The sequence below is a fragment of the Caretta caretta genome, chromosome 1 (genome assembly GCF_965140235.1).
Source record: "Caretta caretta isolate rCarCar2 chromosome 1, rCarCar1.hap1, whole genome shotgun sequence".
NCBI classification, from domain to species: Eukaryota; Metazoa; Chordata; order Testudines; family Cheloniidae; genus Caretta; species Caretta caretta.
Window position 1 is genome coordinate 11,518,636 of NC_134206.1, and position 144,179 is coordinate 11,662,814.

General features: G+C 47.1%; 1 protein-coding gene across 2 annotated transcripts; it reads right to left on the reverse strand.

The window, feature by feature from the left end:
• Nucleotides 1–44,685: 44,685 nt before the first annotated feature.
• CHRDL2 (chordin like 2) lies at nucleotides 44,686–110,115 on the reverse strand. Of its 2 annotated transcripts, none has more exons than XM_048838960.2 (11): nucleotides 109,903–110,115; nucleotides 83,339–83,451; nucleotides 81,945–82,038; nucleotides 80,351–80,493; nucleotides 72,850–72,943; nucleotides 70,667–70,722; nucleotides 68,499–68,670; nucleotides 66,974–67,168; nucleotides 61,366–61,548; nucleotides 56,044–56,136; nucleotides 44,686–48,812 (listed from the first exon to the last, which is right to left on the reverse strand). In XM_048838960.2, the coding sequence occupies exons 1-11, from the start codon at nucleotides 109,982–109,984 to the stop codon at nucleotides 48,733–48,735; spliced, it is 1,305 nt and encodes a 434-aa protein (XP_048694917.1). In that variant the 5' UTR covers nucleotides 109,985–110,115; the 3' UTR covers nucleotides 44,686–48,732. The 2 variants fall into 2 exon arrangements, with proteins under 2 accessions (XP_048694917.1, XP_074981976.1); XM_075125875.1 differs by having other exon boundaries at nucleotides 56,031–56,136.
• Nucleotides 110,116–144,179: the final 34,064 nt, after the last annotated feature.

Below are 144,179 nucleotides of genomic sequence, written 5' to 3' on the forward strand. Positions count from 1 at the left end.
AGATTGGGTAAGCCTATCGAGCGATGCTTATTTACACCAGCTGAGGATCCAGCCCTGGGATTTTTGTCCCAACAAGGCCACAGATCTACAGGGCCTAATTCTGATCTTATGTGTAAATGAGGAATAACTCCGCTGAAGCCAAAGGAGTTACTCTTGGTTTACACCACTGTAACAGATCAGAATCCTGCTCCAGATAACACTTACCTGCCTGATGCCTTAATTAGCTAGTGTTTAAAAAGCACTTCGAGCTGCTCAGATGAAACGTCCCTGAGACACACGCCTGTTTCCTTCCGTGGGAGTTCTGACTGAGTAAGGATGTCAGGATTTGGCCCCTTTTTATTCCACTGGATATTCAGGCTCAGTCCCAGGAGTAAGCGCTCTGCACAGTCGCGTAGGAGACCGGGTTCTTCTCTCTGGCCTGATCTCTGGCTTCCTCTGGCCAAGCTTGTGAGGCATACTTGGCTTTGGCAGAGATGCTGCAGACCTTTCGACAGAGACCCCTCTGGCAGATTGAGTGACTCTCACACATGGGTGGAGTGCAATGGAGGCTGGGGGAGGCTAAGCCTCCCCAAACCTCACGCCGCCATGGGGGGTTGGGAAAGGCGAATTTCGGCACGGGCACATGGGGCCCATGCCCAGGGGCTCTGGCCAATTTGGGACCCCCAGAAAAATCTCTCCCCACTACAGCCCTGAGAGCGTTTCCCTCAGAGGGAAGAGGCAGAGTGGGGGTGGAACGGGGGTGGGGCCACGGGGGAAGGGAGAGAATGGGGTGGTGGCCATGGGGTGGCGCCACCGTGCTGGCCAGGACTGAGAGCTAGACCCCAGCCAGGGCCCCAGTTGATCTCTCAGCTCCCGCACTCCACCCCAGCCAGGGCCAGGGGGGTGAGATTAAGAGCAGCGAGCGGGGCATGGCCTCAGCCGGAAGAGGCAGGGCAGGGGGCGAGCCTCCCCAAGCGGAAGCTTCACCCGCTGCCCGTGTCTCATGCAGTACTCCCCAGCCAGAGAGAAGGTGGCTGGCTCACATGACCTCGGGGAGGGGCAGGCTGGTGGGTGTAACTGACCTGGGCTGTGGCAGGAGACATGACGGGGCCATCTGCCCACACAGAAAATTATAACCCCGGGGGGAGAACCAGTGTTGATTTTTTTTATTCAATATTTACATTCCAGAAATGCCTGCAAGTGCAGGGAAGTTACACCTGGGGAAGCACCTGGGCGTCTAAGTCAGGGGGTCTGCCTGGTGACACGTTGGGAAGTGGGTGTGCGTCTCAGTGAGGAGGGCTCCGGGGTTAGAGAAACAGTCTCAGTGGGTGGAACGAACACACTGCCGGGAAGGCGCAGAAGAATGTGCAAGGTATAGACGAGACTGATTTAGGTTACTGAGCCTCCCTTCTGAATTTGCCCGTTTGAGTACGACGTGCACCTCGTCAAACCAAATTCTGCTCCAGTGTATGGAATAGCAGTTAACTAGCCAGTCTCCTCCCCACCCGTGGCCTGGAATGGCCTCAGCCATTTGAAACTCAGCTAAACATCTGAACGATGTTTATGTCTTTTTAAAATTCCTATTTGTTTCTTTTTCTTTCATGGAAAAAAATTGATGGGGGTTTGGTTACAATGGGGGCTGTCTCACTGCTTAATATTATATAAACTAAATAAAACTCTGGATTCTGTGTGTATAAAATGGGATGAGAATCCACAAAGGGCCAACTCCAAGCTGAGAGACTTGGGTTCTGGCCCACAGAGTAACTTTTTGTTCTCTGACTTGTTCCTTTCCCCTTCCCATAGCTGCTTTTCTGCAGAGACGTCAAGCAAGGGTCCAGTCAGCTTGTACGACTGATGGCAAGTTTAATGCGAGTCAGAAGAGATGAAGATTGGGCTTGGATTGTGCAGACTCACCAGGATGTAGCAGTCCACCACAAGCCTGGGGGTGAACTATGAACTCCGGTGATGAGAGTTGGGGAGACAAAGATTGCTCAACCTATATACCTTTTGTCATTAAAAAAGACCCTAAGGAGGTTTCTTCAGCCCGTAGGGGTTCCCAAGGCCGGAGAAAGGAGAGACACATGCCTCATTTGAAGTCACGCTTCTGCCGTTTGTAAGTGAGGTCATCATGCAAGGGTTCATTTGAGAGCCATGTTTAGTCATGTAATCATGCACCTCTTGTTTAGTGGGCCCCATGGCAGCTCTGGAAACTAGTCTGGCAGGCAACTAGCCTGATACTTTTCTATTGATTCAGTAGGAATTGCGCCCCTGTCATTTCTTGGTGTGTCTTGTAGGTCTGCCATCCAACTACTACCAGCCCCAGTGCTGCCTAGCTTGTGAAAGCTGGTAAAACTCCAGCTCAGGATGATCTGGCTATGACCCCACAACATGCTCTTGGGGAATCCTTGTCATAATAATGCAATAACCTAAGAAAAGAATAGATATTTGTGAAAAGACAAAGCCTATCTAAGTAATCCTTTTATACACTAAGGGTGAAATCCTGGGCCCATTAAGGTCAATGGCAAAATTCCCATTGACCTCAGTGGGGCAAGGATTTCTCCGTTAGCTTGTGTATTCAACCCTTCAGTACAGTACAATGATGTACAATGTAAAAGGTTGTCAAAGGTTATTGTAAAGAGGAAGGTGATCGCTTGTTCTCCATGTCCACTGAGGGTAAGACAAAAACTAATTGATCTAATTTTCAGCAAGGGAGATTTAGGTTAGATATTAGGAAAAGGTTTCTAAGTATAAAGATGGTTAGGCACTGGAACAGGTTACCTAGGGAGGCTGATGAATCCCCATCCTTGGTAGTTTTTAAGAGCAGGTTAGACAAACACCTGTGAGGGCTGGTCTAGGTATACTTGGTCCTGCCTTAGCACAAGGGGATGGACTAGATGGTGTGCTGCCTTCCTGGACCCAAGACATGAGATATCACTCTAAGACTGGATAGACTTTAGAAGTTGATGGGAAAGGATCCATTGGTGATGGTTCAGATAAGCACTAATGACACTGTGGTCACGGGATAGCTCACTAATTGTAGATGACTTCAGGGAACTCGGAAGCACACTGAAGAAGAAGAATGTTCAAGTGATCCTCTCTGAGATCCTTCCTGTTCCACAAGCAAAGGAGATAAAAGGCAGAAGATTCTTGAAGTGAACTGCTATGGGTACCCGCATGGCCCCACAGTATGCTAACATTTTTATGGCTGACTTAGAACAACGCTTCCTCAGCTCTCGTCCCCTAACACCCCTACTCTACTTGCGCTATATTGATGACATCTTCATCATGTGGACCCATGGAAAAGAAGCCCTTGAGGAATTCCACCATGATTTCAACAATTTCCATCCCACCATCAACCTCAGCCTGGACCAGTCCACACAAGCAGTCCATTTCCTGGACACTACTGTGCTAATAAGTGATGGTCACAAAAACACCACCCGTTACCGGAAACCTACTTACTGCTGTACTTACCTACGTGCCTCCAGCTTTCACCCAGCCCACACCACACTATCCATTGCCTACGGCCAAGCTCTAAGATACAACCGCATTTGCTCCAACCCCTCAGACAGAGAAAAACACCTACAAGATCTCTATCAAGCACTCTTAAAACTACAATACCCACCTGCTGAAGTGACAAAACAGATTGACAGAGCCAAAAGAGTACCCAGAAGTCACCTACTACAGGACAGGCCCAACAAAGAAAATAACAGAACGCCACTAGCTGTCACCTTCAGCCCCCAACTAAAACCTCTCCAGCGCATCATCAAAGATTTACAACCTATCCTGAAAAATGATCCCTCACTCTCACAGATCTTGGGAGACAGACCAGTCCTCGCTTACAGACAGCCCCCCAACCTGAAGCAAATACTCACCAGCAACCACACACCACACAACAAAAACACTAACCCAGGAACCTGTCCTTGCAACAAAGCCCAATGCCAAATCTGTCCACATATTTATTCAAGTGACACCATCATGGGACCTAATTACATTAGCCACGCCATCAGGGGCTCGTTCACCTGCACATCTACCAATGTGATATATGCCATCATGTGCCAGCAATGCCCCTCTGCCATGCACATTGGCCAAACCGGACAGTCTCTACGTAAAAGAATAAATGGACACAAATCTGACATCAGGAATCATAACATTCAAAAACCGGCAGGAGAACACTTCAACCTCTCTGGCCACTCAGTAAAAGATTTATGGGTGGCAATTTTGCAACAGAAAAGCTTCAAAAACAGACTCCAACAAGAAACTGCTGAGCTTGAATTAATATGCAAACTAGATACCATTAACTTGGGTTTGAATAGAGACTGGGAGTGTCTGGGTCATTACACATACTGAATCTATTTCCCTAAGTTAAGTGTCCTCACACCTTCTTGTCAACTGTCTAAATGAGCCATCTTGATTATCACTACGAAAGTTTTTTTCTCCTGCTGATAATAGCTCATCTTAACTAATTAACCTCTCACAGTTTGTATGGCAACTTCCAACTTCTCTGTGTATATATATATATATATATCTTACTATATGTTCCATTCTATGCATCCGATGAAGTGGGCTGTAGCCCACGAAAGTTTATGCTCTAATAAATTTGTTAGTCTCTAAGGTGCCACAAGTACTCCTGTTCTTTTTGCTGGCTAGATGATTGGTGGAGGGTTTTGGAACATTGGTTCACCTTCGGTGGGGGGAAGGGGCTGTACAGTTTGGATAGCCTCCACCTCAGCAGAAAGAGGATCAGTATTTTCAGGGACCAGAGTAGTCAGGAGGGCGTTAAAGTAATAACAAAAAGGGAGATTAATAAAAGGGAAGATATGAGCACTCCACTGTTGAAATGTTGAGAACAAAATGAATCAAGGCACCAAAGGACATGAAGAGAAGAAATTATTTAATTGCCTATACACCAATGCTAGGAGCCTGGGTAACAAACAAGAGGAATTGGAATTGCTCATTGATGAGCATACATTTGTTCTAGTTGGTATTACTGAAACCTGGTGGGTTGATTTCCATTATGAGAATGTTAAAAAGCAACCTATTTAGGAAGGATCATGTGGGCAAAAGGGGAGAAGAAAGTGCTCCGGACTGCTTATGGATCAATGTCCTTACAGATAAAGCACAAGGTGGGGATATTAGTTGGTCGTCTGCTACAGACCATCAGATCACACTAGGGATCAGGGTGACTGCCTCCTTATGCACCTATCTATAATTCACAGGAAAAAAAGCTGTGTGATCATTGGATACTTCAATTTGAGTGACATATGCTGGAGGTCTCATGCTGCCAGGACTGAAACATCCTTGGAATTTCTAAATATTATAGATGACAATTTCCTAACTCAAAAAGTGTTGAAATTCTATAGTTGACCTCATCTTGACAGATAAAGAGGAACTGATCACAGAACTAAAAATTAATGGTAACTTAGGCACAAGGGCTCATGACTTGTTCACATTTAGAATGTGAAAACAGAATAAAGTCCATACCCATGATATATATGATACTTTAAAAGAGTCAGATTCACAAAGCTGAAAACAAATTATGATCCACATAATCTGGGAGGAAGAATTTAATTGGAAAAATGTGAACGTTAATTGGGAATTGTTTAAGAACACTTTACTAGAGGCCCACAATCAAGGTAGAAGGCTGTATTGGTTAAAAAACACCATCCGGTTTAGAGGGAAGTGAAAACAAAATAATATGTAATTAATGGAAGAAAGGGGCCATTGATAGTAATGAATGTAAATCAGAAGCTAGGAATTGTTAAGAATTGATAAGGGAAGCAAAGGGAAACAAGGAGAAATCTATGGCCAACAGAGTTAAGGACAATAAGAAAGCGGTTTTTAAGTATATGAGGAATAAAAAGAATACTAACAATGGTATTGGTCCATTACTTGATAGAAATGTTAGAATTATCAATAACTCAGGCAAGGCAGAAGTATTCAATAAATATTTCTGTTCTGTTTGTGAAAAAAAACAGAAGATGTAGTCATATCATATGATAACATTCTTTCCATTTCACTAGTATCTCAGGAGGATGTTAAACAGCAGCTACTAAAGTTAGACATTTTTAAATTAGGAGATCCAGAAAACATGCATCGAAGAGTTTTAAAACAGCTGGCTGGGGAGCTTGCTGGAGTATTAATGTTGATTTTCAATAAGTCTTGAAAACCAGGGAAATTCTAGAAGATTGGAAGAAAGCTAATGTTATACCAATATTTTAAAAGGAGGAGTAGAATGGTTATTTTACCTCTACATTTGGCACTGGTGTGACCACTGCTGGAATACTGTGTCCATTTCTGGTATCCCCCATTCAAGAAGGATGCTGATAAATTGGAGAGGGTTCAGAGAAGAGCCACGAGAATGATTCAGGGATTAGAAAACATGCCATATAATGACAGAATCAAGGAGCTGAATCTGTTTAGTTTAACAAAGAGAAAGTTAACAGGTGACTTGCTTGCAGGCTATAGGTATCCACATGGGGAACAAATATTTAATAAAGGGCTCTTCCATCTACCGATCCAATGGCTGGAAGTTGAAGCTAGACAAATTCAGACTGGGAATCAGACATAATTTTTTAACAGTGAGAGTAATTAATCATTGGAACAACTTACCAAGGGTCATGGTGGATTCTCCATCACTGGCAATTTCTAAACCAGAATTGGATATTTTTCTAAAAGATCTGCTCTAGGAATTATTTTGGAGACATTCTATGGCCCATGTTATACAGGAGGTCAAACTAGATGATCAAATGGTCCCTTCTGACCTGGGAATCTATAAACCTCTCAAGTTCCCTTCCAGCCTTACATTTCTATGACTCTATGATTTTGGGTGGTGTGTTGAATGGAATATATACCAGATTTACCTTTATCTGACGGTAGTACCAACTGACATCCAACTCCATGGTCTTTTGTTAGTTTGATGGTCTGGGCTCAGTTTCAGGGTACAAAGAAGTCCACACTAAGCTAAGTAAATAGTTTATTATGGTTTTTCCCCAAAACAACAGCCTTTGCTCAGGCCATGACCACAGATAAGTGCCAGCCAATTGTATGGTTTGGGATCTTTTGCTGAAAGCGTTTATCCATTGTGTAACTTCACATTGCCCTGACAGGTCCATCTGAGTTATGGTGAAGGTCACCTGGAAGAATAAAGTGCAGTTTTGGCTTGTGCCACATCTGGGCTATTGATTCATAAATTCCAGTTTTCTGACCGGACAGAACTATTTTCAGCTGCAGAAAACGAGAAAAGGTCAATGCAGACCCTGTGTTTAACGTAGAATTTGTTAAAATCATCTGGAGCCAGATGAACAATTCTGCCCGTGATTTACAGTTCTACTGCCATGGAACAGGAGCCAGGTGCCTGACCAGATTCACGGGAACCTCTGTGAGCTCCTCCGTAATCCTAAATTGAAATGCTACTTGGTAGATTTTTAAAGCATGCTAAGCAAAGCTCTGCCTGATACTGTGGCCTGGTGAGCATGGGATCATTTTACCACTTTCTCCAGCAGTGGAAGCAGATCTCTGTCACTAAGGGCTGTGCCATGATACTGATCCAATGCCTGCTGAAGTCAATGGAAAGGCTCCCATCGATGGAGACTGGATCAGGTCCTGTGGCTGCTATCCTGCAAAGCGCTGAGTTCCATCCACTCCTACCCAAGTGACTGGAATTGAGAGTGCGCAGCCCCTCACAAAAGCTGGTCCTGTGTGAGGAAAATACTAAGATCCTGACCCAGCAAAGTGCATGAGTGCCTGCATAATTTTAAGCAAGTGAGTTGTCCCATTGCACGGGGTGGGTATTTCGCTAGATCAGGGCCCAAGCCAGTCTCTATTAATACTGTGAGGTCCTAGTCTTTGTTACCAGGGAGTTTCATCCTCCTCTAAACCAGACAATCAGACTTATTCAGGAGGACAGGGCCAAATTCCACTTGCACAGCCAGGTTATACATTCAAGGCTATATATTCCCCACAATGCACAGTATATGGTTACTGATTTTTAAGGACACAAATATCAGAAGAGGGTCAGGGCTACTAATAATGGTAGGCCCCAGATATTCCTGAATATGGTAGCTGAAAGATTTCTAATAGTCACCGAACTAACAAGAGGTGATGTCATTTTTAGATTTAGTATTGGTAAGTAGTGAGGACTTTACAGAAGAACCGATTGTAGAGGACAACCTTGGTTCAAGTGATCATGAGCTAGTTAAGTTTAAATTAAATGGAAGGATAAACAAAAATAGGTCTGCAACTAGGGGCCTTGATTTCAAAAGGGCACACTTTAAAAAATTAAGGGAACTAATAAGTGAAGTGGACCAGACTGAAGAACTCACAAATCTGAATGTGGAGGAGGCTTGGAATTACTTTAAATCAAAGTTGCAGAAGCTATCTGAAGCCAGCATCCCAAACAAGGGGGAAAAAACATAGGGAAGTGTTGCGGACCAAACTGGATGAACAAGTATCTCAATCAGGTTATTTAGAGAAAGCAGAAAGCCTACAAGGAATGAAAGGAGGGATGAATCAGAAAGGAGAGCTACCTCCTGGAGGCCAGAAAGTGTCGGGAAAAAGTGAGAACTGCCAAAAGCCAAGTGCAGTTGGACCTTGCAAAGGAAATTAAAACCAACAGTAAAAGGTTCTTTAGCCATATTAAAAAAACACACAAAGAAAGAAGAAGTGGGAGCACTGAGGATGGGGTGGAGATTAAAGACAATCTAGGCTTGGCCAAACACCAAAACGAATACTTTGCCTCAGTTTTTAATACGGGTAATGAGGAGCTTAGGGCTAGTGGCAGGGTAGCTAATGGAATGAAGATATGGAAGCAGAAATGACCACATCTGAGGTGAAAGTCAAACTCAAACAGCTTAATGGAACCAAATCGGGGATCCAGATAATCTCCATCCAAGAATATTAAAGGAACTGGCACATGAAATTACAAGACCAATAGCAAAGATTTTTAATAAATCCATAAACTTGCGGGTCATACGTTATGACTGGAGAATTGCTAATCTAATACCTATTTTTAAGAAAGGAAAAAAAACATGATCCAGGCCCATTAATTTGACCTCAGTTGTATGCAAGGTCTTGGAACAAATTCTGAAAAAGAAAGTAGTTAAGGACATAGAGGTAAATGGTAATTGGGATGAAATAAAACATGGTTTTACAAAAGGTAGATCATGCCAGACCAACCTGATCTCCTTCTTTGAGAAGAATACCAATTTTCTAGACAAAGGAAATGCAGTAGATTGAATCTACCTGGATTTCAGTAAGGCATTTGATACAGTTCCACATGGAAATTATTAGTTAAATTTGAGAAGATGGGGATTAATATAAGATCTGAAAGGTGGATGAGAAACAGGTTAAACGTGAGATTACAACAGGTCACGCTGGAGTAATAGAAATGGAATGAAATTTAGTAGTGAAAAGTGCAAAGTGACTCACTTAGGGACTAACAACAAGAATTTGTGCCATAAACTGGGGACATATCAGTTGGAAGTGACAGAGGAGGAGAAAGTCTTGGGTGTATTGGTCGATCACAGGATGACTATGAGCCACCAATGTGATGCAGCCATGAAAAAGGCTAAAGTAGTCCTAGAATGCCTCAGGCAAGGTATATCCAGTAGAGACAGGGAAGTGTTAGCACCATTATACAATGCAGTGGTGAGATCTCATCTGGAACACTGTGTGCAATTCTGGTTTGCACTGTTTAAAAAAGATTAATTCATATTGGAACAGGTGCAAAGAAGGGCTACTAGGACAATCAGAGGAATGAGACCCTTATGAGAGGAGACTTAAGGAACTTGGCTTGTTTAACATGACCAAACAAAGGTGGAGGGGAGATATAATCCCTCTCTATAAATACATCAGAGGGATAAACAAGGAGGAGAGAGAAGTTATTTAGGTTAAGGGCCAATGTTGGCACAAGAACAAATGGATATAACTGGCCATCAATAAATGTAGGCTTGAAATTAGATGGTGGCTTCTAAACATCAGAGGAGGTGAAGTTATGGAACAGCCTTCTAAGGGGAGCAGTGCAGGCAAAAAACCTAACTTGGTTTAAGGCTGAGGGCTGGTCTTCACTACCAGGAGATCAATGCAGCAGGGATCAATTTAGCGGATCTAGCGAAGACCTGCTAAATCGACAGCAGAGCGCTCTCCGGTCGACCCTGGTAGTCCAGTTCTCCGAGAGGAGTAAGGGAAGTCGACCAGAGAGCGTCTCCCGCCGATGGAGCACAGTGAAGACACCAGGGTAAGTCGACCTAAGCTATATCGACTTCAGCTATGTTATTCACGTAGCTGGAGTAGCATAACTTAGGTCAACTTACCCCCATAGTGAAGACAAGCCCTGAGCTTGGTAAATGTATGGAGGGAATGGTATGATGAGATTACTTTCAACAGCATGTGGCCCATCTGTGACCCCTAGTACCAGATATCTCCAATGGCCGGAGATGAGATACAAGAGGGGGAGGGCTCTGAGTTACTACAGAGAATTCTTTCCCATGTGTCTGGCTGGTGGGTCTCTCTGACCTGCTCAGGCTTTAATTGATCACCATATTTGGGGACGGGAAGGAATTTTCCCCCAAGGTCAGATTGGTAGCAACTTCGAGCGTTTTTCACAGCACGGGGCCTGGGTCACTTCCAGATTTGAACGAGAGTAAATGGTGGATTCTCTGTAACTTGAAGCCTTTAAATCATGATTTGAGGATTTCAGTAACTCAGCCAGAGATTATGGATCTATTACAGGGGTGGGTGGGTGAGGTTCTGTGGCCTGCGATGTGCAGGAGGTCAGACTAGATGATCACGATGGGCCCTTCTGGTCTTAAAGTCTACAAGTCTATGAGAAGAAGTCTAAATACCTCCAGTGCAAAGAGATATTTAACTACTACTATTTGCATTAAGAATTCATTGTGGGCACAAGGTACAGGTGAAACTATTTGTGCCTATAAAAATGGAGGCCACATCTGGAGAAAAAAAATCTGGCATATGAAAAAGCACTTCCCATAAGCCCCTTCCAGCATCAAAACCCATTGGCCCCTTGGCATGGCTGGCAGGGTGTGGTGAGTTCCACACCCATAGTTGCAAAGTGGAAGCATTTGGAACACTTGCTATCATGGGTGTTGACTTGACCAAACCTGGCCTCCCCAGTGGCACAAGCATTCTTGACAGTGTTTTAGTGCAGGAATCGGGGGTAGCCATTCCTAACAGCAGGTGTCAAGAGCATCTCTACCTAATTCAGAGATGGCCACAGTGACTGTTTCGAAACAGATCCACCCACATCATGAACCATGCAAACCACACCTGCATAAACTGATCATACACATATTTTCCTAGCATGGGCTATTTTTTGTAATGTAGGCTTTTTAAATCTTCCCCTTCTCCTCGATGAACACAAAACATGCAGCCTCCAGGCTGCGCAGGCCCCGATCTCTGCTCCAGCTGGCAGAATGAGAGCTAAAGCAGTGGAGTTGGTGCAAAGAAACTTTGCTGAACTCTGTCCTCCCTGGCAAATCTCTAGGAGAGCCAGTAAGGTGTGAAGCACAAGATGTTTTTGCCAGTTCTCCCATTGTTGCCAGACAAAATACTTCAGCTTATAAAAGGAATAATAGCTTTCAAACACCTGATGTTTCATCCAGGACTTTTTTTTCCCTAGGGCTGGAGAAGAATTGTTTTATTTCCCACATTTTCTCAGTGGCAAAAGAAAAGTCCATTTCAATGTGCTTCATCTCTGTTCTGCAGGGACCAGCTCTGGAAGATGAGGTGAGGTCAGGTTCCATGTTCTTTCAGGGACTGATCCAAACACCACTGAAATCAATGCTTTGGAGCAGGCTGTTAATTGTTGGCCTCTCGGCTGGAACTGTAATTAATGCCAATGACCGTAGAGGTGAGTATTTTTTTTATGTTGCCGCTTAGCCATTAAGAAATGGCCATCAAAGTCACTCCACTTCAGCCATTGGATAACAGCTGGGGTAGTTGGCTATGGCTTTGTTTTGTTGTTGAGTAGCTTTGTTTTCCCATCAATTTCTGTGCCCCATTGCAAGTTACATTATTACTATTTCAGAGTAGCAGCCGTGTTAGTCTGTATTCGCAAAAAGAAAAGGAGGACTTGTGGCACCTGAGAGATGAACAAATTTATTTGAGCATAAGCTTTCGTGAGCTACAGTTCACTTCATCAGATGCGTTCAGTGGAAAATACAGTGGGGAGATTTATATACACAGAGAACATGAAACAATGAGTGTTACCATACACACTGTAAGGAGAGTGATCACTTAAGGTGAGCTATTACCAGCAGGAGAGTCGGGGGGGACGGGGGGACGGGACCATTTGTAGTGATAATCAAGGTGGGCCATTTCCAGCAGTTGACAAGAACGTCTGAGGAACAGTGGGGGGTGCGGGGGGGAATAAACATGGGGAAATACTTTTACTTTGTGTAATGACCCATCTACTCCCAGTCTTTATTCAGGCCTTGCAACAAAGCCCGTTGCCAACTGTGTCCACATATCTATTCTGGGGACACCATCATAGGGCCTAATCACATCAGCCACACTATCAGAGGCTCGTTCACCTGCACATCCACCAATGTGATATATGCCATCATGTGCCAGCAATGCCCCTCTGCCATGTACATTGGTCAAACTGGACAGTCTCTACGTAAAAGAATAAATGGACACAAATCAGACGTCAAGAATTATAACATTCAAAAACCAGTCGGAGAACACTTCAATCTCTCTGGTCACTCGATTACAGACCTAAAAGTGGCAATTCTTTAACAAAAAAACTTCAAAAACAGACTCCAACGAGAGACTGCTGAATTGGAATTAATTTGCAAAGTGGATACAATTAACTTAGGCTTGAATAAAGACTGGGAGTGGATGGGTCATGGGGAAATAGTTTTACTTTGTGTAAAAGTAGAGGGGCAAGGAGCTCCGGGGTACCCCGGCTGCCTCTGGTTAACCGAGCTGCTCCCAGAGCTCCAAGCTGCCACTGGGGAACCCCTGAGCTCCCGGCTGCTGCGGGCCCCAAGCTGCAGGCAGCAGGGGTACCCCGCAGTTCCCAGCTGACACGGGCAGCTAGGGGACTCCCAGAGCTGCAGATAGCAGGGGGACCCCGCAGCCCCCAGCTGCTGCAGGCAGCTCCCAGCCCCTGCGCAGCTGCCCCGCTTCAGGCAGCGTGGGGACCTGCAGCTCCCCATTTTGTCCTGGATATTTTTAGTAAAAGTCACGGACAGGTCATGGCTTCCGTGAATTTTGGGTCTTTGCCCGTGATCTGTCCGTGACTTTTACTGAAAACATCCAAGACAAAATCTGAGCCTTAACAATTACTTATTGCTCTGCCCCGCCCCGGGGTTGGAGCCCCAGACTGTTAACTGCTGTTTTCCCAGCGAGGAGGGTGTGAGCCATAGATTGCTGATCACTCAGCCCCGACCAGCAGGGCACAAGTCCCACTACCATTGCCTGACGCAGTGGCCTCCCTCCCCACTGGATAGTGAGCGACCACTACAATGACCTTGGGCAAGTCACTTAACCTCCAAGTCTCATTTCCCTGTATGCAGATCAGGGACAATAATGTTCCTTTCCTCTCACCCTTTGTTTGTCTTGTCTATTTATCTGGGATCAGGGCCTGTCTCTTGCTATGTGAGTATTCAGTGCCTGACACAATGGGGCCTGTGGATGGGGCCTCAAGGAGCCATCCTCGTATAGGCACACACTGCCAGTCCATTCTCAAAGCTCATGTACTTGGCCCCCAATGAGCTCCTATCCTGACTCCATTCCCCTGGGTAACCTCAACTTCCATCACGCAGGCAGCTTTGTTTTAAAATGTCCTTCTGACGACACTGACCAGTTGTGCTTTTGGGGCTGTACACATGTGGCAGCCACCGCTTGTTATGGGGCAGCTCTGGGGTGGTTGTCGTGGTCTGACTCGTCTTGGCGTGACAAAGAATTATTTTGACTTTTATAAAACAGCATCCAAAGCGCTCACAGCTCTTTAAAAACAGAGTTATACCAGGGTAACCCCCTGCTGGCTGGGCGTGGCACTCTGTCTCCCTCTAGTGGTGGCTTGGCCCCCTACAGAGCCATGAGCCTGCTGCAGTTTTGGTGAAGCGAGAGGTGTCTCTTTGCTCATTCACTAGCAGCTCATGCATTTAGCTCCAGAGGTCCCAGGTTTGATCCCTGCTGCCAACACTCCTGTGTGGGCTGGCGTTACACCAGGGTGGAATTTGGGCCGGCACTTTCAAGCTTGGATGTCTCAGCTTAGGGCCTGATGACAGGTTATTCTGCAGTACCAGGGCTAAATGTAGTGGTGCTGCTCCCAGGTTCCCCAGTTATAACTACTAGTGGAAATTCCCCTTCTTCACCACCTCCAGCCCAGTCCTCAAAGAGCTGAAAGTAAGACGTGCCTGAGTTTGGGAACTTAGCAGGAAGAGGCCTTTGCTGCTTCTCTGCCTCCCTCTTCATTCCCAGACCATCCCATTGCCCTCCTGACACTGCTCCTCAGGGGTATGTCTACACTGCAGTGACATGGTGTGACTACCGCTTCGGCCGATACACTCCAGCCAGCTTTAATCTAGCTAGCTCACGTCCCAGAACAGTGCAGCCATGGCCGCAGGTGCATCAGCTCAATTTGCCTGGCACCCTGGGTAATTACTTGCGGGGCTAGCCCCGGCTGACACTTGACTGCTGCGGCGTGCTCCAGAACCCCAGGTAGCTAGATTAAAGCAATCACACCCTCGCTTGCCATTCCCTCAGAGGCACAAGTTTATCCCTTCCTGCTCTGCCTTGCCTGGGCTTGGCATTAGGATTCTGAAGAGGTTCCCAACCTAAAGCTCTGGGGCGGGGTGGGGCGGGGTGGGGGGTGGTGTAGAAGACGCCCTGAAATTTTGCACAAATTCTCAGGGTTCTTTCTGGTTCCTTTGTTTTGTTGTTTTGTTTGGGGGAGGGGGAAACTATTGTCTCAGTTTTATGAAATTTTCATGTAAAGCTGACCAAGATCTTTTCATGTAAACATTGTGACTGAAATGAAAGTTTGTTTGGCTGAAAACTCTCCAGGGTTTGATGATTTGAAATTCGGTGGTTTAATGCTTGCAACCTGAAGTCAGGGGACACTCTGTGGTTTTGGCTGAATAGCGCTTTGGGGGTTCACTGGCAGAGCTCAGGGAAGTGGCTGATGTGAAGCCAAAGCTAAAATAAAAAAAAGAAATTTGCACATGCTCCTGCAAACTGAAACGGATGGGTCGCGTCCCATCATCCCCGCTCCTAAAGGCTTGCAAGACGCAGAGCCCTCTCAGCAAATCCCACGGAAAGCTTAAGGACATGCTGAACTTTAAGCCTGTGAGTCATCCCATTGACTTCAGGACTGCACACAGCTCCGCCAAAGCAGTCCTGACCCCCTCAAGGGAAAGAAGAGAAGAAGAACGAAGACATTTCTGTTGCAGTTGTTCTGCAAGTTGGGCCCGAGGGGATCACTGGCCTGAATTGTATTACCTTACGAAAACATTAGAAGGTTTAAGGCTGATAAAATCCTCGGGAAGTAGAGAGATTGACATCAGTTGCTGATTTAATGGAAGCAAGGTCCAGTGATTAAAGCACAAGCATAAACGCCCAGATTATCTTTCCTACCAAAAAAAAATCTTCCTTAGTAATGCAGAGGCTAGTGTACATGTTCAGCACCTGCCTTTCACTGGATGGAATATGTCCGACCAACTCACGGGACACAGTTGTCCTCTACTGGGTGAAGCTGGAAGAGACCTATTAAGATCTGCCCCTCTCAAGGCAGGACTGTTTCCACTTCATTGCCAAGTTAACTTGAATTATAACTTGAGATTTGCTGCTAACTTGAGTCCTATCCACACACAGACCCGTAACTCGAGTGCAGAGGTGCTTTGAACTGAAGCTGGCTGGCCCAAGAGGGGGATCTAGGCTACAGTTCAAATGAGCCTAACTCATCTAACACAACCAATCTGTAGCGTGGACACTGGCTAGTGCCACTCGAGTTCTGCTAATCCACCAATTCCTTCCCGCAGACAGACAAGGTCTCCCACAGTGCACACACAGTGTCTCAGCTAAGAACCGTGGGATGGGCCCCCAGAATTCTTAGCGGAACAGACGAGTGAATGAAGTGCCAGCATGGACATCACACCTGCAGTGCTATTTTGCAGTGTCTGCTCTCATCTGAGAGGAGTAACTCAAGCATCGATAACGCGAGTGAACTCTGCAGGGCAGGCTGACCCTGAGTCCCAAATGCTTTGTCCAGGTTAAGTTTAAGTGACTCAAGCAACTGCTTCTCTGGGGAAACTATTCCGCCTCTCAGCACGGTAGCTCTCACTGTCTGGAAATCACTTCCGAGACCCAGGGCTTGTCTACATGGCACCTCACTGCGGACTACAAGAGTGTGATCTGCCGCGCACACCAGAGTGTGGCACTGTACTATGTGGACCCTGCTGGCAAGGAACGAAGAGGTACCTAGTTCACATGAATGTCGTCCTATTTCAAACAGGATGACGTTCACATGAATTAAGTGCCTCGTAGCTCCCGCAAGCAGTGTCCACACGGGGCAGTTACAGTGCACCACTGTGGTGCGCTCTGTAATTCACACCCTCACAGTCACAGTGCAGAGCAGTGTAGACATTGCCCCAGGCCTAAAACTTTCCTTTGCCTGATTCACAGACCGTTGTTCAGTGCTTTGGATCAAAGCTGCTATTCAGAGAAATACAAGGCCAATATGAAAGCAGCTCTATCCCCTGAGCTCCCTTCTAACTTGCGCCCTTTAGATGAGTGCAGAGAGGCTTAGCACTCTGAGGCTTTGTCTAGCCAGGCTTACTGGGCTGGATCCTTAGATCCAAATGAGTTACACTGGTTTACACTAGCTGAGAATCTAGTGCATTTAAGTATTAAATGTTTCCACATCCAGTCAGTCCTTCTGACCCCCTTCAGTATTGCTCTGTCCTGAAGCTCCTGCAGACTGTCAACTCCTCTCTGGCTATTGTGGTGTCTAGAGCTGACTACAATAATCACTCACCAAATCACTCTTTTTAAAAAACGTTGTTCTCTCCTCCCTCGTTTTCCTAGTCGTTCCATTACCCTCACGTTCCAGGTTAGGCTATTTTAATTGGGAAGCTTTTCAGGGCAACACTTTCAAACCCAGGTGCCAGAAGTTATACTCTACGATCTACATTTAGGCACGTAAATAGAAAGGGCCGGTTTCCAAAGGAGCTGAGGCCCAGATCCACAAAGATATTTAGGCACCTAACTTCCACTGTAATAAATGGTAGTTAGGAGCCTAAATACCTCTGTGGATCTGGGCCTAAGCATCTCCAGGTCATGTAACTTCAATGGAAGCATGCACACTGCTCAGTACCTCTGAGATAACAGGCCACTTTTACCAAGAGCCTAACTTTAGGCATCCAAGTTATGTTGACCTAAGTCATTTTTTCATCTCTATAAAGCACGAGGCCAAGTGATGGGACTAGAAAAAATGTTTAATACAAACAATAAGAACGTTAGGTCTTGCTGATACCACACAGTGGTCTGCCCCATGTATCTGCAGCTCTTTCCGCAGCCATGACTGCACTTCAGTGTGTCCCTTAGAAAGCAGTAACACTGAGAAACCCCTCAGTATCATTCTCCTGTTGAACATCGGTTTGGGTTCACACCAGGCTATGATTAGTGCGACGGTGTTTGCATTTGGAGCCAGAACACTGGGCTGTCTGCAATCTGGACCTGAAGTTTTCTGCTTGAGCCCACCTCTAGTTCTGATTATTTTTTCTATCATTCAGCCAAAGCTGTTCCCTACCCCTGTGAGGTTTGCTTTGAAAGGTGTGCTTGCTCCGAGGCAGTGTGAGCCCAACAACTTTTCATTGCAACTCGACGCATTGCCTATGGAGTCGTGAGCTCTTCCAAGCATTTCAATCCATTTTCACAAGGTGTCACCTGTTGTCTTTGATCAGCCCCCAGCTCTGGATTTAGTGTGACCACAGGGAAGAGGGGAAAGCAACTCGGAAAATTTACTCAACTGGTTTCCTAATTAAAGCAAAATGCTTTGTAATAAAAAAATAAGCACGGAGGGAGGTAGCTTCAGCTACCAAACAGACCATTCCCTGGAAAGGGTTATACCTTGTTCCGGAAAAAATGTAGCATATACTGATGGTTATTTATTGGTCGTATTGTACTTAACTGTCCCGATCAAGGATCAGAGCCCCTTTATACTAGGTGCTGTAACAAAGAGAGAGTCCATGTCCCAATGAGCTTACAATCTAAGTGTAACCCACACACCACCTGGGTGTGGTGTTCTGTCCCATGTAGTGGCCCCGAGACCCCTTACAGAGAGAGATTAATGAGTCTGCTCTCCAGCCTTAGCTCACAGCCAGCTGGCTTTTAGCTCATGCAATAGAGGCTCATGCACTTAGCTCGAGAGGTCCCCGGTTTGATCCTGCCTGCCAGTGACTGGGCTCTGTCGGCGTTACAAATGTGGGCTCATCCAGGATTTCAAGTGGGAAGTCTCTGAAGCTCAGGATGCACTTCCTCAGCTTGGGGAAGCATGTAACACACACACCTCCTGGGTGTGGGGTTCTGTCCCATCTAGTGGCCCCGAGACCCCTTAGAGAGTGAGAGAAAATGAGTCTGCTCTACAGCCTTAGCTAAGAGGGAGTTGGCTTTTAGCTCATGCGGTAGAGGCTCATGCACTAAGCTCCAGAGGTCCCTGGTTCGATGCTGCCCGCCGACGAGCATTACATAAGTATTGGATGGGGCAACAGATGGATACAACTGACAGATGGTGCACAAGGAAAGAGTAAGAGCATTATGATGCGTATGCTAAGAAATGGTTGCAGCCCATCAACTGCCTGATCAGTGTCAAGTGATAATCTAAACACAACCATCAGCATACACAGAGTGCCTAGCACAAAGAGACCCTGAGCTTGATGGAGCCCCCTAGGCACTATTCTATATCTATATTCTATTCTAAAAGAAATCGCTTTCTCTCTGGCTGGCCTATTTCATCTTCAGAGGACGTGAGCTACACTTTTAGTCTGCACAGCACTCATCTAGAATCATAAAATCAGAGGGCTAGAAGGGATTGCAATGGTCAGCTAGTCTAAACCCCTGTCCAGATGCAGGATTTGTTGTGTCTAAACCCTACAAGACAGGTGGCTCCAGCCTCCTTTTGAAAACCTCCAGTGAAGAAGCTTTCACAACCTCCCAGGGCGTCTGTTCATTGTCCTGCTGTTCTTACAGCTAGGAAGTTTTCCCTGAGATTTAATCTAAAACTGCTCTGCTGTAGTTGGACCCTATGGCCTCTTGTCCCGCCCTCTGTGGCAAAAGAGAACAACTTTTCTCCATCTTTTTTGTAGCAGCCTCTCAAGTATTTGAAGACCACTATCATGTCCCCCCTTAATCTCCTCTTTTCCAAACTAAACATACCCAGTTCCTTCCGCTTTTGCTCCTATGGGCTTGCATTCCATTCCTTTGATCATCTTTGTCGCTCACCTCTGGATCCGTTCCAGTTTCTCTACATCCTTGGTGACCAAAACTGGACATGGAACTCCAGCTGAGGCCTAACCAGTGCCAAGTAGAGCAGTAACTGTGCCTCTGTTCATGCAACCTAAAATTGCATTTGCTTCTTTTGCAACAGCATTGCGTTGCTGACTCATGTTGAGAGTGTGATCCACGACAACTCTCAGACCCTTCTCAGCAGTGCTGCTGCCAAACCAGTTCTCCCCTGTTCTGTATTTGTGCATTTGGTTTTTCTTTCCTAAATGCAGCATGTCACATTTGTCTTTGTTGAGTTTCATTTTGGTGTCTACAGCCCAGTTCTCCATTTTATCAAGATCCCTCTGAATTTTAGCTCTATCCTCCAAAGTGCGGGCAATGGCCCCTAGCTTTGTGTCACCTGCAGGCTGGATCAATGTGCGCTCTATGCCTACATCCCGGTCGTAAATAAAGATGTTAAACAACACTGGATCCAGAACAGATTCCCTGTGGAACCTCACTTGAGACCCCCCTCCAAGCTGACATGACATCATTCCATTAATAGGTACTCTTCGTTGGCGGTTGTTTAACCAATTATGTGTCCACTTAATGGTAGTTCTGTCCAGTCCACATTTCTCCAGCTGACTTATCAGAACGTCATGGGGGGACAGGTATATTATATCCACCACATGCCCCCTAGCCACCAAACCAGTTACCTTGTCAGGCTGGCTAGGCAGCATTTGTTCTTGGTAAAACCATGCTGGCTGCTAGTGATCACCCCGTTGTCCTCCAGTTATTCACACATGGAATGTTTTATACTTTGCTCTAGTAGCTTCCCAGGTATTGAAGTCAGGCTGACAGGTCTACAATTTCCCAGCTCCTCCTTTCCCCCCTTTTTAAAGATGGGCCCCATGTTAGCCCTTCCCCAGTTTTCTAGAACCTCTCTTTTCATCCATTAATTTGCAAATATTATTGCCTGGGGCTCCGAAATTTCGTCAGCTAATTCCTTCAGTACCCTCAGCTGAATAGCATCCAGCCCCGGTGATTGAATTCATTCAAATTGGTCAGAAGATCTCCGCCGTGATCTTTACTTATCCCAATCTGCATCCCTTCCCCTTTATTGTCTATGGTAACTGCGCTCGTCATCCAGTCACATGTTATTTTTTGTGAGAAGACTGAAGCAAAGTAGGCATTGAGCATCTCTGCCTCCCTACCATCTTCTGTTACCAACTCATGTCATCAAGAAGTGATCACAAAAGGTTCCCCAAGATCAGGGTGTCACTGCAGAAAAATTTGGGGGGGAGGGGCAAAGTTGTGTCAACATACTGCTTCCACCTCTCTGCTACTTGTGAGGGGTTAGCAGGCTGGGTCCCATCCTAGAGGGGGCAGGGAGGTGGCAGGACAGCCTTATCCCAGGGAGTGGTGCGGGGAGCGGGGGGGCAGTGAAGAGGGCGTATGTGTCACCGATGGCCACCCTGGGGCAGGGACTGGAGCCCAGCTGATTCCATGCTCAGTTTCAACCCCTGCCACCTCTACTGCTTCCCATCCAGACGGCGGAGAAGGGGACAGTGCTGACAACATAGTAATTACAAGCTCCGGCCTGGCACACCTCACAGCAGTGCCAGCGGACAAGGAGCTTTGAAAAGTCTGGGGGTGGGGATGAGGGGAAACTGTCCGCATCCCATGCCAAGCATTTTGGTGTTGGGACTGTTCTTAGTGCCAACATTTTGCCCAGAGTCCAGCTTGGGTAACATACAACTTGTCACATGGAACAGGATGATGGTCCATCTAGTCTGGTGTCTGACAGTACCTGGTGACGGACGCTCTAGAGGAAGAGGGATGCTCCTCAAAATATTCAGTGCTAGTTCCTTGGGAGGAATTCCTCAGGACCTCACTTTAGGCCCCTGATAGCCTTTGTCGGAGTAGCTGAACCTGTCCTCCTGCATGTAAGTGTCACCCACACAGCTAGGATTTAGTTGCAAGTCAGATTGGACGGGCCCAGTCCTGCAACGTATCTCTCATTTTCAGCTTCCAGTGGGAGTTGGGCATATTCAGCAGCGTAGGCCTCATGCCTCCTGCAGAACATATTCCTCCTCTCTGTGTCTAATGTGCCTATTCGAATGACTTCTGGTATCTGTGCAGCTGGGAGGTAGGAAGGGGAGTACAGGCCAAACAATCTCTATGGCTTCATTTTCAAATGTTTCAAAGCCACTGATCAGATGACCCAGATGGCACTAAATGACCATGAACGACTATTAAACAGTGGGCTATTGTTGTGCTCATTGAGTTAGATAATTGTGATGGCCCTGAACTAATTCATTTCTGCAAAAAGCACTGAATCGTGTTCTTTTGGCAAGGCCGGTGAGAAGGACTTGCATACAGCCTCTTTTGGATTTATCCAGGGCGCGCACACAGCGTTCTCGTCACTGGGGCAGTCTTATTTTGTACCAGCTACCAGGCCTGCAAGGTGACCGACCCAAAAGCACAAGAACAAGAGGGAAACCTGTTGTGTGCCACTCTTAACAATTCCGAAGCGTTTCATCCTCTGAGGCCGCCTCATCCAAAAAATACCCCAAGCTTGTTCTAAAACCCTTCACTTGTATAGAATACACACGTGGGTTGGGTCACATCCTCAGCTGGTACAAATCTACATAGCTGCATTGATTCCATCAATGTAAAGCCACGGAGGAGCTGACCTCACATGTATAATACCATCCTGTATGTATAAAAATATACAGAGCAAATTCAAAGGAAGAGGCATCCATATGGGTAATATCCAAGCTACAGTGCCACGTGATGCTTTTCTAATTATTTTTTATATAATCTATTTATGGTATATACAGGGCACCAGTCTCCATTCTGTCATGAAACAGACCCGCATCGAATCTCAGCTGGCCCATGATTCACCCCACAGAAACAATAACCCAGTTTCAAGCCCGCTGAGACTAGCAGATGTGCAGTGGCAGCAGGTCAAGAGTAGCATATCCAGGGCTTTTAAAGAGTTTTTTGGGGTTAGATATGATCACACAGTGCAGCAGAACCACCCCCTACCCTCTGCAACTCCCTTTTAACAACAGGAGATGCCATTAGCTGACATGGTGCGGCCCATATTATGTTTTGATATTAAGGCTGGTGAGAAGTTTTCCATCAAACCTTTTTTCAAATAGAAAATTAGGTTTTCAAATAAAAGAATTTTTTTCCTGGAAAGTATCTGCTATCTTTCAATTAATTTTTTTAAAGCTGAAAACCAAAATTATTTTGTTTTTTGACAGTTTTTCAGCTGACATGATTTGGGGTTTTCAGGGTTTTTGTGGGGGGGGGGAAGGTGGGGGAAGGTTTGGCAAAAAGTTGAAATTTTCACCAGGAAAAAATAAAATCAAAAATTCCAAAACAGATCTACTAGATAGTATGATGATGAGCACACTAGATTAGATACAATTTGCAACTCATCTAAAGATATGGGAGAAACAGAAAAGGTCCAGCAACAGGTAACAGAGATGATTAAAGATATAGAAAGTTTTCCATATGAGGAGAAGCTGAAAAAGATTAGAACTGTTTCGTTTAGAGAGGAGGCAAATAACAGGAGACATGGGCAAAGACTCCCCGGGATACACCGCGAGTGGCAATCCCAGCAGCTCCTCAGCGTCGGCCAGGTCTGGCAACTTTGGTAGCTCAGGAGAGTCCTCAGGGCAGCAGAAGTCTTCTGCAGGCTCTTGTGCCAGCAGTGGGGAGAATACATCCATCTACCTTGACAGCTCCAGCCCAACTGAGCTACAGGGTCTGCCTTTTATACTCCCTGTTCCTGTCCCGCCCCTCTGTTTCCAGCATAGTGAGCGTGGCCTTTCCGGTTCCACCCACCAGGGGGTGTCTAGACATCCCTCACTGTCAATCTCCAAGGGCGGCCACGCCTCTCTGCTACAGGACTCCAGAGCTCAGGGGAGAGTGGCTTTTTCTTTGTCTCTTTCTCTCCTTTTCACTTGACCCTTGATTAGTGGGGGGAAGGCAGGGAGCGGACTACGCCCTGCCCCGCTGAGTACGGCCAGTGCATCCACCTGCCTGGGAGGTGGGTCTTCTTCATTCACTAAAGTTCACTGGGGAACAACATCTAGTGACTTTTCGAACAAGGATCTCTGCTGTAGGTGGAGATTTGGGGCTTGCACAAAAACGAAAAAGGGGTGATCTGGACACTGCTGTGATAATTTGTGTGGAACTGAAAGTGAAGCCATCACCTGCTGGGTGGGTCATTACCCTCATCACACACCCCTTCCAGAACTATCAAACCAACGTGCCAAGTTCATGATCCCACTGTGATGCTCTGTACCTCGGGGGAACACCCAGCACCCCCATGTTCATCCTTGTAAAATGATTATGTGGTATCCAATGCAAAGTTTGTCATGTCAGGTATCTTTGGAAGGTTCATGATGCACTGAGCATTGTTGTCATAGTGATATTATAGTAATGTTATAGGTTATAATTTCATGTATGTAGTTATGAGGATGAAAAGATATCCTCATGGCTTAAAATAAGCCCAGGCAAAAGCTCTCCAAAAGCAGAGAGGCAGTTCACACCTCATCAGGGCAGGCATGCGATAAACCCAGCCCAGTCTCACAGGAACAAAAGATACTGGCCTAGGCAGCAACAAAAGGATCTGTTGGACTCTTGAGTGAGTCACCCCCCCCTTCCTTTGGCCAGTTTGGGACTGCAATGAGGTAATGCTCACCTGACTCTGAAGGGCGGGGGAGAAAGCCAAGAGGGAAGAAAGAACATGATAAAAGGGAGAGACATTTGCCATGTTCTCCCTCTCTCTTCCACCCACATCTACAGACACCACACCAAGTGACTGAAGCACTGATCAAAAGGGAGAGCCTGGCTGAAGGGCAACCAGCCAGCCTGTGGTGAGAAGCATCTAAGTTTGTAAGGCCAAGTTTGTAAGTGTTAAGATCAGCTTAGAATGCATTTTGCTTTTATTTCATTTGACCAAATCTGATTTGTTATGCTTTGACTTAAAATCACTTAAAATTTATCTTTGTAGTTAATAAATCTGTTTGTTTATTCTACCTAAAGCAGTTTGAAGTGTGTCAGAGGCTCCCCTTGGGATAATAAGCCTGGTGCATATCTATTTCTTTGTTAAATTGATGAACTCATATAAGCTTGTAGTGTCCAGTGGGCATAACTGGGCACTGCAGGATGGAGGTTCTTAGGGTTGTGTCTGGGACTGGAGATATTGGCTAGTGTCATGCGGTTGCACAACCCAAGGAGAAGCTTACATGCCAGAGGCTGTGCGTGAACAGCCCAGGAGTGGGGGGTTCTCACAGCACAGCAGGGTAAGGCTGGCTCCCAGAATCAAGGATTGGAGTGACCTAGCAGATCACTGGTCCAGATAACACCAGAGGGGAACATCACACCCACAGAAGAGACTGTTGCTGTTGCAAGTGGTTTTTATATGTACACATAGAGAGTAAATAGTCTAGCATGTCTTTTCATTTGGGCGTAGGAAGTGCTGCTGTAGTATATTTTAAAACTTTTCAACTGCTTAGAGTATTTTGAAACCTGCTTAAAAGCTTTTTCCTATTTTCAGGCTGTTCCTGAGACAGAGAAATCAGTTTTATTGGATTTGGAGGTTTGTGTGTGTGTGCCCTTTTTAACAGTTTAGTTCCACCTAAAGCTACTACCCTGTTTGAGGTATGTTACTTATTGGGAATCTACCTAGTAGTCAGGTGGGAGCACTTCACCTCACAGACAGAACTGATGCAGGTAAGAGGAGCAACTGGACAGGAGGTACCGTGGTGAGAGGGCAAGATGATTTGGAAGCTCCCTTGCCATGATCTCCAGTGTTCAGGCTCAGTCCTGGCCGCTCACCAGCAATTGTGATGTCCCTCGAGAGGGAGGGTAATTGGGTTGCAGCCTTAAACCCAATCCCAAGGTGTTCTGGGGAGCCAGTAGACAAGGCCCTGCTGGTGAAATCTCATTAGGTAGACAGGGTGAAAGGAAGTGCCCTGGAGTTACTGATGTCCCAACCCTTCTCACAGGTGGGGAACCAGGCCCAGCCTGTCCCTCTGGTAACACTGGGGGCGGTGAGAGACAGGTTGCTTCTCCTCCCACCAAGATAATTTAGGGTGACATAAGATCCCATTTTCCCAAACCCTTCCCCATAATCCTGTTTTACTTGCTTCTTTAGTTTGCAAAATGCTTTGGGACCTTTGGGAATGAAAGGTGCGAGAGTAAGGCACTAATAGAATCACTGTTGCAGAACCACTGGACAGGCAGGGCTGATTTTTCAGGAGCAAGAACTAGCCCTGACAGACAGAAAACACCAACTTGTACAAGTTACACAGATATGTTTCACTTTGCTGCAAATTTCAAATAAATATTCTAATTAGCTGGCTAGCGTGTACCCTCTGCTGGATGGAATTAGAATTGTACAAATACACATGCTAGGCCCCACACTACTGACAGAGAGATTTCCCCTTCAGCTAAAGCAGTAGGGTGACATGCCCATAAATGGGATGAGCCAAGTAATTATAGACCTTTCAGTCTGACATTGATCCCAGGCAAGATAATAGAGAGGCTAATGTGTGATTTGATTAATAAAAAAATTAAAGGTGGGTAATATAATTAATGCCAATCAACATGGGTTTGTGGAAAATATAGGCAACCATGGATCTACTGGATCATGGTGTACACATGAAAGGTCTACTCAGGTGCCTGATGAGTCCACTTATGGCTGACAAGACCAATTTGGGAGCGACACAGCTTGTTACAAATTTCACAGATCCATGTGTTGTCTGAGTTGGAGTCCAAGATTACAGCATGCTGCTTTCTTCTTTATCGCTTTGCTTCCATCCTCTGGATCAAAGCCTTCATGCTGAGCTGCAACCTGTGCCAGATATTCCCTCCAGATTGGACGGGATACTGCGCACTCCTCCCAGCTTTCTACATTGATGCTGAACGAGTTCATATCATTTTTGCACACATCTTGGTACCGCCATGAAGGCCAACCCTGCTTTCTAGAGCCAGGTCTAATCTCTCTGTACAAAATATTCTTGGGGATATGGGCTCCACCCATTCTCCTGACATGACCGAGTCATCGCAACCTCCTCTTCTTGATAGTAGTTTCTAAGTGTGTCAGTCCTGCATGCTCCAGCACCTCTGTGTTTAGTATTTTGTCTTCCTACTTTATTTGCAGGATCTTGGGCAGGCATCTCATGTGGAAGCTGTTCAGTCTCCTGATGTACCTAGCATATGTAGTCCACGTTTCTGAACCATAAAGCAGGGCTGACAGCACACAAGTCACGTAGATTCGCATCTTCAGCTTAGTCAATCATTTGCTGTTATTCCATATTAATTTTTGTAATAGCTCAGAATTCTTAGCTGCTTTTCCGATTCTGTTCATCAGTTCAGTCTGAAGGGTCAAGACTCCTGCTGATCGTAGAACCCAAGTAACAAAAGCTGTCGACAATGCCAAGAGATTTACCCTCCAGAGTGACATCAAGGATTGGTTCTTCCACCCCTTGGTACATGATCACAGTCTTCTTGAAACTAATTGTCAACCTGAAGCACTTGCATGACACAGGAAATCTACCCAAGAGATTTTGCAGGCAAGTTTCACTGTGGGCAACCAAGGCTGCCTCATCCACAAACAGGAAATCTCTCAGAATCAATCAATCTAAGAACTCTTTCCCCTTGGTTTTCACTCTAAACCTTGAGATGTTGAACAAACCTCCATTTCAACTAGTTTGAAGATAAACACCATCACTACTGTCCTTAAATGCATGAAAAAGCAGGAATTAAATGTAGATATTAAAGAGCACTGGGGCTAAGACAACCCCCGGGCCCTGTTTCACCCTGTTGTTGATGTCAAAGGCATTTGATTCCATGTTTTCATAGGCTACAGTTGTCCTCATACCTTCATATAATGAACAAATGATTTTCAACAATTTGTGGGGACACCCCAGTTTCTTCAGATCAATGAAAAGGCCCAGTCTGTGGACTGTATCAAACGCCTTCATCAGATCAATGAAAGCTATGCATAGGTATTTGTTTTTCTCTATGGAAAATAGAACCTATCAAACTAACTTGATATCTTTTTTTGATGAGATTACAAGTTTCATTAATCATAGAACTGGAAGGGACCTAGAGAGGTCATCTAGTCCAGTTTTCTGGACTCAAGGCAGGACTAAGTATTATCTAGACCATCCCTGACAGGTGTTTGTCCAACCTGCTCTTAAAAATCCCCAATGATGGAGATTCCACACCTCCCTAAGCAATTTATTCCAGTGCTTAACCACTCTGACAGTTAGGAAGTTTTTCCTAATGTCCAACCTAAACCGCCCTTGCTGCAATTTAAACCCATTGTTTCTTCTCCTATCCTAAGAGGTTAACAATTTTTCTCCCTCCTCCTTGTAACAACCTTTTATGTACTTGAAAACTGTTATCATGTCCCCCCTCAGTCTTCTCTTCTCCAGAGTAAACAAACCCAATTTTTTCAATCTTCCCTCATAGGTCATGTTTTCTAGACCTTTAATCATTTCTGACAGGTTTCAGAGTAGCAGCCGTGTTAGTCTGTATCCGAAAAAGAACAGGAGTACTTGTGGCACCTTAGAGACTAACAAATTTATTAGAGCATAAGCTTTCGTGAGCTACAGCTCACTTCATCGGATGCATAGAATGGAACGTATAGTAAGATATATAGATATATATATATACACACATACAGATAAGTTGGAAGTTGCCATACAAACTGTGAGAGGCTAATCAGTTAAGATGAGCTATTATCAGCAGGAGAAAAAAAAGTTTTGTAGTGATGATCAAGATGGCCCAGTTAGACAGTTGACAAGAAGGTGTGAGGACTTAGGGAAATAGATTCAGTATGTGTAATGACCCAGACACTCCCAGTCTCTATTCAAACCCAAGTTAATGGTATCTAGTTTGCATATTAATTCAAGCTCAGCAGTTTCTCATTGGAGTCTGTTTTTGAAGCTTTTCTGTTGCAAAATTGCCACCCTTAAATCTTTTACTGAGTGGCCAGAGAGGTTGAAGTGTTCTCCCACCGGCTTTTGAATGTTATGATTCCTGATGTGAGATTTGTGTCCATTTATTCTTTGGCGTAGAGACTGTCCGGTTTGGCCAATGTACATGGCAGAGGGGCATTACTGGCACATGATGGCATATATCACATTGGTAGATGTGCAGGTGAACGAGCCCCTGATGTCGTGGCTAATGTGATTAGGTCCCATGATGGTGTCACTTGAATAAATATGTGGACAGAGTTGGCATTGGGCTTTGTTGCAAGGACAGGTTCCTGGGTTAGTGTTTTTTTTGTTGTGTGGTGTGTGGTTGCTGGTGAGTATTTGCTTCAGGTTGGAGGGCTGTCTGTAAGCGAGGACTGGTCTGTCTCCCAAGATCTGTGAGAGTGAGGGATCATTTTTCAGGATAGATTGTAAATCTTTGATGATGCGCTGGAGAGGTTTTAGTTGGGGGCTGAAGGTGATGGCTAGTGGCGTTCTGTTATTTTCTTTGTTGGGCCTGTCCTGTAGTAGGTAACTTCTTGGTTCTCTTCTGGCTCTGTCAATCTGTTTGTTCACTTCAGCAGATGGGTATTGTAGTTGGAACCTGAGGTTGCTAAAGTCTGCCTTCTTGAAATCCATTGTCTTTATTGTGCTGTTCTCCCCCTTACCATTCCTTAGAATCATGAACTCTATCATTTCATGATCACTTTCAACCAAGCTGCCTTCCACTTTCAAATTCTCAGCCAGTTCCTCCCTATTTGTCAAAATCAAATCTAGAACAAAGAATGTAGGTAATCCTTACAGGTTGGGGGACTCTATCCTCAGAAGCAGTGACTCTGGAAATGATTTGGCAGTCATGGTGAATTATCAGCTGAACGTGGTTTTGGGTCCCAAAGGGCTAATGTGATCCTTAGCTGCATAAACAGGACTCTCAAGTAGGAGTAGAGAGGTTATTTTAACTCTGTATTTGGTGCTGGTGCAACTGCGGCCGGCACAATTCAAAAAGGATATTGATGAATTGGAGAGGGTTCAGAGAAGAGCCACGAGAATGATTAAAAGATTAGAAAACCTGCCTTACAGTGAATGACTTCCTTATCTATTTAGTTCAAAAAAGAGAAAGTTAAGGGGTGACTTGATCAAAATCTATAAGTATTTACGTGGGGAACACGTATTTGCTAATGTGCTCTTCAGTCTAGAAGACAAAGGTATAACAAGAGCCAATGGCTAGAAGTTGAAGCTAGACAAATTCAGACTGGAAATAAGGTGAATTTTTTTAACAGTGTGGGGAATCATTAACCACTGAAACACCTTCGCAAGAGTTGTGATGGATTCTCTATGACTGCCAAATTTTAAATCAAGATTGGATGGATTTTGTTTTTGTTTTTGTTTTTAAGATGTGTTCTAGTTCAACCAGGGATTATTTTGGGGAAGTTCTGTGGTCTATGTTCTACGTCGGGGGGCAGGGGAGTGTCAGACTAGAGGATCACAATAGCTTTGGAATCTATGAACACAAGAAGAGATAAGTTTGATCACTGCTGTTGCCTGAAAGTTTTAACTGGCAGTGATGTGCAGCATAATAACATGACTTTAGAGCTCCTACAGGCTAATGGATTTATTACAGTATTTTATACTAGCTAAAAATGAAATACTTGTATTATGATAGTGTAACCCCCCTCTGGTGAGCATGTTATAGGACCTGTACCAATGTGCAGTGGATATGAGTTATTACAAACCCTAGCTACAAAGCCTTGGCTCAAGCTAGAGTAGCTCATGCTTTTAGTTCTGGAGGTACCCAAGGTTCAGTCCCTGTGTGTCTGCCAAGAGGGCAGCTGTCACAGTGTTACAGGCACCAATGAACCTGGTTCTGTATGTAAAGCACAATAAGAATGGCCCTTGCGCCAGGGACCCGACTGTCTCAAGAAACAAGACATCAGACTGGAGAAAGGAAGTGGCTTTATTTCCATTTTGTGGAGGGGAAACATAGGCCCAAAGCAATCATGGGGCTTCTCCACAGTCAAGGAAGTGGAAGCCAAGAATGGAACCCAAGGTTTTCCAGCCCTAGGTTAATGCTCTAACCACAAGACCGCTTCTGTTCCCTAAGCAGCCCCCTCCATGAACTTTGACAGGCTTTGAAGTGTCATTTTTGTCACACTGACAGACAGACGAGAGATGGGCCTGACTCAAAAGCCGAAATGTGAAGCGCTGGAATGCTGGGTTGCTGGAAATCCAGATCTAGGTTTGAATTTTGTAGCAAGAAAAGATAAGGAATTAGTTCAAAGCAAAGCAGCAAATCCCTTCCATGCAGTGCTACAGGTCCAGGGTTGGCTATTCTTTTTCCATATTGATTGAAGTCAATGGGAGCAGCAGGTGCTCCGCAGTGCTGAAGATCGGACCCCAGGTGTCTTAAGTTGGGCACCCAAAAATGGAGACAGTCAGTGGCCATTTGAGGAAACAACTGGCCTTACGCTCTGTGTGCTACAGTTAACCCACCGGTGTAAGAAAGAAAAGGGAGTTGATCATGATGCTTACTCACGTCTGGAACATGGTTTGGGATCTAGAAGTGCTATCAAAGTGTAACTGTTTATTACTCAAGATGCACACGCCTACCCTGTATTCTCACTGTGCCCCCCCCCCCATAGTAACAAGAGCTGGCTGAAACAGAGCCACAAAAAGGTTTTTAAAGACAAAATTTGCTTCAAAATTTGTACACAAGACACACAGCGGCCAAGACCTGAATGAGATGGGATGGTAGGGTGGGCAGAGCAAGATTTTTCCTTCCATTTTTCTCTACTCTAAATAAAACAATAATCAATACATGAGGAATGTAGGATGGCTTTGTGGGAGGTGGGGGCAGGTTCAGAGGACAGGTTGCTCATTTTGAAAATGCTGCTTTAGGTCCTTTTTGATAAGGTGATCATTATTAATAATCACTTGCACTGCAGTAACAAGCTCCACTCTCGGATTAGCCCCCCCATTGTGTCAGGTGCTGTACAAACACAGAACAAAGAGACAATACCTGCCTCAGAGAATTTATAATCTCAGTTGACCAAAGGCCTGTTAATATTGAGTGTTAACTGTATTTAACGATAAATGAATTAATTGCTAAGCATTGTATGTGCCAGTTCTTGTTGGAACAAGAAATGGAAAATATAACGGGGACATAACAAAAGTAGTGACCAGCTAGAAGGGAGGGATATACAGCAGGCTGCAAAATGGCTACTTTAAAACTACAGATGCTGATATGTGCCAGATTTAAAGGGCTAGTCCCTAGAAAAGCATGCTGGGAAAAAAATCCTATAAGACAGCAACCCTACCCATGGGGAGGGAGAGCTATGGGGGAAACTTGCTGTTCTATTGATCTTGTGTACGAGCTAAGTAGCACTGAATTCACTTTTGTAGTCAAGAGAGAAATGGAGGGTCTCCAGTAACAGTCGGTGTCCAAGGTGACATTGCATGTTAGCTTCAAGATAGTGTCAAACCTGTGACCCCTTTGCGACTTGGAGCATCATGGTGGCAATGGAGATAAAACCCACGTCCTCTGGCTGTAAAAGCATTGACTCCCTAACACTTGAGCTCCTGTAGAATTGTCATTAACTGCTAGCACTGGGTGGTCTACAACTGGGATTCTTGCCCGGGGGATCTTGAAAAGGTGTCAGAGGATCACAGCCAGCATACCCATCCCATATTGCTACGAGACTGTGGGGTCCCAGTACGGAAGAGGGGTTGCACATGGAGAAGATTGAGAACCCACTAGCCTACGACATACACATACAGTTGTACAGTTCTGACTCCATCCACTAGAGGGCAGAGCTATGCATATTCTCTAGCCCGTTCCTGAGACTATTTATTTACTAAGATAGTATCAATGAGGTAGTGAAACACCTAGTTGTTAAGGAACCTAAAGGCCTTTACCAGCCTGTACGCGGTGATCATCTTCGGTTTAATTTAGTACATTCCCTGTTTAAGAAGAGAAGGTTACTCACTTTGTGCAGGAACTGAGGTCCTTCGAGATGTGTGTCCCTGGGGGTGCCCCACTTCAGGACTTTTTCATCCAAATAACTCTAGCCCGTTAACGGTGCTCTGATGACAGATGAACACCAGTCTGCTGTCTCTGTATGTCTGCGTGGCCTGATCATTATTATAACAGGGACAGCCCCAGCTCCAATGAAGTAGGGCAGTGCAAAGGGGCCAAGTGGGGAGAAACAGAGCTCATCTGTGTACTCTTCCAGGGGCAGTCCGTAACCCTACTGGTGCAGCAAGATGATTCCCTGCATTGAATTTCCATTTTATAGCTGCCTGGTGCCAAGTGATTAGCTGTCAGGATTGCTCCTAAAAAAAACCCCAGAGATGTCTTGGGTTTTTTTCCATTGTGCAAATGCAGCGTGAGTCGAGGCACAAGATAACCTGCCAGCTGTTAAGTAGCAAAACTATAGCACTTTATGGGGGCGAGCACAGGTCCATGATTAATGTGTGCACCACAGCGCAAGCTCATTGGCCTGCCTTACCATGTCAGAACGGTGGGAACGGCCGCCAAAAGGAAAGTGTTTTACTGTTCAATATAAAATTTATGGGGTGGCTTTTATGACAGCATCCCAAGGTATGGCTGCAATAAAAGGATAAATAAAACACATCACAGCAGCTGAGGTCAAGGCAACAGAGATCTGGCGGCAGCGTTGCAAGGGTCCCAAGGCAGGTTTCTGTTAGCAGGGGACACAGAAAGCACTATGCAATTTTGGGGTAGTCAGCAAATGGCCGTGCAATGAAGCTAGAAAATAAAGAAAGCTCCACCCGTGAGGGAATATGGGCTAGTTACAGCATCAGTTACATAGTGCAAAAGTCATGATTAGAGTCTTCACAGACCGACTTTTTGTTCTGCATTTGTGCAATGCCTTGCACAATGGGGTCCTGGTCCAGGGCTGGGGCTGCAATAATAATAATTAATAATAATAACTAATAATTAATAATAGATAAATCTATTTCCATAGCATATACCATGCAGGGGCATTGTATTTCCATGGACTGTACCATGGAGTGACACTGAATTTCTGTGCAATGTTCCATGCAGGGTGTATGGTACATGAAGAGAGACTGAAAAGACTGGGACTTGTGACAGGGGGCTTGGAGGGCCGGGCGGCCTAGTGGTTAGAGTGCTTGGCTTTCAGCTCCCTGCTTGGTCAAGGAGCTCAGTCTTTAAGGCCGGGGAGGATAGGTGGACTCGGGCCCCCCTTTCCACCGGGTCTCAGCTCAGGGCTCTGTGCGTCAACCTCTGACCAGGGGGTGGCAGGGAGTCTAAATCCACGGACTTGGGCTACTTCCTACCAGTGTCTGTTCAGTTTGGGGCATGGCCCCTCTAGTCCCGTTCGCTGAGTGGCTTGCATCCCACAGCGCCCTCTCGTGGATCTTGGGCAGCGCCCTGCCACGGTCCCGGACTCCTTTGAGTGGGGCAGCCGCAAGCTGGTGAGGCCAAGCGCCCCAGTGTCTCTGTCTTCACTGTCAGAGGCTGCTCCGTCTCCTCCATAGTCTCCCTCGGTTGGGGAGACAGGGCTTACACCCAGGGACTGCCTTGGCCGGCAGGCTAGTGATCCTTCCCCTCAGGCAGGGAGGCAGCTAGCTCCTGCCTCTTTGCCAGTCAGCCCCGAACTGAGCCCGGCTCTTTCCTTTTCTCCCCCTCCAGACTTGGCATTGGTTCCAGTTAGAACTGGCACGGGGCTAGCTGGGGCCAAAGGCTCTCTTTAACCCCTGCTGTGCTGGCAAGCAGTTTCTCTGCTTCGTCACAGGACTGTTTAGTTAAGAGAGGAGCTAAATAAGAAGAGAAAATAATGAATGGGACAAGAAGGTAAATCATGCTCTCCTATTTACCCTAGAATAAGGGGGCGCCAAACAAAATTGAAAGGCAGGACATTTAAAATGGATAGCAGGCAATATTTTGCTGCACAATACATAATTAACCTGGGGAACTCACTGCCACATGCTAATGAAGACAAAAGCTTAGCAGGTTTCTGAGAAGGATTTGTCATTTATACAGATAATGAGACTCCACAGGTATACCAGACAGGATACAATATTTTTGTTTAGAAGGGATATAAAGCCACACGCTTGGTGGAATAAACTAGCCACTAAATGATGGAGGTTATGAAGAAATTTCCTCTATGGATGTGTTATTTAATAATTTTGCACTGCAGGGTTTCTTACAAACTTCCTGTGGATTACCAGTCACTGTCAGAGATACAAGCCCCGATGGACAACCCGTTTGGTCTGGTCTGGCCATTCCTACGCTCCTATTGTGTCTCCAATTGAATACATCAGACGGTGGCATTGTAGTTCCATGGAATGGAGCATGTGTTTAGACATTAAATAGCATTATCTGAAACTACTGGCTTCTGGAGCAAAGGGCAGCTAGTTTTGGATCTGCTGAGTGGATTAGAATACATGATGACCTGGAGTTTGCAAGGCCCGTACAGCATGTTTTGCTCTGTACCCTGCAAGGCTACCTCAGAAGCCATGAGTAAAATGTCACACTGTACTGAGCGAATGAAGGGCTACCCCAGTAAAGAAAGAGCACCCTGCTTCTCAGGTACAGAATGTCGTTAGGTGCTGTGTGGCAGCCCTGGACATCTCATTTAGATCAAACAGCTAAATGTTTGTGCTGACTCTCCACTGGCTACAAGACTACACCTGGGAGTCAAACGGGAAACCCAGTTTTCAAATGTCAGCTACGACGTTTTTTAAACTGGCATTTACTTTGGTGTCAATTACTGAAGTGTCCAATCTGAGAGTTAGACTAGATTTACTTGCAAGGAGCTGTCTTCGCACAGAGAGCTGGCGGGGTCCCTGTCCCGGGACCTCAGCCTCACACGCGGTTCCCAGCAAACTATCATAGAATCATAGAATCATAGAATATCAGGGTTGGAAGGGACCCCTGAAGGTCATCTAGTCCAACCCCCTGCTCGAAGCAGGACCAATTCCCAGTTAAATCATCCCAGCCAGGGCTTTGTCAAGCCTGACCTTAAAAACCTCTAAGGAAGGAGATTCTACCACCTCCCTAGGTAACGCATTCCAGTGTTTCACCACCCTCTTAGTGAAAAAGTTTTTCCTAATATCCAATCTAAACCTCCCCCACTGCAACTTAAGACCATTACTCCTCGTTCTGTCATCTGCTACCATTGAGAACAGTCTAGAGCCATCCTCTTTGGAACCCCCTTTCAGGTAGTTGAAAGCAGCTATCAAATCCCCCCTCATTCTTCTCTTCTGCAGACTAAACAATCCCAGTTCCCTCAGCCTCTCCTCATAAGTCATGTGTTCTAGACCCCTAATCATTTTTGTTGCCCTTCGCTGGACGCTCTCCAATTTATCCACATCCTTCTTGAAGTGTGGGGCCCAAAACTGGACACAGTACTCCAGATGAGGCCTCACCAATGTCGAATAGAGGGGAACGATCACGTCCCTCGATCTGCTCGCTATGCCCCTACTTATACATCCCAAAATGCCATTGGCCTTCTTGGCAACAAGGGCACACTGCTGACTCATATCCAGCTTCTCGTCCACTGTCACCCCTAGGTCCTTTTCCGCAGAACTGCTGCCTAGCCATTCGGTCCCTAGTCTGTAGCTGTGCATTGGGTTCTTCCGTCCTAAGTGCAGGACCCTGCACTTATCCTTATTGAACCTCATCAGATTTCTTTTGGCCCAATCCTCCAATTTGTCTAGGTCCCTCTGTATCCTATCCCTCCCCTCCAGCGTATCTACCACTCCTCCCAGCTTAGTATCATCCGCAAATTTGCTGAGAGTGCAATCCACACCATCCTCCAGATCATTTATGAAGATATTGAACAAAACCGGCCCCAGGACCGACCCTTGGGGCACTCCACTTGATACCGGCTGCCAACTAGACATGGAGCCATTGATAACTACCCGTTGAGCCCGACAATCTAGCCAGCTTTCTACCCACCTTATAGTGCATTCATCCAGCCATACTTCCTTAACTTGCTGACAAGAATACTGTGGGAGACCGTGTCAAAAGCTTTGCTAAAGTCAAGAAACAATACATCCACTGCTTTCCCTTCATCCACAGAACCAGTAATCTCATCATAAAAGGCGATTAGATTAGTCAGGCATGACCTTCCCTTGGTGAATCCATGCTGGCTGTTCCTGATCACTTTCCTCTCATGCAAGTGCATCAGGATTGATTCTTTGAGGACCTGCTCCATGATTTTTCCAGGGACTGAGGTGAGGCTGACTGGCCTGTAGTTCCCAGGATCCTCCTTCTTCCCTTTTTTAAAGATTGGCACTACATTAGCCTTTTTCCAGTCATCCGGGACTTCCCCGGTTCGCCACGAGTTTTCAAAGATAATGGCCAATGGCTCTGCAATCACAGCCGCCAATTCCTTCAGCACTCTCAGATACAACTCGTCCAGCCCCATGGACTTGTGCACGTCCAGCTTTTCTAAATAGTCCCTAACCACCTCTATCTCCACAGAGGGCTGGCCATCTCTTCCCCATTTTGTGATGCCCAGCGCAGCAGTCTGGGAGCTGACCTTGTTAGTGAAGACAGAGGCAAAAAAAGCATTGAGTACATTAGCTTTTTCCACATCCTCTGTCACTAGGTTGCCTCCCTCATTCAGTAAGGGGCCCACACTTTCCTTGGCTTTCTTCTTGTTGCCAACATACCTGAAGAAACCCTTCTTGTTACTCTTGACATCTCTTGCTAGCTGCAGCTCCAGGTGCGATTTGGCCCTCCTGATATCATTCCTACATGCCCGAGCAATATTTTTATACTCTTCCCTGGTCATATGTCCAACCTTCCACTTCTTGTAAGCTTCTTTTTTATGTTTAAGATCCGCTAGGATTTCACTATTAAGCCAAGCTGGTCGCCTGCCATATTTACTATTCTTTCGACTCATCGGGATGGTTTGTCCCTGTAACCTCAACAGGGATTCCTTGAAATACAGCCAGCTCTCCTGGACTCCTTTCCCCTTCAAGTTAGTCCCCCAGGGGATCCTGGCCATCCGTTCCCTGAGGGAGTCGAAGTCTGCTTTCCTGAAGTCCAGGGTCCGTATCCTGCTGCTTACCTTTCTTCCCTGCGTCAGGATCCTGAACTCAACCAACTCATGGTCACTGCCTCCCAGATTCCCATCCACTTTTGCTTCCCCCACTAATTCTACCTGGTTTGTGAGCAGCAGGTCAAGAAAAGCGCCCCCCCCCCAGTTGGCTCCTCTAGCACTTGCGCCAGGAAATTGTCCCCTACGCTTTCCAAAAACTTCCTGGATTGTCTATGCACCGCTGTATTGCTCTCCCAGCAGATATCAGGAAAATTAAAGTCACCCATGAGAATCAGGGCATGCGATCTAGTAGCTTCCGTGAGCTGCCGGAAGAAAGCCTCATCTACCTCATCCCCCTGGTCCGGTGGTCTATAGCAGACTCCCACCACTACATCACTCTTGTTGCACACACTTCTAAACTTAATCCAGAGACAACTCAGGTTTTTCTACAGTTTCATACCGGAGCTCTGAGCAGTCATACTGCTCCCTTACATACAGTGCTACTCCCCCACCTTTTCTGCCCTGCCTGTCCTTCCTGAACAGTTTATAACCATCCATGACAGTACTCCAGTCATGTGAGTTATCCCACCAAGTCTCTGTTATTCCAATCATGTCATAGTTCCTTGACATCACCAGGACCTCCAGTTCTCCCTGCTTGTTTCCAAGGCTTTTCCAAGGCAACTAGATCTTGACTTAGCCCTGGTCTACACTACAGACTTATGTTGGTACAACTCCATTGCTCAGGCGTGTGGAGAAACCCCGAGAGACACTTATATCGACCAAACTCTCGGTGTCGACAGTGCTGTGTCTACTGCAGGGCTTCTCCCGTCGACACAGCTCCCACCTTGCAGGGAGCTGAGCGCCTACACCAATGGGAGAAGCTCTCCCGTCAGCACAGGTTGCATTTTACCCAGCGACGCAGCTGCACTGGTGCAGCGCTTTAAGTGTAGACGAGCCCTCAGCCTGCTTGGTGCAGCCCCAAAGCTCACAGGTTTAGCACCAAGGGAAATGAACCACTGGGACAGGTTTCCTAGGAATTGGGGTGGCTTCTCTGCCACTTGGAATCCTTTACATCAAGCTTAGGTGACTCTAGTTTAACACACGTTAATGAGCTGGAGGCAGAATCACTGGGTGAAATGGCCTAGGTTATGCGGGAGGTTAGTCTAGATCATCACCATGCTCCCTTCTGGACTTGGAATCTGTGGGTCTCAGCTGTTCTCCCTGAGGGTCTGTCTTCACTGCAGAGTTAGCCTGGGCTCTGATTCGGGGATTGCCCGCAATCCCCCTCTTGTCCCCACACAAAACCTTCTCACCTGAGTTTGGGACTTTCAACCCAGACTAGCTGCCCTGACTGGGGGGATGGGTTACAGCTGGGGTGCTGCTTTCACTCAGACTGGTAACCCACCCACGTTGGAGTGAGGACATAGCTAAGCCACTCGAGGGCTGATAGTCCTCCTATTCCTTCCCACAATTCCCCCCAGGTGCCCCAAAAGACACGTACATTCTCCTGCCATTCACTGAGAGAGAATCATAGAGTGGCTCAGCGGACTGGGGCGCGAGGACCAATGGCACATGCCCCCAGAAGGCCTACGTACACTCATGGATGAGTGCAGCAACGGTGACGTCCACTGTCACAGCTCACTAGGAGCAGGCTGGGTCATGGGGTTGAGCCCTGGGCTGAGGCCAGGTGGCTGGTGGGCATGCTCGATGCATGTGGGTAGGGAGCAGCTGGGGCTCATCAAGAGATCAGTGAGATGTTGCTGTTTGAAGGGCGAATGGGGTTGCACAATCCGGGGTGCAGACAGGTTCAGCCGCTGGGTGTCAGTCCAGGAGCGAAAGGCAGTGGGTGAGCAGGCAAGGCACAGGGACAGGCTGGCCAACACGGGGAACGGGCAGACCCCGGGACAGGCTTGGCAGGCTGGGCTTCTGGCAGGTCAGAAGACTGGCTTTGATGAGCAGGAGTTTGGTCTCGGGAGATGAGGGATGGGTGGGCAGCAACAGGCCTACGAGACAAGTTGTTCAGACAAGGGGTGTGGCAAGTACAGGAAGCTTTATACTAAGAGGTGTCCAATCAGCAGTCTGCTGCTAGTCAGCTGATCCCACTGAGTCCAGGGCTGTAGCCCCTGGGTGTGGGGTGCCTGCTGCAGCTTCCTCATCTGAGCGTGTAAGGCGGCGATGCAGATGGTAAGGCTCTTACTTTACAACTCCCACAGGCCTGAGTTTGAGATCCGTGGCCAAGGCAATGGCTAATGCAGCAGACCTTGGAGCAATTTTCTCTTCAAAGCATACGCTGTCTTTTCTTTGTTATTATTACTAGTTCATTTCCATTATTATCCATTAGTATCTCAACAAACTAGATACTCAGGTGATGGGCGCTGTAGAAGCCCCTCATACGGATGGTCACAGTGAGAGCCCCGAGGGGGAGGAGTTCTGGCTGGCCCTGGAGTGAAGAGGACCTCCGTGGTGCATAGAACTGACAAGGGACACACGTCACTCTTGATGCTGCTGGGAGGTTAAGAAGTGGTGGAAGGTTCAGACCGTGAGTCATAGAATCATAGAATATAAGGGTTGGAAGGGACCCCTGAAGGTCATCTAGTCCAACCCCCTGCTCAAAGCAGGACCAATTCCCAGTTAAATCATCCCAGCCAGGGCTTTGTCAAGCCTGACCTTAAAAACCTCTAAGGAAGGAGATTCTACCACCTCCCTAGGTAACGCATTCCAGTGTTTCACCACCCTCATAGTGAAAAAGTTTTTCCTAATATCCAATCTAAACCTCCCCCACTGTAACTTGAGACCATTACTCCTCGTTCTGTCATCTGATACCATTGAGAACAGTCTAGAGCCATCCTCTTTGGAACCCCCTTTCAGGTAGTTGAAAACAGCTATCAAATCCCCCCTCATTCTTCTCTTCTGCAGGCTAAACAATCCCAGCTCCCTCAGCCTCTCCTCATAACTCATATGTTCCAGACCCCTAATCATTTTTGTTGCCCTTCGCTGGACTCTCTCCAATTTATCCACATCCTTCTTGTGGTGTGGGGCCCAAAACTGGACACAGTACTCCAGATGAGGCCTCACCAATGTCGAATAGAGGGGAACGATCACGTCCCTCGATCTGCTCGCTATGCCCCTACTTATACATCCCAAAATGCCATTGGCCTTCTTGGCAACAAGGGCACACTGCTGACTCATATCCAGCTTCTCGTCCACTGTCACCCCTAGGTCCTTTTCCGCAGAACTGCTGCCTAGCCATTCGGTCCCTAGTCTGTAGCTGTGCATTGGGTTCTTCCGTCCTAAGTGCAGGACCCTGCACTTATCCTTATTGAACCTCATCAGATTTCTTTTGGCCCAATCCTCCAATTTGTCTAGGTCCCTCTGTATCCTATCCCTCCCCTCCAGCGTATCTACCACTCCTCCCAGTTTAGTATCATCCGCAAATTTGCTGAGAGTGCAATCCACACCATCCTCCAGATCATTTATGAAGATATTGAACAAAACCGGCCCCAGGACCGACCCTTGGGGCACACCACTTGATACCGGCTGCCAACTAGACATGGAGCCATTGATCACTACCCGTTGAGCCCGACAATCTAGCCAGCTTTCTACCCACCTTGTAGTGCATTCATCCAGCCCATACTTCCTTAACTTGCTGACAAGAATACTGTGGGAGACCGTGTCAAAAGCTTTGCTAAAGTCAAGAAACAATACATCCACTGCTTTCCCTTCATCCACAGAACCAGTAATCTCATCATAGAAGGCGATTAGATTAGTCAGGCATGACCTTCCCTTGGTGAATCCATGCTGGCTGTTCCTGATCACTTTCCTCTCATGCAAGTGCTTCAGGATTGATTCTTTGAGGACCTGCTCCATGATTTTTCCAGGGACTGAAGTGAGGCTCACTGGCCTGTAGTTCCCAGGATCCTCCTTCTTCCCTTTTTTAAAGATTGGCGCTACATTAGCCTTTTTCCAGTCATCCGGGACTTCCCCGGTTCGCCACGAGTTTTCAAAGATAATGGCCAATGGCTCTGCAATCACAGCCGCCAGTTCCTTCAGCACTCTCGGATGCAACTCGTCCGGCCCCATGGACTTGTGCACGTCCAGCTTTTCTAAAAAGTCCCTAACCACCTCTATCTCCACAGAGGGCTGGCCATCTCTTCCCCATTTTGTGATGCCCAGCGTAGCAGTCTGGGAGCTGACCTTGTTAGTGAAAACAGAGGCAAAAAAAGCATTGAGTACATTAGCTTTTTCCACATCCTCTGTCACTAATTTGCCTCCCTCATTCAGTAAGGGGCCCACACATTCCTTGGCTTTCTTCTTGTTGCCAACATACCTGAAGAAACCCTTCTTGTTACTCTTGACATCTCTGGCTAGCTGCAGCTCCAGGTGCGATTTGGCCCTCCTGATAACATTCCTACATGCCCTAGCAATATTTTTATACTCTTCCCTGGTCATATGTCCAACCTTCCACTTCTTGTAAGCTTCTTTTTTATGTTTAAGATCCGCTAAGATTTCACCATTAAGCCAAGCTGGTCGCCTGCCATATTTACTATTCTTTCGACTCATCGGGATGGTTTGTCCCTGTAACCTCAACAGGGATTCCTTGAAATACAGCCAGCTCTCCTGGACTCCTTTCCCCTTCAAGTTAGTCCCCCAGGGGATCCTGGCCATCCGTTCCCTGAGGGAGTCGAAGTCTGCTTTCCTGAAGTCCAGGGTCCGTATCGTGCTGCTTACCTTTCTTCCCTGTGTCAGGATCCTGAACTCAACCAACTCATGGTCACTGCCCCCCAGATTCCCATCCACTTTTGCTTCCCCCACTAATTCTACCCGGTTTGTGAGCAGCAGGTCAAGAAAAGCGCCCCCCCTAGTTGGCTCCTCGAGCACTTGCGCCAGGAAATTGTCCCCTACGCTTTCCAAAAACTTCCTGGATTGTCTATGCACCGCTGTATTGCTCTCCCAGCAGATATCAGGAAAATTAAAGTCACCCATGAGAATCAGGGCATGCGATCCAGTAGCTTCCGTGAGCTGCCGGAAGAAAGCCTCATCTACCTCATCCCCCTGGTCCGGTGGTCTATAGCAGACTCCCACCACTACATCACTCTTGTTGCACACACTTCTAAACTTAATCCAGAGACACTCAGGTTTTTCTGCAGTTTCGTACCGGAGCTCTGAGCAGTCATACTGCTCCCTTACATACAGTGCTACTCCCCCACCTTTTCTGCCCTGCCTGTCCTTCCTGAACAGTTTATAACCATCCATGACAGTACTCCAGTCATGTGAGTTATCCCACCAAGTCTCTGTTATTCCAATCACGTCATAGTTCCTTGACATCACCAGGACCTCCAGTTCTCCCTGCTTGTTTCCAAGGCTTTGTGCATTTGTATATAAGCACTTGAGATAACCTGTTGTTCGCCCCTCATTCACAGTATGAGGCAGGAGCCCTCCCCTCACAGACATTCCTGCCTGTGCTTCCTCCCAGTATCCCGCTTTCCCACTTACCTCAGGGCTTTGGTCTCCTTCCCCCGGTGAACCTAGTTTAAAGCCCTCCTCACTAGGTTAGCCAGCCTGCTCGCGAAGATGCTCTTCCCTCTCTTCGTTAAGTGGAGCCCGTCTCTGCCTAGCACTCCTTCTTGGAACACCATCCCATGGTCGAAGAATCCAAAGACTTCTCTCCGACACCACCTACGTAGCCATTCGTTGACTTCCACGATTCGACGCTCCCTACCTAGGCCTTTTCCTTCCACGGGGAGGATGGACGAGAACACCACTTGCGCCTCCAACTCCTTTATTCTTCTTCCTAGAGCCACATAGTCCCCAGTGATCCGCTCAAGGTCATTCTTGGCAGTATCATTGGTGCCCACGTGGAGAAGCAGGAAGGGGTAGCGATCCGAGGGCTTGATGAGTCTCGGCAGTCTCTCCGTCACATCGCGAATCTTAGCCCCCGGCAAGCAGCAGACTTCTCGGTTTTCCCGGTCAGGGCGGCAGATAGATGACTCAGTCCCCCGGAGGAGCGAGTCCCCGACCACCACCACCCGCCTTCTCCTCTTGGGAGTGGTGGTCGTGGAACTCCCAACCTCAGGACAGCGCATCTCATGCCTTCCAACCTGGCTATGCCCCACTTCCTTCATCTGTAGAATGGGCTAAGCAAATCTTCCTCCCCTTGCCAGCATGCTGGGAGGCGTCACTGAGGAGTGGATCATGTGTCCTTTGCACTGCAGCTTGCTCCTGCCATTCCTCACATCAGACTGTATGCCCAGTACTGCATCCTCCTAGCCTAGCGCGCAGAAGACTGGGGTCCTAGTCTTGGGCTTGACCAATAACGTCCTGTGTAATCTTGGCCAAGCCACTTCCTCTCTGAGACTCTTTTCCCCTTCCCAGCCTTTGTCTGTCATGGCTTTGTAGAGTGTAAGCTTTTGGGGGCGCGGCCTTTCTCCTGCATATGTACAGTGCCTAGCACAATGGCATCCTGAATCTGGGGTGGGGCCACTTGCAGAGCCTCTAATACTAATTATAATTAATTGTAATCCTGAGCCAGATTTCCCTTGCTAGCAATGGACGTGCCATGCACCGTGCTTGTTTTCTGCACACTTTATAAAGTTCTCCTGTTCTTTATTCAAAATACTGCAGCAAAGCCCTGCGGCCCTTAGAGCTTCAGTGATCTTGCTGTGTTACATGTAGGCCACTCTGAACTCCAAAGCAGAGGCAGGGAAAGAATTTAACCACCCACCCCGCCCAGGACCAAGCCCCCACCACATGCGGCAAAGGAGAGTCTCTGTTATCTACATTTTATAAAGAGGAAGGATGGTTCAGTGAGCAGGGCACTAGCTTGGAATGCAGATGACCTGGGTTCAGTTGTCGACTCTGCCATAGACATCCTGTGTGACCTTGGGCAAGTCATTTAGGCTCTGAACTGCCACTGATTTCAATGATAGTTAGGCACCTAAATATCTTTGAGGATCTGGGCCTTAGACTCTATCTGCCTCAGTTCCCCATCTGTACAATGGGGATACTATAGCAATGGTGTCATATAGGTGCTCAGGTACCATGGCAACGGGAGCCTTGGCTAAATAGAGGCAGTGTGGGGTCTATGATGCATAGGTATGAAAAATACCGTAGCAACCCTAGAAAACAAAAGAAGGTGCCAAGAATGTGGATTCAGAAACACTTTAATCAGATTCATCAGACAGATATGGATCTCCAAATAAATAGATTTAACAAAATCAAACCCAGGGATAAATACCTATACCAAACCATCTGACAATCCCCCAAAGCTATTGCCGGTCAGTGTACACGTCAGTGCTACCGAGCACCATCCTTGTATGGACAGAGAAGAAATGGCTCCGCTTTCCCTTTGGGAGATGCTCCCTCCTGTGAATATAGTCAGTAGATATTATGTAAGATATATAGAGAGAGATAGATTATATATATATGCCGGCATAATAATGTGTTTAAGAGCTACCTTAGTGCATTGTTTAGATCTCAGCCCCAGAGCTCTGAGAACTCCAGAGGTTACATCTTTGCAGGCTATGTTAGCAAGGAAATGTTTTTCATTGACGTGTAAGTATAAGCCAAGAGAGGATGTCCAATCTGTGTGGCATCAAGGGCTGTGGCATTTTACCAGGCTCCCTGGGGCCACGCCTAGGGCTCAGTGCCTCTGCCACTGGGAGCTTTGCCATTGATTTCGGTGGGAGCAGGATCAGCCCCCTAATTTGCCTATAAATTAACATAAAGTTTCAATAGAAAATAAGTACAACCATAGCGTTTGCCCCGATCAGCCTGGATCAAGGACCAGCAATCGCTTGTTGCTTGGAGTCGTCAGCAGTGCAAACCTGCTTGCTGATCGGCTTAGTCCTCACCCAGCCGCCACAGGGAGAGCACGGCTGGGTGCCACTTTATATGACACCATGGGCTGCATCAGCCCCCTTCACATACTGCGGGCACCCCTGCCAGGAAGGATTTCCCTGGCCCCACCCTTAATGTTTCCTGGCAGTTCCTAAGCAACAAGATAGAGCAGCAGGGACCTCCAGGCCATTTTGACTGGGATGGGCGATGGGGGTGGGAAGCAGCATTTTCTTCCACGGGGCCTGATCCCGTGAAGCGCTGAGCACCCTCAGCTCCGACTGACTCTGAGCACCTGGGATGACTATGCTCCTTGTGTGCGAGGTCGTCAGTATGGGGCTGCGGTTACCGTCAGAGGCAGCTCCTGAGGCTGGGGACAAGGGGAAAGCGCTTCACGCTCAGCTACTGTTTGTCAGGCAAAGCGCCATCTCCTTCCATCTGCAAGCTGACAGGGCTCAGGTGTGAGCCTGGCTGCAAGCCCACACAGGGGAGGAAAGGGATGTAAGGCTCCCCCCTCACACCCCTGTCTACATGTCTCCTGACCCTGCAAGAGGGGAGGGCAGCTACTGATGGTCCTCAATTCCCCATCTCTCCCGAGTAGGCAGAGCCTTAGCTGCCCTGCCCAGGGCAATGGCCAGCACTGCCCGGAGTGGGGAGTAACCTGCCCTAGGAGAAAGGCTGGTCGAGTTTACTGCTCCCCTGGAGCCAGGGGAAAGCGGGGACTGGAACTCCCAGAGACCCTTACTATAAGGGGGTGAAATATGGGGCTGGTTCAGGGTGGTGCTGTTTGTCTCATTTGCAAACATGTGCCAGCAAGAACCTGCGAAGGTGTCTAAATTGCTGTCATGCATTCAGGTGGGTATTGTGGTTCCCAGTAAGAAGCCACCAGTGACCACCCAGCGGTATCAGACATGCCTCAGGATTTAGCCTAATGCGGTAGATAGTAGCAGGAAGCACTATCGTTGGCAAACGCTGAATTTTTCAGGGAATCGCTGGCAGGTGCTGAGGCATTTATTGCTCATTTTGGTGCCTTTAACTGCCTTTGGTTCCCCAGAATTTGAAGTCGGGATTAGAACTGCAGTGAGATGGATCTGGTGATTTAAGACAACCCCAGTAACCTAGGAGCCTGTCTGATACGACTAATGCAGTGCTAACTCCTCTGGCCCGCACATGGATGCAATAGCAAGCAGAGGTGCTGTGCACTCCTGAACACCCGGAGTTGGGTGCTTGGCTTTAGGCACTCAAGTTTGAACATTTTTGGCTGACACCGCATCCATGCAAGAGGCTTTGGTAATGTACACGCTACAGTCAATGGGCCAGACTCACTGCCAATGTCATTGCCCTGGCTTTATACTGGCATTATTAATATCCAAGTCTGGCTACCACGTGGAAGGCTGTGCTAATTGATTAAGTCCCATTCTACCACGTGTAACTCCCAGCCGATGGATACAAGGAACTGTTTCTGCTGCCCTCTCACGGTCTGGACTTAACAACCGCAGAGGAACTTCAGCGACATTCATTTTGTCAAGTGCCTTCACCTACTACCCTAGGAGCCATATAGGCACTGCACAGGTGATGGCCCTGCTTCTCCTCCAAGCCACGCCGGTGTAAATCTGCAGTGGCTCCATTGATTTCAGTAGGTTTGTTCTGGATTTACACAAGTGTCATTGACAGCAGAGTATGGTTTGCACTGTATCACCTGTGTGCTCGGGGGGAGTAGGGGGGTGAGAAAGGTGCATAAAGGAACCTACTGACAATAAAGGAGTGACAATGGTGTCTGGTTAGCCTGGCCACAGCCCAGCGGTGGGGGAACATTCTTGTCGGATTACCGGAGCAAAAGCTGTGTGAAGGATCAGGGGCCCATCCTTGTGTTAGCCGGTGCTTTGCCTAGATAATGTCTATCTGGGAGGGCAGCTATGCAGGGAACTCCCTACAGTTCATAAAACCAAACAAAAGCGCTAGGCCAGTGGCAATTTTCAATGGGGAGAGTAAAAAAATGAGCACAGGGAAACCATAGGGGGTTGGAAATTCACTCCTTGGCCCATATTCAACCCTGGGGTAACCCTGTTGAAGGTTTCAGAGTAGCAGCCATGTTAGTCTGTATTCACAAAAAGAAAAGGAGTATTTGTGGCACCTTAGAGACTAACCAATTTATCCGTTGAAGGTGGTGCAGTTACACTAGGGATGAATTGGGCCCTTGGATATCATGGGGCTTTCTAAGCACTATAATGAATGGGTTTTAATTTTTAGAGCCTGGAGCTGCCCATCACCGTATGGCCTTGAAAAGTAAATGTATGTGGCCTGCAAAGAGAAAAAATAATTTGTTGGTTCTGCATTTTTTTCTATGTGGTGTAGAAAGGAGGCCTAGCCACTTCCACCCGTAGTGTTTTCCAGAAAAATATGCCCCTTTCCCACCTTAGAAACATCAGGACTGTCAACTCTTGTCATCTCTATTTTGTCGCTGGAGGTCTCCTTCGAGGATGAGAGAACTGGAGCGGGAGCTTCTTTGTCTCTCAGTTGAAGACAGAGGGTGAAGGATGTTCGAATCCTTCACAAGGAGGGTTTTCCCTCCTTCCTCTTTGTCAGGAGTTTGAGTGAAATAGGTGGTAAGTAAATCAAAGGAAATATAAAGCTCTGTAAACAATTGAACTAAAAATCCTCTTCCCTCTCTGTTGTCCCTATTTAGGACCCTGATTCAGCCAGGACCCTAAGCATGTCACCTAACTTTAAGAACATGAATAGTTCCACTGAAGGAAGTGGGACTACTCACGGGATTAATGTTTTGTACTTGAACTCCTGGCTGAATTAGGGCCTAGGTCAGTCTGCAAAGAGGCTACATCCCTGGGAAATTTGCCATGATGGGTTTATAACATCACTAGTTCTCCAGTCCTCCAAGGAGTCTTCCAGCTAAAACAGATTCAAGAGCTGATATTTCTAAAGTAATATAGCTGGTTTGTATTTTAAACAAAACAAATGCTTTGTACATCACAACGATGCTTAAAAAGGAAACAAAGGCGATTTTGTCTCTTTGCAGGTCTCCTTTAAGATGATAACGGTAGAAGGAATAAGACTCCTGTACTGTTTCACTGGTAGCCCATGATACTGGCTAGAGATACAAAACAGGTGGGAACCAGAGCCCGTATTTTCTCTCTTCACAGTGCACCACTCCTGTCTTCTCCTCCTTTTTTGGCACACCTGAAATCGTTGACGAGCAGGAGACAAGGGGTTGAGTCCCCCAACCCATCTCTGGGAACATTCCAAAGGGTGTCACATCCATGGTTGTAGCCGTGTTTCAGACTCAGATCTGTTGTCGTCGTTGGTTTGATTGCTTGAGTTTTTAGTTTACATCCGTCTTTTTTTCCTTTTATTGCTGTGCGAGTTTATTTAATAATGCAACTTTTTCATATATATATATTTGTTTGTGTTTTTTTTTACAAGTTCTTTGTTTCTTTCTCTGGACTCTCTGTCATCTTAAGCCCTGATGTTTGGGCTCTGAAGTTGTTCCAGTGACCTATATGAGAAGAGAAGACAGATGGATATTCACTACAGATGACTCTCTGAAACTTGCCCTATTGGGAATGTAATACTAATAAATAATTATTATTTGTATTATCATGGCCCCAGGATCCCTAGATATGGACCAGGACCCCATGTGCTAGGTGCTGTACAAACCCAGAACAAAAAGAGAGTATTATCTTATACTTACAGTCTAAGTATAAGACAAGAGACAGATGGGGGAGTACAATGAATAGGGCCCTACCAAATTCACAGCCATGAAAAACGCATCACAGACTGTGAAGTCTCATCTCCTCCCCATGAAATCTAGTCTTTTACCCTATACTATACAGATTTCACAGGGGAGGCCAGAGTTTCTCAAATTGGGGGTCCTGACCCAAAAGGGAGTTGCAGGGGGGTCACAAGGTTTATTCTGGGGGGATTGTGGTATTGCCACCCTTACTTCTGCTCTGCCTTCAGAGCTGGGTGGCTGGAGAGCAGCAGCTGTTGGGCGGGAGCCCAGCTCTGAAGGCAGCACCCTGCCAGCAGCAGTGCAGAAGTAAAGGCTAGCAGGGCCGCAACCCCCCTACAATAATCTTGTGACACCCCCCCCCCAACTCCTTTTTGGGTCAGGACCCCTACAATTACAACACCACGAAATTTCAGATTTAAATAGCTGAAATCATGAAATTTATTATTTTTTAAATCCTATGATCATGAAATTGACCAAAATGGACTGTGAATTTGGTAGGGCCCTAGCAGTGAAACAATGAGACCATTAATGTCGCACCTTCCATCCTGAAAGATCCTAAAGGAGAGGACTTTGCAAAGGATTCGGTTATAGAAGAATAGTTCCTTCCACTGCAGAGTGAAATTCTGTTGCCTGTTTTGAGCAGGAGGTCAGACTAGAGTGATCCCTGCTGGCCTTAAAATCGATGAAGTTATGGACTTGATCCTGCAGTTTGTGCTCAGGCACAAGGGGAGTGGTGTCTGAGTAAAGACAAATATCTCCATGGATCACATCACCTCTGAAACTCAGCCGTCCACAGGGCAGAGGGTAGCATTCAGAAAACTACGTTGGGAGAAAGGTGGCTAAGGAAGATGAGAGCTAAACTCCTAATCTGTGCTCTGGGGTCTTTACAATCCATGCTACATCGAGGATGTTTACGTCTGTAAGATCTCACCAGAGAGACCTGCCAATAGTGAACTTACATTATCGTTAGTTTTTATTTATTCGCATTAGCATAGTGCCCCATCAACCCTGACTCCATTTTGGGATTCCACAGAGCATGGGGATTTCAAACGCAGGGGGGAGATGCTGAAACCATCCCTGCAGGGGTGATTTTAGGGGCTTTCCACATCAGTTTTCCATTATGATTTTCAGTTGGAACCGCAAACCCAAAATAGAAAAAGACCTTAGCCCCCCTGCCCAAAAGCTACAGTGAAAGGTTTAGGATTAGGGTTAGTGTTGGGGTTAGATAAGGAAGGAAATTGAGAGAAAACCAGCACCCCAGGGGTCCTTATGTCATTACCGTTTTCTTCCTGTTTTCAACCTGAATAGCGATGGAGGCGATGCATGATTGTCATGGAAATAAACTGCTATGCACAGATTCCTCCCACTCTGGGCCCCCTAGATCCCCACTCTCTAGAATCAAGCATATATAGCAAGCTGCTTCCCAGAAATACACCCAAATACGAAACAATCACATCCCCCCCATACCCATACTCCAGCGGCTTCCGGTCATTCCAGTTTAAAATCGTCCACCTTCCTCCAACCTATTCCATGATCCTTGGGAGGAAGGGCAGATTTGAGGCAGTGTGGCGCTAGGGTACTGTTCTGGAACTCAGAAGACTTGAATGCTATTCTTGGCTCTGCCACTGATTTGCTGTGTGACCTTGGTCAAGTCAGTTCACATGTCAGTGCCTCTTTCTCCTCGCCCTCTTAGTTCTGGTTTGTCTATCTAGACTATAAACTCTTAGGGGCAGGGACTGTCTCTTACCATGCATGTATAATGGAGCCATGATGTCAGTGGGGGCCTCTATGCACTACTATAATACAGCTACGCAAAATAGCGTGTGGGTGTCAGGAGATGTGGTTTCAATCTGCCCAAGATTTCTGGTGTAATCTCTGGCAAATCGCCCAATTTACAAGGTTTCTCAATCTGTGAAATGGGGATTGAATAATCCTCATCTACCTCCGAAAAGTACTGGGCAGTTTAATTAGTTAGGGCCAGATCCTCAGCTGGTGAAGGCAGTTTACACCAGCTCAAGATCTGGCCCTTTACCTTCGTACAGCACTTTCAATATGGTAAGTGATAGAAGTGTTAAGTATTAATCGTATTAGTTAAGTACTAATCATTCGTATTGTGTGGGTTTTGGAAGAATTGCACTTCTTTTTGTGTTCATGGAGCATCCAAGAAAGTATCACATTTTTCTCAGATGTATTCATTGTTAAAACCGATTCAACACATTTTGGGGGTGAAATTTGTTAATTCTCCAGCTCATCATTGGAAATCTGAAATTCACATTCTGTTACCTCGTTGTGATTGGTCACAAACCACAACCTTGCTGTGACTGGTCATAACCCCCCTGTGATGGGTTTTTTCTCTGGCCTCTTATTGGCTAAGTGTAATTCCTTTTCTTCTAGATTTCTGGATTACAAATTTAAAATTCCTTTTCGGCAAACACTCTTGCTAGTAAAACCTTGGCGGCTGTACAAAGGACTGGGAAGGACCTTAGATTAAATATTCAAGTGGAAAATATTTTTAAGTATTTGCCTAGCTCTTATTGTCATTAAACTCATACAGAGTGTCAGCTGAGTCAGAGAGTAAGGATGGTCCAGTGGGTAGGACAGTAGGCCGACATCCGAAATCGCTGGGTTCAACTTCCAGTACTGCCATAGACTTTCGGTATAACCTAGGGTAAGTCATTTAGTCTCTGTGTGCCTTACTCCTTCATCTGTAAAATGGGGATAATAAAACATCCCTACCTCACAAGTGTGCTAAGGGAATAAATACATTACAAATTGTGAGGTGCTCAGAGGCTATGGTAAAGGGGCCTTATATATATATTTCAGATGGCTAGGGGACACACTATAACAAATAAGTGCTGTTGTATATTAGTTCAGATTTATTTTACTGTTAAATATCACAATAATTGTTGGTTTCAGAGTAACAGCTGTGTTAGTCTGTATTCGCAAAAAGAAAAGGAGTACTTGTGGCACCTTAGAGACTAACCAATTTATTTGAGCATAATCTTTCGTGAGCTACAGCTCACTTCATCGGATGCATACTATGGAAAGTACAGAAGATCTTTTTATATACACTCAAAGCATGAAAAAATACCTCCTCCCACCCCACTCTCCTGCTGGTAATAGCTTATCTAAAGTGATCACTCGCCTTACAATGTGTATGATAATCAAGTTGGGCCATTTCCAGCACAAATCCAGGTTTTCTCACCCCCCCCCCCCTCCCACCACACACACAAACCCACTCTCCTGCTGGCAATAGCTTATCTAAAGTGACCACTCTCCTTATAATGTGTATGATAATCAAGGTGGGCCATTTCCAGCACAAATCCTGAGGAGGAGGGCGGGTAGGAAAAAACAAGGGGAAATAGGTTACCTTGCATAATGACTTAGCCACTCCCAGTCTCTATTCAAGCCTAAGTTAATTGTATCCAATTTGCAAATGAATTCCAATTCAACAGTTTCTCACTGGAGTCTGGATTTGAAGTTTTTTTGTTGTAATATCACAACTTTCATGTCTGTAATCGCATGACCAGAGAGATTGAAGTGTTCTCCGACTGGTTTATGAATGTTATAATTCTTGACATCTGATCTGTGTCCATTTATTCTTTTACGCAGAGACTGTCCAGTTTGACCAAGGTACATGACAGAGGGACATTGCTGGCACATGATGGCATATATCACATTGGTGGATGTGCAGGTGAACAAGCCTCTGATAGTGTGGCTGATGTTATTAGGCCCTGTGATGGTGTCCCCTGAATAAATATGTGGGCACAGTTGGCAACCGGCTTTGTTGCAAGGATAGGTTCCTGGGTTAGTGGTCCTGTTGTGTGGTATGTGGTTGCTGGTGAGTATTTGCTTCAGGCTGGGGGACTGTCTGTAGGCAAGGACTGGCCTGTCTCCCAAGATTTGTGAGAGTGATGGGTCATCCTTCAGGATAGGTTGTAGATCCTTAATAATGCGTTAGAGGGGTTTTAGTTGGGGGCTGAAGGTGACGGCTAGTGGCGTTCTGTTATTTTCTTTGTTAGGCCTGTCCTGTAGTAGGTGACTTCTGGGAACTCTTCTGGCTCTATCAATCTGTTTCTTTACTTCTGCAGGTGGGTATTGTAGTTGTAAGAATGCTTGATAGAGACCTTGTAGGTGTCTGTCTCTGTCTGAGGGGTTGGAGCAAATGCGGTTGTATCGCAGAGCTTGGCTGTAGACGATGGATCGTGTGGTGTGGTCAGGGTGAAAGCTGGAGGCATGCAGGTAGGAATAGCGGTCAGTAGGTTTCCGGTATAAGGTGGTGTTTATGTGACCATTGTTTATTAGCACTGTAGTGTTCAGGAAGTGGATCTCTTGTGTGGACTGGTCCAGGCTGAGGTTGATGGTGGGATGGAAATTGTTGAAATCATGGTGGAATTCCTCAAGGGCTTCTTTTCCATGGGTCCAGATGATGAAGATGTCATCAATATAGCACAAGGTAACCTATTTCCCCTTGTTTTTTCCTACCCCCCCCCCCCCCGACGTTCTTGTTAAACCCTGGATTTGTGCTGGAAATGGCCCACCTTGATTATCATACACATTGTAAGGAGAGTGGTCACTTTAGATAAGCTATTACCAGCAGGAGAGTGGGGTGGGAGGAGGTATTTTTTCATGCTTTGTGTGTATATAAAAAGATCTTCTACACTTTCCACAGTATGCATCCGATGAAGTGAGCTGTAGCTCACGAAAGATTATGCTCAAATAAATTGGTTAGTCTCTAAGGTGCCACAAGTACTCCTTTTCTTTTTACAATAATTGTTGTACACCCATCTGAAAATCAGCCACGGAAGATGCTGGGGAAGCTGTCTTTTGTATTGCTAGTAAGTTTCTGATTCCAATATTCTATACAGTACTTTGAACCCTTCCTTATTCTCCCAGTAGCTGATCTCAGCACCTTTAATCCCAGGAAGGATTGTGTATCCCTAATGCTGTCATCTCCGGGAGGAATATTTTCTAGCTGAATTAGTCTCCTGTCACTGGACAATTGCTGGCCAAGGCTTTCCTAGAAACCTCGGTAACTGTAATTGGTGATTTCACAACATTGCTATTTTTTCACACCACAGTCCCTTTCGAAGCAGTGCACTTGTGAAATTGCAGAAAGCAGGGTGTTTAGGTCATCGGAAGCTTCATCGGGAAAAACAGGATTACAATGACATGGTGTTAATCCTTGTGTGGGCGAAATAAGGATGAACAAAAGGAATTTTAAACAGTTATTTTAGGCATGTCTGCCTTGGACATTTTGCAGCCCAATTAATTTTTGTTCTTGAAATGTACACTGTGCGTGACTTTAAACAATGGTGCATTATGCATGACTCAAGAATGTGAGTGCTCACAAAAGGTGCCAGTCTATTTAAATCCAGAGACTGTGAGCAGAGCTCACCAGAGCAACAAAAGACCCTGTCTCCTCAGGTGAGGGATGGGCCAGATAACCCAGGATTTAAGCGCGCACAGGAGACAAAGAATAAAAATCAGGGACAGGAGCAAGGATCAAAGGTTTAAAACGAGCTCTCCCGACAGCATCACGCTCTGCAATGGAGTTCATGGAGTCAGTCGACGCTGCCTAGGGGAACTCTACCTGGATACGTGAAATGACCAGGAGGGAACCATGGACTGATGGCCTCAGAGACTAAAGTCCTCTAGTTAGCGACCAAACAGATGGCAAGTAATCCCACACAACCCTGCTTCAAAACCCTCTGAAGTCTGGAGGTTTTTAAGATCAGGTTGGTGTGACAGGGTGCTGGGCACAAAGTGCTTAATCAGCCCCCTGCCACGCCAGCCCCAATCAAGGGGAATGGATCGGGACTGGCTGAATAGCCCTGCCTGCTTGGCAACTAGAAACACCTGCCAACCTAAGTAGCTGGGGTTATAAAGGCTGGGAGGGAGGGAGGCAGAGGCTGAGAGGGACTGGTGGCTCTGGTCTGCTGCTTGTGAACCTTGGCTGTAAAATCCTGTATATAGATAGTAAGGTGGTGGTGGGAAATAGATATAAATAAAATACACTGGCGACTGCATCAACCCGAGGCGTCCCTGACTGGTTTGTGAGGGCAGCGGGGCAGAAGCTAGAGGGGCCCAGCTGCGCCTCGCTACAGTTGGACAAACAGCTGTCAGGGACTGTCTAGGTTTACTAGGTCCTGCCACAAAGCAAGGCACTGGAACGGGGGGACCAGGGGGCCACAGCCCCACCACTTTTCACTGGCCGTAAGGGCGAGCAACAGGGGGCCAGAGATGAGAAAGCAGGGGGTGGGGTCTTGGGGGGAAGGGATGGTGTGAGGGCAGAGCCTTAGGGGGCAGGGCCATGGTTCGGGCGCCGGTGGCCACTTTTAGGAAGCTCCCTCCACTCCTGGCTGGACTCACGTCCCTTCCAGCCCTACGTTTCTATGATTCTCTGCCACAGCTCCACTGAGCTGAGACCCTCACTTTCATGTTACACAGGCTGCTGAGCAGCTATCAGACGATCAGTCTTGGCATGGGCCAAGCGGTGAATGACTACGCAGCTCAAGCCTGCCACAACCACTCTGTCACTATGTGGCCTGGTGATGCCAAATTATTACAACATTTACACACTTCCAGGAACACGAAGGAGAGTTTCAATATTTTGGGGAGATTTTTTTCAAAGCCATTGCATCACTTTTTCCGGTAATGCCAGATGGATTAGATATAAAAATCAAACAGTTTTACGGACTTTGGAGAGATGTGACCTTTGGGTTGCGTAATCGCGTGTCCACTTTAAGGAATTTGGCTGGTCTTTCCAAACGTCATAAAGTGAAAGAGTGACTGGTAACAGAGCAGACTGGGCATGTTTAAAGACATTTAGTCTGTGCCCCTTGTTAAGCATAGACAAGTCAGGTTGCTCGCACCACATTTCATTCCCCCTCTTTGCTCAGGGGGGTACAAAAGGTCTTTATGGGATGGCTAATGAACCCAGTCTGCTCTTGCCAGGAGGTTACAGAAGTAAAGATTTACCCTTTATTTGTACCTTCATTTGTTCTGGTGACCAGCCTAAAGTTCTGCGCTTCTGGGTTGAACTCCTCTTTCCTGATCTTCTTGACCTGTATCAAATGAAATATTCCTGGGGACAGAGATGATCGGCATGAACATTTTACAGCTAGTTCGATCTTAGCTCCATTTTAAAACAGAACAACCCCACCACCACCAAGGAAAAAAACCTTCTCTTTCGTTAGCTAATTAGAAAGATAAAAGCATAGGAACAGTGGAAGCACCAGACTGGATCAGACCTGTAGTCCATCTAATAAAAAGCCAAGAGTTGCCATATGGGGTCAGACCATGGTCCATCTCCCCAAGTATTCTGTCTCCAACAGTGGCCTTTACCAGAGCTTCAAGGGGAATGTACAGAACAGAGCAGTTATGGAAAGATCTACTGCTGTCTTCTACCCCTGACTTCTGGTAGTCAGAGGTTTAGGGTTAGCGCAACCATGGGGTTGCACATCTGACCATCTTGGCTAGCAGCCATTGTCCCCATGAACTTATCCAGTTCTTTTTTGAACCCAGGTATACATCTGGCCTTCACAACATCCCATGGCAATGAGTTCCACAGGTTAGTTGTGCATTGTATGAAAAAGTACTTCCTCTTGTTTGTATTAAACCTGCAGCCTATTAATTTCATCAAGTGGTCCCTGGTTTTTGTATTGTGGGAAAAAGTAAATAAACCTTTCCTATTGACTTTTTCCACACCAGTCTTGATTTTATCGACCTCTATCAGATCCCCCCCCTTAGTCCTCTCTTGTCTAAGCCGAACACCCCTAATCTTTTTTGTCTCTCCTCATATGGAAGCCGTTCCATACTCTTGATCATCTCTCTTGCCCTTCTCTGAACCTTTTCCAGTTCCACTATCTCCTTTTTGAGATGGGGCGACCAGAACTGCAGCAGTATTCAAGAAGTGGGCGCACCATGGATTTATATCGCGGCATTACAGTATTTACTGGTTTATTATCTATCCCTTTCCCAGTAGTCCCTAACAGTCTGTTCGCCTTTTTGACTGCTGCTGCGCACTGAGCAGAAGTTTTTAGAGAACTATCTACAGTGACTCCAAGATCTCTTTCTGGGATGGTAACAGCTGGTTTAGAACCCATCGTTGTATACGTATAGTTGGCATTATTTGTTCCAATGTGCCTAACTTTGCACATATCAACATTGCCTTTCATCTGCCACTTTGTTGCCCAGTCACCCGGTTTGGAGAGATCCCTCTGTAATGCCTCGCACCCCATTATCTAGTCCTGTCTCCGAGAATCGCAATACCAGATACTTCAGAGGAAGGTACAAAAACCCTTCCATTGAGTTATCATGATTTCAAAATATCTCTGTAATAATAGGAATAACTAATAACAGTAGCACTTGGAGACCGCAGCCAAGGCCAAGGCCCAGGCCCCATTGTGCTGTACAGCACCTAGCGCCTGATCTCAGCTGGGGCCTCTAGCTACTACCATAACACAGACAATAACAATATGACAACAGGACCCTCTCTCTCATGGCCCTCCTGACAAACACCTCCAGCCTCATCTCCGCACCCCTCCTTTCAGAGCCCCTCGTTCCCGTGTCCATGGCATTGGCTGGTGCTGATCCATATTTCATTTTTCTAGGCATTCAGCAGCCAACACTTCTTTTAATCCCCCAGTTTAGCAATGTAGCTTGACTAGGAAATATAAAAATATTTCTACATAGAGTTATGCTTCTTTTGTGCCAGAGTCAGACTGCGAGCGGGGGCGTTTGAGTCAATTGTTTAATTCAAGAAAACCAGAACATGTATTTAGCAATGGAAATGACCTTTAAGATGGATTAGGTATTATAACATTCATCTTAAGTAGTGAACTACTGACAAACATGCCAGGTATGCCTGGAACATCCTTCTTCACCCTCTCACTTAGCCTCTCTTCAGCCAAGGGCAACCTCTGTCTCCACTGGTCTGGTATGTGAGAGGAAGTGTCAGCTAGTGGTTGAAGCAGAAGACTCAAAGGCATGACTAGAACTGAGGGAATCATGTTTGATTTTTCGATTTAGTGGCCAAATTGAAAAATCGAAGAAAAAAACGGTTAATTTCAAATCCAAATTGAGGTCTTGGGGTTTTTTTTCAGTTCTTCTCAATGAAATAAAAAACCTGAAAACATTTCCTTCTGGTCGAATGAAACATTTTAAAAATGTCATTTCAGATCACCGTTTTGGGCATTTCCAAAATTCTTGTTTTCAGTTTTTTTCAATCGAAGCTACTTGCCGAATTTGACCTAAATTCACAAATAGTTTCAGCGCCCAGAGAAATGCATTTTCTGGTGAGTTTACTATTAGCCAAAATAAAAAGTCACCCAGCCTTAGCCCTGACTCTTGGGCTCCATTTCTGGTTCTGGCTCTGGCTCTGCCTCTGAATTGATCTGTGGCTTTGGGCAGCCTCAGTGCGTTCTCTGTAAAATGGATATACTTCCCTCACCGGAGTGCTTAGAGGCTTAATTAATGACTTGATGAAGTATGGTCCAGTGAATAGGGTGCTCACCTGGGCTGTGGGACACCTGTGTTTGATTCCTCTTCTGACACAAACATCCCATATGACCCTGGGCAAGTCACCTAGCCACTCTGGGCCTCAGGTCCCCATCTGGAGAATGGGGATAACAGCCCTGCCCTACCTCACAGTTGGGAGTTTGAAGCTGCTCGGATACTCTGGTGATGGGGGCCGTGTAAGTACCTTAGTTAGATGACTAGAAAACATTGAACTTCCTTAGCTATAAAAGATCAGAGTAGATTATGGATCACACTGGAGCATCCATTTCAGAAGGACCCAGAGGGGCTTCACAGAGAAGAAGTCTTCTGTCTGAGGGGCTAAGAGGATCCAGCAGGGTTAGCAGATAGGTGGAGAGAGACAGATGTCCTGTCCTCTTAAGGAGCTCAGTTTCCTGAGGGGATCCTTGCTGCTGCTGCTTTTCTCCTTCATTCACCTTTCCTAATGGGCAAAGGCAACAGCCCTAGCCATGTGAGAAAACCATGTGCGTGTCTGTTTGTGAACTGACACAGCTCCGAGTGTGTGTCTATAGAGAGTGCCACACAGTCCTGACAGCAGCATACGTGCGTGAGAGAGAGAGGGGGGGGGAGACAGAGAAATCTGCTAAAATGCTCCGTAAAACTGTCTTATCAACAGCCTGAATAAAAAGAGACAGGGACAGAAAAAGCCAGTATGTGCATGCCACCCTGTGACATGACTACGGGGCTCAGCTCATCTATCTGCTCCCCAGGAGTCCGGCTATGGAGTGACAGCAATGGCGGCAGGGGGCTAAGAGAAGGTCTCCTCAAAGCCCACTTCTTCCTGTTCTCTGCCCCCAGCTCTAAGCCCCACCCCAGTGCATAGAAACAGATTTAAAAAGCAATGTCAGTGCTTTATAATGCCTTAGGAAATAACAGCACTTGCCTGCTTCACAAGGGTGTTGCCACGCTTACTAAATTAAGATGATGTTAGGTCTAGGTGTACTTAATCCTCAGCACCGGGGGCTGGACTAGATGACCTCTGGAGTTCCCTTCCAGCCCCACAGTTCTGTGATTCTATATTTACAGAGTGCTTTGAGATCCTCAGATGAAACACATGAAGAGTGTCCTCTTGCGCCCTCTGAAATCAATGGCAAAGTTTGCACTGATTTCCACAGGCCCAGAATCAGGCCCTGTACTATTATCATTGAAGTGATGTATAGACACAGCCTGTACCAAAGCAGGAATAGATAATGCCGCTTAGGGGTGAGAAATACTATAGGTCACACACAATAGCGAGGTGGATGAACTCCAGTGGTCTGCTCCCAGCCTCCCTCCACCCACAAGTCTTCTTCTGTTACTCAAGTGAAATACAGTGCTGTGGTGGAATCCATACGTGACTGTGCTCACACAGTCTCCCAGCAGTAACACTCTGTGCTGCCAAGCAAAAGAGCAGAGCTGGGCTCTTGGATGAGGGCTTTCCCTGTCTTGGCTGGCAGGGCTGGAAGCTCCCTGGAGGCATTAAGCATTTGGCCTTGGTAGGTGGGAAGACCACACCATGCACTGTTTTGGTAATGACCCCTGCCAACCAATGATGAGCAGCCAGTGTCTGCTAATGAACTTGGCCCGATATCCTGAGTCAATGTCTCAGACTGTGACAGTCCTTCAGTGCCTGTGAATCTCAGCAGCCCTGGCTGGAGACAGAGCCAGGCCTAGGAAGGATGGGTACTCCAGTGAAGGAGCTCAGATACCATGGTGATGGATGTCCTTATTAAAATCTAGATAGGTACAGCCTTCATATTATATTATATATTATAGAGGTCACCTGAGGAAGAAGAACCTGGCCAGTGAAAGAAAGAAGGCGTTTATGGGTATGGATAGAATATGGGCTTAGTGAACCATAAGGAACAACTGAAATGGAGATCTTCTGATATAATAATACCCTCTATTTTCAAGCACCCAGAGCCTTCTAGCCCACTCCAGTTTATTATGGGTGACCCACAGAGCAATCATCTACTAAATCAAGAATCTGAATTACAATGGGCAGTGGATAGTGGCTAACAGATCCAGTGTCAATAGGAACATAGGATGTAGGACTGAAAAGGGGACTTTGAGTCCTCTTCTATTGTAAATTGGTGTAGATCATTTGAAGTCGGTGGAGTGACGCTGACTTAACCAGCTGAGGAAACTGCATGGTACCATACTATATGTATAGTGTTTAATCTGAGGTCTCCTCTCATTTTACTGCTTATTAGCTATACTTCAACCTCAAAAATTGAGAGCTTTGGGTCAGATCTGTATTCAGAAGTTTGGATCCAAATCCATCGAGTCTGGAGAACTGGACATGTTGTGTGATGTTGATTTCCAGTGTTTGCTGTTTCCTGTTGAGTCAGTATACCATGAGAAGTGTTTTATTGCAGTATTGCAATCTTTGCTCTTTCAGTGTGGGGTGGAAGATGGAGAAGACACGGATCAGGCAAAAATGAAAAGGAATAAATGGAACTCTTCTGAATGTCAGAAAGAGTTCACCTTGGGTTTGGTGTGAATTCAAGGGCAGTGGTTGAAGGAGGGTCAGATTTTATCCAGACTGGTTTACTCAACTACTGTGCATCAGGTCTGTCTTACAATGGGGTTATTAGACACATCTACCTACAATCAATGTTAACCATGGAGATGTCTCCAAATCAGCAGACTGAGATTACCTAGGTAGGAGCATTGCTGAAAGAAGCCAAAAACATGATTCTCCTGCCAAAGCTGGAGAGGAGACTAAACAGGTATAGCCAATGACCCTTCAAATAACCCTTAAAAATTATTTGCTGGTTTCATTCACCAGATTCACCTTTTACCAGTTTCCAGCTGTAAATTTCCACCTCTTCAGAAGAGTCTTTCTCGATTGCAATTTTTCTCAGGTTTTCCTGTGGGCTCTCGGAACCGGGTGGCACAAACATGTAGACCAATACCCTGTTCAGATTCTGGGCACATCTGGGGGTATTTATTTCATCAGTTGGCTTGACTTTGGCATCTAAACACAAACAAAGTCAGCATTAGTTATTTCGCAGCTCTGTAGCCAATAAGAGTGGCGCAAAGAATGTAGACTAGGACTCAGAGCAAGTCCACACTGCAATCAGCGGTGTGATTACAGCTCAGGTAGACATACCTGAGCTAGCTTTGATCTAGTTAGCATGCGTACCGATAGCTGTGAAGACGCAACACCACAGGCTTCAGTGTGGGCTGTCCAAGCCCACCCAGAACCCTGAGCATGTCCTCGCATGCCTAGTCCATGCCAGGATCCATGCCTGTGTCTTCACTGCTAATTTTAGCCACGCTAGCTAGAGCAAAACTAGCATGCGTATGCCTACCCAAGCTCCAATCACACCTCTGACTGTAGTATAATTGAGTCTTAAGGCACTTATCTGAAAATAAGGAGCACCGAATATCATGATGAGTTTTAAAAGGAGACCATTGAGTTTTCTGTAAGAAAGACGGAGACCATGACAGTATTGCTATTGAATGCTGAGATAGTGACGTACCCTAGCGTTAGCAATCGTGAAGGTAGATTTTTTTTAAGTTCTCTGTTATTTGCCATGTGGATTGTTAAAAACCATTATTTTTCCAATTCACAGCCTCTGTGTTGTACACAGAAAGTGGTAGGGGTCAAATAGCAGCAAACTGAAAACCTGCCCAAAACAAAACGGAGCAAAATTCTTATCTCAGATCCTGTCGGTGGAGCTCAACTTGATTCGCTCTCCCTACCCATAAGGGTCTCTTAGGGTATATCCGGGGGGGGTGTGCTTCAGAACCCGAGCTGCAACTTCCAAGTGCTGTCTACACAGTTTGTCTACACCGCTGTTTTTAGCACATGAGCACAAGCCACACTCACCCAAGTCTGTCAACCCAAGCTGGGAGGCTTGCTCTAAAATGCTGCATCGACCTACCCTCATTGACTTTAGTGGGGATAAAGTAGGGCTCAAACCCAATCCCTGGATCTGAACACTCTGGAATTTGGGGGATGATTTACCAATCTTTGGGTCAGATCCTCAGCTGCTGTAGATCTGCACAGCTCCGTTGAAAGCAGCAAAGCTATGTTGGTCTACACTAGCTGGGGCTCTGGCCCTTTCATTTGGAGGTGTATGTAACACATTGGCCTGATCAGTCCCCATCTGCAGGTCATCTGCTGGCCCTCCCTGCCAGGGAAGGGAGAGGGGCACTGAGACTCTAGAAGACAAAGCTTTTGACACGGTCTCCCACAGGATTCTTGTCAGCAAGTTAAGGAAGTATGGGCTGGAAGAATGGCCTATAAGGTGGGTAGAAAGTTGGCTAGATTGTCGGGCTCAACGGGTAGTGATCAATGGCTCCATGTCTAGTTGGCAGCCAGTATCAAGTGGAGTGCCCCAAGGGTCGGTCCTGGGGCCGGTTTTGTTCAATATCTTCATAAATGATCTGGAGGATGGTGTGGATTGCACTCTCAGCAAATTTGCGGATGATACTAAACTGGGAGGAGTGGTAGATACGCTGGAGGGCAGGGATAGGATACAGAAGGACCTAGACAAATTGGAGGATTGGGCCAAAAGAAATCTGATGAGGTTCAATAAGGATAAGTGCAGGGTCCAGCACTTAGGACGGAAGAACCCAATGCACAGCTACAGACTAGGGACCGAATGGCTAGGCAGCAGTTCTGCGGAAAAGGACCTAGGGGTGACAGTGGACGAGAAGCTGGATATGAGTCAGCAGTGTGCCCTTGTTGCCAAGAAGGCCAATGGCATTTTGGGATGTATAAGTAGGGGCATAGCGAGCAGATCGAGGGATGTGATCGTTCCCCCTCTATTCGACATTGGTGAGGCCTCATCTGGAGTACTGTGTCCAGTTTTGGGCCCCACACTACAAGAAGGATATGGATAAATTGGAGAGAGTCCAGCGAAGGGCAACAAAAATGATTAGGGGTCTGGAACACATGACTTATGAGGAGAGGCTGGGGGAACTGGGATTGTTTAGTCTGCAGAAGAGAAGAATGAGGGGGGATTTGATAGCTGCTTTCAACTACCTGAGAGGTAGTTCCAGAGAGGATGGTTCTAGACTATTCTCAGTGGTGGAAGAGGACAGGACAAGGAGTAATGGTCTCAAGTTGCAGTGGGGGAGGTTTAGGTTGGATATTAGGAAAAACTTTTTCACTAGGAGGGTGGTGAAACACTGGAATGCGTTGCCTAGGGAGGTGGTGGAATCTCCTTCCTTAGAGGTTTTTAAGGTCAGGCTTGACAAAGCCCGGGCTGGGATGATTTAATTGGGGATCGGTTCTGCTTTTGAGCAGGGGGTTGGACTAGATGACCTCCTGAGGTCCCTTCCAACCCTGATAGTCTATGATTCTAAGTGCTCTGTACAGTGTTATTATTGGGGCAACTCATGCTTTTTGGGCATGGGCTCCAGGAAAACAAAGCAAATCTTCCTGTCCTGAGCAGTGAATGAGAGGAAGGTGTCAGAAGATGTATATTAAAGTAGATCCTCCCCTGGGCTTCTTACACTGGCTTTACACAGGTAACTCCATTGACTTTAGTGGGGTGACTCCTGATTTAAATAGTTGTATCTGAGAGGGGAATCTAGCCTGGGCATAGCTATTCTGAATTGGCACCTCCCGACACCTGCCTGGTAGGGACTTTTCCAGCTGCACCCTCTCTTCTGGCCCATTGGCAGGTCATTTACACTAGTTCAGACTCACTGGACCGGTTTGTGAGCTCACTTTCCCCAGCCAATCAGGAATAGTTTCAATTAAACCAATGGGATGGCCCCAAAGTAAAGCAGGGGCTAGACCTTTGGCTGGTGCGTATCTGTCAAGGTTCCTCCACCACTCTGAACGCTAGGGTACAGATGTGGGGACCTGCATGAAAAACCTCCTAAGCTTATCTTTACCAGCTTAGGTCAAAACTCCCCCAAGGTACAAAATATTCCACCCTTTGTCCTTGGATTGGCCGCTACCACCACCAAACTAATACTGGTTACTGGGGAAGAGCTGTTTGGACACGTCTTTCCCCCCAAAATACTTCCCAAAACCTTGCACCCCACTTCCTGGACAAGGTTTGGTAAAAAGCCTCACCAATTTGCCGAGGTGACTACAGACCTAGACCCTTGGATCTTAAGAACAATGAACAATCCTCCTAACACTTACACCCCCCCTTTCCTGGGAAATGTTGGATAAAAAGCCTCACCAATTTGCATAGGTGACCACAGACCCAAACCCTTGGATCTGAGAACAATGAAAAAGCATTCAGTTTTCTTACAAGAAGACTTTTAATAAAAATAGAAGTAAATAGAAATAAAGAAATCCCCCCTGTAAAATCAGGATGGTAGATACCTTACAGGGTAATTAGATTCAAAACATAGAGAACCCCTCTAGGCAAAACCTTAAGTTACAAAAAAGATACACAGACAGAAATAGTTATTCTATTCAGCACAGTTCTTTTCTCAGCCATTTAAAGAAATCATAATCTAACAGATGCCTAGCTAGATTACTTGCTAAAAGTTCTAAGACTCCATTCCTGGTCTATCCCCGGCAAAGACAGAATATAGACAGACACACAGACCCTTTGTTTCTCTCCCTCCTCCCAGCTTTTGAAAGTATCTTGTCTCCTCATTGGTCATTTTGGTCAGGTGCCAGCGAGGTTACCTTTTAGCTTCTTAACCCTTTACAGGTGAGAGGAGCTTTCCACTGGCCAGGAGGGATTTCAAAGGAGTTTACCCTTCCCTTTATATTTATGACAGTATCAGTGTAGCTCCAGGATCAGGCCCCAGGTATAAGTGAGATCAGAATCAGCCCCGTTTATATTCACTCACACCTACTTATTGAGGTGTCACCCACTCTCCCTTACATGTCACCTCTGAATTTGGTCTGCCTTGTCAGTTGGGAGGGTGGTGGCTGGAGGGATATTTACAACCTTGGGCAATTTTTAACACTCCCAAGCGAACGTGCGTCGTCAATTTTTGGCTTCTGCAGTAATTAAGAATTCGCTTTCATATTTGGAAGCCAGTTTGTTGCATTTGGTTGAGGTTCCTGGAACTCAGAGGAGCTCCCTCCCACCGCTGAATTTAGCCTTGTTCTCTCGCCCTTTTGGCTGGTAAGCTTTTCACACTACTCCAGAGAAAGTCTGGTTATAAATAAACACAGGGAGTTTATTTTAGGAGTGAGAATATGGGGTCTGATTCTGCTCTCACACCAGTTCTACACTGGTGTATCTCCCTCCATGGCAGTGGAGTTCCTCCTGATTTACACTGATGTAAATGACATCGTCATCCTGACAGAGAGAGAAAAGCGGAGGGGTGTTTTGCAATGACCATACCATAAGCATTCAGCTAGCTGTCTGGATTTAGCATGATGCTAACAGGGGTATACCCAGCCTGCCCTCCTCCACCACCATTGCCAACACTGGCCTCCATAGTCCTAAAGCAGGCAAAACCCCCACTAAAGTCAGTGTATGTCTCACCAAGATGGCCCAATAGAGGAGGCATAGCATCACCATCTGTACTGCACTGATTCCAGTGATAGCAAATTGCACCCCTGTTGTGCCGTTCAGAGCTTTTGCCCAACAAGTAAGCAAGCCTCCCAACCAGTCCTTTGAGGCACAGCGTGGTTTTACAAATGGGAGCGCCTAGGGCACAGAATAATTATGTGACTTGCCCCCAGACAACACAATGAATCAGTGGCGGAGCTGGGACTAGAACCCACGAACCCTAGCTCCCAACCTCTCCTCACCGAAGTCAATACCAAAATCATATGACATGGCTAACCAGTGATAAAGTGGGAGGGATGTGATAACAGCCTACGAGTAATGGAAGGGCCTCGGAGGAATCATTTAGGCTGCGGCAAAGTATTTAAGTTGCGGTAAACGTTCACTGGGGAAAAGCTCCTAGCAGTGAGATTCATAGATTTCAAGGTCCGAAGGGACCACTGTGATCATCTAATCTGACTTCCTGTAGAACACAGCACATACAACTTCACTCAGCAATTCCTGCTCCTTGGTTCCAAGTAGACTCCTACAGAAGTGGGAAAAGTTCCCTTGCTTAAACTTGTAAAGCTAAATGAAGTACAGAGGGACATAACTTAGGAAACTCTCCTTCATTCGAAGGGGGGGGAGGGCGGATCAGGTGGCCTCAGTTCTTTTTCATCTCTAATCCCTATGATTCAAGCCAGAAAGCTTTCACAAAAAGACCAGAAGCCAATCAGGAGACACAAAAGTCCATGTGTTCATGTACGTAGTAAGGCCCTAATTTTGTTAACACATACGTGTGCTTATTCCACTGAAGTCACATGATTACTCTTGTTTAAAGTTCGGCAAGTGCATAGGTAGGATCGGGGCATTAAAACTAGCCAAAGGAAAGAGAAGCCAGTAATAAATGAAGTCAAAACACCAGGAGAGAGCAGCAAATGCTGGGGAGGATAGTCTATCTGTTCTCCCACGTACCTGGACATACTTTACAACATTTCCCTTCTACTTTCTCAGGATATTCACAAGGATATTCCTTGGGACATGTAACCTTCTGGCAGTCCTGGACCCCATCCGTGCAGGTACATAGGATGCATGGTAGGACTCCATACAGTCGGAAGACAGGATGCCACACTTCTCCATGGGAGTAGGTCTTCCCATTGTAAACGCAAGCTGAAAGAGAAAGAGAGAAGGGGAACAATAAATAATAATAATCATATTGTACCTCTGTACGGTGCCTTTCGTCCTAATGGATCTCAAAGCACTTTGCAAAACTACCAAACTAACAGGCAAACTATGTCAAAGGAATTGCAACACCCACCACTGCAATGCATCCCCCTCTGGGGCACAACACGGCAGCAGCAATATCACAGAATACTTCAGGACAGAAGGTGAGTATGAAAATGAGAGCCCATTGAAACTGCAAGGGGGATTTAAGCAGCAGAATGTAGCTACAAGAGTTGGAATTTGGCCAGGTGCATTGAGATCTTTAATGAGCATGAGTTGTCAGGACTGTATCTGAAAGAAGAATGCTGGGCTCCTTAATAACATGCATCCGTTCAGCACTACTCCGAGGGAAGAGCGCCACCTACTGACTTCACAGTAACAGCCGTGTCAGTCTGTATTCGCAAAAAGAAAAGGAGTACTTGTGGCACTTTAGAGACTAACCAATGAAGTGAGCTGTAGCTCACGAAAGCTTATGCTCAAATAAATTGGTTAGTCTCTAAGGTGCCACAAGTCCTCCTTTTCTTTTTACCTACTGAATTGCCACACAAGTTGCTGTGGACTCTGACTCTTCCTTGGCGGTCTCCCATCCAAGGGCCAGAATGTCCTCTCCTAGAGACAAATACCCAGGAGGGAGCTGGAGAAGGAAAACACCACCAAGTTACCCGTGTTTTCCCACACAGTTCCAGGAGGCCGCAAGGGTTGTCTCACTCCCTCACCCCACTTTCTAGTGTCCCCAGAGATTCCCCTGGAGAAGGATGCCCAAGCAGGGCTGTGCTGACAGGAACTAGCCCACTTCTGCCACTAACGCGAGGGGCAGTTCCACAGAAAAGTTACTACAGTCCCAGCCCAGGCTGTGTAAATGTTTCTGCAGGTTTTCTAGGGAGACTGGAGGGACCTTGTGCCCCATACCGGTTCGTCCCCACTGAAAGGATCCCTGTCCTAGGAGGCCACAGAAGCTAACCCTCCCCCGAAACTCTCCTTTTGCCTGGAAAGAGGTAGTTCCCTGAATGGAAGATGCATCTGGGAGGCACAAGCTGGCCACCAGTAATGAGCTGACCCCTTATGAGAGATGTGATGGGCTCACCACCCAGGCATGGCATTTAATCTGACTCGTCCTGGGCAGACGTGACACCCTCACCCTACACCACCCAGTCTGCCATTTATGTGGCTGCCAATTAACTGGATTCTGCTGCGCTCCGGAAGCCAGCTGAGGTCACATGCCCTCTTCCCAGGGAACACACAGAAACCTCGCCCCCAGGAACGAACAGCCCGTCACCTTTCTTGTGCTTTTCTTTCAAGATGAATTTGACGGTGGTGCCACCTCCGCCTCCTTTTGGCTTGAAGCCCCTGGGAATGAACTCCAGCGAGGAACTGATCACAGCGGAAGCAGTCTCGCCAAGCAATCTCTTGCTCACCGGATCCCCCAAGCACTGGTCTTGAGAATGTCTCTGTGAAAGGCCGGAAACAAGGATACTACTGAGGACCAGGCAGTTCGGCTGCTTTGTCTGCGGCGCTTTATGGGAAAGTTTAGCTCCAAGTCACGCGCACATTGGCTGTGAAGGGGAAATGCTTAGCCTCTAAAGAGTCTAGCGGAGAGTGCATTGAGATGGATAGAAATCAGGGGACCTGGGTGCTATTCCTGGCTCTGCCACTGGGTGGCCATGGGCAAATCATTTCACTTCTCCGTGCCTCTGTTTCCCCTTCTGTCTTATCTGTTTTGATTGCAGGCTTTCTGGCGCAGGGACTCTCTCTTACTATGTGCGTACAGCGCCCAGGACAATAAGGCCCTGATCTTCGGTGGGGCCTCTAAGTGCGACCGTAACACTCTCAATAATGGTAGAGTTGAAATTTGCTACCCTTCCTCGATTCCTGCCACTCAGTCCCACTCCCACAGGACCTGTCAAGTCAAATACCATGTCTGACATTAGCAAAGCTACTCTTGGCTTCTAAACCTAGACAATGGGTCATATTCCATGTTTATCCCGGAACACACACACACACACCTAGCCCCGAGGTCAATATAGGCCGTAGGCCAGCAGAAAAGTCAATGTTCTCTCAAGACTGGTAATCCTGCACTGCATGGGAATACCTTGCTCCTGGCTTTGGGATTCCAGAGAAAAATGGGACAAGACACATAGCACAAAGGATTTCCTTGTGGCTATTTCTGGAGTTTTATAGATTGGAGAGGTGTGGTCCTGGCATTTCATCCACAGGGCTTTGGAAAGAGTAAGGACAAGAAGCCATAAGTGACCGAATGCTGCAAACCTGGCATTGGTCATCCAACTCGAAACGTAGTCATGAATCAACCTAAAGGAACCAGGAGCTCACTTTTTCCTCCCTAGTAGTGTGGCTACAAAGACTAGCCAGCGAGGCAGCAGGAAAACATGCTCCCATCCCGCTCAGGCTCTGGCTGCCATGCTGCTGGGGAATGGGCTACATGTATACGAAGGAAAGGGGAGACACCAGTATTCTGAGCAAAAGCAATTACTGCCACTGCCCGGGAACTAGATTGTGTTTGCCCTTGGCTGTTTTCTGCAGCTAACCCTGGTGCCACTGAAAACAGGGGCAGCACCAAGGTAGACAAGGCTCCGACTGCCTCTGGCATTTAAACCACCATATCATTTAAACCTGCTCAGAGCTACGGTGACTATGCCAGTGGCCAGCAGCGCTTTAAAGTGAGTAAGGCACTTAACTGGGAGTCAGGAGACCTGGCTTCTATTCCCAGCCCTACCAGTAACCAAGTGTGCAACTACTTACACCTCTCCGCTCCCACGTTACACTGAAAGTATAACTGGGTTAAAAAAAGAATTTGACAAGTTCCTGGAGGATGGGTCCATTGATAGCTATTAGCCAAGATGGGCAGGGACACAACCCCATGCTCTGGGTGTCCCTACACCTTTGGTAGCCTAAACCTTTGACAGCCAAAAGTTGGGAGTGGACGATAGAGGATGGATCACTCGATAATTGCCCTGTTCTGTTCATTCCCTCTAAAGCATCTGGCACTGGCCACGGTCAGAAGACAGGATACAGAGCTAGATGGACCATTGGTCTGGAGTGGTGAGCAGAGCTAAAACTGGGCCATCATCTCTATGCTCCTTTGCATTCAGAAAGGGCTTCCAGACGTTTCTGATGAGTGAAGGTCACTGTTGGTTCCAGGATTGTATCCTACCACCCATCTCCACAGTATCCGAGCAACTTCCATGTAAAATAAATAGCATCATGGAGTCTCTAGTGGATTTCATGGAGTCTCTGACACGTCTCCCTTTTTGGGATAAAGTCTCTGCCTGGGGTGAATGTTGTTGTTACTGTTGGGGGTTTGGTTTGGGTTTTGGTAGAAGAACAGCTTAAAGGGCAAGTGTTGCAGAAACATGGATTTCCATGAATTGGCGATGTGGTTTATTTTAGAAGGGACACTTGGATTGTTAAAATGTAAACATCACGTACAACACCTCTGTTTAACTGCAGGGGCTCCTCTTCCATTGACTTCTCATAGGAACCGTCTGTAAAACACAAAGTTACAACAGGAAACGCAGAAGGTTAAGATGGGAATTACTCTCAGCAAGTACCTGGCTTCTGGTGTAGGAGACTCCCAAAACGAGAACGACACTCTAGTCACTAAAGGAGGCCGCAGGGCACAGATACAATGTGAGCATCAATGGGATGGCATATTAGTTTCCACTAAAGTCTCCATATATCCTGGTTTTGGGGACAGTCCTTGTGTTTCAGGAACTCCTGAAATGTCCTGGTTCTTTCATTTCATCAGTCCAAACTTTTGTAGTTTTTTTTCTTTCTAGCTATGAAAGTCGGTTCCAAACGTATTGCTATAGCGAGCATTCCACCACCTTAGAAAATGTTGCCCCTAAAGTGTCCCAGAGGTTTTTGATTCTGTAAATACAGTCACCTTAGTCAAAACCTCACTGGAGTGCAGTAAAGCACTTGTGATGGATCTGCAAAGCAGGGGACTGCAGCTCCCTCCCCACTGTACATCCCCTTCCTCCTGGCTAAGAAGGGACTATGTTCCCATTAGCCCCATCCCCATAGCACTTGCCTACCCTTGGCCAGGGACGGGAAAGGTCCTGAAGCACGAAGTGGCCAGGCTGTCTGTGGGTGGGAGCTGCGTGGCAGCAGGGAGCTGGAGAGAGACCCCAGGAACTGTGGACAGAGCCACATACAGAACAGGCTGTGACTGCTAGACATCACAGCTGGGTACAGGTCTGGGTGAGACTTATGGGGGAGCAGCAGCAGATGGGCATGGAACCACTGCAAAGGGGCCCCAGTGAGAGACTAACAGAGCCTGGCTTGGAAACCCACAATGCTTATTGGCTTGAATAGAGACTGGATGGGAAGGGGCTCCCTGAGCACTAGGCCTGAAAAGCCCTGACCCTCACTCAATTGGACTGCCCCAGGGACGCAAACAGGAGCCATTATTGCTCACTTTGAACAGTACCTTTAAACCTCTGCACCTAGGGTATTTACAGCCTTCTCCCTGCCAGCCCCATCTATCAGAAACCTTTCCCTGAGCCGTGTGGCTGAGTGGTTATGGAGACCCCCAGGGCTAATGCCTACACAGCCTAGCTGAAGCACCTATAGTGCTTGCCGCCAGGACATGGTACACTGGGAACGCTACTGGCTCCTTAAGAGTTTGGGGTACAGAGTAACCCCAATAATTACACATGAAAAGGGGACGGTGGCACTCTGTCTAAAACCCTGTTTGTCTCACACCATTTCTGGTGGCTGCTGGCAACACGTCTGCCAATTTCAGCTCTCAGTTAGACTGCTCTAAATATGGAGGAACTCCACGGACTTCTGTGGAGTTACTCCAGATTTACCCTGGTGTAACATAGCAAAATTTGGGCCTCTAACTGTTTATCATTTTAGTAGACAGCAACAGTGTGATGTGAAACTGCTGGTCTGACTCCCTGCTCTGAATTTTACATATAAACACGGGGCTTGATTGTCTTCCCACTCACCCTGGTGTAAATCTCGATGAACGACAGTAAAGTCACTAGAGCTAGATGAAGTGAGCTGTAGCTCACGAAAGCTCATGCTCAAATAAATTGGTTAGTCTCTAAGGTGCCACAAGTACTCCTTTTCTTAGAGCTAGAGAATCAAGCATAAAATGCCACTGAGGTTCTTAATAACCTCAGGGTGTCTTTATCCCCTGAGAATGACTATGCCACTGTGGCATTTTCACCAGTTTATCCGAGCGATGACAATAATAGTGATACCCAGTCTGATTTCCACCAGCAAAGCAGCCTCTCCCGAGCCTGACAAATGAACTTCCATGAGGGTTTCATGTCACTAACATAATATAACAGCGCCAGTTGAACAAGGAGTTCGACTCAGGCCATGACACTGATCCTACTTACACTCCACACAAAGACACAGCAGAGGGGCACTGCTGGAACAGAGAAGAATTTGGCCCAAGAGGCTTTGCATGTGTCAGACTCTCTTACCATTGCTGGTGACCCGGAGGCAGAGATTTGTGCAATTTACAGCATGGATCTTCAAAGTCATATTTAATAAGTGCGACATTCCCCCTCCTGGCTAACGGCCAGGGCTGTGATTCCCATCCACTGACCTGACAGCAGACCTCACTTAGTAGCAGGGACTGGTTCCCATGTTACCTTGGCAGACTTGGCAGCAGGAGTCTGGCACAGTTAGAGGAGAGGAGCACAACAGATCAGGGCAGGTCACCAAGCCGCAGTAAATCTGGCCTTCCTAGAAAGCACAAAAAACAACCTGATGCATCATCTGCATTAACTATGTCCGGACAAGTACAGTGACCCTTAGTGTTTAGTAGCCAGGGGCCAAATTGTGCCATTGATTTTTAAGCAGATTTCACTATTTGATTTCAGTGGGCAGTTCTTAAAAATGGTTGGATTGATAGGGCCCTCAATTTGCTATAGCAATAAGGGCAGCTGTTGTATAATTTGCAATTACTCCATTCCAGCTTCAATCTACATAGTTTAGTAGACCAGCATTCTATTCCCAGCTCTGCCACTGGCCTGCTGGATGACCTTGGGCAAGTTGCTTGCCACTCTGTGCCTCAGTTTCCCCATCTGTAAAATGGGGCTAATGATACTGACCTCCTTTGTGAAGCATTTTGAGATCTAGTGGTTAAAAGTGCTATAGAAGAGCTAAGTATCTGAAACTGTCATATTGGAGCACCCTTCCCCAGCTTTGTCTCTAAATGTACAGTCCTTGGGCCAGATCAGGCCCAGTGTAACCACTAAGCGAACTAGGCGGCCGCCTAGGGCGCCAAGATTTGGGGGTGCCAAAAAGCGGTGCCCCCCAATGTTTTTTTACGCTCTTGCTGGAAAACGAATAAATGAAGAAAAGAGAAACGTCGCTGAACTTGCATTTTAACCTGCCGTTCTCTCGTACATTACAGCTATGGCCTATGCCAGCACTGCGTCACGGGCACAAGCGTACTGCTTCACCAGGGTACAAAGTGGCAAGGACGTCCCCCGTTCTGACAGGCTGTTTATAGTGCTAAGCTGACTCGTTTTCGGCGATTGTTGACTGAGGTTAACTAGTTTTGTTGAGTTGTTTCAGATCTAAGACTCTGGCAAGTGCTGCTGCGTCATTTCGCTGATACTGTGTGTCCGTTGTGTGGGTATGTTCAGTACTTGAGTGTACATGTTTATCGCGTGCGAATACGCGTGTGTAGCTATGTTGTGCAAAGCGAAAACGATAACAATGTCAACACTGTCCGGTTATTCATTTATTTTCGTTAAATATGAAGACTAAATAATGAAATGAATAACTTTTCAAGCCAAACGTGTATTAATTCTAATGAACAATGCCCCATTATGCGGTATTCATTTTTGAAAGTTTATAATAAGCGATGCTCCAGAGGGAGGGGAAAGGGAGGGGGGGGCGCAAGGTGGAAGTTTCGCCTAGGGCGCAAAATATCCTTGCACCGGCCCTGGGCCAGATCCTCAGCTGGTGTAAACTGATAGCACACTATTGACTTCAATGGAGCTTCACTGATTGACACCACCTAAGGATCAGGCTCTGCAGTCTTTGTCCACTAGGGAAAGAAATCATGACCAGTCCCCAGCCACCAGACAGGACCAGAATCAAGCAGTGTTGCATTGTATTATATAGCACATGCTCAAATGAGTGTGCGTGGTAGGGCACAGCCCACACTGAGATGGTAAACTCTTTGGGGCAGGGACAGTGTTGATCTTCCACAGTGTGTGAACAGTGCCAAACAACAATTGCCACCGTGCGACTGTATAAACAGATTTCTCTAGCAGTGTCCCAGCATATTTTTGATGAGTGTGGTCAGATCTTGGGCTTGAGCACTATGCTATGAAAACTGCATTATGGATTAAGAAGGGAATTGATTATAGCCTGGTTTGATTAGCATGATTCTCAGGGGAAAACTGAGTCTCATATTTATGAGTCTGTGCCCAAATCAGTCTGTGCCCAGTTGACTAGGGAAACCAGGCTAGACTCCTGCTAGTGACAGCCATGTTTAACCAGCATCATAGCAGGCCAAGTTCTCATTCCATATCCATTCACCCCCAGATTTGTGGGGAAACCAGATGGGAAATGGAGTTTGGAATCTGAGCCCAGATCCGGATCCAAATTTTACAGCTCTGCTCTATCTCTGTATTGGGTCAATCCAAACCCGCAGAACTAAGCGCTCCCAACAATCTGTAATCTGGATCCAGAGATGGATTTTGTGGTTTAGACTCACTAATATTTATTATTGGTAGGGAGGTGCCTGGAAAAGATCAGCGCTCTATGGATAAGTCTGAATAATGGGCTAACTTCAGCCTGGGTGTAAGCAAGCACAATTCCACTGCAGACAATGGAGTTTCATTCATTTGCCCCATGGCTGAATTTGGTCCATTATGCAGAACGCAAGTTAGAAATCAGAGAGAGCTGGTATGAGGCTTTTATACCATCCAGACCCCATAGATATCAGGGACCTCTCCCCCTTGCATTGGGTCAGGGATATTTTTCATTGTACCTATAGTATCCCAACTGAGGATAATTAAACTAACTGTGAACGTCTCTAGATCCTTTGACAGCTTCTTCCACTGCCAGGTGAGAAAAGACAAGGGTGTTGTGTGTAGGTGAATGGAAATAAGAAGGAAGCAAGTCTTGTGAATCAATGGATCCAAACTGAACCACTCGGCACGTCTATACTACAAAACTAAGTTGACTTTGTTACGTCGATATACGGCCCCCGCAGTAATTAAATTGGTTTCGCATGTCCACACTAGCTCCTTCTGTCGGCGGTGCGCGACCCACATGCCCCGGATGTCAGTGTGGAGCATGGCGGGGCACTGACAGCCAAAGCCCCACCGCCCAGGGCTGACAGCTGGAGCCCCACCGGGCTGCTACCCTGGAGCTGGAGCCCCACTGTCCAGCTCCGACTGTCAGCCCCAGATGGCGGGGCTCTGGCTGTCAAGTGCCAGGGACTAACAGCCAGAACAGTCAACACAGTGTCTACACTGACACTGCATCGACCTAACTACACCAACCTAAAACAGAAGTTGGTCCAATAAAAGATATTACCTTATCTCTCTAATATCCTGGGACTCCACTCAACAAAGACAGGCTTGAGCCAAATGCTGCTCTTGGGTCAGGGGTGTAAATCCAGACTATCTCCACTGACTTCAGTGCTGCTGGAATTTGGCCCTTGCTTGTTTTTAGGTCACGGATGACTGTTTCCTTATTTACCCTTGAGAATGTCAGGTCGCTGCTTAGAGCTGCGTATGTATGGGCCAAGTGGAAGAGAGGCAAATGCCATAAATAAAAGAATTTATGCCAAAGACCATGCACTTGGTGCAGTTTTCAAAGAGGTTAGTTAGACCAGCTGTTCGTGCAGCTGTTTCAGCAACTGGCAAAATTAGACACGACCAATCACAATCCTACTGGTGGCTGGCTTCATTGTGATCATTTTATTTTCCCCTTAGTGTCCAAGACACTGAATAAACAGAGAACCAGAGCAAAGCAATCCAACGCATCCAGCAAGTACATACAAACCTGGGAGTTCTTGATCAGCGGTGTCACATAAAGCAGATGAGACAGTAAAACCGAAAGCTGCAGTGATATATAATTGTTGACGGAAGCATCCCTCTCCATCTGTTTATATTTCACACATACAAATATATACAAAACTTTTGGGTCTGGTTCTCCTCTCTTCAGCAAGGGCATCAAACAGGAGTTATGTTGGTATACAATTGGTGTAAATATGAGAAGAACCAGCCCCATCAATTATATAATTTGTATAACTCGTGTCTATCTGTCTATCTCTATGTGCCAGATTTGGCCATCCTTATTCATGTTGAGTATGTCAGCTGAAGTGTAAAGCACCTTAGTGAGGACCGAGGACTTGGCCCTGTTGGCGCAGGGGTAAATGACTACACATGGTGCAAGACGACAACAAATCAAGCCCTCCTATTTTTTCAAATGAATTTTTGCGTGACTTCACTGCAGTTGATCGATGTGAAATTGTCAGTCCTGAAGACTAAGCCCCGGGCCGTACTAGCACTAGTTTACCATCCCCACTGTCCAGGGCTCATTCAATCCTTGGCTCCTCCACAGAGACTTCCAACAAGGGAGCCAGTGTCCATTGTGATGAGGAGACCCATCCATTAGGAATTGGTCTGAGACCAATAACTCATTCCACGTAGTCTTCCCAAGAACCTTCAGGTAGTAACGACTTCTGGACGCTCTCATGCTGAACTTGATCTGGAGTTGAAAGGCTCCACACCCAATTACAACCCCATAAGCCATCTGGCCCCCTTTAATATCTTTATATAATAAATGGAATGAAAGCAATCTCTGTACAGAACTCTCCTTTTTATGGCTTTGGGACATGCAGAGAGAGGTTATTGATGCTTGGAATGTTACCACACGCCTTCCAAGTTTAGAGTGGCCATTGCTCGGCAGTTTTATGTTCTACTCCCGGAGAAACGGGAAAGATGAGAAGAAGCCACTCAATCTATCCTCAGACACTCAGCTTACTGGCATCTTGAGCCCTGGAATCATCACACATTAGACATCCATCTTTGGGCCTTACAATGGACAAACTGTGCGCTCGCCAGTCTAGTAGAGTTCAAAAAGCAAACAGGAGTTGGGACACGGTTTTCAACAGGCCATTAACACTATCTGTTGCAAAGACAGGGTAAGACACTGTGGCAGAAGGCTACCAGAGTCGAGCCAAGTCCCTGTCTGAGTCTGCTCCCAGGCTTTCAGGCTTTCTGGGAAGAAAAATATTCATCAAATGCCCATTGGCAATGTTTGCAAACTGAAAAACAAGATGATCCACTACCAATGATTTGCTCTTCAGCAGCTAAACAGAGATTACACAAAGTAGCTAAGACTATCTCTGATGACAGGAGTCTGCTCACAGCCAATGTCTCATAATGACAGTGGGTCATAACACCCACAACACTGGGGTCACCAGTTGAGGAGAATCACAGTAGTTCACTACAGAATCTGCCTTGAAAGCACAAGATACAGCCTCTTGCAGGGTTTTCTGCTACAAATGGTCCCAACCTCACGGCTGTAAGGCAAACCCTGGGTAGCAATGTAACTTACTAAGGCATGCAGTGCTGCTCTGGGCTTCAGTAACTTGCTCCTGGATGAAATCTGCTCTTTAGCTTGGTAATGTAATGGCTTCAGTGGATTTCTAAGCACACAGGAGCCATGCTGCAAAGGTGTTGGTGTACGGCCAAGCCTCCTCTTCCAAGTGCTTCCATCTCCACAGTAATGCTTCTAGCCCAGCAAGGTCTCTGTGGTGAACTCCAATGGATGATTCCAAGCCATCCCCTCTGCTGGTCTTAACTTTGGATGTTTACAATTAGATGGACGAGGCACTAGAAAACGGACAGTAGGGAGAAATCTTGCACTGGTAGCAGGGTGGATCTTTTGTATCTTTTAGGAAGGAATTATTTAGTCAGGGTGTGGTCAGAAGTTTTTGGAGGGCCCTTCATCTTCCCAGGTGAAAAGTCCTGCCATCCAAGACCTGCCATCCTTACTCACGCTGAGTGGCACCTTACTTCACGAGTAGTCCCATAGAAATCAATGGTGACTGCTTGTGGAAGGAAAATACTAAGCATAAGCAGGATAGCTAAAATCTGGTCCTAATACAGTCTTCATATCTTCACACTCAGTGGGCAGATTCTGATCTTGGTTACTATTCGATTTCTATTCTGTTCTATCTAGATGCATATCCCTCCCTGATCTCTGTAGTGTCTGAGCGCCTTCCAGTCGTGCATTAAGTGATGTGACCGACATGTGTCACGTGTGACTCGTTCTCTCTCTCTCTCTCAACCTCTCCCCATTGGGAGAATTGTGTGTGCAGTGCAGTGTTTTGTTTGGGGGTGTTATGGGAGCATTTTTTGCAATGTCCATGATGCTCTGTGTTCATGTCAGAGAAGGCAAGTGGAAGAAGTGCATCTTGCACTGGGAGCAGAAGGTGGTGAGGTTTGCGATCACTCTTAGATCCTGGGGGAGTTCATCTCACAGTCCCGGACCAACGCCTGAGAAAGTTCTATCTCCTGAATAGATGAGCTTTAAATTCTATCGAGCCAGAGTGAAGTTTTCAACCATGGTCTTCATCCTGGAGCTTTAGGCTCTTTTAGATATCCTGGGTTGTGACAGGGTGTACCAGACCCACACTGGTTCAGCAGGGGTTCACCACACTCTGTGTGCCAAGGAGGCCATGCCCCCGCATGTCTGCTGGGCATGCTCCAGCTGGAATCTAGATATTAAAGGGAGCAACTCAGCTCAGTCAGGGCTCACTAACTAAGAGAACGGAGGTGCACTGCATGCTCCTGCAGACGGACCTCCAACACTCCAGTTCGCAGTGGCCAGCCAGCCAGCGATGACCAGTGACGCTTAGGCATCCAACGCTGCAGAGGGAGGAGAGGCCATGGGACTCCCAAGACAACTAGCTGTGGAGGAACGGGTAGGAAATAGCCCGGGGGAACTTAACAGGGAAACAGTCAAAGAACCAGGGCTTGGCTCAGCATGTTTCAGGAGGCTCCCCGCTGAGCAGGTGGCGGGCAACCCCGCCACCACCAGGGCCCTGAGTTGGGACCCAGTGGAGTAGGGAGGGCCCGGATCCCCCTACCCTTACTGCCACCCACCCCAGGCAACAGCCCACCTCTCCAACCACTCCTGCCACCAGGCCACACTGCCCTGCTGGTCCAGGGTAGCCCTATTGACTCTGACCACTAGGCCACGTAGCCCTGATGAAGAGGGCAGCCATATTGACTCTGGCCATTAGGCCACACATCTCTGTGAGAAGGTGCAGCCTTATGGACTCTGACCATTGGGCCACACTGCCCTGATGAGGAGGGCTGCCATATTGACCCTGGCCACTAGGCCATGCAGCCCTGCAAGGGAGGGCACCCTATTGACCCCGACCATTAGACTGTACGGCTCAGAAGCCAAGGGCGGACATCCAGACTCAACTGCAGGCTGTACCAGCCCCATAACATGGGCCCAGGCCATTGAGCGAGCACCTTGAAGACAAGAACTAAGACCTTGAACTTGATTCAACACAGTATTGTAAACCCAGAGAGACTCAACTGAAGTCAATGGGATTACTCTGTATTGACACCAGTGTAAGAGATCAGAACCCAGCCCTAGGTGTCGGTTGGCCAGAGAACTCCTGCCTCTCATCAAGTCTGATCGTTCTCATGTAATGGGGAAGGATCCCAATCTCCTCTCACTTATGCAGGTTTTACTCCATTGTGACTCCATTGACTACAATGGAAGATCTTCCAGATTACACCAGGGTAAGAGCAGAATCCTATCCAAAGGGACAGGCTCTGAGACGCTACCTGACGCCACTGAATAGTCCTACGGAAGCCAATGGGACTCCTCATGGAGCGAGGTACTATTCAACATGAGGATGGCTACCAGAATCAGCTCATGGGGAATAACATTGCCATGCCAGCCGTGCCCAGCGGGAGCACCCCTTACAGAGCTGAGCTGGAATAGCTGGTCAGATTATTGTGATGCTGTTGTAGCGACATAAAGATTAAAACACAAAGATTTGGCACTCCCTGACCACGTCCTCCCCCTTCAAACCCATGCCCACCTGACAGATAAAGCATTGCGACTCCCTTTGATTCAAAAATAGCTTACGGAGCAGCTGCACTGTACACACTGATTTGGCTGCCGAGAAGGGAAGAGTTCGCTCGTGGTAAACATCTCCCCTGGTTGGTAGGTTGTCCCGTTGTACTGGCAAGACTTCACAGGCGCCCGGAGACCCGACGGCGTGTGCGGCTCTACAGGGAGAGAGGAGGGACAGCAACAGCCCCGCTGAGTCTCGTCGCTTCCCAGGCCCGGCACGCAGGACCTGAAACCCTGACACTAAACAGATCCTCTCCGCTGACGCTGCTCTGAATAATGGGAAGCTGGGACCATCTTCCAGGGGAGATGTAAACACGGAACACTTTTATCAGCCCCCCGCCCAGCCCCGGATCCAGCCTGGCCTGGGCCATCTCTGGCTGGAAGGAAGCCCATAAAGACAGTTTGCTCTGGCGCTCTGTCAGATTATTGCTAACCTTAAAATTAGAGTTAGATTGCCAAAGACGCCATAGTAAAAGGAAAGGACTTGTGGATGAGGAAGCCACACTTTTTCCCTTTCTCCCCTTGGCTTCAGAGGGTGGTGAGAGGCTACTTCCCTGCCCCGACAGCACTTTCTTCCCCACAATGCAGGGAAGGGGGCAGGGAATGAGGAGAGCCTGGATTCTGCTCCCTACCCCGACCAATGCACCAGATGTGGCCCACCTGCCCCGGGTAGCCTGCACAAGGGTGTAAGGGAGGATTCTGAACACCTCAAATCCATCCCTATGTGAGCACGTTGTCTAAGCCACAATGCAGTGCTATACGTTTGGAGCGGGGGGGGGAGGAGGGGTGACAAAAACCACTAGGGTTTGATGGATTTAGCTCAGATTTCTATGTTTTCCTGTCCTGTCATGCAGCGGCCCGGACGGCGCGTCTGTTTCCAGTAGTGAGGTGGAATAATAATAGTTTGTACATCTACAGCAACGTTCCTCTGAGGCCATGAAAGCTCGTTACACACAGTAATCCTAGCGCCCCCGTGAGATGGTCTCCACTTTGCAGAGGGATACACTGGAACAGAGAGACTAAGGGTGTGTCTTCATCGCAGAGTTAATGCAGGAGACCAGCACCTGGGTCCGCGCACCCAGTTCAGCCTCGCCTGGGTGGGCGTGTCCCCACGGCCTCCTCACAAAATATCATGTGATCCAGGAGCTATTTCCAGCCCTGCCACGCTGTGAGGCACTGAGCCGGTCTCAGGGCCACCCTGTGCTGCTGTGAAATGGGGACAACCATTTTTGCCCTCTTTCACCAAGTGTTTTGACATCGCTGGGGGCAAAGGGGGTTCTGTGGGCCAGCTCCTCAGCTGGCGAAATTGGCACAGCTCCCTTAATGTCCGTGCTGACACCAGTCGGTGATCTGGCTCTATTGGGCATTGTCTCCTCTGGGTTTGTACAGATCCCGGCACACGGGGGCCCCGTTCCCGATTGGGCTTTTGGACCCTCTCCTAATATAAATATTTAGAGCTAAGAACAATGTTATAAGTGCAGAGCGTTGTTATGATTACTGTTTCCCTCACGCCCTGACTGTCCAGAAGCAGAAGCCTCGACAGAAACTGAGCTCCCAGAGAAACAGAAATGTGGAACAAAGAAATCTGCTCCAGAAATCCACTTACCTGCACAGCGAGGGCAGCACTGCTGTGGGTCAGTGACAGGCTTTACACAATGCAGGGCTGGGCACTGGATTTGGTAACAGCTCACATTCACATTCTGTTTGCAGGGAGAGAGAACAGGGCTGCTCAGGGACAAAAATCCTTCCCCCCCAGTCCTTTATGAAGATGCTGCCTTATTTGGCCTTTTGGACTGAGCCAGAAGTGGAAGGCATTAGGCTGAGTTACCCCAGCTTAGGGTCTGGGCAGTTGTATTTAAATTGTTGAGTACCACCGCGAGCTGCTAACCAGCGTATGATCCTTGACCAGTACAATGATTATGAGGCTGTCTGACCGGTTACTAGAGGGGCCAGCTGGCCTGTAAACATTCTGCCCCGTGCCCCGATCCTGTCAGAGCTCCCTGTTCATCCAAACAGTGCAAAGCCTCAGCATTGCTTGACTCTTCACTAAGTTGATCTGATCCAATAGGCTCCATGGTCTTGTACCTGGGGCACTGCTGTGGGACTCAGGAGACCTGAGATCTACTCCTCGCTCTCCCTGTGACCTTAGGCAAGGCACTTTCCGTCTCTGTGCCATTGCTTCCCCTCCCACCCTTTGCCAGAAGCTGGGAATGGGCAACAGGGGATAAATAACTTGATGATTTTTTGTTCATTCCCTCTGAAGCACCTGGCATTGGCCACTGTCGGAAGACAGGACACTGGGCTAGATGAACCTTTGGTCTGACCCATCATGGCCGTTCTTATGCCTATTTGGACTGTCAGGTTTATGGGACTCTCTGTTATTATGTGTTTGTGCAGGGTCTAGCACAATGCAGCCTCAGTCTTCTTTGGGGAATGTCATCCTTTGCTCCTGGCCCTGGCCCCAGGGACCCGTGTGTTTGTCACTCCAGACAGGCTCTCCCTGTGTCTAGGAGGACTCAACATAGCAGAAGATGCAGAAGCTCCAGCTCCAGCAAGTCTCCTCAGCAGGATGGGCTACTGCAAGGCCATCACCCCCTGTTCTCCAGTCCCTCCATTAGCTCCCAGTCCACTTCCATTGCTAGTCCAGGGCCCTGTCCCTGAACATCAAAGCCCTCAATGGGTCAGGACCCCACCACAACTCCACCCATAATCCACCAGCATGGCTTCCCGGGAGAATGCAGTTTACGAAGCTGTGAGAGCCAGTGATAAAGTTTTGCCATCCGGGGGATTCAGTTGTGAAATGAGTTTCCAGAAAGGATGAGGCTAATCCAGCAGCTGGTTACCCTTAAGCCAACTGCAGTTTGCCATCATAACTGGGCTGATTAAAGGCCGCCAAAGCAAGGTTAACGCCCAGCAGCCCACTATAAACAAGTCTGGTAACCAGTGACACCTGTTCTCATATTGTAGATCAGCACGACAGATTAGACTGTGACGATATACCTCCAAACAGGTGCATCGGATGCAGTACGTCAGCCCCTGGGGTTCCAAGTAGGGATGCCAGCTCTCTCCTGGACCGTACTTCTTGCCATTAAAATCACAGAACATATCCGGACCTGAAAATCAAACAGGCAGACGTTATGCATGAGAAGGGAGCGCTCTTGGAAACGCATTATCCTTCCCCAGTCGATCAGCAAGGTTGAGCCAATACTTTCTAGTGTCCGTGTTAAAATGCAAACTCAAGCTTTTCGATTCAGAGTGTGTATCCTGGCGGTCCGGGCACTGACCCGTGGGACACCAACATTCAAGTCCCTGCTCTGCCTGCTTCAGAACAGAGTTTTCCATCCCAAATTGTTCTAAATCAGGCACACCAGGGACTTAGGTCTCCCACATCCCAGGTCAGGGCCTTAACCCCTCAACCATGCGACATCAGTCTTTTTTACCAGAAACTGTTGAAACCGATATATCTCTGGACGTATGCCGTGATGTAGCCATGTTGGTCCCAGGATATTAGCGAGACAAGGTGGGGCAGGTCATATCTTTTACCTCACCAACAGAAGTTGGTCCAATAGAAGATATTATCTCATCCACCTTGTCACTCTAACATCTCTGGACGTTTAGGCTTCAATGAAACAAGATCTTGTGGTGAAATTCCATTTCATTGGCAATGTTCCGACCAGCTCTGTTTGTCACGCTCTCTCATCCTGGATGCCCCATGCTGTGTTGCCAGCAGCACTGCCAGGATAAGGTGTCAGGCAGAGAGATCTGAGACGGCTTTAGTGTTACAGTCTGGGAAACACGTGGCCAGAACAGAGTCAACTTCAGAGGGTCACAGCTTGCAGGACATGCAAGGGTTAATCCAGACAGTGAGTGAGACGCAGTGTTGCCAACTCTCATGATTTTGTCATGAGACTCAGGATAATTATTGTTTTCCTTAAAGCCCCAGCTCCTGGAGTCAAGTGATAAGTGATGATTTCAGCCTTCATTCTTAAAGAAAAAGTAAGTTTCTAGCCCTCGCAGCTGTGGAGAAAGCTTCAAAATGTGACCCCAGTGCACCCTGAAGTGTCAAAAAGCAGAAGGCAAATAAAAAGAACCCAAATCAATTATTTTCACATAATCTCATGATTTCAAAGCCAATGTCATGATATTTGATGAGCCTGACTCATGATTTTTGAACATTTGGGGTTGGCAATCCTGTGAGAGAAAGAAAGGGACGGAGGGCAGATGAAGAAGCAAGACAGGAACGGACGAGCCAGCTGAAAAAAAAATTGAAGGTTTTTTTTTGCAAGAAATGTAGACAAAAATGAAAATGGTTTTGTTTTCATTGAAATTTTTCCTCCAAAAAATTCAGGTTTTCCTTGAAGGAAAAAAAAATCAAAAACTGAACATTTTTCAGGTTTTTTTGGTTCTGAACATTTTGGGGGTTGGGGGGATTTTTTTTATTCTTTATTTTTGTGGTTTCCTTTTTAGGGTTTTTTGGTCAAAAATCGGAAAATGTCGAGGACACGATGTTTTTCAGAACGTTTTTCACTTTTTTAAAAAAGCCACTTTTTGAAAGAAAAACTTCAGCTGCCCCAGCCTCCACTAAGAACGGGTGCTGTGCCGCTACGAAGTGCTGGACAAGCAGTTAAGGTCTCCAAACACCCCCTCTGAGGTAGGTGGATATAATCGCTGACACACTGGGAACAAAAGAGGCCTGACTTGTAGCCCCCTGCTCTAAACTCAAGAGAATTCTCCCAGCCCCTTTTCAGTAGCAGTCGCAAACCACTGGGACCGTCTCAGTGCGGTGTACAGTGCAGACCTTTGTCTGATCCTTTCCACCATATGCGCCCCCAGCAGAGACAGGCCTTACCAGGGATCAGACTGGCTCTTCAGTCAGGAGAGATTTGTTCCATCCCCCCAAGCATTCCTAAACAGAGCCAGCCAGTCTCTGCCACTGTGGACGTCTGTGGGAGCGTGAGCTGCTAAGATTGGGAAACTGCTCTCTCACTCCATCCCATAACACGCTGTGAAGTCGCTGTAGATTTAAATGTAGTGAGCCAGACCCATCCCTGGCATCACTCTAATGACTTCACTGGAGTTGGACCAAATTCATCCCTGACGTCACTGAGTGCAGGTGAATCTGGCCCAGCACTTGTCTCCGTGTAAAGAGAATTCCGTGTTGTGGGATGGTAAAAGGAGCCTTGCAGCTCGTGGGACCGTTACTCAGCATCGCCTTCTAGCTCGTGACTGTTTCACATCAGTAGGGCTATCTGAAACCATTTTTAGCTGAAGGTTGTTACGTTTCAGCTGTGTCTTGTCTCTTTCGATGGGCTCTGCCTGGGAGGTCATACAGTAGCGAGCACAATGGGGCCCTGATCTTAGCAAGGGCATCTAGCCGCTGCTGTGACGCAAATAATAATCATCATAGTAATGCACAAGGCTAAATGGTGTTAGCGCTCCAGGATACCACAAGCGGCAATGGTTCATTTACTGTCCCCTGACATTTTCAGGGAAGCATTTTCCCTCATCAGTGTCTTTTTAGAAAGGGGCTATATTCCGACCCCCTTGTGCGTGTGGATTTCCTTGGGACTAGTAAGGTTTAATGTCAGCAACAAACGGGCGTCACTTTCGAGTAGCTGCAGTGACTCAAACTGGGCTCCTGCAAATTGAGACACTCACAAGTAAAGGCCCCTTTTGAACAAGTGGGCCTGAGTCTCTGTGTTCCTCGGTTTCCATGGGCCTGGTTTTCAGAGACGCGGAGCCCACACCGCTGCCACAGACCTCAAGCAAAGTCACGAGTCCCCAGGTACGAGGGGAAATCAGGGAAAGCTGGCCTAAGAGATAGTGAGTCAGTGGCAGAGCTGGGACCCCAGGACAGGCTGCCCAAGGGCCACGCTGTCATTGCCTTTTTCACATGCTAAGGACTCTACTGAGGCTTTTCCTGCTAGCCATGCTGCAAGGGGCTCCGGGGAGAGGGGGGACCACAGCAGCAGCTGCTCCCAGAGTCCCGGTGCGCTTTGGAGGGCCAGCAAGCGTTTCCTCCTTCCCAGCCCTGACCCCCGAGCCTGGGTGGAAGGGGCATAGCCATGGTCCGACATCCCCCATGTCCGTTGGCTGCGCAGCCCCACTCGCAGTGCTGATCCCTGCTGCTTGGGCGCAAGGCGCTGGGCCTCTTCCCTGCAGGCGCACAGGAAGGGGGAGGTGGCGTCCTTTCTGCTCAGGAGCATCCCGAATCTGGGTTTAACCCCTTAACAGCTGCCATAGGGAACCGGCCAATGGATAAGGGAAAAGAGCTGCACTCACCACCTGGCACAGTCAGACCTTGGACTGAGGCGCCCTCTGGATTCACTCCAGACTTCTAGGCCCAGCACTGCAGCCTCCCTCGTGCAGGGGGAGCACACTGGAGGGGGCTCCCCACATTGCACCTCAGCCTCGCTCCAGCGTTGGCTAGCGGGATGACCATTGAACAGCGCAGCACACTGAGACCCACTCCCACAGCGCTCCTGAGCTCTGCCAGCTTGGGAAGGGAGGAGGCCAAGGCCAGGGGATCAGACATTCGACTGAGCTCAGTGCTGCCACTAAGTCACAGGCCGGGAGCCTTGTCCCCTCATCTTTACGGTGCCACCAAGGACGCTTTGTCAGCAGTTACAGCAGCTACATTTGGGACAGGATAACCTGAAGGATACGTGCAATGGGCCCGATTCACTGACATGTGATGGCACCTCCTTGCACCACATGGCTCCCCGCACCCTTTCCACTATTACCCTCGGGTCCCACTGCAGAGGGGGCTTTCTAACTCCATAGGACTTCTTCAGCGGGACGCCAAGTCCTGAATAAGCACATCCACAGACTTCTTTCCCTGTTTGATGTTCTGCCACCAGGGCCCTCTGCCACGACCGAGGCTGATGGGGTGTTCTCCTGGGTGGATCCACCCAGCCCGGAACTGTCTGGCCTCTAGGAAAGCAGCACTGAAGATTCCATTTTGATAGATCCCAGCGACTTGAATGGGATTCTCTTTCTTGTACCCTGAGCCGCTGCCCTGTTTGAGCCCAGCTGACAACAGACATGAACAGTTGCTCGCAGAAGAATTCAGCAGGGCTGATAAGACTGTGCGGGCCAATTGCAAGCAAGGCTGGCCATGATCCTGGAGAAGAACTTGGCTACAGAACAAGCTGAGTTCGGACACACATGTAAGATGGAGACTAACCTCAGGAGGAGAAGACAGCTAAACAGGCTAAGAGACAGTGCCAGCAAAGAGTGACCTTTGGTCCATCTTGGCCCAATCCTGCAAGGTGCTTAGCTGACTTCAACTGAGGTTGAGGAGGCTCGGCCCTTTGCAGGAATCACTCTGCATCGAGCCCTACGGGACAAAGCTGGATTATAAAAGACATATGTGGAAGCGATGAGTGAAACTGAATGAGATAAAGCAAAGGATGGAAAGGACATGGAAGGGAAAACAGAAAGGACCTAAACTAGGAGTAACTCCACTGAAGTCAAGGGAGCTAGATTGATATAAATGGGATCAGAATCAGGCCCAAAACGTACACAGGTAAAATTACTGTATTCCAAAAGAGTTGGGTATGCTACAGTCATAGAACCATAGACATGTAGGGCTGCAAGGGACCTCGAGAGATCATCTAATCCATCCCTCCACAGTGAGTCAGGACCCAGTATACCCAGACCATCCCTGGCAGCTGTTTGTCCAACCTGTTCTTAAAAACCTCCAGTGAAGGGGATTCCACAACCTTCCAGGGAAGCCTGGTCCAGAACTTAATTATCCTCATAGTTAGAAAGTTTTTCCTAATATCTAACCTAAATCTCCCTGGCTGCAGATTAAGCCCATTATGTCTTGTCCTCCCTTCCGTGCACATGGAGAACAATCCATCACCATCCTTTTTAGAACAGCCCTTAACAGATTTGAAGACTGTTATGAAGTCCCCCTCTCAGTCTTCTTTTCTCAAGACTAAATATGCCCAGTTTTTTCAACCTTTCTTCATAGATCAGGTTTTCTAAACCTTTTATTATTTGTTGCTCTCCTCTGGACTCTCTCCAGTTTATCCACGTCTTTCCTAAAGCCTGGCGCCTAAAACGGGACACAGTATTCCAGCTGAGGCCTCAACAATGCCAAGTAGAGTGGGACAATTACTTCCTGTATCTTATATATGTAACCCTTCTGCCAGGTGGAGCCGGCAGCAACCAGGGTCGGGTTCAATACCTAGGGGTTCCTTTTCAACATTACAACACAGAACCGGCTCAAGCCCCACGCCGTAACCTGGGAAAATTACACACCATTCCAGGGCGCCTCTGAGAGGCAATACTTCCCCACTCGCAAGCACAGAGACTGAGTGTAGAAAAGAAACTTTTAATGAAAGGAGGGAAGTCACCCGACGTTAATTAGGGGAAATGCCACAAGCAGGATTCATAAACATAGAACTGTGAGCAGGACACCCACCTCAGAGTGCGTGGGGCAGAGCCTTACGCCTCATGTTCTTGAGTTCTACAACCAAAAGTTCCTTTTCAGTGCCCCTCTCTGCTCCATCACCATACCCCACTCACACTGGTTGTCCGTGGTCAATGAGGATTCAGGGTTCAGAGGTGCATTTGTGTGAGTTCACCTCTCGCCCGGGAAGAAGGCACCTTGCTCACTCCACTATCTTAGCACTTGCTCTGGCTGGCTGCCCTGTCAGCTGAAGTTCCTCTCCACTAGCTGCCCCACCAGCCACTTGTTCCACTCCCACCGGCCGCTTGTTAACCACTACGGTTAGCTGCTCCTGCCTGCTGCTCATGCCGGCTGATTGTCAGTTACCTTCTGCTACTACCTGCTCTCTGCTGCAACCTCTGCAGGTCAGTCTTTTAGTGGTTGTCAGCTCCTAGTAATTTTCAGCTTTTAGCCAGCTGGGCAAAAATTCTGTCCCACCGCAAGTGATTTCAGCTCTCATTTGAGCACTTAAAATAACAAAGGCTCCTAATGGAGCCTATTTAGCTCTATCTTTGAACAGTGAGGAATAAGAAACTGGTTAAACCAGACTTAGGGAGATTCCACACCTCCTGGCTGGGACACCTGTCCCCACCCCTCTTACTTTCACAGGGCTCTGGCATTTGAGCCCCTGGCTTAACAAGGTCCTTTCAGCTGAGGGTGACCCCCTCATTTGGGACAGGTTAAGCACAGTTCTGCTCCCGTTTATTCATACAATAAAGATAACAACACTGATAACAGCATTTCACTACCCCTGCATTCAGTACTAAAGTGATTTGTAATCCAACACCAGCCAAAGTCGATCACTTTGAGCAACACCACTCTATCTGCCGGATATCTTGGCACAGTAGGTGTGTTCATTTTACTGTACACACAGTAGGTGTGTACAGTTTACTCCTGAAGTCTCTCCCCACTCCCAGCTAGCTGGCAGGGGAGAACTCATTCAGACCCTGCTTACAGATACAACACAATAAACTAAGGGTGTTCTTGGGGTTAGGCATTGGAGTAGGACATAGGTGGGCCCACATGCAATTCCCAGCTCTGCCAAAGAGTTCCTGAGTGAATTTGGCTGAGTCACATATAAGCATCTGCGCTTCAGTTCCCTGTCTGTAGGGCCAGCAATTCTGTCTTGCGTACTTAGATTGTAAAATGATTCTCAAGTACAGGGGGGAATCATCAGCAGTTCTCTCATACCAGGTTTGCAGCCTGTCTGCACTGCTAGAGCGTGGCTTAGAATCTCATCTACTTTTTTCCACCCAGTGTTTCTTCTTAGATTTCAATACAGGAAACAGAGCACAGGAACATCACACTTTTGTGCCAGTGTCTGAAATGCCCACTTTCATACACCCTGAAATAATAATATTCACAGCAGGGCTGGCCAAAAATGTGCTGACAGAAAATTGGGTTTTTGACAAAAAAAATTTGGGTGGAAAGTGTCTGTTTTCCTGGAAACTTTTCCTTTTTTTAAAAAAAAAAACTGAAAATAAAAAATGTTCCAGTTTTGGGCCAAACATTTTTCCGTTTTGGGCAATTTCTGGCTGTAAAATGTCAGCCAAAACCCCCTGAAAAATCAAACATTTTTTGACGGAGAATTGCTGAAAACCAAAAACATTTTCAGGTTTTTGACCGAAAGTTGAAATTGTCCTCAGGAAAAAAGCCATTGTCCAACCAGCATTAAAATCACAGGTCTATATATTGCAGAAACCTAAAAGCTAGGGCCCAGATCCTGCTTCCGTTGAAGTCTATGGCAAAACTCTTATTGACTTGAACGGGAATTTTCCCCAAAGACAGACATATTGGTTGGATAATAGTATGTATGAATGACTGAAAACTGACTCTTGCATATAGTATAGTAAAAGATACTACACATGTGTGTGTGTATGTGTTGTTTGATATGGTCACTTAATCCGAGCCAGACTGATCTCAGTTACACCTGTGTAAATCTGGAGTTTCTCCACCAGAACCAGTGCAGGTGCTCCGGATTCACATTGGCGTAACTGAGATCAGAATCTGGCTGGAAGCATGCCCACTTCAATGCATGCCAACAGGCAGCTAGCAGTCCTAGAGACTGAGTGGCTTCTGCTCTGTCATCAATAAGTACACACTTGTCACTGTACGTTATTAGCTGTTTAAAAGTGCTTAAGCCACCCTAAATATTTCAGGTGATTAAACAGATTATGTCATCAGGAGGATTTAAGGTCGCTTAGGTGATGATGTTGCCATAAGGCAGCTGAAATTCTTATGCCACCTTAAGGATTTACAGTGCTTTAAAATCTTACCCCAGTCTGGGGCTGTCCCGTGGTTCCAGGCGGTACTGACTGGTGTCTTCACTTTCAAAGCCGCAGTGCCCAACCCCCATTGACTGTCAGTGGGAGCAAGGTGCCTTTGAGCACTTGGGGTGAAATCCTAGCCCACTGAAGTCAATGGCATTGACTTTGCCAGGATCTCACCCTTATGCTGCAGCAGGGACCTTTGGAGGATAGAAATGGCTCAGCTCTGGTCCCAAAGCCCAGCTGCTCAGAAGCCAGCCTCCCTTTTTGTGAACAGAGGTGAGCTGCCTGGCTGCTTCTTCTTCTAAAACATCCTAGCGGCTGTTCCGCCATGAGGTGCCCTATCGTCTGCTGGAAGCTCCTCTGCTCCACAGCACACGACACACATGCTGATGTAACACCCCAACCGCTCCTCTAACCTCCCTGTGGAACAAACACCCGTGCAGTCCGGAGAGCTGAGCCAGGGTAGCTGCCTTGTACATGGAGGGATGTGTCACATCTTGTAGGCACATTCCCCTACCAGCTGAAAGCAAGATGAGCTCAAATCTTGCCACTTTCAGCATAAAGTGTATAATCATTTCCCTGCTTAGCCATCCCCCTCAAGACCAGTATCTAGAGAAAGGTACCTGCCCGGAAGCTGCTGCCATAGACGCCGACTCAGTGGGTGCTCCGGGGCTGGAGCACTCACGGGGAAAAATTGGTAGGTGCTCTGTACCCACCAGCAGCTCCCTGCCCCACCCCACCCTAGCTCACCTCCACCTCCTCCCCTGAGCGCACCGCGTCCCCACTTCTCCTCCCAGGGCTTGCTGCCATGAAACAGCTGTCTGGGCCCCCCCGCCCCATTACTGCACAGTTGGCTCAGCATGGGAGCATGAGCTGAAGGCGGAGCTTGGGGCAGAACTGGGGAGGGCGAGGGAACTGGAGCAAGAGGCAGAGCTGACCTGGGGGTGGAGAGGGAATGAGGGCAGAGCTGGGCTGTGAGCGGAGTAGAGGACAGAGTGGGACTGGGTAGTGCTCCTACCCTGCCCCCTGTGGGGCTGGCTCAGGCCCCATTACACGCCCTCCCCCCCCGAAATGTTCCTCCATGCCCCCCTGGGGGGCATGCCCCACAGTTTGAGGACCATTGGTCTAGATGATACTTAGTCCTGCCATGAGTGCAGGGCGCTGGATTAGATGACCTCTCAAGGTCCCTTCCAGTCCTATGATTCTGTCAGTCTCTGAATTTCACTTTGGCAGTGGAAGGCCAGGTAATGTGGTGGAGAGGCTACTGGTCTGGTACTTGGAAGGACTTGGTTCATGTGCCAGCTCTGCCCATGACCTTGGCCAACTCACTTTACCTCTGCTTCTCTTCTAACCCTTTGTCTGGTGGTCTATTTGGAGCGTAAGCTCTTCAGGCCAGGACAGTCTCTCATCATATCTTTGGCAACTGCATCATAATGGGGGCTCCAGACACTTCTGTGACACATAATAACAACCAGTTAGTAAAGCAGTCGAAGTCCATTCTGACTGAATCTTGCTGTTCTAGGTATAGCATTTGGCATCTTGGTACCGATGGGTAAAAGTGGATGGATGACATCTATCCGTTGCACTGAACCTTAAAAATAGAGGCAGATATTGAGCCACAGTTGCCCTTAATTCCTTGAACTGAACAGGGCCATGGAGATACCTGGTCTATACAGCACTGTAATTACACAGGCAGGAGTAGAACCAAACAGAGTTGCAATTCAGTGTGGTGAAAGAGGGTTACGCCGTGCTTGTAGCTCCATTTTAAAACCCCACTTCTGTCTCTATTTCCATCTGAATGCGTCTCCGCAGGAGCCATAGATTTTAGAGCTTCCTGAGGATTAAACCCACCTCTGTGTTAAGACCACCTTTTGTTAGTCCCTTAAGTGACTGCACAAAAAACAGGCTTTACGTTCCATGTTTAATGTGATACAATGGCTGCATTGTCAATTACAGCAGAAAATTCCATTACAAACAGAATGGCATTCAGTGTTGGTGTAGACGTTTGCATTGCATTCTGGGTGGATCCATGGGGGTCTCCATTCTCTCCAAGTCTGTGGTCATTCAGTTCCCAAAACCACTCACGTAACTCACGCCAAACCAGATAAATCAACAAACTCATCTTTCCCACCCCGATGGTTCGGAGCGACAAGGTCTTAGAGCAAATGACCAACGGCACAAGGACTGTGTTTATCTACGCAACTGCAGGAAACTAGTAAAAAAATAATAATTTTCAAAAGGGTGAATAATGACTTCATTTTTCCCTGCTTGCAGCATCTTAATGAATTATGCCGAAGATGAAGAAATATAGTTACCTTAATATGACATAGCTTTGCTAAGCTAGCAGACTCCCCATGCCAGTTGGCTGGATGGTTTAAATGTTTAATCACTCGTCTTTCACAAGTGGAACTCTGGTTTGAATCCAGCCCTAGAAAGCAAGCCTGATTAATGTCTGCAAAGGTCCTGCCATTAAAATTACAAAGAACTGGTAGTTTCAGGCACCCGTAGACACTTGTCCGCATCTCAGCAGCACTCCAGTGCATAGTTGGCACCAAGCGTATGGTTGTTTGGTTAAAGGTGATCCAGAGATGTAATGAAGGAGGAGGCTTAGAAGCTTCAGGGTTCAGATCATTTTTTCCCATGCCAGTATAATAATTTCATTTTCATAGGTCAAATGTTGGACATCTTCCCAATTTGCTCTGAGCGAAAAGCCATTTGGGGCTGTAAATTGCCACTTGGGCTCCAGTCTCCTTATTTATTGCCGTCTTCAGCAATAACACGCTCACAAACGTCATGTTGTTTTATAAAAAGAGGATTTTCACGGTGAAGACTTTCAAATATTAAGTACCAAATGAAAAACCATACCCTGGCTTCCCATTCCAATGGCTTTCACTGGTTTTCCTTACGGCGGCCCACATGTCCCCCTCTGAAGGAGGAGAAAACAAGACAGCCTTCACCCCTTAAATCTGCACAACTGGGAGCGCCACTATGGGCCTCCCTCTGATGATCTGTGGAGCTGCAGAGGTTTGGAGGTGGCACTTCAGGGTCTGGAGCTGGAGAGCAATGGTTGGATGGGCAAGCTCCCCTTTGCAGATGAGGACGTCTCCCCTCTATGCTCACAGCCCAGCTGGGAGAGAGGGTAGAATGATAAGGTCCTGGCAGCTAAAGCCAATAGGACTGTGCAGCAAGGGGAACAAGAATAATACTTAGCAATTATCCTCCATTTTACAGATGAGGAAACTGAGACTCAGAAGAGTTAAATGACTTGCCCTAGCTCACACACTGAGCTCTCACGATTCCCAGTCTCCCTAATCTCAAGACCTCACGGTGAAGTGAGGGTCAGAGACCCATCAGGGGTACACCAGGGTCCACATTGTTCTGTGTGGATTTCTCAGCAGATTCACTGGTGTAACTGGCACAAAATCCTCCCTCCTCACAAGCAAGGAGAACCTGTGTCTTTATGTGATACCTGCTACCTTACTGCATTTGGGGTGCTTGTTTTATGCTTCCGCGGGAGGGTAGCATGTGGTTGAAGGGATGCTAATTCCCAGTGTGGCTAATGTTTAAACAAGGTCTTACTCCAGCATCCTCCTGCAAGGAAGTCCCAATGCTAAATCTGCGATGTGCCCAGATCAGTGTCCATTTGCTGACACTAGAAGGCAGGATTATGATAACAGGGCAGGATCCAGCAGAAAGAGAGCTTGAGTTGGGAGGATGACAACTCTTCATGAAAAACAAATAGTTTGGGCCAGATTCTCATCCCCGTGCTCATGTCAAGTAGCACCATGGATAGCCACAGAGTAGCCACATTATGTGAGGGAGCATTTTACTCCTACTTTGTGCCAGTGTAAACAACTCCACAAGGTTTAAAGCAATGGCCATTCAAGCCCCTTCGTCTTTGCAGGCAGTGATAACAGCAACGGTGACTCTCCTCCTTCCATTTTCATCAGCTTTACTGGGTGTTGTTCAGTGGAGTTACTCCAGATTTACACCAGTGTAAGAGACAGCAGAATCAGGCCTTTAGCATTTACAGATCACTTTACGAGCAACAGGTCCCTTCCCTACCGCTGCTCCCATTGGCTCCAATGGACATGCCTTGCATAGACTAGCAAGACTCAGCCAATGATTCCCCACCAAGCCCCTCAGTCCATCAGAGATGAGATTTGTTAATCTTACAGAATCATAGAATTGCAGGCCTAGAAGGGACCTCAAGAGGTCATCGAGTCCAGTCCCCTGCACTCATGGCAGGACTAAGTATTATCTAGTCCAGTGGTTCTCAAACTGTGGGTTGGGACCCCAAAGTGGGTCATCACCTCATTTTAATGGGGTCGCCAGGGCTGACTTGGACTTGCTGGGGCCCAGGGCCAAAGCCCAAGCCCAAGCCCCATCACCTGAGGCTGAAGCCTGAGGGTTTCAGCCCTGCCTGTTGGGACTCAAGTTACAGGCCCCTCTGCCCGGAGCTGAAGCCCTTGGGCTTCAGCTTTGTTCCCCACCCCGCATCAGATCAATAAAGCTCAGGCTTCGGTCCCCCCTCCTGGGATCATGTAGTAATATTTATTGTCAGAAGGGGGTTGCAGTGCAATGAAGTTTGAGAACCCCTGATCTAGACCATGCCTGACAGGTGTTTGTCTAACCTGTTCTTAAAAATCTCCAAGAATCTCCAATCTTCCACTCGTCTTACAAACCCCGGGCATTTTGGGCATGGAGGGGGGTTTGTTCACTGTTGGATCCTGAGGGGAGGTGGTGGTAGCTATTTATTTACTATGGATGGAGCGGCCTGCTATTCGTGCCATGGGACAATGATTCCAGGTGGTTCGCTTTACCTATTGTCCGGATGCCCAGTAGAGGGTGTGCTAGCTAGAATACATTCTTCAGTCCATGTTGAAAGGATAATGTAATAAATAAGCAATGTCACAGCCCTGCAAGGCAGATAAGTACTGGCAGCCCCACCTTACTGCTGGGAAGACCAGAGGCAGGAGGAAGCCAAGGCACCTGTGGAAGCCAACACAGAAAGGGGCTATGTCTGCTCCAGGTAACACACTCAAGGAGCTGAGAAGCTTCAAGAAGAGCTGTAGTGGTCAGGTTACCTCCCAGAGCCTCACACAAGGCTTCCTTGTTGCAGATGATAGAAATGAAACAAAAGAATTAAAGTGGCACTCGCACCTGTTCCCCATCATAGAGGCCTGGACTCGATGACCCAGGAGGCCACTTCCAGTCCTATGTCCTTCAACCATCTTCTTAATCAGATCATGTGTTTTTTTGAGAATGATCCTTTGGGGCCGCATAAAGGCCTGTACCATCCCTGCATGCCACCTTGATTTACCCAGATTGGGCAGCAATGGGTTCACTTTAACAGCCTGTGGGAAGGAGAAGCCACCACACACTAACAAAACGGCATGGCCCCTTTTAATGGAGGCTCAGGACAGGAGCAATCACAATACACAGTCATGAGGGCTTCACCTAAGGGGCCTGGTTCAGAGCTCTCACACTAAACGTCCACCAAACAAAGTCTCTGAGTTGGATCAGGCTGGTCTCTGGGAGCCGGAGAGAGAACCCACCACCCACTTCTACTGCCCTCTCTCTCTCGCTCAGCTGCCTCTTTAAATAGCCCAGCTGTAGGGCAGGGCGGGGCCTCCTTCGTTCCACACCAGGCTGTCATGGTGGTAAGCTCCAGCCTGTCCCTAAAGGGGCAGTGCGCTCCTTCACCAGCCCATTGATGATCCCAGTGAAGTCAATGGCAGTTTTGTTACTGATTTCCCTGGGAGCAGGTTAGAGCTCCTTGTGCTGGGAACAGCACACAGAAGTTGGACCTTTTTAGTCATCCTGTGGTAGCTTGTGAGATGAGTGTCTGACTCCATCAAAGGCCTTTGCCGCTCTCTCAAGATGAAAGTCCATCCGCTACAAGACGGAACAAGTTCTTCAAAACACAGTGGTCACTGACTGCATCATAGAATCATAGAATCATAGAATATCAGGGTTGGAAGGGACCTCAGGAGGTCATCTAGTCCAACCCCCTGATCAAAGCAGGACCAATCCCCAATTAAATCATCCCAGCCCGGGCTTTGTCAAGCCTGACCTTAAAAACTTCTAAGGAAGGAGATTCTACCACCTCCCTAGGTAACGCATTCCAGTGTTTCACCACCCTCCTAGTGAAAAAGCTTTTCCTAATATCCAACCTAAACCTCCCCCACTGCAACTTGAGACCATTACTCCTTGTCCTGTCCTCATCTACCACTGAGAATAGTCTAGAACCATCCTCTCTGGAACCACCTCTCAGGTAGTTGAAAGCAGCTATCAAATCCCCCCTCATTCTTCTCTTCTGCAGACTAAACAATCCCAGTTCCCTCAGCCTCTCCTCATAAGTCATGTGTTCCAGACCCCTAATCATTTTTGTTGCCCTTCGCTGGACTCTCTCCAGTTTATCCACATCCTTCTTGTAGTGTGAGGCCCAAAACTGGACACAGTACTCCAGATGAGGCCTCACCAATGTCGAACAGAGGGGGACGATCACGTCCCTCAATCTGCTCGCTATGCCCCTACTTATACATCCCAAAATGCCATTGGCCTTCTTGGCAACAAGGGCACACTGCTGACTCATATCCAGCTTCTCGTCCACTGTCACCCCTAGGTCCTTTTCCGCAGAACTCCTGCCTAGCCATTCGGTCCCTAGTCTGTAGCTGTGCATTGGGTTCTTCCGTCCTAAGTGCAGGACCCTGCACTTATCCTTATTGAACCTCATCAGATTTCTTTTGGCCCAATCCTCCAATTTGTCTAGGTCCCTCTGTATCCTATCCCTGCCCTCCAGCGTATCTACCACTCCTCCCAGTTTAGTATCATCCGCAAATTTGCTGAGAGTGCAATCCACACCATCCTCCAGATCATTTATAAAGATATTGAACAAAACCGGCCCCAGGACCGACCCCTGGGGCACTCCACTTGACACCGGCTGCCAACTAGACATGGAGCCATTGATCACTACCCGTTGAGCCCGACAATCTAGCCAACTTTCTACCCACCTTATAGTGCATTCATCCAGCCCATACTTCTTTAACTTGCTGACAAGAATACTGTGGGAGACTGTGTCAAAAGCTTTGCTAAAGTCAAGAAACAATACATCCACTGCTTTCCCTTCATCCACAGAACCAGTAATCTCATCATAGAAGGTGATTAGATTAGTCAGGCATGACCTTCCCTTGGTGAATCCATGCTGGCTGTTCCTGATCACTTTCCTCTCATGTAAGTGCTTCAGGATTGATTCTTTGAGGACCTGAATGGCAAGCCTGGGTATCACTGCTTTCTGATTCTGACCAATGCACTGCTTTCTGATTCTGACCAATGCACTGTGCTGGATGGAAACCTCTTTCAGACCTTGAGAACTGCCACCAATGTGATCCCATGTATCCCCATGTTTTAGACGTCCTACGTACACACAGGCCTCCCAGATCTCAGTCATGCCCGTGCTTGTCCCTGTGCCCTTCAATGAATAATAATTAACCATAGGGGAAAAACAAAGACAGCATAACCACTGTCTATTTCAGACCCTGGCTTCCTGGATAGATCTCTGATTAGAAACCAATTCTGGAGTTAGACTGTAGGCAATGGCTAATCAAAGTCATTTAGACATTGTTGCTGCTTTCTAGGGGAGGAAGGCTGATCTTGTGGTTCAAGCCCAGCCCTACAAGTGAAGAGCCCTGTGTTCTAATCCCAGTTCTACCAGGGGCTTTCTGCGTGACCTCACACAAATAACAGACTTGGTCCCCCATCTCTAAATTAGGGGAGTTACAAATCCTAATTCCTTAGCGTTGGTAAAGTGGTTTTGATCTTCAAATAGAAGGCACTAGAGAACTGCAGAGTAAACAATGGCCTCCCTAGACCCAGATAAAGCTGTCAGGAAAATACCTCTACATATTCAGTGCTGACTAGCCCCTGCAAGGTACATAACAATAGCCTATGAGGTCTGAAACGGAAATATCAAAAGAGGGGAAGCTCTCCCTGCTGTTTCCCATGTCCATGACAGACAATACAGCAAGCAGAAATCAGCACTGACATTGAAGACGATCCTGTACTATGTGAATGTTCAGATCAACGTGTCTGGTCAATACTTGCTATTCTAGCCATTCAGGGTGCGTCTACACAGCAAGCGGCTGCGAGTCTCAGAGCTTGGGTCAACAGACTTAGGCTACGGTGTTAAAAATAGCTGTGTGGACATTTGGGCTGGGGCTGGAGATCAGACTCTAAAGCCCATGCCTCTCCCTAGGCTTCCAAGCCAAAACATCTACAGCTGGTTTTAGCACCATAGAGCAAATCTGTCCACCCAGGCTCTGAGACTCACTCGCTGAGTGGGTGCTTCTGTCGGCATAGCTAACGTCATTCAGGGACATGATGTTATGACACCGGTTGAGCTATTGCTGTTGGCATACATTGAATCTACCCCCGGCGGATCTGTCTCTAGAACTATACCCATAAAGCTGGATCCGCAGAGCCCATGTAGCGTAATCACGGCCTGTGTTGGGAAAGACTGCCTAATTCAGTAAGGGATGTTCTCAGTGACAAACCATTCAAATACGGGGGTGGAAAAGAGCCTTCCCTAAGCTTAACCTGTTCGTCAGTCACAGATATGATGCTCATATTTCTAATAAGGAAAGAATCTGATTTGCTTTTTTCCTCTCTGTCTAGTGCAGACCTGAGTTCTACGTGCTGCTTTCTTACAAACCTACAAAGCAAATAATCCTCTTCATTTCATCCCCTAAATCGTCATCTGCAGTTGAATGTGAACCTAGCTTTCGCCTGTGAAATATGAGCAGATCCCAAAAAGCTCAGTGTTGCTGACCGAGCTGTGGTGGGCAGGCCTAGTGGTTGAAGTGAGAGTTCGGCCTCCCAGTTAGTGTTCAGGAAACAAGCCAAGGGTCAGTACCAGAGCAACAGGAGCCAAATGCCAGAGCTGGGGGTTAAACCAGTCATAAGGCAGAGGTGGAGCCAGGGATCACTACTGGCGTGACAGAAGCCAAATGCCAGAAGCAGAGGGTCAAGTAGAGTCATAAGCCAGAGGCAGAGACAGGGATCAAAGCTAGCAGTCTGAGGCTGGAGGGGAGCAGGGGCTGGAGGGACTGGAACAAGGGCAATCACAGGTAAAGGCATGGTACGCATCAAGCAGCCACTGATCTGGTGTGAACGCCCGGCTTATAAGCAGGGCTGCTAAACCAGCAGCTAGTCAGGGGCTGGGCCATTCTGTCAATTCCAAGGCAGTGCAGCAAGCAGGGGAGTTAGTGGGAACAGGCCAGCAGCTGGTCCTGGCTGGTCTGGTCCCTGACACTAGGTAAATCTGTAGTAAAGCTTTTGATACTATCTCACATGACCGTCTCATAAACAAACTAGGGAAATATAACCTAGATGAACCTACTATAAGATGAGTGCATAACTGGTTGAAAAAGCATTCCCACAGAGTAGTTATCAACGGTTCACAGTCAAGCTGGAAGGGCATATTGAGTGGGGTCCTGCAGGTATTGCTCCTGGGCCCAGTTCTATTCAATATCTTCATAAATGATTTGGATAATGGCACAGCGAATACACTTATAAAGTTTGCGGATGATACCAAGATAGGAGGGGTTGCAAGCATTTTAAAGGATAGGGTTATAATTCAAAATGAACTGGACAAACTGGACAAACGGTCTGAAATAAACAGGATGAAATTCAGAAAGGACAAATGCACTCCACTTAGGAAGGACCAATCAATTGCGCAAATACAAAATGGGAAACAACTGCCTAGGAAGGAGCACTGCAGAGAAGGATCTGGGGATGATAGTGGATCACAAACTAAATATGAGTCAACAATATAACACTGTTGCAAAAAAAAGTGAACAACGTTCTGGGATGTATTAGCCAGAGAGTTGTAAGCAAGGCAAAAGAAGCAATTCTTTAATTCTATTCAGCACTGATAAGGCCTCAACTGGAGTATTGTGCTCAGTTCTGGGCACCACATTTCAGGAAAGATGGGGACAAATCGCAGAAAGTCCAGAGAAGAACAGCAAAAATGATTAAAGGTCTAGAAAACATGACCTACGAGGAAAGACTGAATAATTGGGTTTGTTTAGGCTGGAGAAGAGAAGACTGAGGTGGCACATGATAACAGTCTTCAAGTAGGTAAAAGATTGTTATGAAGAGGAGGGAGATAAATTGTTCTCCTTAAACACTGAGGACAGGATAAGAAGCAATGGGCTTAAATTGCAGCAAGGGAGACTTAGGTTAGGCAATAGAAAAATCTTCCTAACTGTCAGGGTGGTTAAGCACCGGGACAAATTGCCTAGGGAGGTTGTGGAATCTCCATCACTGGATGTTTTTAAGAACAGGTTAGACAAATGCCTGTCAAGGAGGGTCTAGATAATACTTAGTTTTGCCTCAGTACAGGGGACTGAGTTTATGACCTATCGAAGTCCCTTCCAGTCCTACATTTCTGCGAGTCAGACCCTAAACATTTTGTAGTGTCAGGATCCAGCTAATGCTGGGGCAGCAATCCAACAATCCTACATAATGGACCAGATCTTCAGCTAGTGTAAATGGCATTGCTCCATTGATTTCAACGGATCTTCATCAGTTTACATCAGCTCAGGCTATGACCCAAAGCATGTACAATGCAGTGCATCCATTTCCAATGCTGCTTCTGTATTCAGCGAGTTCTGGACTGGGCCAGCCAAATGAAAGAGACTGTCTAAGAATGTGCATTTATTGGTCAGCTTGTCAGTCACTGTAGCAAGTGCTGAGTTGACAGTGGCATTGTTGGACTGAAAGTCCTTAGACACGGCCAGGCAGTTAGGGGAGAGGCCTGTTGGGCAGGTTCCCAAGCCCACATGTGTGCGTAGCTGTTATTGAAACATAATGTTATGGCTATAAAAAGAGTCAACCTACTCAGGGTGAGCTATGTTTTCATTTTACTTCTGTCGGGGCACATTAAATGATCAAGGATAAAATTTACTGAAGGTCCACGTCACCCACACATACACGCACAACCCCTTGATTCTGGTTCCTCCAAACACAAGCAAGGGGATTGGTTGGGACACGTGAAATTCTATATTACACTCCCAGCCCCTCCTGTATCAGATTGCGGAGAAGTCTTGTGCTCACTCGCAGGTAAGTAGGCCTGAGTCTCCTCTCACGCCGGGGTCACATTGGTGTGACCCTGTGGGGTTACCCCAGGGTGAGGGAGAGGATAACTGGGCTCATTAAACCCATCATCCACACAAAGGGCACCAAAAGAACAGACTTTTTTCTTGCTCTTGCAAAGGGATTAGACCTATCAGAATACAAGGGAGCTCCTGACTTGGGCGGGGGAACCCTTCTTAGCCAACAGGCCCATAAATTCTACATGGAGATCAGCTCTTCCCTCTTCCATTCATGTGGCTGAAAATGTTTCACTGGGCAGCTGTTCCCCCCCTCACCCATGTCCAAAATATCCCACGGGATTACCCCACCTCCACCCCCAACTTCTGAAATAGAATGTAGTAATAATCTCTTACATTTTTCTTGTCCCTGTTCATCCTGAAGTGCTTTACAATCTATTGTAGCTACAAGGTTCATTTTCCCCACCACATGCAGCCACTTCTGGGGAGAATCACAGCAGCCTTTAAACAGTGGGCAGCTACCCCACACTAATGTGTAGCTGAGGGACTGAAGAAAAATACTGTATCCAATGGAAAAGAGATGGGGAATTTTAGGTAAGCAGGCTATTAGAATTTAGCTGGGGTTCATACTCTTGTGAAAAGTGCTATGGAATCTCTAAGGACCATAAAATTAATATTTCATCTGAAATCAATGGAGTTCAGCGGCAGTACGCTGGGGCAAACCCAGAGTAACTGTGAACCAGATCCTGCTCCCGTTAAAATCAATGGACACATTTCAACTGACTGCACTGGATCGGGCCTTATATTCATGTATATTTCAATATTCACAAAGAATTCATCCTCCTCTGGGCCTTTTCAGGCTTTTGTGTCAATCCTTGTTATGCCCATAGATTGTAGATTCATGTAGATTTCAGATTAGGGTACAAATGAGCAGGGGTTTAGTTGCCATAGGCTTTGATCAGGGTCATGCCCCTCACCAGCTAACCTTGTTCTGCGTGTGTGTTAATCAGCATCAGTGTTTCAAGCACAGTTGTAAATAAAAAGTAAAAAACGACACCTGGTATAGAAAGTCCAGGAGCTGATCTGGCAGCCCTGTGTTTATGAAGGGCTTTGAAGGAAGAGTATAGAAAAAGCTGTGAAGGGGACTTGTTAAAACAGGTGGGGTTCTTGGCCTGTTGCATCTTAGCCACTCTTGTATCAGTGCTGACTTCTACACGTGCACCAAGTCCTGGTGCTAAACAGCACCATCGGGCTTCTAGGGGGTTGTAGCTACTGCACATACATGGAAATAATTTCCCTTTGCACTTGTACACAGCACGTCTCATTTGAGGATCTCAAAGCACGTTAATGAGGCCTCATGACCTGCTCCCCACCAGACATGGAGGCGTTAGTGTAAAGTGAAATCTTCTTAACTGGAGCACTCCTTGGACAGCCCCATTAAAGGGTCATTCCCAGCTGATGGCCTAACCCGGTATCCAAGGCAGTCATTGGGAGTTTTGTTGTTGACTTTAATGGAAGCTGGATCAGGTCTAATGGAAAGGGGTCTCTAAAAAAACATGTCAAGATGACTTCAAGGCTCACTGGTCAAATAATTGTTCCTGGATTCTCCAGTGACACTGATGTTTCCCTCTACATTAGTAAAGTGCGTGCGACCACAGTCACATTCTTGTTGAGTTCATGGTCTCAATGATATCCCAGGGCAGTGGGTTCCACAGGTTAATTGTGCATTGTGTCAAACAGTACATCCTTTTATCAGATTTATCATCCTTTTATCATCCTTTTATCAAAAAACTGGGTGCCTCCTTGTTTTTGTGGATTGAGGAAGGATAAATCCATGTTCCTCATTGACCTCCGCTAGACCAGACATCAGGAGCAGCGGAAGCACCCTAAAAGGGGGGAGGCACAGGCATCCAAACCGTGGCCCCGCCCCGCTGTGCCATGCCCCCAAGGCCCCGCCCCCACACCACCCCTTCCCCCCAAGCACCTGCCCTCCCGCTACCCATTCCCCCAAGACCCTGCCCTTGCACTGCCCATTTTCCCCAAGCCCCCGCCCTCACACCACTCCTTCATGCAAGACCCCACCCCCGCACTACCTCTTCCTCCCAAGACCCTGTCCCCCACTCACCACCCCCTCCCACTGTCGCTCGCCCTTACGGCGGGTAAAAAGTGACAGAGCCATGGCCCCTGGCTCCCCCTGGTCTGGTGCCCCTGCCAGCATTACAGTAGCATTTAGAAGCCCCAGCTCTAGGCGCGCTGTACAAACACACCGTACCGGACAGTCCCTGCCCGGCAGACCTTACAATGTAACTAGACCAGACAAAGGGAAACAGAGGGGAAGTAACTTACTCAGGGTCACCCTGCAGGTCTGTGACAGAGTCGACAATACAACCTGCTAACTCCCAATCTAGTTGTCACTGGACCACTCTGCCTCTCTGATTTCATACACCTCTTTCACATCAGCTTTTATTTCTCTCCTTGGTATTCTGAACTGCCCTAACCATTACTGCCTCTCCCCCCTGGGGGGACTCTTTCCATGTCTTTTATTGCTTTTCACTGGACCATATCTAGGTTTGCTACGCGTTCCATTAAAGACTTGTGCCAGCACAGATTAACATTCTTGCGCCAGGCCATAGTTAACTACAGTGGTGTGAGCAATACTTCGATGACAATGCGCGTGGACATGTGATCTTGTCAGTTCTGATAGTTTGGCCTGGATCTGGACCAACCGGAAGATGACTAAAGAAACCCAGAGCACTGCAGGAAGCAACGCTAGAGTTTCATTAGTTGGTCCGTTCCTCCTTGAGTCAACACTGAAGCAATATCCTGGCAGGGTGTTAGGGGCACTGTGTTTCTGGGGAGGTGTCACCCTTCAAAGAGGACTAAAACTGTGATCATGACCACATGAGGTCATTATAAATCTCGTGGCACTTTCTGTAACAACACGGATACAAATCCTGGTGGCCTGCGCTAACTTCATAGAATCACAGAAGATCAGGGTTGGAAGGGACCTCAGGAGGTCATCTAGCCCAACCCCCTGCTCAAAGCAGGACCAATCCCCAACTAAAACTTCTCTGCAGGTAACTGCGTTCTGCTCAGCTGCCGGTCCTCATTTCTAATGAATAAGTTACTCTGCACCTCTTGCCTTAAACGGCTGTGCACTGTTTGTGATGTATTGATAAATAATTACCAGGCTTGAACCCCGTTTCAGTAATGAGTGCTCACCATCTGGAATGCCTTCCGTCAACCTGCGGTGTCTATCATGGGGCTTTGGTTGGCTTAATTAGTCTCTCGGGATTTTTCACACCCTGAGCCACATAGCTAGGTCAACCTACATTTGAAGTGTAGCCCAGGCTAAGGGCACGTCTACACTTGGAGCCAGAGGTGTAAATTCCAGCTTTGAAGCTAGTTCTGACTGATTTATGACCTCAGAGGCAGGCTACCCCAAGTAGGTACCCCTCTGAAATCCTAGCTACATCCACAGGGCAGCCAGCCCCTCCCACCTCTGCAGTGACACTGTAGTGCATAGGAAATTGCACCCACTTGGCCTGAGTCCCAGGCCAGCACCCTAACGCCTGGCCCATCCCTCCCGTTCTGTACACATCCCCAGGCTATTTGTGCAAACTCTGAGGGGTCTCATTTCCCACTACAAACCTCCATTCCAGTCAATCTAATATTTCTCAGTTTGGAGAAATCTACAAATGCCAGCGCAAGGAGCCACAGACATGCTCCCTCTGATTGAGCACGCGCACTAAAAACGGGTCTCTGCAAGACCAGTTTCCACCAGGATCTTTATAGAGTCGCTAGCTACTAACCGTATGTATTTGACTGATTTTGTTATTATTGGGTTTGTGCTAGCATGGAGTTTACATTATATAAGGGGGTGCAATGCTTTGGGCTGGGCTCTTGAGTCATCACACTAACAGCCAGACCCACCACCCTTACACTGAGTAATACCTCACTTTTCATGCCATCCCATTGTTCTAGATCATCCCAGCTAGATCCATGCACTGATCCTCCTTCCTTCACGGGGAATCGATCTAGCTAAGGTGCTTATATGGCCCCCAACACTGCAGTATCTGAGCCCGTCTCAATCTTCAGTGTATTTATCCTCCCACCAGCACCCCTGTGAGGCAGGGCAATGTTGTTCTCTACATTGTACAGATAAGGAACTGAGAGGCTAAGTGACACAATCTGTGGCAGGTCAGGGACTTGATGCCTGGTCACCTGGATCCCAGACTAGTGCCTTAACCACTGGACCATCCCTCCTCTCAGAAGAGGGGCTCAGGGACTCCAATGCACTGTACCCACACTCAGAGACCTCTCTGTGCTGTCTGCAATCCTTACTGGAGAGGAGACGGAGTCAGGGTGGGCCTGGGAGCAGGGGGTGGGCCAGGGACAGGATTCGCAGAGGATGTACTCTGTCCACATTCCAACCCCACGGATCTACACTCTGAAGTTAATAAACTGCCAGGTTTGCTCTGGATCCCACTGCGGATCCTGGAGAGCTGCTGCAGCCAGAGGGATAATCACCAGTAGCAAAGCTCCAGTAGTGCCGAATTGGTGGGGTGGGGGTCAGGAGGGGTCAAAGCTGCTGCAGAGATACAAGGCTTCATGCAGATCCCAGGGGCAGCTTCTCCGCAGGGGAGCAAATCTCTGCTACCCCATAAGAGGATGATTCAGGGAAATCTCAGCTAGGAAATTCCCATGTAGGCTTCCTCCCAAGCAATCCCCTCTGACTGCTTTTCCCCCGGGAGGGAACAATCTAAGCCACCGATTTCACTGGGATAAGGGTGGCAGAATCCGGACCTACACGAGTGAATCCACAGCACACATAGCCACAGTAAGGTCTGGCACACACAGGGTGTCTATATGCTCAGACTAAAATCTACCAGCCTCTGCTGCCACTGAATCACTTTTAAGCCCTTGGCTAGAACAACATCTAACCCTTTGGAACTTGCTCGCTGCCCGACAGCTGAAAGCAGACAAGTTAACAGGTGCAGGAGCTGGAGTAGCCGCTGTCTAGCTGCGTATAAGAGAGACCTCTTCTGGTCGAAGAGGGGAGAGTTATGTCTACAGTCAGCCCTGCTTTCTTTTAGCTCACCAGCTAAAGGCTCCTACTTCTACCTTTTAAGATCCCCAGCTAGCATCGCCCCTCCATCTTCCCAGCCCTGTTAAATCATTGCTCCCTGGGACAGCCCTCAGCTGAGTTAGCACTGAATTGCCATGTGCCTTGCAAAATCAGCTGTAAAGCATGTGTGAAGTGGCTCAGCTGATCTGAGCAACATCTACTCACACAACTCAGATCAGGATTAAGCCCTAACACTTTTATGTGCTGGGGAATAGGAAGACGAAGAAGCAGATGACGCCATAAACTTTGGCCACAACACTCTATTGTTTCAATATGATAAACTGCATTACCAATAGTTTACCAGTTTCCAAATCGCATGTTGGGATGTTATTGCATCTGGTGAATAAAAACCAGTGAATGAAATAATCTCCTGACTCCCTAGCCAGAAACATCCCCTACCAGCAATATAGCCTGTCTCACTGAAACTCAGAGGTAAAACGAGGAGCTGCTGGGGTTGGAGGATAGGGCTTTCCCATGTCAGTGGACCAGATGCCAAAGAAGGAACTCCTGCATCATGGCCAGCAGAAAGATGTCCATGCTTATGTCCCACTGCAAAACAACCTCCCTGATAGGTTTATGAAGGCACAAAATAGGCTTGCTGTATAGCATGAGCAGAGAGGAAAGGTGAAGAGAGCAGACTAGAAAAAGAAGCCAACCATGCCCTTGTTCTTAAATCAGGTTGTTAGTAGTGAAGGACAGCCAGGCAATTGACCAGGCTGAGATATATACTTCCAGTCAGAACTATTGCTCTGAAAAAATATCTTCTTTGGGGGAGTTGGTGGGAACAGGAAGTTCTGCAAGGTAAGTAACAGAATCGTATATGTGCCTGGTACCATTGTTTCTAAAGGATATTCCCCAGTCAGTGGAAATCTGCAGCTCCTACCTGCCACTGAGAAGCAAGAACAAGGTAGGGATTGCCAGACTGGATCAGTTCCGAGTTCTAGCTAGACCAGATCCTGCCTCTGACAATGGCCAGCACCTGATGCGTCGGAGGAAGGTGCAAGAAACCCCACAGTGAGCAGATGTGGGAGAACCTGCCTCCCGTGAAAATCTCATCCTAATCCCTAATAGGTAGGGAATGTCTTAAACCCTGAAGCATGGGGCTTCAAATACCTTCCCAATCCCTTTGGTTAGTATCAACTATCACAATACTAGGAATTGGTTCTGTTAGTGATACTTTTGCCTTCTGATTAGCTCTCTCAGAAAGTGGAACGATTCTCAGTTATCTGGGCTTGCCTTGGAAAACTTTTCTTACAGCCTTGTCTGCCATGAGAGGAAGACCCAGGCATGGAGGATATTCAGCATAAGCAGCGAGGGTGAGCATGAGGCTATTGCTAGGGGAGATATCAGAAACGCTTGCAGGTGGACCAGAAGCATGTGGGTTCTCAAAACAAGACTGTCTAGAAAAGGAGCATCCATAGCTCACTGCACTTAAAGAGAGCCTGCACTGTACTCACTTTGGACGGGAGGGAGAGAGAAGAAATTATAAACAAAAGCTTTACTGGTAACAACTCCCTTAGAAGCTAGGCAGAAGAGCATGCATCCACACTAGTTTTCAATGCAAATACTTCTATCTGTTTATTAACAAACCTTTCAACTTTGTTAGCACTTCTGTTATAATCACTGATGCCTGCATGCAAGGCACTTTATGGTCAAGTATGAAGCCAATACCCTAAAGACAGGATCTCTAAGCATTTTAGAGACTGTAATGACTTATACCTCAAACACTGAACACCACAGTGTTATTGGCCCCATTTTACATATGGGGAAACAGAGGGGTTAGGAGACTTGCCCAAGGCCACATACAGCAAGCCTGTGGCAGTGCTGGGAACAGAGGTCAGATCTCCTGCATTCTAGGAATGCAATCTAATCAGACGAGCATCTTTTTTTCTCTGTAGCTGTAAGGACAAGCCTCCCAGCGTCAATCCATTGGAACACCGGGCTCTGAGTTCCTTACTACAGACTTGCCACAAGCAGGGCTGCTGAGGCATTGCTCGTTTCTCTTTGGAACACCACTGGTGCAAAAAGCAGATTGCTCAAAAATCATAACTCCCCGCACCTGAGAGTCTCTTCTGGGGCAAGAGGTTCACTGACATGTTACTGACACTGCATTCTGTCACCTGAGTACGGATGTCTGGTTAGTACAATCCGGAGCATCAATCAGTAGCTTGCGCTCTTTAAGGCAAAGCTGTCTCTAGCAACTGAGCTGTTCACAACCTCGTGACTCAGGTTCAGTTTTCAGCTACACCAGTGGAAAGCAGTAATAGAGCCAGTGAAGAGAATTTACACAGGTGGGATCCAGGTTAGAATCTGACCCTATGTTTTCATACCTGGTACCCACTGCTGTCAGCATAAGGGAGACCACATGCTAGCGATACATGCATCTCTGCACTTATTCCTGCCAAATGCAGCCTTTCCTAATTATCATTAATTATCCATTATGATCGTTCCTTCCAGACACAGAATCTCTTGAGGAAAAATTCCCCAGCAGACAACTGCACAGTCCTGGTCCCCATCATTCAATTCCTTCCCTCCCCTACTTCTCATCCTTAATCATTCCTTTATATCTTATTTTTTAATCGCTCTTTACTTACGAGCTCTGGCTTCAATCTCAGAGGCAATAAAAAGCAGCAAAAATCCCAGGAAAAAGGAAAGCTCTCTGATTTCAGGAATCATTCTTCCTTTCAAGGGGAGGAGGGGGGGAAAAACCAAAACCCCAAACACTTTCTTTGCAGAGTGCTTAAAAAGGACTCAATATCCAAAAAGCTACTTAAGAGAAGGCAGCAAGCAGCCACAGAGTCAGCATATGAGACACACGCACGACACAGCTAATTCCTTCTTTACACAGAGCTCCCGCCAGCAGTTTGTTTTAGTCTCATCAAAGGCGCCTCCTTTGGGGGAAAGCGAGGAACTCTGTTAGTTGTTATTTAAAAAGAAAAAAAAACAGCACTTTTTATTTTTTTTATTCCCCCCCCCCCTTTTTTTTTAAGTTTTGTAAAATTCCTCTGCTTCTTGGCTGCACTAGGGGAGGGGCTTCAGTGAGGAGGATTTGGAAAGAGTGGAAACATATTAACCCCTCCCTGTCTGCAGCCTTCCCAGGAATATTCTCTCCCCCCGCCCCCCCCAACCCCGTCACGGTGAATAACATTCCTTGGATTTTTTCCCCCACCCTGCAGTTTTCTCCCTTCCCCCCAAATACCTTATCCCTTCTGTAGAAAAAAAAAACCATACTGAGGGATTCTTACAACACATCAAAGGCTGTATCGTCAGTTTCACATCTGATATGTCCCCAGTCGGGGAAACATATCCTGCTCCCAGGGTATGTCTTCACTGCACTTTACCCAAGTCCAGGCAGCCAGGTGAGCCAACCCTGGGTGTGAATGTCCACCCTGCTAAGCCAAGCTCAGGTCATACCCATGTAGCTGCGTCCAAGCTGGCGCTGCATTAACCTGGGTCAGGTGCTAGGATTTCTGAGGCGAAGCCCATGGTTCTTAGTGCTGTATAGAGCTGTGCCGTGTTTTGTGGGAGAACTTGTCTGTCTTTCCCAGGCCCTTGTGCGGAAGTGTTCTTAGCCTGCCAACACAGCAAACTAAAAGTACTTGTGGCTCAAAGATTCAAAGCCAGAAGGGACCATTAACACTATCTAGTCTGATGTTCAAAGCCAGACAGGACCATTCTGGCTATCTAGTCTATCATAGGCCATAATTTTACCCACTAGCTCCTGTATCGAGCCCAAAGATTCAGGTTGAGCTAGAGCATATTGTTATGATGGAGGTTGGGCAATCACAATAAGCGCTGACTTCCCCTCTGCCCGGTGGGTGCTCGACCCGCCCTGCCCCTGGCCCCGCCCCTGCACTGCCTCTTCTCCACCTCCTCCCCTGAGCATGTCGCATCCCTGCTCCTCCCCCTCCCTCCCAGAGAGTCCTAAGCACCGCCAAACAGCTGTTAGGCGGCGGGGGACGGGAAGGGCTGGGAGGAGCAGGGATGTAGCGCACTTGGGGGGGGGAAGGAGGCAAGGAGAGGGGAGCTTGGCTGCTGATGGGTGCGGAGCACCTGCTAATTTTTCCCAGTGGGTGCTCCAGCCCTGGAGCGCCCACGGTGTTGGCACCTATGGCAATCACACCACCACCTTGTTGGAACTGCTGAGCAGGATAGCTGCCTTCCATTCATGCTAAATGCGGGAGCAATTAAATGCCTGTGTGTTTAGTGATAGCTGAAACAATGCAAAACCACTGCCCATGGACTAGACCACATGTAAACCAGGGCAATGGCTGAGCCATGCAGTCCAAGTGTTTTTCTGGGAGTCTGTTAACAAATGATAGGATGGAGGATTGATTTAATTACAACTGTGTGATTGTGCATGTGAGAGAGAAGCAGCAGAAATCCAAGAGGACAGCCAGAACAAGCATAGGAAATGGGGTCTAAGAAAAAGCCTAGAGACAGAGAGAACTTTTTGGGTGGAGTGCTGGCTGAAAGAGGCTTGGAACTGTGAGCAAAAAAACTGTCTCCTGCTGTTTGATTCCTATTGTGGTCAGGGAAACAAAACTTTGTACATTCTTTGTAAATATTCAGGATTTCATCAAAGAAATACCTGACTCCATCATCAGTTTCTCCACTTCACTGAAATAACCTGCAAGACTCCTAATATTGGCTAAACACTCAGGTCACAAGAGGTAATATCTTTTAGAAAGACATCCAGTCATGCTTTAAACACTTCAGGTGATGGAAGTGATTGTATGAAAATACACCATATCTCTAGGTAAGTTGTTCCAATGGTTAATTACCTTTGCTTAAAATAATGCTCCTTATTTCTAGTCTGATTTTGTCTAGCTTCAGCTTATAGAATCATAGAATCATAGAATATCAGGGTTGGAAGGGACCTCAGGAGATCATCTAGTCCAGTGGTTCTCAAAGCCGGTCCGCCGCTTGTTCAGGGAAAGCCCCTGGCGCACCAGACCGGTTTGTTTACCTGCCACGTCCGCAGGTTCGGCCGATCGCGGCTCCCACTGGCCACGGTTTGCTGCTTCAGGCCAATGGGGGCTGTGGGAAGGGCGGCCAGCACGTCCCTTGACCTTTGCCGCTTCCTGCAGCCCCCACTGGCCTGGAGCGGTGAACTGCGGCCAGTGGGAGCCGCGATCGGCAGAACCTGCCGACATGGCAGGTAAAGAAACGGGTCTGGTGCGCCAGGGGCTTTCCCTGAACAAGCGGCAGACCAGCTTTGAGAACCACTGATCTAGTCCAACCCCCTGCTCAAAGCAGGACCAATCCCCAACTAAATCATCCCTGCCAGGGCTTTGTCAAGCCTGATCTTAAAAACTTCAAAGGAAGGAGATTCCACCACCTCCCTAGGTAATGCATTGGATCTTCTTATGCGTTTGTCTGCTAGATTAAGGAGCCCTTAAAGCATTTTTGTAGGTCTTTTCTGAACCCTCTCCAATTTTTCAATAGCCTTTCTGAAGTACAGACACCAGAAATCCAGTATTACATTAATAATCTTATTAATGCCATATACCAAGGTAATACCACCTCCTTAACCTTACTCGATATTCTCTTGCTTATATATCCAAAGATAGCAAGATAGCATTCGCCATCTTCAAAACACCATTGCACTGGGAGTTCATGTTCAGTTGGTTATTCACCATGAACCCTATGTCTTTTTCAGAGTCCCTCATCCTGTAAGTGTGACCTACATTCTTTGTTCATATATATAGGCTTTGCAATTGACTGTATAAAAACATATATTGTTCAAGTGAGCCTAGCTTACCAATGATCCAGATCGCTCTGTATAACTGAACTGTCATTATTATTTACCGCTCCACCAATTTTTGTGTCATCTGCAAGCTTTCCCAGAAATGATTTGATATTTCTTCCAGATCGTTGACAAAGCTATTGAATAGCTTTGGGTCAAGAAAAGATCCACTAGAGACACCCTCTGCCTTATCCTCTGAACTGTTTTCCTGAAGACGGCAGCACTGACGTTTGAAAACATCTCTAATGTGTGTCTGCTGACAAGGTTATGAAAATACGTATCTTAGAGAGAAGAGAACTGATCATATACAAAGTCTGAGACAATGCAGTTATTCTGGTTCTCCACTGCAACGGTAGCCCCTGATGTCAAGGGATACTGACCCTGGCCATGTGACAAAGGTATAACCTGATGTCAGGTGACAGAGGCAGGAAATAAAAGTCAGTCTGGCATCAAGCACAGGTGTTATTCCAGGGTGTGGAGACGGTTGGGTGCTGAACTGAATTAAAGTTAGTTTATGTAAGGGGTTGTGGGAAGTAAAACCTGCAGCTGGATGTGAGATGCTGATGTGACTTCTGAGGACTCTGAAGTCCATTGGGCTGCAAAGAGTAACCATGGCAGGGGCGACGGACTCTTCCTACACGTGGGGAGGCTACGAGGTCCCACCCCCTCCGTGGCTCCATCCCTGTCCCTCTGCTTCCCCCCGAGGCCCCTAGCCAAGCCAGAGCCAGTCTGGGGAGCTCGGGCCCCTCCACCTGCTCAGGGTGCAGGGACCCGAGAGCAGCCCCCAGCCTGTGTCCCCGCCCCCTGGACCTCCCGCCCAGGCAAGTTAGAGGGTCTGCAGCTCCCCACAGCTGCCCAGGCTCCCCAGGCTGCTTTTACCGAGGCCAGGCTCCAGCTTCCCCTGGCCCCTGACAAAAAATGGATGGGAGAATCATGGCCCTTTCAAAAGTGGGAGAGCCATGGCCCTCGGCCGCCCCCTTCTCCCCGTTCCAGTGCCCCTACACCATGGGATGCTCATTCAAATGCTGGCAGTTGGGCAACGACTGTTAGAAGAGAGAGCTGAGACTTGCCGGAAAGAGATGGGTTGTTCCAGGACCTGGCTGAAGGTGCCAGGAATGGACTCTCAAGACACCAGAGACTAGTCTCATTGGGGACTGTGTGGGTCCAGGTTACTGAGAAGGAGGCAGAAAGACCAAGTCTGGAGGATGTAGGACCCAGCAGCTTTTGAGAATGATGTCTGAACTGGGATCTGTAATAAGACTTCACTGTGCTTGGGAGGATAAAGAGAGCACCTCTAGAGAAACATTCATGGGTTTACTTGTAATTAATAAAGACAGAATTTGTTAACTAAATCTGGATTGGAGCTAGGGTTGCCGAACCTCCAGGATTGTCCTGGAGTCCCCAGAATTAAAGTTTATGTCACGTGACGAAACCTCCAGGAATAAGTCCAACCAAAACTGACAACCCTAAGTGGAGCTGTGGTGACTGGGATTTCCTGCAGTGGCCTTTGAAAAGCACTCACCGTATTTATCAGTGACCACCCGGTTCCTGTGACGAGCCGGGCAGAGTGAGGGGTGACATGACAGAAATTTTATAAGTGCAAAGCTCAGAGATGGCAGCAATTATCCACGCTCAGGGCGTAGGGTGAGTTTTCTACGTGCTGCTCCTTTACCAAAATAAATAAATAAATCCTGCTTTTCCCTCCATTCAGCCAGGCAGGGAGGTGTGTCACTATCGCAACTTGACACAAATACTGAACTGGAAAAATTCTTATGGAGGCTGCCTGAAAACTCATTAAAATAACATGACAATTTGTTGTTACACAAACATTCAATCCTCCATATACTCTTCTTTAAGGAAAGAAACCGCATCCCTGCTTTAGAGGAATAGTTCTTAAAATTCAGGGTCCTGGCAGTAGCATTGGCAACAAGAGAGACTCTGCACTGACTCGCCATCCTGCCCTCCTAAAGTAGGCATCCCAAAGTGCCACACCCTGCCCAGGTGACCCATGTGGAGGGCACTGTTCACAATCTACATGTTCAGCAGATGTTTCCTCTCTGTGACAGGAATGCACCTCAGGATTTAAAAGCTCCCTCATTCTGCTTCCACAAAGAGATGCAGGCTAGGAAGGGATCTACTCCCAAGACCATTTTAAATGCAAGGCAGTTTATTCCGTTTCTAAAGCCTACAAACTGCTAAACCCACATCACTGGCAGGCTACCAGCATCATTCACTGTAATGAAGACGTGCTATTTCATGGGGGAAAACATCGAATTCAGGGCACCACTGAGACCCCTTTTTTCCCCCGGGGGGCTCATTTCAGCCATGTACTGTCTTCCATGACCTGATCTCTTGCACCAATACTGGAAAAATTCCTCCGACTCCATTTTGTGTCCCTGGCTTCGATTTTGAACAAGCAAAAGTCACTCCACCATTGGAAGCTGCAGGTCACATGATATTTCTGAGCATGTGCAGTACAAAAATAGGCTAAAGGTCACATAGCCACTGAATGCAGGTAAAAGGTCACAGAGTGCTGTGTGCAAAGGTCACAGAAAGTAGTAAACAACGATGATTGATCGACAACGGCCCTCGAGGGCTGACGGTTAGTCAATAGGATGTGAACAAGTAGGATGATATAACAATTAGCCAATGGAATGCTTGGAATGTTGGAATACGAATATGTATAGAAAGATCTGATAGCTGACAGGACAGTATAAAAGTCAGACTCTTGGAGAGAAAGAGAGTGATTGGGAGAGGAACGGACACGGAGGTTAAGAGCTGCCGAGAAGGAAGAGAGCAGAGAGGAGAGGAACAGCTGGAGAAGCAGGAGCTGAGGAAAACAGAAAAGACGCAGACCTAGAAAAGCAGCAGCAACAGAAATCAGTGGACAGAGTAAACCTGCGAGATTTAATTATAGCATAGCACAGTATGTCTGTGTATAGGTTAATAAAGATGCATGAGTGGGTGTTAATCGTAACTTATATATGTTAAACTTAAAGTACAATTTAAGAACTGCTGTCAGTGATCTGTAACAGACTGGCCACCTGTTCCAGAGCGCATCCACTTAGAATCATTTGAACTGTATGTTATTACAGCTTGAAAATGCTCTTTAACTGGCAATAAGGGATTTGTGTTCTCTTTAGATTTTTCAGGTATTACCATATTAGGGATTATTAGTTACATTCATAAAAAGATGTCTTGTTTTTGGAAAGAATCCTGACTGTGTCAATCATTTATCCGTGTCCTTCAAGTATATCCTTAACTACCCTGGAGACCCATATCTTAGGAAGACAGATTAAGGGGGCAATAGGTAGGTTATTCTAGGGGCGCTCTGAAACCTGTTTTTTGGGCTAATCGTTTGACCTGCATTCATGGACCCAGCTCTGCTTTAGGCCTCATTAGAGCAGTCTGATTGTAAAAGACATGTCACTGAGCAATGAGATTCCCCCAGAAAACCACCCCCAAAGTGCATCAGCAACAAGCTTCTTTGGAAGCTGAGCATGGAGCTGAAGGAAACTCCTTGTCTCAAGGCAATCAGCACCTGTATGTGGATCAGCAACACAGAAGCTCGGGGGAGGGCACCCCTGGCTGTAAGTTTTAGTACACATTGCTCTGCCACCTTCTTTCCTGTTTCCAGTTCCATTTTGATGAGTGGCCAAATGCAGGTAAGAGCAGAGCAGTCCATTGAGGGTGACTCTCTACGGAATACTGGATGAAAATCAGTGTCTGAGCATCGCATCACACATGTTCACAGAGAAACGATCACTGAGGACATTCCCTCTCTATTGTGATAGATCACACCCAATGGAAGATCCCAATAGCTGTGTGAAGGCATGTATCTTAGTCTCAGAGGAGAACCTTAGTAGGGTCTTCCAGCCAGACACCCAACCTGAAAAATTACTCTATCCCATTGCTCCCAACTGATATGTTTCACCGACATCAGAGACTCGGGAATGATGGTGTGTCAGTCACACTTACTCTAGTACAGTGCTAGATCACTGAGAAACAGGGAATGATGTACTGTGTGTAACATTATTTATAACAGCTTCTTTAATGCAAAGTGTATGCCAAAGTGCTTTATAAAGTTACACATGGTACATCATTCCCTCTTTCACAGTAAATTAAAGCCAAAGTTGGGGAATGTCTGTTCCTCATAAAAACAGCCATAATCTCTTGCAATCAAAAGTATCTATGTGTGAACATGAATCTTAGAGAGGATTTCTTTTTAACTAAAAAGGGCTATAAACCCTCACTTTTCAGATCATAAGGCAGCCATTAGCTGATGAGGGTTAAATAGAAACTTTTCCTATGGGAAGGTTATTTCATAATTGTCCATTATCAGGTTTTTGGCATGTTCTTCTGATGAATCTGGTGCTGGCCACTGTCAGACATAGGACTGCGGACTGGATGGACCACAGGTCTGATCCAGTCTGGGAATTCCTGTTATTTGTCAATGTCCTGTTTCAGAATTTCATCCATTCCAATCAGGAAGCAGAAACAAATCTATTAACATTATTTTTTGTATTGTGGTAGCACCTAAGAGCCCCAGTCATGGACCATGGCTCCGTTGTGCTAGGCACTGCACAAACAGATTATAAAAAGACAGTCCCTGTTCCAAAGAGTTTACAATCTAAGTATAAGATTTAGGTGGATCCAGACAAACAGATGGAGGAGCACAAGGAAACAATGAGATGATAGTGGTTAACACAACAGGCAGAGATCACAGCACACCAGCTGTTGAGCTTTCTGTAGGCATCACAGCAAAGGAGAGTTTGAAGGAGGAATTTCAAAGGGGACAACGAGGTGGTTTTTGGGATGTTTACAAGCGTGAGAGGCAGCATGGGAGAAAGTGCAAAGATGCTTGTTTGACAATGTAACAAGCGAGCAATGAAATCTAAGTGGGCTAGGTGGCCAGTCACAATAGTTAGGAGGATCTAATACTTTTTCAGAAATCAGGATCAGTTTGCTAAGGATTCATGAGCAGAAAAAGGGCTAAGTTCCCAACCAATATAATTCACCACAAATAATTTAACCACCTCTAGTTACAGTGCTGAAGTCAAATAATCTGTGGGAGATGGAGGTAAGGCAGGAACACTGTGTTTCAGATGATCCACCAAAATAAATGGGGAGTCTGAATGATTTAATCTGCGTCTGATTTAGAAGTGAAGACCTTGAAGAAGGGACTCTTATCTTCCTATGCCTGAATATGTTGCCAAGCACAATGTCAATACTCAAATAATCTATAATCACAATGAGTCAGTGGCATGGAGAGGCACAGGTGGGATGTTCCAGACGATAGGAGCTTCAAGAAGAGAGATGAGGTTCTCTGAAGGGAGAGAGGAGGACAGCATTGGATGAGCAGGGAGGGAAGGAGAGATAAAGGCCTGTTAAATCACGTAGAACAAGTCTATGGAGGACTTTAAAACCAAAATGAGCAGTCTTCTAATGGATCCTGAAATAAGATGAGAATCCAGTGGCGTGGGCTAAGCGTGGGAATGACATGGTTGTGTTTATTTGTGCAAAGGTGGGCAGCAGCATTACACACATGCAGGAAATTGGAGAGGTGGGAATTGCAATGCAAGAGGAGATGAAGGTATGGATAGGCTTTCAGCTGGAGTCCAGGCAGTGGCATTACACAGAAAATGATAGGGAGGTGGTGATAGGCAGACGGCAGACATGGGAGGTCCGGGGGAGGAAAAGTCAGGGACAAGGAGGACACCAGCATTATGGACAGAGGAAACAAATTGAGTATATTACAGTACAATGCCTGCATAGTGACCAGGGTGGGGTTGATGCCTGATGCAGTACAATGTTCATGTCAAACATCCAAGCCGTACTGTGGATCATCTACACAAGCCCCCTGAGTGGGACTATTGTGATCCAGTAACCCATCTCTTGATCTGAATTTAGGTCTGCAGATGTTGCTGTGAAGGTTGAAGAGCTACAGAAGTGAAATAATGTTACCTTCTATAGAGAGGGGAAGAGGTAAGGGCTTCTCACATGCTAGAAGTGTTCTTCTACTGATTCAGAAAGTAAACAAGTTCAGTACATTTGGCTGCACAGGGCAGCATGAGTTCAGTATAGAGTGCTCTCCAGTCTTAGGATGTCATCTGTAGCCTAGTGCTGTGCTATATAACTTCCTTTATCTCAGGTAACCGGGTATCTCTAAATATGATTATATAGACATAGTGCTCGTGACACTGAAATAAAGTCCAATCCAGGTTCTGACAGAAGGGTTCAATCAGTGTGGGCAGTATATGTTGGAGAGGCCCACAAAATCCTGTTCTCAATTTATTGGAATGATACGGGTTAAATAACTGTATGTAAGTTTCTCTCATATGTGCACACTTGGTGGGTAGCAATTGCTGACACCACCCCCCCCCCCGCCCAGCATGCCCTCCAATGCAATGCAATGCACCACCACTACCAGCCTTCTCTCTCTGCTCCAGGGGCAAGGTTTAAAAAGCAGAATCAGTGAATGAAAGACAAGAGGAGAGAGTGCAAGCTATCAAACTGCAGCAAACAGAAGCTCTGAGCCACAGCAATGGAAATATCCTAGTAACTCTACTTGGAATAGAGACCAGGTTTTGATCACAGTGACTTTGGTGGATTTCTCCAGATTCCCACTAGTGTAGCAGATCCAGATCTGGCCCACCACGGCTTTGTAAATGTGAAATGTTTTGCTTTATGGGAACACGTTACCATCTGCAGTAATAACTAGAGCAAAGCCTGGCTCTGTATAACAGAGACATCTACTGGAGACTTTTTTTGAATGCATGTACTGCAGCTCTGGCTTTTGGATTGAGTACATACCAAGTATTAATCCTAAAATTTCTTCTAATTTAATTTTACCATTGTGCATAGTAAAAGTCATAATTATGGTCCTTTTTTTTTTAGCAAGTTCTATTTTTTTAACCTGAGTGGCATTCTGTGAAACAACAGAGGCTAAAACAAACTCAATGTAACAGTATAAAATTACAAAAACAACAAGTCCAGTGGCACCTGAAAGACTAAAAGATTTGGGCATAAGCTTTCGTGCATAAAAAACCCTCTTCTTTGAAGCTTATGCCCAAATAAATCTGTTAGTCTTTAAGGTGCCACTGGACTCCTTGTTGTTTTTGTGGATACAGACTAACACGGTTACCCCCTGATATAAAATTACAATCACTCAGATCACACAATTAGGATGCAAAGAGGACAACTGGGGGACGGGGAATGTGAATAAGCCAGTGGGCAGCGCACACTGAGCAAGGCTTCAGACCACAGAAATGGACATAGACTTCTCTATCCACACCCTTCTGAGGGAGCTGCACTCCATGGGGACACCAGGGGGTGAAACCAATGACATCCCTTGCAGGGACTGACATGGAGCATTCACAGAAAAGGGCCCTTCTTGGCTATGGAATTTCCATTTCCTTCAACATTCCAATATCCAGATTGCCAAGCATGGTCTTTCAGGTGACACGGATGTCATGGCAACTTCCATAAGAGCAGGGATTTACTTGCAAGGCTTGAACGCTAAGCACTGAACAGGAGGAGCTGCCCCCTTCCCTTTCTTTTCCATCCTCTCAATCTAGTATCTTATTTTAACCTCTCTAGTGCTAGTGGTTAGCTAAGCGCCTGGTAATCACCGCTGGGGGCTTGTGTGTACACAAGCTGTACTGCTTGACCTATACCAGTATAGCTAATGCAGTACAACCCTCCCCCCTTGTGGTTAGGTTTTGTACAGGCATAACTGTATCGGTAAACAATCACACCCCTAACTGGCGCAGCTGTTGGAGTACAAAAACTGTGTGTGCTCCTCCTCTTTTCTAAGGACCTTCTCTTGGTGGGGGATGGAATAAGCACAGCTTTGGCGGTAGAAGTTGCGTCCACACTAGGAATGCTTTGCCGGTATAATTTATCTATGCCGGCAAAGTGCTCCTAATGTAGACGCGGCCTCAGCTGGAACACTGAGGCCATGTCTCTGCTAGAGAGCTTACAACAGCACAGCTGTACGAATGCAGCTGCGCCGCTGTAAGATTTCCCATGGAGCCACTCTATTCTGACGGGAGAGACCTCTCTCATCGATATAATTAAATCACCCCCAATGAGTGGCGGTAGCTATGTTGGCGGGAGAGCGTCTTCCGCTGACAGAGCGCTGTGCACACCAGGGCTTCTGTCAGTGTAACTTGCGTTGCTCAAGGGGGTGTTCTTTCACATCCCTGAGCGACATCAGTTATGCCAACAAAAGTGCTCGTGTAGACATAGCCTGAGTAACTCTTTGCCTGTTTCAAAGCATTATTATAGGCTCGTATAGGCTTTTTAGAGCAATTTCATCGGTGTGTTGAACCTTGCCAATGATGAGCTTGTCCTGGCACTGATCTTCAATCAGATAAATTCAGGGGATTGTTTAAGCTTAAAAAACAAACAAACAGGCTGTATCATAAAGGATGCAAATGTTTTGCTATTTCTCCACTGGACCTGTACTAAGGATCTAAGCTACATTTTGACTCTCTTTGTTCGAGTTGGGGGGGGGGGTTAAGCCATTTCAGGATGTGGATGGAACAAACCCTTCGCTAGTGAATAGAAAACATGAGGGTTAGAGTGAATTCAGTGACCAGATCACCTACTTTTCCTCTGTTTCTCTCGAACCACCCTGAACTTGCAAACCAGTAGGTGCCCCTTTAATCAGGTTCTCCAGAGCTGAGGTCATACCTCATACATACAGCTGTGATGACAGAAGCTGAATTGACCAAGACATTGGTGAGAAAATATTAAAACTCCTTCGACTCTGTAAACTGACTTCTGGCACTCTTGGACCGACAGTTCGAATTCTAGCTTAATTTTGCCTGTTAATGTTTCTGAAGATTGTTTGATACTTTTTTATTATTCTGCAAGAAACCCTTTTTTTACTTGTGGTACTACAGTATCTTTGGCCAGAATTTCCCCTCACTTGTGTCCGGTGCACTGGTGTTGGCGGACATCTTCCATCAGTGGGGAAATATGTAGCCAGCTAACAAGGCATATTAAAATAAAGTTGGTTTAGACACTCTGTTTTCAGGTATTTAGATTAAAAGCATCAATGTTTCTCTTATGCTATTTCTCAGTCATAGGCTGGGTCCTAGGGTCTGCCACCCCCTCGTGGCCAGTAGTAGCTCTGCAGTGCCCTGCCTCAGGTTTCCCCTGGGTATACATAAACAGAAGGGTTTTCACGAGACCAATAATAGCCCTTCTTGGGGCCTGGTTTTATTAATGCTAAATTCAAAATAAACACAGCCTTCCAACCTAGCCTTAAGCTGAGCACAATCCCTCCTCCCAGAGGTATTGTATCTTTGTGATCTCTGAGCCGCGGGAGACACAAGGCCAGACCTGCCTTCTTTGCCTTCTCCTCAAAAGGAAAATAAAACCCCCAGCTAGGGCTTTCTATCCAGCCACAACTCCCTACATCTGGGACTGTGCAGAAGACTCTCATCCTGCCAGCTTCACTCTGCAGTCCCCCCTTTGGCTGTCCACTAGGGTGACCAGGTGTCCGGTTTTCAAAGATACAAAAAGGGACCCTGGCGGCTCCGGTCAGCACCACCAGCCAGGCTGTTAAAAGTCCAGTCGGCGGTGCTGTGGAGTTAAGGCAGGCTAGTCCCTACTTGTTTGATACTTTTTTATTATTCTGCAAGAAACCCTTTTTTTACTTGTGGTACTACAGTATCTTTGGCCAGAATTTCCCCTCACTTGTGTCCGGTGCACTGGTGTTGGCGGACATCTTCCATCAGTGGGGAAATATGTAGCCAGCTAACAAGGCATATTAAAATAAAGTTGGTTTAGACACTCTGTTTTCAGGTATTTAGATTAAAAGCATCAATGTTTCTCTTATGCTATTTCTCAGTCATAGGCTGGGTCCTAGGGTCTGCCACCCCCTCGTGGCCAGTAGTAGCTCTGCAGTGCCCTGCCTCAGGTTTCCCCTGGGTATACATAAACAGAAGGGTTTTCACGAGACCAATAATAGCCCTTCTTGGGGCCTGGTTTTATTAATGCTAAATTCAAAATAAACACAGCCTTCCAACCTAGCCTTAAGCTGAGCACAATCCCTCCTCCCAGAGGTATTGTATCTTTGTGATCTCTGAGCCGCGGGAGACACAAGGCCAGACCTGCCTTCTTTGCCTTCTCCTCAAAAGGAAAATAAAACCCCCAGCTAGGGCTTTCTATCCAGCCACAACTCCCTACATCTGGGACTGTGCAGAAGACTCTCATCCTGCCAGCTTCACTCTGCAGTCCCCCCTTTGGCTGTCCACTAGGGTGACCAGGTGTCCGGTTTTCAAAGATACAAAAAGGGACCCTGGCGGCTCCGGTCAGCACCACCAGCCAGGCTGTTAAAAGTCCAGTCGGCGGTGCTGTGGAGTTAAGGCAGGCTAGTCCCTACTTGACCTGGCTCCGCACTGAGCCCCAGAAGCAGACAGCAGGTCCAGCTCCTAGGTGCGGGGGCCCCAAGCACCAGCTCCGCAACTCCCATTGGCCAGGAACTGCAGCCAATGGGAGGTGCGGCGGCAGTGCCTACTGAACCTGCTGGCTGCTTCCGGGGCGTACCGCGGAGTCAGGTCGGACAAGAAGCCTGCCTGAGCTCCCCTGCTGACCAAGAGCTGGCGGAGGTAAGCCCATGCCCCAACACCCTGCCCCGGCCATGAGCCCCCCCCAAACCTAAAGCCCCCTCCTGCACCCCAAACCCCTCATCCCCAGCCCCACCTTAGAGCCTGCAACCCCAGATGGAGCCCTCACCCCCACGGCATCCCAACCCCCTGCCCCAACTTTGAGCCACCTCCCACACCCTGAACCCCTCTGCCCCACCCCCCAGCCTGGAGCCCTCTCCGGCACCCCAACCCCCTCAATCCCAGCCCCAGCCCAGAGACCACACCCCCAGACAGAGCCCTCACCCTCTCCTGCACTCCAACCCCGTGCCCCAGCCCAGAGCCCTCTCCCACACACTGAACCCCTCTGCCCCACCCCCCAGCCTGGAGCCCTCTCCGGCACCCCAACCCCCTCATCCCCAGCCCCAGCCCAGAGACCACACCCCCAGACAGAGCCCTCACCCTCTCCTGCACCCCAACCCCGTGCCCCAGCCCAGAGCCCTCTCCCACACCCTGAACCCCTCTGCCCCACCCCCCAGCCTGGAGCCCTCTCCTGCACCCCAACCCCCTCATCCCCAGCCCCAGCCCAGAGACCACACCCCCAGACAGAGCCCTCACCCTCTCCTGCACCCCAACCCCGTGCCCCAGCCCAGAGCCCCCTCCCACACCCTGAACCCCTCTGCCTCACCCCCCAGCCTGGAGCCCTCTCCGGCACCCCAACCCCCTCATCCCCAGCCCCAGCCCAGAGACCACACCCCCAGACAGAGCCCTCACCCTCTCCTGCACCCCAACCCCGTGCCCCAGCCCAGAGCCCCCTCCCACACCCTGAACCCCTCTGCCTCACACCCCAGCCTGGAGCCCCCTCCTGCATCCCCAGAATTTCTAAGATGGCGACTTGGCAAAAGGCCAAATGTGTGTGTACAGACTGGCAGAATCATAACTCTGCGGTAATCAACAGCAGTGAGGATGTGCAAAGTTAAAAGCTACTTTGCATGTGCGGTAGGGGGTAGAGAGAGAGGTCAGCGAGCTGGCTGGTCATTGTCCACTCATAACTTGCTCTAAAGGTCAGAGCTGTCAATCATAGCTCTGAGGTAAGGGTTGATACTGAGCATGTGCAAATGAGGTAATTGCTTCTAAGAACGGAAAATTATATCAGGAGAGAGAGTCAGAGTGCAGCTGCCAGGAGGCAGAATTTAATTTGGAGAGAGAGAATGCAATCGGGAAAGGACGGGTAAGGGGGAGCTGTTGCAGAGAAAAATAAAGAAGACTGGAGCAGAGCAAAACCGAAGGACAAGAGCGAAGCTGACTGATCAGAGCTGAGGAGCAGTGGCAGCCAGCAACTGTGATTTAAAGGGATACCAACAGATTGATAATTAAGCCTGCTATTTTTAATTGTAGTATAAATATAGTGGAGGATAGTATATAGGATTAGCATGTGTGTGTGTGCTGATAAGAATGCATAAAATTCTGTTATTAATTGCAACTTAATGTAAACTTTATAGCAAATTTAAGAACTGCTGTCAGCGACTTGTTGCAAACTGGACATTTGTAATAAAGCGCTTTGGTTAGAATCATTTAAATTATATGCTGTTGTGAACGCTCTTTTAACTCGCAGTAAGGGGTTTGTATAAGGAATTTTGTGCCGCCTTTTGGGTTTTTAGACCATACCGTATTAGGGATTACTAGCTACATTAATAAAAAGATCCTCTGTTCTGGGAAAGAATACTGCCTGTGTCAATTACTTTATCAGAACGTTATATCTGTGTCCTTTAGGGTTTTCCTTAACAACCCTGGAAATGTATACCTCGGAAAGGACAGATTAAAGGGGGTGAGAGGCAGGTCATCCTAGGTGCACCCAAAATCCATTATTCGGAGTATCACTACAGTCTCTCGGGGAGGTGGACTACTTGCATAGCCAAGAGAACCTCTTGCGTTGGCCTAGATAGCTTCTTCACTGAAGCAGTACAGCAGCACAGCTGCAGCGTTTTAAGTGTAGACAAGCCCTAAGGGGGCAAACGCTGTGGAGATCAAGGCTGCTATGATAGGGTGGTAGCTTTCCTAGGGCTGCCAAGTCAGGAAAACCAAGGCTGCCATCTCACAGGGCACAGGGAGGTTGTACTCCTTCCCCTTTGCTTCTGTTTAACCTTGCCCCCACTCTTTTCCCTCCCCTAATCATTCTCTAACCCAGTTGTCCGTTGAAACCTTCTCAACCTGCCCTCCCTTTTCTTCTGAAACTCCCTGTCCAAAAGCAACTGCTAGGGAAACAGACTGACATTCCCAGCCACCCAGGTCCAAGCCCTGCCTGCAGCAGCAGACTAAACTTCACCAGGCTAGCAGCCATTTTAACTTCATCTGGCTGCTTATCTACAGATTTGTGATTAGGCTTGTTCCTGTGTGTCAATATAAATGGTATTTGATACACTACGCACAGAAGATTAGGCCGCTCAGTTGTTGGCAAGTGCCCCAGAGCTATGGATCGATCAGGCAATCCTATGCACTGCCTTTATGAAAGACTGGACGGGCTGGACAGAAGAGATCATATTCTGCAGTTGTCATTCTACTTCAATGGAAAAGGCATTTTTTATTCTGACTTCTAGTTGACGATTCCTATGATGTTTTTAAGTGATCAGGACACTTGCCACTGTTTAATTTCATTGTGAGATCTGCCTTTTATTCTGTTCTTCCCTCTCCCTCCTCCCCCATGTTAACTTAGAAACTCCACAGGTCACTGTCCTGCTTGGCTTATTTGAAGGTGCTTTTTGCCAACACTACTTGCACCCCTCCCTATATGTATCTTGAATTTTCACTGTAAAGCTCTTTAAAGAGGAAATGTGTGATATAAAAATTAAGAAGAACACAGATTTTTTTTCAGTGTAGCTAATTATTATTATGTATTTGTGTTACACTAGCGCATAGAGGCCCTGCTAATGGGGAACTGTCATAAATATAAAGGGAAGGGTAAACCCCTTTAAAATCCCTCCTGGCCAGAGAAAAAAATCCTCTCACCTGTAAAGGGTTAAGAAGCTAAAGGTAACCTCGCTGGCACCTGACCAAAATGACCAATGAGGAGACAAGATACTTTCAAAAGCTGGGAGGAGGGAGAGAAACAAAGGGTCTGTGTGTCTGTCTTATACTGGTTTCTGCTGGGGATAGACCAGGAATGGAGTCTTAGAACTTTTCGTAAGTAATCTAGCTAGGCACGTGTTAGATTATGATTTCTTTAAATGGCTGAGAAAAGAATTGTGCTGAATAGAATAACTATTTCTGTCTGTGTATCTTTTTTGTAACTTAAGGTTTTGCCTAGAGGGGTTCTCTATGTTTTTGAATCTAATTACCCTGTAAGATATCTACCATCCTGATTTTACAGGGGGGATTTCTTTATTTCTATTTACTTCTATTTTTATTAAAAGTCTTCTTGTAAGAAAACTGAATGCTTTTTCATTGTTCTCAGATCCAAGGGTTTGGGTCTGTGGTCACCTATGCAAATTGGTGAGGCTTTTTATCCAACATTTCCCAGGAAAGGGGGGGTGCAAGTGTTGGGAGGATTGTTCATTGTTCTTAAGATCCAAGGGTCTGGGTCTGTAGTCACCTAGGCAAATTGGTGAGGCTTTTTACCAAACCTTGTCCAGGAAGTGGGGTGCAAGGTTTTGGGAAGTATTTTGGGGGGAAAGACGCGTCCAAACAGGTCTTCCCCAGTAACCAGTATTAGTTTGGTGGTGGTAGCAGCCAATCCAAGGACAACGGGTGGAATATTTTGTACCTTGGGGAAGTTTTGACCTAAGCTGGTAAAGATAAGCTTAGGAGGTTTTTCATGCAGGTCCCCACATCTGTACCCTAGAGTTCAGAGTGGGGGAGGAACCTTGACAGGAACCTACGCAGAACACCTACAAGACAATCCCAAAACCAAGAGTTGAGACACCTGGTTATAAACTGGAGAAGATCAAGGAGGAGACTTCAGATGTGCAAGGAATCTTTGCACAACTCATCCAGTTGTACATTTTTGCAGGGTGATCCTGACCCAGGCAGGTGATTGTGCTGAACTTGAGCAGTGCCCAGCTGTTCTGAGAAAACATGATCAAATATGGTATGTTGGTGGATCCAATACAAGACAGAAAAAAAAGGGAAAGGATTGAGTTTCCTGCCCCAAATGGCACTTTCCCAACTCTAGCTGCTTTTCTGGACACAGGAGTGGTCGGTTTTATACCTCACTATTCAGAAACATAACAACTGGCCCTTTTCATGACAGCTTTTTTGTCCTAGAGGAGAAACAGCAGCATAAGCTGGGCCTCTTGGTTTGGGAGATGACTGGTCATATCTCCTTTCTCCAGCACACAGTTTAGAAGCACTGTTGGTGAAAGTAAAATGCTTTTGTGTTCTTGGCTGAAATAGAGGTGTATGTGACAGCGATGGAAGATGCACTGGTAAAAGATGTGCCCTTGAAGAAGACCATGATATCTTTGTTGATACAGGTTTTGAGACCCAGTTAAATCAAATGGTAAATTTGCCACCTGATTACATTGTGATGTCTCAGGACATTTTTTCTGCCTCCTTTTCCTCCTGGCAACCCCTTCGTTTAAGCCACAGAAGTGGAAATCCCCTCTTGATTCGCTGTTGAATGCGTAAGAACAGTCATAAGAAAACTGAAGACCACCCATCCACTAGCAGACATTAAGTAAAAGTATTTGGAGATGTGGGCTTTCTAGCATAAACTGTCATCAATAATGACAGGTTTCAGAGTAACAGCCGTGTTAGTCTGTATTCGCAAAAAGAAAAGGAGTACTTGTGGCACCTTATGAGCTTTCGTGAGCTACAGCTCACTTCATCGGATCCGTAGCTCACGAAAGCTCATGCTCAAATAAATTGGTTAGTCTCTAAGGTGCCACAAGTACTCCCTTTCTTTTTGTCATCAATAAATGCATGTAGAAAGGCAATGCATATTTTTTAACTTGTACAATACAGAATAAACACACACACACAGTTTTATTCCCTAATCTAACCACACATTTATAAATCTATTAGGAATAAATATACTCAAACCAAATTAACTGCAATAAATAATGCTAAAAGGTCAAGTTCATTATGTTTAAGGATAACTACCAATTAATGTTTTAGGGCTGATTGGTTTGTAATGATATTAACATTTTGAAACTCTGGGTCCTTTCAAGACAGAGTTGCTAATGGATGGATGTGACAGAATAGACCCCTACAGTGTTCACCCCCTACACACTATTGTAATTATGTTTACACAAAGTATGCCTTCTGAGGTATCATTTAAAAACTCATAATTTGCTGATCAATCATATCATGGCAAATGCACATAGCAGCATTCTATGTGAAGTTATAATCTGAAATCATGACCAAAAGTATGTTTTCCAGATACATCTGGGGAGTGGCCAGACTAGTTCCTCAGAGATGAAGGGCACACTGATGCCTCAGCCAGGTGTAAGCAAGGCTGGTGGACCATTACCAGCTAAGTGGCCATTCTTTGACAGGGGCAAAAAATCTTGGCAAAGAAACAACATGGACTTCCACACAGACTGCCTGTTGCCATGCTCCCAGCTGGAAATGTTTTTCAAAAGGGGAACTGAAACTATAAAAAGTAGGGGCAAACACCCCAAGACACCCATTTCTCTCTCCCTGCCCATCACATTCAATGCACCTGGAGAGACAAAGGAAGCACCACTGGACTCTGGGTCAGAGGTCCTGATCTAAAGAGTTGGTCAGTAGGATTGCTGAAAGCATGTGGTGAGAAAACTTTGCTTTGAATCTAATATAGTTTGATAGGTGCTAGTAAGCATTTTACCTTAATTTTTCTTATAACTATTTCTGACTTTTATACCTCATTATTTGTACTCACTTAAAATCTCTTTGTGGTTAATAAACTTGCTTTATTGTTTTATCTAATCCTGTGTGTTCAAGAGTCTGGGTAACCCCATTTGGGGTAACACGTTGTGTGCATATTATTCCCTTAAAGGAATAACTGACTTCATATAATTGTACTGTCAAGGAGAGGGCTGGGCAGGAGAGAACATACGTTTCTGGGAGGAAATCTGAGACTGGGAGTGTGTTGGGGTGACCCTTTGGTAATCACCAAGGCTGGTAGAAGCCAAGGTATGACTGACACACACACCGCTGAGAGTGACTTTACATGCTGGAGGCTACAGCAGCAAGGCATTGTGAAGGGCACCCCAGGGTAGAGGGCAGGGATGACACAGCTACTCAGTTAGTCTGGATTGTACTCTGATATTTCACCATAGTGTCTTTTTTAAAGTAGGTGTTTATAATGATTATTTATATTACAGTAGCACCAAGGGGCACCAATCAGGGACTAGGTGCTATATGGAGACAACCCCTGCCCTAATGTGCTTACAGCTTCATAGATATGTTTTGTATTTGTTTGCCATAAAGAAAAGTTAATTTTTTTCTATTACCATTTATGCCAAAAATATATTTTATCAGCTCTTCCATATGGGAATTAAATCATGTGAATTCTAATAATTATATAAGGGATCTTCCCGAATCTGTGAATAGCCCCTAGAGAGAGGGATTTATGTAACTTTGCGCAATGCTCAGATTCTACAGGGATAAGTGCCGCATCAATAGATTGGATTGATTCCTACTGTGTGTTTGAAAACTAATCCTGGAATCGGTCAGCCTAAATATAGGAATAAATGAGTGAATTTGGCAAATCATCACAAAATAGTTCTGTCTTGAAAAAACAGTCCATGATTATGTCCCCAACAGCCGCTGATGGGACAGTAGATGGGGAAGGCTCTGAGTTAGTACAGAGAATTCTCTTGCAGGTCTCTGCCTGGTGGGTCTTGCCCACGTGCACTGGGTCTAATTGACTGCCATATCTGTGGTCGGGAATGAATTTTCCCCAAGGTCAGATTGACAGAGACCCGGGGGTGGGGGGACATTGCCTTTGTCTGCTGCATGTGGCATGGGTCACTTGCAGGTTTAACCTAATGTAAATGGTGGATTCTCTGTAACTTGAAGTCTTTAATTCATGATCTGAGAACTTCAGTAACTCAGCCAGAGGTTCTGAGTCTATTACAGGAGTGGGTGGGCGAGATTCTGTGGCCTGCAATGTGCAAGAGGTCAGACTAGATGCTCATGATGATCCCCTCTAGCCTTAAAGACTGTGAGTCTATGATTACACTCAATTCACTAAGACCTGGTGAGAATAGGGCATCTTCCTACTGAGTTCATTGCTTGTGTCTAAAATAGCTGATACTATCCTATCCCTGCTCCCATGTTCTCCACAGACAGGCAGGTTAGCACATCACACAGGTAGACTCGGGTAAACAGGCAATGTCTGTAGTGGCTAGTTACAGCAGGCTAAATTGTAGCTAGGCCCAGGAGCCAGCAGGGTTCCTATCTCCTCCCCCCTTGACCCTCCACCCCTGCTGGCCATTCCCACAACTGCCATTCCCAAATGTCATGGAGCCTTCTGGTCCTCTATGTTCCAGCTCTCCCAGTAACCGTTCAAACTAGCCCCTTGCACCTGAGCTCTACGCCCCCTGCTGCGCTCACCAGCAATCCTCCCGTGGATCTTAAACCCCGATCCTCACAGAACTTAACCTTTCTGGAGGTGTATGGACCAGCTGACCTATGTGAGATTGTCTCCCTCTGGAACAGTCCTAGGGGGGTATATGAGACAGCACTTCTTTGTCTGTAGATCTCCCTCCCTACAAAGCATGCCCCTATACTCCTCCTAGTTCAAGTCCAGTTTCCTCCTCAGGCTTCAGGGGAGTTGTTTGATGTAAGATTTAGCTAGAGACGGTGCAATGGCCATAAAGAGTTTTGGGCAGACAGAGGCTGAGGAAAAGGCATCCTTGACGGAGTTATTGCCTTCCTATGAAAAATGTCGTGTCTGTGGCTATAACGACAATACCCAAGAGCAGAGACCGTTCAGTAAAGTTTTGCTTATTATTTGTTACCAGGGCTGGAGTAACTCAGTGCTCCTCAAGCAATGCTCTCCTTAATGCAAGAGTGAGTTTCTTTATACTCTCTGTCCAGCTCAACAACTTTTGAACCTTGCACCAAAAACAACTCTGCTAGGGGATGTCCCATAAGCACGTGTGGGATGATGGCTAAAGTAAATGAGAGCACAGATACAAAATGAGTTCAGTTCTGCATGGGGGCTTGTTTATCCCAAACCACTTAAGAGACTACACCATACACCCTGCTGGGGGAAGGAGCTGCTCCGTGCTCTAACCTAGCAGCTGCTGGTTGCAGGTCCAGAACATGAAGTGTTTATGGGTTAGAGACAATCTGTTTCTCTTGCTATATTTAACTGGGTTTTTTTTAAAAAAAAAAATCTTGATAACAGCAATATTGAGATTCTGTTGGGGGAGAAAAGTCAAACCTATGCTTTAAAGCAAACCAGTTTTAGGTTCAACTGGGAGAAGAAATGGAACCAATTTATACAATTAACAGTTTTGCTGAAATACATCTGAGGACATACTCAGCTGGATTGTCAAAGCATGTTCCGTCCTACTGTTCCATTCAGGGGTTTGTACTTGATGGAAATGAGCTCCTTATATATGACTTATTGGAGCAGCCAGGAGATGTAGAGCTCCCTAGAGCAACCAGGGACAAATAGATTCATTTTAGGAACCTCATGTGCTGAGGTTTGTTAGTCTCTAAGGTGCCACAAGTATTCCTTTTCTTTTTGCGGATTCAGACTAACACGGCTGCTACTCTGAAACCTGAGGAGGATGTGGAATTCAAACAGATAATGGGTGCAATTTTGAGATTTATAATAATAATCCCTAGGTTCTGTATAGCACTTTGCATCAGCAGATCTCAATGCACTTTACAAAAGAGGCAGTATCCTCCCCAATCTGTGCCTCAGTTTCCCCATCTACAAAATGAGGAAGTAACTTGCCCAAGGTCACCCAGCAGTCAGTGACAGAGCCATGAATGGAACTAGGTCTCCAGAGTCCCATTCCAGTGCTCTATGGACTAAGCCATACTGACCCAATTTGCACTGGAAGGGCAGAAATTAGGCTTAACCCTAAAAAACCGCTATTTTTCACAACTTGTTCAGATATCCCTTTGCTTTCTTCCCATCATTTATGTAAAATTCCCACTCCCACTGGTTTTGGGGCTTGCATTACAGCTGCCAGTGTTTCTGACTGTGGGGCTATATCTCTGCTCCCCCCATACTACATATGAATGAAAAGGCCCAGATAGTTCAGTAAGGGGATTTATTAACCCTCAGCCCTTCCCTTCAGACTGGGGTGAAGGCAGTGGTGCAAGCAGAATTTATTTCTTACTGGTACGCTGCGCATAGGCGACTCATGGGAGGGACACAAAGGGGGGGCAGCAGCTAAACGGGGGGCACGTGACCCCCCCACATGACTCCTTCCCACCCCACCCCCAGCCTGGGCCCCCAATGCTCTCTCTGTCTCCTCCCCATCCCATGTTACCTGGGGGTGGGGCTCTGTCCTCCCACTGTGCCAGATACAGACTTCTGTACCGCAGGGCTCTCTGGAACTGCAGCGGCAAAAGGAGCAGAATGTGGGGCCGCCTGGCTCACAGTTCCTCTGGTGTGGCTGTACCACCCCCAGCCCTGTCTTCAGGCAAGGCTGTACAGACCCCAGATAGGAGATGCAGCTGCATGGAAGGGCGGGGCTGGGGGTGGTACAGCAGCGCCAGAGGAGCTGGGCGGCCCCACCTTCTGCTCCGGTGTCTTTCTGGTACGGCGTATCGGCAATAAATATCTTAATGGTACGGCGTACAGGACCGCCCTACTTGCACCCCTGGGTGAAGGCAGCCATTGCATTTTTCAGCTGAGCGGGCGTATCTCTCCCCATTAACAAAAGGTTAAGTAATGTATAAGCCCCGCTATGCTCTGTAGCACTTGATCCATAGGCCTTTCAGAACTGGCCACAATGCTGGCCTTTCTTTATAATAATCAAACATATTGTACCAACTGTGTACAAGTGTGGGGCATCATCTACAACCCAGGTTCCCTTCGTGTCTGAGCACCTCACAGGCTTTAATTTATTTATCCTCACAACTGCCTATGAGATAGGGCAAGGCTGTTATCCCCATTGTAGAGATGGGGAACTGAGGCCCAGGGAGGCTAGGTGACTTGCCCAAGGTCACACAGGAAGTTGGTGGTGGAGCAGGGAACTGAAGCTTGGTCTCCCAAGTTCTAGGCTAGTGCCCTGATCATTGGACCGTCCAGTAGTTTGATGGGCCATCACAGAGATTCAATGAGCAACTAGTGTGGCCATACAGCCCAAAGAGGGGAAAGTCCCAGATAACTCCCCAAAGCAGCAGTTTACTGCTATATTAATCCTCCCTGAGTCTTCACTGGTAGATTAATTAGCACCCATCCAGAAGCACAGGAAGTCTATGTCGGGCATTTACTGTGTGATTCATTTAGGCAGATCTGGTAGCCAGCAGGGCCCCTCTTCCCCCCACCCCGCACCCCGCATTGGCTACATCCATAACCTACCTGGAACCTTCTGTCCCCATGTAAACTAGTCAGAACAGCCCCTCCCACCTGAGCTCACAGTTTTCACCCACATTCACCCCATTGGTAGAGCCCTGTAAATAACACTTCTGTGAAGTAAGGAACTATTATCTTCATTATTTGGCAGAGAAAGAAACTGAGGCAGAGGGCTTCAGATGCATACCCAAAGTGGCAGAGGGAATTAGTCAGAGCTGGGGTTAGAATTCAGGAGGTCGTGGTTGCTAAACCCGCACTCAAGCCTACTGCTCTTTGCCTACTGCTTAGATACTTGAAACAAATCACTGTATATTTTTCTGGACTGACCACTGCCAAGGCTCCGAAATATCCAAAATTGCCACTCCACCCACAATTTATATTTAGACATTATGCAAAACCTTCCTAAAAGGGAAGGGGTGTGGGTAGAATTGTAGCTAACTGCCTAAATGTTAAGACTGTATTCAAGGGCAGAAAAGCAATTAATTAGTCAGTAAACACTTATTATTTTACTGAGCACTTGGTGTGCTCGGTCCTGTACAAACATCGCGGTGGAGACAGTTTTGCTCTGATCTTATGATTTAGCCTAAATTCAGCTTTGAAAAGGCCATCAGAGCACCTGGCTGTTACTGCTGATCACTAGTAAAATGCAACAGCTGATGTAGTTATTCTGCGGAACTTCTCAATGGGCCAGCTCTGTCTGAAGGAAACGAATACCAGGCCAGACAGAGGGATAAATAGGCCCTTTTGATTTCGTGCATAAGGCAACAAACGATCTCCTTAGGGGCGTACAATATCAATAGCCTGTAACCAAAGTAGTGTTGGGAATTAGAGTGCCCTCTGCGTTCCAGATCCCTGTACTTATCTCTCTCTGGCCAGAAACAGACTCCTTGTCTCAGATACAGGAAGAGGGAGGCAGGTCAGCATTTCATGGAGCAGTTCTGGCCCCTGCTGGCCATGGGGATGAACCACTAAACACTTGTGGCACCTTAGAGACTAACCAATTTATTTGAGCATGAGCTTTCATGAGCTACAGCTCACTTCATCAGATGCATACCGTGGAAACTGCAGCAGACTTTATATATACACAGAGAATATGAAACAATACCTCCTCCCACCCCACTGTCCTGCATCATGAATAGGTCGGAATATGAACAAGAGGCTGCTCGGCAGCTCTCCAACACGAGTTTCTACAAGCCATTACCCTATGATCCCACTGAGAGTTACCAAAAGCAACTACAGCATTTGCTCAAGAAACTTCCTGAAAAAGCACAAGATCAAATCCGCACAGACACACCCCTGGAACCCTGACCTGGGATATTCTATCTACTACCCAAGATCCATAAACCTGGAAATCCTGGGCGCCCCATCATCTCAGGCATTGGCACCCTGACAGCAGGATTGTCTGGCTATGTAGACTCCCTCCTCAGGCCCTACGCTACCAGCACTCCCAGCTACCTTCGAGACACCACTGACTTCCTGAGGAAACTTCAATCCATCGGTGATCTTCCTGATAACACCATCCTGGCTACTATGGATGTAGAAGCCCTCTACACCAACATTCCACACAAAGATGGACTACAAGCTGTCAAGAACACTATCCCGGATAATGTCACGGCTAACCTGGTGGCTGAACTTTGTGACTTTGTCCTTACCCATAACTATTTCACATTTGGGGACAATGTATACCTTCAGATCAGCGGCACTGCTATGGGTACCCGCATGGCCCCACAGTATGCCAACATTTTTATGGCTGATTTAGAACAACGCTTCCTCAGCTCTCGTCCCCTAAAGCCTCTACTCTACTTGCGCTATATTGATGACATCTTCATCATCTGGACCCATGGAAAAGAAGCCCTTGAGGAATTCCACCATGATTTCAACAATTTCCATCCCACCACCAACCTCAGCCTGGTCCAGTCCACACAAGAGATCCACTTCCTGGACACTACAGTGCTAATAAACAATGGCCACATAAACACCACCCTATACCGGAAACCTACTGACCGCTATTCCTACCTGCATGCCTCCAGCTTTCACCCTGACCACACCACACGATCCATCGTCTACAGCCAAGCTCTGCGATACAACCGCATTTGCTCCAACCCCTCAGACAGAGACAAACACCTACAAGATCTCTGTCAAGCTTTCTTACAACTACAATACCCACCTGCAGAAGTAAAGAAACAGATTGATAGAGCCAGAAGAGTTCCCAGAAGTTACCTACTACAGGACAGGCCTAACAAAGAAAATAACAGAACGCCACTAGCGGTCACCTTCAGCCCCCAACTAAAACCCCTCCAACGCATTATTAAGGATCTACAACCTATCCTAAAGGATGACCCAACACTCTCATAAGTCTTGGGAGACAGGCCAGTCCTTGCCTACAGACAGCCCCGCAACCTGAAGCAAATACTCACCAACAACCACATACCACACAACAGAACCACTAACCCAGGAACTTATCCTTGCAACAAAGCCCGTTGCCAATTGTGCCCACATATCTATTCAGGGGACACCATCACAGGGCCTAATAACATCAGCCACACTATCAGAGGCTCGTTCACCTGCACATCCACCAATGTGATATATGCCATCATGTGCCAGCAATGCCCCTCTGCCATGTACATTGGTCAAACTGGACAGTCTCTACGTAAAAGAATAAATGGACACAAATCAGATGTCAAGAATTATAACATTCATAAAGACAGGTTTCAGAGGAACAGCCGTGTTAGTCTGTATTCGCAAAAAGAAAAGGAGTACTTGTGGCACCTTAGAGACTAACCAATTTATTTGAGCATGAGCTTTCGTGAGCTACAGCTCACTTCATCAGATGTTTACCGTGGAAACTGCAGCAGACTTTATATACACACAGAGAATATGAAACAATACCTCCTCCCACCCCACTGTCCTGCTGGTAATAGCTTATCTGTTGATCACTTTAGATAAGCTATTACCAGCAGGACAGTGGGGTGGGAGGAGGTATTGTTTCATATTCTCTGTGTGTATATAAAGTCTGCTGCAGTTTCCACGGTAAACATCTGATGAAGTGAGCTGTAGCTCACGAAAGCTCATGCTCAAATAAATTGGTTAGTCTCTAAGGTGCCACAAGTACTCCTTTTCTTTTTGCGAACATTCATAAACCAGTCGGAGAACACTTCAATCTCTCTGGTCACGCAATCACAGACATGAAGGTCGCTATCTTAAAACAAAAAAACTTCAAATCCAGACTCCAGCGAGAAACTGCTGAATTGGAATTCATTTGCAAATTGGATACTATTAATTTAGGCTTAAATAGAGACTGGGAGTGGCTAAGTCATTATGCAAGGTAGCCTGTTTCCTCTTGTTTTTTCCTACCCCCCCCCCCCCCCAGATGTTCTGGTTTAACTTGGATTTAAACTTGGAGAGTGGTCAGTTTAGATGAGCTATTACCAGCAGGAGAGTGAGTTTGTGTGTGTATGGGGGTGGGGGGGAGGTGAGAAAACCTGGATTTATGCAGGAAATAGCCCGACTTGATTATGTAAAGAGTTGTCACTTTGGATGGGCTAGCACCAGCAGGAGAGTGAATTTGTGTGTGGGGGGGTGGAGGGTGAGAAAACCTGGATTTGTGCTGGAAATGGCCCACCTGTTGATCACTTTAGATAAGCTATTACCAGCAGGACAGTGGGGTGGGAGGAGGTATTGTTTCATATTCTCTGTGTATATATAAAGTCTGCTGCAGTTTCCACGGTATGCATCTGATGAAGTGAGCTGTAGCTCACGAAAGCTCATGCTCAAATAAATTGGTTAGTCTCTAAGGTGCCACAAGTCCTCCTTTTCTTTTTGCGAATACAGACTAACACGGCTGTTCCTCTGAAACCTGTCACTAAACACTTGTTCAAGCTGAACTGGCGTCAGTTACAACAGGGGAGCAAGTGAGCATGTGGTGGTAGTTCAGAGCACAGGTATTAGGATTCCCTCTGTTCTATAAATGGGTCTCCACTGGTTGTATCAACCTGCGAGCTTCATAACCTCCCTGTGACTCAGTTTCCTTTCCTGTAAAATAAGGCTAATGATGCTATTCTCACCTAGTGTTTCAGATTCTTCAGTGCACATCACATTATAAAGGCATAGCATTAATATTAGTAATTTACACACGGCCTGAGACTGCTGTGTCCTCACTGACAAAGGAAAGTCACAGCTGGATTTCACATTTCCATGATGAATGTGATGTGTTGCTCTGTTCAAAAGTGCTACCTCAAGCCAAGAGTCCTCATAGCACAGACCCACCAAATTTTCATAATAGCCACACCATACAGGCATTTATAATCAGTAACTTTTTTCTTTTCTTCCACCATTGCACTGAGCTACAGGAGTCCATTTTCCCCCAGTTAGGGCCTGATCCTGAGGGGAATGGAGGACACACAAGTCCCTCTGAAGTCAATAATTATTATTATTATTTATTACTTGTATTATTGTGGTACCTAAACACACCAGTATTGGACCAGAATCCCACTGTACTACGTGCTGACCAAACAGACCAAAGAGATTGTTCCCCACCGCAAAGAGTTTATTAGATCAATGAATAAGTAACCATACTCAGAACTTGTATGGGGAAAGGACTCAGAGTGGACCCCATTTGACGGGATTAATGCAAGGAAGAAGACGACAACACTTTCACAGTGCTTTACACTGTAGATCTCAAGGTGCTTTACAAAGCACCAGGGGCATGTGCAGGAATTTAAACTGGACCCCTTTTGGAAGGGCACATTCTGTGACCCCCGCACCCATGAGCTTGCTCTACCCCCTCCCCACCCGGACCTGGGAGGAGTTCGCTGCCCCCCACTACTCCTGAAACCTGCTTGCGGCCCCACAGGGGTCTCAGACACCCCCCCCCCCCAGTTGAGAACTGCTGATTTAGAAGGCTCTGCCCCTTTAAGGGCACCCTACTATGCTTAGAGCATCAAAATATCCAGAGCCAACCCTGGGATTGAGTTGGGAAGTGTTCTCTTTCTACAACTAAAGCTACCCTGCCAGGACAGCTCGGAGGTATTTTTGCAGTTAGGCAGACTGGCAAATGAATGCCCCTCACTAGCCACTAAGAACCAGAGTTTTAAAGGAATCAATCAATCAATGGAAGTGCAATCAATGGAAGTCGGACACTTAGGTGCTTTTGAAAATCTCACTAGGCACCTACCTGCATGTTTGGGTTCCTAAATACCTTTCCAAATCTGGCCCTAACATCTTCTCATCCCAGGCCATTTGCTGTTCTGACGGCATAGCAAAGCCAGCCACATGGCCTCCATGGACTGAGCCTTAAAAATGCAAACTAGTCAGTGCAGCCCTAATGATGCCTAGAGTTCCAAGGTGCCAGGAGAGATTTGCCTCCCCAGCTTGTCCTTCAGGGGGAGGAAATCAGGCTCTGAGCTGTCATAATCAGCCCATCCAAGTGATCTAACCACAAGTTCCTTTTCCAAAGTGTGAGAGGCAGAGACATCAGGTTGCAAGCTGTTTGCTTCCCCCTGTAGTTTCAGTTTCAGGGAGATTAGGCCAGACCTGTTCTTTTGGATACCCTGTATCCAGTACAGATTGTTACTCACCAGCTGATCTTATATCAGTCATGAATGGGACCTGAGAGAAGGAAGCATTCTGATCCTCCCAGCCCTTCCAGTAACAGGCCAGATGGGAAGGCAATTCACAGGCTGATTCCTCCCCTTCCAATACCTTAGGGTCCCTATAAATCATTAGGCCAGTTCTTGGCTGGCCCATGATTTGTGCCGGGGCAGGGTCCCTTTGTACCTTGCTTGTGTTTTACACCACACGGATCTGAAGCTACAAACAGTGTTCGTGCAGGTAACCAATTGTCTAGCTTCTTTTCTCCAAGCTACTAGTCCCGAGAGATTAGACAAGGCCTACATGTCCCTGATTCCTGGGAAAGGCATGTGAATCTGGATTTCACAGACTGTCTCCTTTAACCTTCTCTCATTCAAAACCACCTGCTCTTACCCTGGAGCTGATTTTTAAACACCTCTTCAAATCCTGCACAGTGCGGAAACGTTTCTACTGCAATGTCCCCAAAGATCTGCTCTCAGGCAGCTGGAAGCAGCGGCAACACTGAATTGCAGGGGCTTGTGTGGCAGCGGCAGGGCACGCACCCGCGCTCTGATTCTCTCGGCAGCCAGTGCCTACTGCACACGCCCACTCCCAGCTGCCTGAGCCGGAGTTGTTTACTTTCCAGGCTATTGGCTGTGTTCTTCTCCCTACCCAGCAGGCTGGCACTTGCAGCATCCGCAGAGTTCTGCTAGCAGGAGGGGTCTTTGCACAAACACTCACTGCTCCTCGGCCATTATTCTGCAACCCCCGCCTAAAAGTATCTGAAAAGCATTTTGCTTTCCTCATCCCAACAAACCCCTTTAATTTCACACCTTCCATGATTAAAATACTTAAAAGCTAGCCCCCCCCCATTAACTTTTGTTTGTTTAATCAATGAGCAAGGAAGGCCCATCTGCCCCGTTTTCTTTTTACTTTGCTTCTAGAGGCCAAATCTTGCTTGCCTTATTCACACAAGGATTATTATTGTTAAACATCTGTTAATTATTTCTATTAGTATTAATACAGCTAAATATCTAATACTCAACACTGATCTCAAGAGGCACACAGCATTGCACCCCCCCCCCCCCCGCCCCCGGGTCACTTGCAAGACTGGGGACTTATCCAACAGTAAAAAGAAAAGGAGTACTTGTGGCACCTTAGAGACTAACCAATTTATTTGAGCATGAGCTTTCGTGAGCTACAGCTCACTTCATCGGATGCATACCGTGGAAAGAGTGTAACTAAGCCTGTTGCCTTGCAGATTTTTAAAATGACAAGATCCCTGCCTCCACCCCCTGATCTTAGACTCTAAATTAGTTAATTTTAGAGCCTCATTCTCCACCATCTTGCGTCCTCGCTGAGGAGAACGTTTTGGGGCTGTGGATGAAAAAGGGGTGGGAATCCCTGGGTGAAACCAGTGGGGAAAGATTGCCTTTTGGAAATGCTTGAACTTCATGGGACCCAAGAGTGGAGCTCTGAGCAGCCCAAGCTCTGCGGTGGGTTATTGTGATGCTGGGAGACTGAGGTTTCGAGCAGTCTTCCTAACTCTTTGGTAGTGTTGGAAGCATATAGTGATCCCTGGAAAGAAAATTCACTACCCCGCTATTTACTGCGGGGGTATATCCAGCTCCAGCAAGAGTTAAATCATAGGGTTTGATTACCATTTGGCCCTTTTTGCCTGGCCAGTTAATCCAGCAGGAAGTTTATAACCTACTAATCTTACCTATGGAGCTCCCCTGAGTTTATAGACACAAGCCAGAGAGTTTGGAGTGAGAACATAGATAGTTGGGAGAGTGGGTTATCTAGGGCTTAGCACAGTGGTTCTCAAACATTTTTTTTTCCATGGACTACTTGAACATTGCTGAGGGTCTCGGCAGATCACTTAATGATCTTTCCAAATGTTGTTTGTACCGCTAGCTAACTATTGTAAAGCACTTTGGATAAAAGCGCTATATTTTTAAAAAAAAACCTTAATAATTAACATTTTTTATTCTACAAATAAAAGCACACCACTCATATTTTAATACCAGTAGTCTTACCTTTCTAATGCAATGGGTATGCCCTCTCTCCCCCACTGCAGCAGCCCCTGAGGTGGGGCTGGGAAGGAGGGGGAGGGTCTGTCCCCTGCCACAGCACTGGGGCTGGGGAGTAGGGCCGTCTCTCCCTGGCAGCCAGCCACAGCCCTGAAGCTGGGGAAAGTCACCTCCTCTGGCCACCGCAGAACTGCATGTTCCAAATTCCCCCCCCCTCTTTTCAACTCACTGCCCCTTCCCACCTACCCCCTATTCCCCCAAAGCCACCACCTCACCCTTATATGTGTATCTTCTCCAGGGTCCAGGCAAGGCGTGGCTCCACTAATTGGGTGGATGGCCCTTCATTCTCTCAAGTGCAGCTGCCCAGGCATGCACCTCAGAGGGAACTATCCACGGACCACCTGAATGGAGCTCGCGGACCACAGTGTGAAAACCTCTGACTTAGCCTGTTTCTGTTTAATCAGAATTGTATTTAATTGTTGCTATTTAAAGACTTTAAAAGAAGTCAGAAGCTTCAGATCCATGTGGCTTTAAAAGAAGCATCTGGCTGGATCCTAGAAAGAGAATTTGTAAATAACCACAATAGCCTTGGCAAATAGAGAAGAGTCTTGTTAATAACAAAGTATCTGGCATCTTTTTAAAGAGAAGGAAACATGAGCTTTGTTTGGGGGGGGATTAGAGTGATGATGTGAAGAATGGGTTTTGGGGTAGCTCAAGTTTTGTGGTGGGTTAATGCGGGCCGGGAGTGAGGGAAGACGGTGCTGTAAGAGAGGCCTGAGCTGTATGGTTTAGATGTGGGCAGCTTGAGTTCTATGGTAGATGAGAGCAAGAAGAGGCTCTTAAGGACCCTAAAGAGCCTTGGGAATTTAAAGCAGATGGTTAGCTGACAACAATAGAACGTTATACTGTCTGCTCACTGTGGTATCTACAAAGGGAGGAGGATTGTTACCCTCAGCCTGTGATTTTGTTGCTGTCCATTCCAGACTTGGTGGTGATGTTGTCCCTCTGTGTCCCTAGTTTTATTCATCCATGTTTTGTTTTTCTCATCATTTACTAATGGAAAGTCCCTTTACATTTCAGCTACTGTGAGGTAATTTCTTTCACGCTCCCTCCTATTCTGGACACACGAATAGAAAGTGTCTTTCAATTGCTCCTCTCACCCCATGGCTGCCACGCTCACCTCTCTGGATTTATACAGTGGTTTCTCACTCCATCTCTACCTCTTGTTTATGGTCCCTGAGTCTGTATTTGAGAGCAAGCCGTAGCCGTGTAGCGTGACAGTCTGTTAACCTGCCAGTTCTGGGCAGGGATTTGTAAGCCTAGCTTCTTTTTCATCTGGTTATCCTAATGATCTGTCTAGTGGTGGCTCAGCCTTTGGTTTAGTGTCTTAAGCATCAACTGGCAGTGGGTAAAATTGTTTGCTGTTGGTCTTGAGCAGGTGGGAGCAAGGCCCAGAGGCAGCAATGAGGGTTGGCCTGGCTCTTGGGGTGTACTGAGGTGACGGCCTGAGAGTGTGGACATGAAAGGGGCAGAAGCAGAAGAGACAGTGGTGCCTGATGTCATGTGCAGCGTTAGGCATTGACCAGACCTGCTGCATCTGCAACAGGGATCATGCTAAGGTCTGGTCTACAGTATGCAATTATGTCGAATTTAGCTGCATTAGATCGAATTCAAACTAAAACCGTCCACACAACCAACCCGGTTTTGTTGACTTAAAGGGCTCTTAAAACCGGTTTCTGTACCCCACCTCGGCAAGGGGAGTAGCGCTAAAATCAACATCGCTGTTCCAGATTTGAGGTACAGTGGACGCAATTCGACGGTATTGGCCTCCGGGAGCTATCCCAGAATGCTCCATTGTGACTGCTCTGGACAACACTTTCAACTCAGATGCACTAGCCAGGTAGTCAGGAAAAGCTCCGGGAACTTTTGAATTTCATTTCCTGTTTGGCCAGCATGGCGAGCTCATCAGCATGGATGGAACAGGAGGTACTGGATCTGATCGCTGTATGGGGAGAAGAATCCACCCAGGCAGAACTCCGTTCCAAAAGATGAAATCCCAATATATATGCCAAAATCTCCAAGGACATGGATGGAATCCCAGGCTGGGCTGAGCGGGGCCAGCGCCCGGGACCCCAGCTGGCAGGAGGCGGTGGCCGGAACCCCAGACCAGCAGCAGGCTGAGCCGCTGAGCCCACTGCTGGTCTGGGGTTCTAGCTGCTTGCTCCACTCAGCCCGCTGCTGGCCTGAGCGAACGGAACAAAAATCGGCACGCGTGCCGCCGGTTGCCAACCCGTGTTAAATGAGCACGATGAGAGGAGGCAGGATGCAATGCTGAGGCTAATGGGGGAGCAAACTGACATGCTCAGGAGTCTGGTGAAGCTGCAGGAAAGGCAGAAGGAGCACAGACCGCCGCTGCAGCCCCTGTGTAACTGCCTGCTCTCCTCCCCAAGTTCCA

Bases quoted from the DNA above. Each gene is read 5' to 3' on its own strand.
- CHRDL2 (XM_048838960.2), bottom strand. From the start codon at position 109,984: ATGATTCCTGAAATCAGAGAGCTTTCCTTTTTCCTGGGATTTTTGCTG. The intron at 68,671-70,666 runs GTACGTGATGTT...GGCCTTTCACAG, and splicing joins TGCAGTTAAACAGAGGTGTT to AGACATTCTCAAGACCAGTG. The intron at 48,813-56,043 runs GTACAAATAAAG...CTTCTCATATAG, and splicing joins GGTCACCAGAACAAATGAAG to GTCACTGGAACAACTTCAGA.